The sequence below is a fragment of the Phycodurus eques genome, chromosome 20 (assembly GCF_024500275.1).
Source record: "Phycodurus eques isolate BA_2022a chromosome 20, UOR_Pequ_1.1, whole genome shotgun sequence".
NCBI classification, from domain to species: domain Eukaryota; kingdom Metazoa; phylum Chordata; class Actinopteri; order Syngnathiformes; family Syngnathidae; genus Phycodurus; species Phycodurus eques.
The window spans coordinates 16013815-16135710 of NC_084544.1; the positions used below are offsets into that span (position 1 = coordinate 16013815).

At 43.2% G+C, this 121896-nt stretch overlaps 4 protein-coding genes across 10 annotated transcripts; 3 read left to right on the forward strand and 1 right to left on the reverse strand.

Annotated features, from left to right (window-relative positions):
* Positions 1-27928: 27928 nt before the first annotated feature.
* On the forward strand, positions 27929-46201 carry c1galt1a (core 1 synthase, glycoprotein-N-acetylgalactosamine 3-beta-galactosyltransferase 1a). Its single transcript, XM_061664760.1, has 3 exons — positions 27929-28297; positions 34930-35591; positions 45262-46201. Exons 1-3 carry the CDS (start codon positions 28162-28164, stop codon positions 45421-45423), a joined length of 960 nt encoding a protein of 319 aa, XP_061520744.1. The 5' UTR covers positions 27929-28161; the 3' UTR covers positions 45424-46201.
* Positions 46202-68314: 22113 nt separating this feature from the next.
* On the reverse strand, positions 68315-74130 carry rpa3 (replication protein A3). Of its 3 annotated transcripts, none has more exons than XM_061665255.1 (4): positions 74051-74130; positions 73733-73807; positions 68600-68711; positions 68315-68518 (listed from the first exon to the last, which is right to left on the reverse strand). In XM_061665255.1, exons 1-4 carry the CDS (start codon positions 74090-74092, stop codon positions 68436-68438), a joined length of 312 nt encoding a protein of 103 aa, XP_061521239.1. In that variant the 5' UTR covers positions 74093-74130; the 3' UTR covers positions 68315-68435. The 3 variants fall into 3 exon arrangements, with proteins under 3 accessions (XP_061521239.1, XP_061521237.1, XP_061521238.1); XM_061665253.1 differs by lacking the exon at positions 74051-74130 and adding an exon at positions 73886-74034; XM_061665254.1 differs by lacking the exons at positions 73733-73807; positions 74051-74130 and adding an exon at positions 73847-74034.
* Positions 74131-74983: 853 nt separating this feature from the next.
* umad1 (UBAP1-MVB12-associated (UMA) domain containing 1) lies at positions 74984-86065 on the forward strand. The gene is made up of 3 exons (XM_061665252.1): positions 74984-75086; positions 76391-76476; positions 83731-86065. The coding sequence occupies exons 1-3, from the start codon at positions 75005-75007 to the stop codon at positions 83992-83994; spliced, it is 432 nt and encodes a 143-aa protein (XP_061521236.1). The 5' UTR covers positions 74984-75004; the 3' UTR covers positions 83995-86065.
* A 1377-nt stretch (positions 86066-87442) lies between these two features.
* Positions 87443-119129, forward strand: glcci1a (glucocorticoid induced 1a). Of its 5 annotated transcripts, none has more exons than XM_061665233.1 (7): positions 87443-87921; positions 88852-88911; positions 106465-106657; positions 109561-109713; positions 114166-114376; positions 116773-116893; positions 116967-119129. In XM_061665233.1, exons 4-7 carry the CDS (start codon positions 109570-109572, stop codon positions 117262-117264), a joined length of 774 nt encoding a protein of 257 aa, XP_061521217.1. In that variant the 5' UTR covers positions 87443-87921; positions 88852-88911; positions 106465-106657; positions 109561-109569; the 3' UTR covers positions 117265-119129. The 5 variants fall into 5 exon arrangements, with proteins under 5 accessions (XP_061521217.1, XP_061521214.1, XP_061521216.1 ...); XM_061665232.1 differs by lacking the exon at positions 87443-87921 and adding an exon at positions 87932-88128; XM_061665230.1 differs by lacking the exon at positions 88852-88911.
* Positions 119130-121896: the final 2767 nt, after the last annotated feature.

A 121896-nucleotide genomic window follows, 5' to 3' on the forward strand; every position in this document is an offset into this window, starting at 1 on the left:
TGTCAACACCGGCTGAGGGAAGGGCGGTGCTTCTCCTGCGGCCATTCCGTGAGCAACTGTCACAGCAAGGTTGCCGGTAACAAGGGTACGAGAGCGGTGAGTCTAAATTTCATTAAGGAAGACCCTACCCGGGTTCTTCCTCAGGTGACACTATGCTCTCCAGATAAAGAGATTCATACACCTGTATTGATTGACTCTAGTTCTGACGCAAATTTGCTCAACTCCCTCCTCGTTAGACGTATGCACCTTAGAACGTTTCAAGTAAAGCGCCACTGCAACACCTATGCTACAGATGGCAGTTTTATGGGCAAGATCACTCACCGCACCCAAACACTCACATTGACATTTCCTGATTCTCACTCAGAACGCATTCGCTTTCATGTTTTTGATGCTATGAATTCTGGCCTTATTTTAGGGAACCCTTGGTTGAAATTACATAACTCTCACATTGACTGGTCCTCTTGGCATGGTACGTCATGGGGCAGCAATTGCGCCCAGAACTGTTTCAAGCCTCCATGTAATGTTCAGGGATATGTTTCTAATGAACTTCCAAAGACCCCATCTGGCGATCCTGACTTATCTCAAGTGCCCACCTGTTGCCGTGACATTAAAGACGTTTTTTCCAAGTCCAGAGCCAAATCCCTTCCACCCCACAGACCTTGTGACTGTGCAGTTGACTTGCTGCCTGGAACCACACCTCCACGGGGGAGGTTGTTCTCTCTTTCAGGGCCGGAACACAAGGCTATGAAGGAGTATGTGGACGAATCGCTGGCAGCCGGGATCATTCACGCATCTTCATCCCTCTGTCATGGGTGTTTGTTCTGGTTGTTGTCTTCCCCCTGTCTCGTACACAGCTGCTACTGAGAGCATCTTCACCACCTGTGCCTCGTTCACCCTAATTACCCCATGTATTTAACCTCCTGTCTCATACTTTCTGGTCGTCAGTTCGTTGTACCTTGTTGTCCAGCATTCCTTGTTTCCACGTCACCAACTCATAGTAAGACTAGACCCTGTTCTGATTATTGACCTTGCCTTTTTGCCTCACGGTTTTTGGATACTGTTGCCTTTTCGGATTGCCTGCCTGTGTACCGACCTCTGCTCGTTTATTAAACCTCTCTTTTTTGAAACTGTCCATTTGTATTGGAGTCGTTCATTTTGGGTCCTGTTCCGTTCATGACACAAGGTGTCTTTACCGTTAATGCCACTGGAGAGAGCCTCATTATGTTGTTGCAATACACCCCCTCTGATGTGTTGCAACAACATAATGAGGACTGTGAGCTGAAGTGCCAGGATGAGGTATTCACACAACAGACAGCAAAATAAATGGTGATACAGTATTTCTGAGATATGAATATGTATGAATTTGTGAAAGTGTTGGAACGATTCCATATCTTTAATGTCACTACGATTGTATAAAGACAAGAGTGTAATGGGTTTAAAGCTTAGTTGGGATCATTTATGCACTTGTATCTGCAGAGTTTGAAGAGCAACATGTAAACTGCAACTCACATTTGTCTTTCCCGTGACAAAAGGAAATGTATTTTAATGGGCCACCACCAGTTGGTCTGTCAATAAGGATTGTATTTACTACAAACGGCTACAATTTTAAATCATGAATAACTTTTTGAAAATAGAAATTTAAATGTGGCGTTTTCAGCATTGGAGACATTTACCGATACAAAACAAAGGCGGTATAAAACAAAATTGCTGAAGGATTTTTTTTTGGGTGTGTTTTTCACATCTTTACAGTTATTGATCAAATTATATGAAAAATGACCCATATACAGTTAGTCAAGGAAAAAGAATCCTTTCACTGCATTCCATCTGTTTGAGTTGCTTTTCATTGCACCTCCCAGTAGAACAACTAAAATGGACAATTCCAGAATCGTTTCCTTGGTGATGAAAAATATTTTCACATTATCAAAACACGGCACACATCATCTTTTTGTAAATACAGAGAACCAAGGGTGTCCAATCTCCTAAATTGGACATGAACACGGACAATGAACCAAATAGCCAGATACTTGGGGCTTTCAGGCTTTATCAGGAATAAACATTGGGTATTCATCAAACAATTGAAAAGGACAACAAAAGATGAGTCAACTCACAAGTGACGCAGCCAAGTCAGTGGGAGGTAGGGCTCAAATCACCATTCATTTTCAGAGCTGCAGAGCAAATGCATTTAGTAAACATATGTACCTTGGCTTGTTGCATGGCTATTTATTTCTAGAATAATTATCATAATGTTTGAGTTCTGAAAATAATCAGTGCATAAACAATCATCGCTTGACTTTTTAGAGCTGCTTCAGCAAACCTCATCTCTGTGGACAAAACTGTTTCTTACTTCCATGTGGATGATCAGGGCTTGACTGGAAAAAAATGACATCGCCACTGAGGCTGAAAGAAGCATTACTCTTCTTTGTGCCTTGACCACACATAAGATCTCGGTGTAGATTTTTCATGTGCGTGACTTCAGAATGCAAAGTAAAAAGTTAAACAAGAAAATAATCCGTGCCATCTTCATGCCTCTAATTGTTGCAAAAAAACATGAAGTACCTCTTATTTGTCACCTACTAGTAAAAGAGACAATTACACAGCAATTTAATTTATATATAAAAAAAAATCTTAAAAGCCTCTCGCTCCTTTGTTAAAGTACAATTGATTGTAAAAGAGGATACATTTGTTGTCTGAATAAATATTAACCCCTGCTTTCATCAAGTAACAATATTTTATTTGGGCAAAAGACTTGAAACAAACCTATGAAAGAATATATGTTTACACCCAACACATAACATTAATCATACACAATCGTTCCACCTTGCAGCCAGCACTCAAGCAGATAAACATACAGTAAATGATTTCTGCAAAAGAGTGATTGAAAAATTGGTACGAGTGAAAGTAACCCTTTCTACTCATTCACATTACCATACATTACAGGGTGAAAATGCATACACACAACTGCACACTGAAAACAATTGTGTGTGCAGTCGGAGGAACTTATAACGTTGATAAAAATGTCAAATTTGCAGCAACATTTTACAAGCTCTTTGTCAAACAATCACATAACACACCCTGTCCAATAGGGTTGTAATATTATTATTTTTTTGGGGGGGAGGGAAGCTTTTATCTGATGATAAAAATGCCAGTGTGCATGCTAAGTGAACGAGGACCAAAATCAAAGAACTTTGGTCCAGATCAGAGGACTAAAAGTGTGAACGAAGCATTTAGAAATAAACAAAATAAACACAATGGACCTTTACAACCCTTTACATATAAAGGTTGGGGAAAAAGTGATGAGACCAAAAAACACTGGACCTTTATTGGTATTGGTATTTTGCCCATTTTGACGATTTTTATTTTTCTTCTAATGACAATATTTGCATTTGGAACTCGGGAGTTTGTCAGTAGGCGGCACGGTGCGGTTTCCTCCCACATCCCAAAAACACGCATGGTAGGTTGATTGAAGACTCTATATTGCCTGAAGGTGTGAATGTGAGTGTGAATGGTTGTGCCCTGCGATCGGTTCGAGTTGTACCCCGCCTATTGCCCAGAGTCAGCTGGGAAAGGCTCCAGCACGCCCATTACCCTAGTGAGGACAAGTAGCATGGCAAATGGATGGATGGACTTTGTCAGAATATTATAAAACAGTGGTTCTTAACCTTGTTGGAGGTACACACAAGTTTCATCTGGAGTTCACAGAACCCTTCCTAATTTGAAAAACACAATATGGTTTATTTCAAATTCAGTGCAAATGCAATGCTATCAACTCAAGTGTATCGTTGAAATGTTGTGAAATAAAGATAGTTTCAAAAAAGAACAAAGCATTTCAACTCGAGGCGCAGCGCCGCAATGGTTAACGCCCACCTTGACGCAGCGCCGCGTTTTGAACGGCATGGACACGGCATTCAAAATGCAGGGTAAAAAGGCTTTTACGGATACATGCACGCACACGGTGTGCGTCGAGCCCTCCGTTGAACCCCAGCGACTGCCTCATCGAACCCCTGGGGTTCGGTCGAATCCAGGCTAAGAACAGCTCTTACAGACTAAACAGTGTATAAGTAGTCAAGCTGGCATTGACGAGGCTTAGCTGCAGTCGCCTTGGCAGGTATTCGATACGTATCAGATTGTTTTTCTACATTTGGAGGAGGCCTAATTCCAGTACGAGGTCATTCAATTCCATAGCTGTTTTTCTCTTTACGCTGCCATGGCACATATCCGAACTGTGCCACTTGAGAGCAAAAATTCAGAATTCTGTCACTTGAACCATGTAGTGTAAATCAACTTAAGAATGCTCTCACCATTGGCACTAATGAGCCATATACTGTATCCATGAGGCATTGTCCAGTACATGATGTGATTATGTTAAGCATTTTGCCAAGGACAAAAATGCTGGAGGCTGACCTTTTCAACATAGATATATTCCTCTATCATGTTCCGCTTCTGAAGTTGTTATTCAAAGATGATAGCCAGGCTTGTTGCTTGCTCAGTCAGAATGACAGCATCATTTTTGAAAGAAAGAGATTTGAAACTGGAAGAAAATTCTATGTGTGTGGGATACATTCCTCTTTTACAAAGGTAATAATTATAATAATGTTATGATTGACACTGTCAGAGAGGTATTCATTTAATGATAAGTTCATTATTGCATATGACACAATAACACCCAACAATTCGATTATTTATATTTGTATTTGCTTTACTTTTTCTTTGTGTAACTCTGCTGTCTGCAGTCAAGTCGGCAAATGAGAATCTGACCACAATTGCCTAACCTGGTTGGATGGATGGATGGTCTGGTTTGGTGCTGCTACAAAAAAGGACAAACTCCGACTGCAACGGACAATCAAAACTGCTGAAAGGATTGTCGGTACCCCCCTACCCACCATTGAGGACTTGCACGCTGCCAGAACTAAGACAAGAGCGTGCAAAATCCTCTCGGACCATCCGCATCCCGGTCACCGGCTCTTCCAGCTCCTTCCCTCAGGTAGGTGCTACGATCAATGCAAACTAGAACTAGCAGACATTCCAACAGCTTCTTCCCTCTTGCCATCAACTTCTTAAACAGCTAACTTATTCCATGCTGCCAATTTTTTGACTTAAGTTCGTTGTCACATTTCTGTGGGGCCAATTATACATTACTCGTGAACTCACTGTAATTGTCTCGCCACGCTGCACTATTTGCATATCTGTTGTTGACCAATACTGGCCACTCATGCCAGAGTAGCATCTGCTCCATTTGCACACTGATTGAGGAGTATCTGCAACATTTGCACAATCAACATTGTGCCAGATTATTGCACTACTCGTCACTTTAAACCGCATACACTCCTTGAAGTCTGGGCGCCCTTTGCACAATGGTCATTGCACCGGACTATTGCAATATTAGTCATTCGAACTGCTCTAAGTGCTAGAGGACTCGGCATCTTTTGCACAATTGTCAAAAAAATAAATAAAAACAATTGTACCGGCATTACCAGACAACTATTAACCCTTTATTGCTCAGTGACTGTTTTTTTTTTTTTTTTTTTTTTTTTTTTTTGTCAATGTCTTCATGTGTCCAAAGTGTTCTCTGTCAATTGACCGTCTGTTGTCGTACTAGAGCGGCTCCAACTACCGGAGACAAATTCCTTGTGTGTTTTTTGGACATACTTGGGAAATAAACATGATTCTGATTCTGATTCTGATGGATGATGGACAAAATGGATTAATTCATTCATTTATTCCTTCATCTTCCGTTCAGCTTCTCCTCACAAGGGTCACGCTAGAGCCTATCCCAGCCATCCTCAGGCGAAAGGCTGGGTACATCCTGAACTAGTCGCCAGCCAATCGCAGGGCACACATAAACAAACAACCTTTTGCACGCACATTCACACCGACGGGCAATTTAGAGTTGTCAATTAACCTACAATACTACGTATTTGGCACATTGGGCACATTTCCCGTTCAGGGTCCACTGGGGGTGTGGCACGAGGCATGATGATGCGGGCGCTGGGCTGGGCGCTGGCACGTCTCTGCTGGTCTCCGGTCTGGAAGGGAAAGAATGGGACGATTTTTTTAAATTCAATGACTCCGCTGTGGGAAACCGGGAAATCTGGAATGAGAGGTCGAATCATATCATACTCCATCCATCCATCCATTTTCTGAACCGCTTATCCTCACAAGGGTCGCGGGCCTTCTGGAGCCTATCCCAGCTGTCATCGGGCTGAACTGGTTGCCAGACAATCACAGTGCAAACACAAACAAACAACCAGTCGCGCTCTCATCCACACCTACAGGCAATTTACAATCTCCAATTCATGCATGTTTTTGAGATGTGGGAGGAAACCGGACTGCCCGGAGAAAACCCACGCAGGCACGGGGAGACAAAAAAAACAAAAAACAAGAACTAAAATTCGAAAAGGAAATTCAGAAAATAATTTAACATCTCACAGAAGAATGTGCAATTAATCCAACAGATACGCTTAGAAACCAACTTCAAAATTCATCCATCCATCCATCCATTTTCTGAGCCGCTTCTCCTCACTAGTGTCGCGGGCGTGCTGGAGCCAATCCCAGCTATCATCGGGCAGGAGGCGGGGTACACCCTGAACTGATTGCCAGCCAATCGCAGGGCACATACAAACAGACAACCATTCGCACTCATTTAGAGTCTCCAATTTATGCATGTTTTTGGGATGTGGTAAGAAACCGGAGTGCCCGGAGAAAACCCACGCAGGCACGGGGAGAACATGCAAACTCCACACAGTCGGGGCCGGGGATTGAACCCGGGTCCTCAGAACTGTGAGGCTGACGCTCTTACCAGTCGGCCTCCGTGCCGCAACTTCAAAATCATCATATAAAAAAGAACAGAATTTCTACAGTTAAGATACACTAACTTTGAGTACAATAATAAACCTGGCAAATTTCCCGCAAACCAACTTCAGTGCAATAAAGAAAAATCATGATTTACAGCCATTGAAGATTCAAACGGCAGCTGTACACAGTCACTGCGAGAAATAAACGAAATATTTTACAATTATGATAGGAGCTTATACGCATCTTCGAGCAATCCAGACCAAAAACAAATTGTGACTTTTATTAAAGAGCTAAACATCGTCAATTAAATACAGAAATTAAAAACAGTCTTGACGCTCCTTTAAACATCACAGTATTACATAATGCATTAAAAAATATGCAATCAGGAATTGCATTTTTTTCCTTTAATTTCCATCGAATTCATTAAACATTTCTGGCCAATACTTGCACCTCTATTTTTCCGAACCATCAAGGAGATAAAAGATAAAGGTTAAATTAGTAGCCATATAAACACAGCTGCAATTAAATGACTGCTAAAGTCAGGCAAAGACCCCCCTCTCCCGGCTAATTATCGACCCTTATCACTGATTAATGTAGATATCAAGATTATTTTGAAAGCCCTTGCAGCGAGACTTGAAAAGGTACTTCTGTCGATAATCCACTAATACCAGACAGGTTTCATTAAAGGTCAAAGTTCCCCAAATAATGTCAGATGTCTATTTGATTTAATTTAATTTCATGTCACAGTGTAAAAATCTAAACGCAATCATCATGTCACGTGACACAGAGAAAGCTTTCGATAAAGTTAACTGGGCTTTCCTGTTTGCAGTACTTTGGAGATTCATTTATACATTGGATAGCAACATTATACAATTCGCCAAAAGCGACAGTCACTACAAATAGGATTACTTCACAAAGTTTTACATTACAAAGAGGAACCAGACAAGGGTGTCCACTTTCCCTAATGCAATTTGCAATATTCATTGAGCCACTTGCTACCGCTATACGTCAGAATGCTAATATTAAAGGTATCTGCTCGCCAGTGAGTGACAGAATCCCAGTTTCCCCAAGATTGTGCATACTTGCCGATTTAAGCGTAACGACCTCCTCAATAAATATTCACGATCAATACTCGTTAGATACCGCGAAGAAAATGTTTTATTAAACTGGAAAAATAAACAGGCGGCATGGTGGAGATTGGTTGGCACATCTGCCTCACAGTTCTGGGGACCGGGGTTCAAATCCCGGCCCCACCTGTGTGGAGTTTGTATGTTCTGCCCGTGCCTGCCCGGGTTTTCTCCGGGTACTCTGTTTTCCTCCCACATCCCAAAAACATGCATGGTAGGTTAATTGATGACTCTAAATTGCCCTTAGGTGTGAATGTGAGTGCAAATGGTTGTTTGTTTGTATGTGCCCTGTGATTGGCTGGCAACCAGTTTAGGGTGTACCCTCCCTCTCTCCCGAAGTTAGCTGGGATAGGCTCCAGCATGTCCGCGACCCTTGTGAGGAAAAGTGGTACAGAAAATGGATGGAAAAATGGATAAATGGAAAAATAAACAAAATAAACAACTAATATAATCTAATCTGGACCGAAAAAATCAATGACATAATTACACAGATATCTGATAACCCTTCTTCAACATGCTGAATCTAGATCTTTGATTCCTCTGCCTGGGTCGAGTGCCATCTGACAATAACGAGACTATATTGTAAATGTAAAACTCAACTCTCGCCTTCTGTATTCTTTGTTGTCGAGGTTGTTGTTTTATTTCCTTTTCATTTCTGTACTTTTCCCCCCCTCACACTTTAGACTGATTTGCACGATTAAAGGACACATGCATGGTGTGGGGATCTTCTCTTCTTGACCCTTTGCTTGCGGCAGGACTTTCTTTACTCCTCTCGATGTGGAGGAGCAGCGGCTCTACTCTGAGATCCTCCCAGATGACCGAGCTTCTCACCCTCTCATCTCTAAGGGAGAGCCCGGACACCCTGCGGAGGAAACTCATTTCGGCCGCTTGTATCCGGGATCTCGTTCTTTCGGTCACGTGAGGGTTGGAACGTAGATCGGCCGGGTGAAGCGGCTGGGATAAGAATCAGCACCTCTAAATCTGAGACCATGGTCCTCAGTCGGAAAAGGGTGGCGTGCCCTCTCCAGGTCGGGGATGAGATCCTTCCCCAAGTGGAGGAGTTCAAGTATCTTGGGGTCTTGTTCATGAGTGAACGAAAAATGGAACGGCGGATCGGAGCAGCGTCTGCAGTGATGCGGACTTGGTATCGGTCTGTTGTGTAAAGAAGGAGCTAAGCCGAAAGGCGAAGCTCTCAATTTTCCGTTTGATCTACATTCCTACCGACCTATGGTCACGAGCTGTGGGTCCACATCGAGAGGAGATGTGGACCCAGATGAGGTGGCTGGGGCATCTGATTCGGATGCCTCCCGGACGCCTCCCCGGTGAGGTGTTCCGGACAAGTCCCACCGGGAAGAGACCCCGGGGACGACCCAGGACACGATGGAGAGACTACATCCTTCGGCTGGCCTGGGAATGCCTCGGGATCCCCCCGGAAGAGCTGGATGAAGTTGCTGAGGAGAGGGACGTCTGGGCCTCCCTGCTAAAGCTACTGCCCCCGCGACCCAACCTTGGATAAACGGTAGAAAATGGATGGATGGATGGCATTTGTCTTAATAAATGTATCCTAAATACTTATTTGATACAGTAGCAATGCAAACCCACAAGCAAGCCTACTTCCTACAGCTCCCCCTTTTCAGCTGGTGATTTCATGCAGTTTTTTGCTAAAAATATTGACCTCATTAGGAATGAGATTAAGGACACTATAACTAAAGCCAGGTTGAATTCTTCGACCACCGAAACTAATATGAGCACCATTGCGGCTACCCCTCCGGCTATCCTCTCTCATTTTTATGAATTATCCCACAACACACTTGCTCAACCTTCTTCCTGGGAAACCCGTTAAAGAGATGTTTTTAATCTTAGAACCTTCAATCTTAAATATTATAAATTTATCACACTCCTCCAGCGCTGTACCTCCAGCTTTCAAGACAGCCGTTATTCGACCCTTACTCAAAAGACCCAACCTTGACCCTGAGAGTCTTTGCAATTATAGGCCGGTGTAAAACCTCCCATTTATTTAAACAATTCTTGAAAATTGCAGTACAACAGCTTAATGCCTGGCTGATTCGTCCCTCATCATCACCACTTGGCGCCGGATTTTCTTCATCGATAAAATGTACAGGACCCTGTGACCCTGTGTTGATTTCCGGGGTCTCAACGACATCACAATAAAGAATAAGTATCCTCTCCCATTGTTGGACTCGGCGTTTACCCCTTTGCAATCGGCAAATGTGTTCACAAAATTAGATCTGCGAAATGCCTATCACCTGGTGAGGATGAAGGAGGGAGATGAGTGGAAGACCGCGTTCAATACTCCAGTAGGTCATTTTGAGTATTTGGTCATGTTTTTGGACTCACGAATGCGCCTGCTGTGTTTCAGTGTCTTATTAATGATGTGCTACGGGACATGATAAATGTATTCTATTTTGTGTACTTGGACGAGATCTACATGAACATCACCAACATGTCCACATGGTGTTGCAGCACTTGATGGAAAACCGTCTTTACATCAAAGCAGAGAAGTTTGAGTTCCATGTGGAGTCGGTATAGTTTTTGGGGTTCATCGTGGAGAAGCTTCGAGCCGATCCAGCCAAAATCCAGGCTGTGGTTGACTGGCCAACTTTAACGTCTAGGAAGCACTTGCAGAGGTTTTTGAGTTTTGCACAGGTCAATTACGATGTGGGCAATAGAGAGCTGCAAGCCATTGTCCTGGCACTGCAGGAGTGGAGGCACTGGCTGGAGGGCGCTAGGGAACCTTTTCAAGTTTTCACCGACCACAACAACCTGTCTTACCTCCGCACTGCTAAGAGACTCAAACCCCCGTCAAGCATGATGGGCCCGGTTCCTTACCCGTTTCGATTTCATCATCACTTACTGCCCTGGGTTGAAGAACGGCAAACCCGACGACTTGTCTAGGCTGCATGGCCCGTCTGCTGTTCAGCCTGCTGTGGAGACCATTCTACCTGGGACCCGGGTGGTGGGAGTGCTTCAGGGAGTGCTCCATTGGGTGGTTGAAAAGAAGGTGGTGGATGCGGGGAGGTATATCCAGGGTCTGGGAGGGGTTCTTGATGGCAAGTTGATTGTTGCAGTCATTTTGCATCCAAAGGTGTTGAGGTCGGGCGACACTTCTAGAGTCGCTTGCCATCTAGTGGCCGTCGGACATTTTTCCTCATTTCCCAACGATTCTGGTGGCAAGGGCTACGCAAGGACGTTAAGGAATTTGTTTCGACATGCACAGTGTGTGCCCGTAGCAAGATGTCCCATCGTCCTCCAGTTGGTCTTCTTCGTCCACTGCCCATTCCTTCCCGCCCCTGGTCCCACGTCGACTTGGACTTCATCACGGGCCTTCCGCTGTCCAGAGGGAACTTGGTCATCCTGAGTGTTGTTGACAGATTCTTCAAGATGGCCCATTTTGTTGCTCTGCCGAAGGTGTCATCCTCCTTTGAGACTGCTAATCTCCTTGTCGACCATGTCTTCCGAGTTCATGGGATTCCTGGTGATCTGGTGTCTGACAGAGGGCCGCAGTTCGTCTCTCAGGTCTGGAGGTTGTTCTGCAAGGCGCTGCGGGCTTCCTCAAGTCGTTCGTCTGGTTTCCACCCGCAGACCAACGGCCAGGCTGAGAGGGTGAATCAATATGTGGAGGCTGCTCTTCGCTGTGTTTGCCATCAGCGCCCCTCCTTGTGGTCTTCTCACCTGCCTTGGGTGGAATATGCGCATAACACCCTCGTTTGCTCTGCCACTGGACGGTCACCGTTCATGACAGCGTACAGTTGTCAGGCGCCGTTGTTCCCTTCTCAGGAGAGGGAGGTGGTCATCCCGTCTGTTCAGGTCCATCTCCAAAGGGCTCATTGGGTGTGGCGGGATGCAAAGGCGGCCTTGTCCCATACTGTGACTCGCAACCGCCAGTTGGTCGATTGTCGTCGGATCTCAGCTCCTCACTACCATCCTGCTCAGAAGGTCTGGTTGTCCACACGAGATTTGCATCTGGCCGGGGGTTCTAAGGAACTGCGTCCTTGGTATATTGGTCCTTTCAAAGTTTACTCTGTTGTTAACCCAGTGTCAGTTAAACCTAGGTTCCCTCCCTCCATCAAAGTTCACCCTGTAGTCCATGTCTCCTTGCTCAAGCAAGTTTCCTGCAGCCCTCTGTGTCCTCCAGCGGTGCCTGCTCCTCCTCCGTGGGTGGTCAATGGCAAGCCAGTGTACACAGTGGGTGAAATCTTGGATTCCAGTGTGCAGTATTTGGTTGACTGGGAGGGTTATGGCCCTGAGAAGCGTTCCTGGATTCCCTGCTCTTGGATCTTTGATCCCTGCTCCGGGCCTTCCACTCTCTCCACCCGCAGAAAACAGGTGGTCGGCCAGGGGGCATCCTTTGAGCAGGGGATACTGTCATGGCCCTGTTTTTCCAATTGTTTTTCTTTGTGTTGCAGTGTCTGGGTGAGCGATGGTGGGCGTTGACATCGGTGACGCACCTGTCGTGAATTATAATCATCAGCCTTTTTAGGGGACACCGCGACAGTGTGCGGGCATTGGAATATCCACCCGTGTTTGGCCCGTGTTCGCCGCCGCTGTTTGTCCTCTGTCTCAACTTAGTTACTCTACGATTATATTGTTTACCGCACGGACCTTTTGTCATGTCCTCCTGTGTTATCCGTTTTTTGATTCTCTCTGATTGTGAGTCCTTTTGGCTTAGTACGTCTCGCCATCACATGCTCTTTCGTTGAATTAAAATGGTTTTTGGACCTTTTATCTTGAGTCTACTACACGCCATTGTTCATGGTTCATTTGGTCCTTTATTTTAGCCTAATCTAAAAGAGCAAAACATTCATGTAAAATAAATCTGATATTGTTTATTGTAATACAGATGAAATTATTGCTTGGGTTTGTTAAAAAATACATGGGAAGAGGACCTTGAAAAATAGTCACATATTAAATCGCAATTGCAATATTGAGGAGATTATTTTTCAAAATTGTTCAGCCCTAATTAGTATTGGTAATTATACTATTTAACCAGTGCAACAACATTCAAAAGTTAGTTGCAGTACAGTATGCACATGAGACAATGTAAGGATATTTAGCGCCCTTAAGACAAACACATACGCAACAAGGCTGCACAATTTATCAAATGTTCATCATCAAGAGATATTGACACACACTAAACTTGTCGCCAAGACAACCTGAACAGATAAATGAGAAGACGTGTTAACAAAGTATATTTTGAACCTATACAGATTTATTTGTCACAAGTCATTTTGCAAAATTGCAATTGTTTTTCTCATTTTGTGCAGGACTAAAACACACACTGGAATGAATTTACTGATTTTGTGGTTGCGGATGAACCCATGAATATAGGATGGGACATGTACTGACAAATGAATAAGCTATTTATTCATTCCTATTCATTTAGTAGCAGAGTCAGCTCAAATAGAGTAACGTGTTGTTTTAACCAGAAAATAACATTATTAGTAAGTAGGTTGACAAATATAGGAAACACTTGGTCATTGAACGATGCTAATTTTGAACTCTGTGAAATGTAGGCCCAGGCAGCTAACACAATTGATTTTTAGATGTTCTCTTGGCTTTCCATGCATTTTGCACGTCCCTTCTTCATGTGTTCAATACTTTTTCCCTGTGTCATTTCAAATTTTTACACACAACTTGATATCTGAGGTTATTTGTTTTACTTTCTTTGTATGTATGGATTACTTGGGTTGTTCCCAACATTTCGTGAACTTTCAGGTCAATGGCACCTTTGGTGAGAAAAATGGTGACGTGTTAAATATTTCTTTCAGCCGCTGTATATACAAACATAATTCATCATATTCTACCTGTTCACTTTTGAAAATCTCTGCTGTGGTTCCAATTGTGTAATGCCTTATAGTTCAATCTACTCTTTTTGTCCGGGATAATAGCAACTATTGCGATATCTCTCCCATCCTCCTTTGTCGGTTTTTACAACCCCATTCGCCCTGTCCTCAAGACACGCTGGAGCGTGGACTTTGCTTTGTGAATATTTGCTGATGCCAGCTTCCTGTCACCCCCCTCCTACTTGAGCGAGCCACCCCTACTTCAATACCATGTACCTTTAGTTTCTGCTAAAGCTGATAGACTCCTCCCAATGACCCCCTGTCGGCCCACCCGTTCCTCACCAGACATGTGACAACATGTTCGTGCATGACCCCTAGCCCCTCCTTCCTCTGATCCTTTGTCAACCCCACTTGTGTTTCCTCATGTCACATGTCGCAACATGTGCACACATGTCACAACATGTTCGTAGTTGACCCCCATCCCCTCCTCCCACCCTCCCCGCTCCCTGACATTTGACTTTTGACTGGGCATGTTCTAGGGATGACCTCGCGTGACCCTTTGAAGTGGCAGATTTTATTGTTTTATAACCCTTTGAAATACCAATTTTATAGCACGACACTTTTATTGTTTTATCACCCTTTAAAATATCATTTTATTGTTTTATAACCCATCTGAAGTATCGGTTTTATTGTTTTATGACACTTTGAAGTGGCCGTATTATTGTTTTATGACATGTAGAGTAATTACGTCACATGACACAAACAAACCCCCTAAAGGTCAACGATCAAAGCCATAAACCTGTCAAAACATGACCTGTCAAGAGTTTAATGACAGCGGCATTTTATTGTTTTTTTTTCACATATATATTAAGCCCAGATGTTCCATCATATTGTATATCTGTATATTGTATACCAATAGAGGTACTGCAGGGCACAGCTCATGACAGTACCCCCCTCTCCCGGCGTCCCGTTTCCCCGGGTGAGCCGCTTAAAAATCTGAAAGAAGGGAGTCATCGAGGATAAGCTTCTGGGAAATCCAAGAGTGCTCCTCCGGACCATACCTATCCCAGTCTACCAGATACTGGTAACCCGTCCTCCTGGGCCTCACATCGAGGATGCGTGAAACCTTGAAGGCCAGATAGTTGTCAATAATGTGTGTGTGTGGGGGGGAGCACGGCCAGAGGGCTAAGAGCGCAGGTGGAGGCAGGGTTGAGTAGTGACACATGGAAAGTTGGATGAATCATCAGAGATTGCGGAGGTTTAATGAACTGTTGTCGGATAAAGCGAGGAGTGAGTTTGCGGGAATCAGTTTGGAGTGGGAGGTCGTGAGAGGAAAGCCAAATGCTCTGACCCACCTTGTACTCGCATGCTCCTGTTGCTTAAATAACGGAGGTTGGAAACCATAGCAGGCCCTGAATGGAGACATACCAGTGGCGGACCTGGTGAGGGAGTTGTGGGCGTACTCAATCCAAGGGAGGAATGAGCTCCAGGAGGTGGAGTTGCGTGGGGCAAAGCAGCGAAGAGCTGATTCCAGAGACTGATTTGACCGCTCCGTCTGGCCGTTGGTCTGAGGTGGTAGCCGGAAGGTAAGATGGCTGCTGCGCCCACCGCTTTACAGAACTCCTTCCAAACATGACCAAGCAGTTTCAAAGGCAGAAGGAAGCTTGGGAAGGGGAATATAATGGACGCACTTAGAAAATCAATCGATAATCGTGAAAATGATTGAGTTACCTTCAGAAGGGGGTAGGGAAGGAGTAACTAAGTCCAAAGCGATGTGGGACCAAGGGCGGCTTGGGATGGGTAAGGGGCACAGCAGACTAGCAGGGCGCAGGTGAAAAGCCTTCCATCGGGCACAGACGGAGCAGGCTCGGATGAATTCCTGGGTGTCTTTGACCAGGCTGGGCCATCAGAAATATCATTGGATGAAATGGATGGTGCAGCTGATACCGGGATGACAGGTGAGCTTGGAGTTGTGAGCCCACTGAAGGATGTCAGAACGTGTGGAATCAGGTACGAATACCCGGTTCGGAGGTCCGGTCTTGGGATCAGGGTGAGGGTCTTGAGCATGTTTGACAATCTGTTCTATTTTACAGGTAGCTGCCCCGACGAAGCAGGAGGTAGGGACAATAGTTTATTGTTCTGCAGGGCTGGAGGGGGGGGGGGGGGGTAAATGCGAGACAGGGCGTCAGGTTTGCCGTTGCGGGATCCAGGTCGGAAGGAGAGACTAAAATTAAATCAACTCAAAAAAAGGGACCAGCGAGCTTGTTGGGGGTTAAGGTGGTTGGCGAAACGGAGGTAAGCAAGGTTCTTGTGATCGGTCCAGATGACAAACGGTACTTCAGTCCACTCCAGCCAGTGCCTCCATTCCTCCAATGCCCAGATGATGGCTAGCAGTTCTCGGTTGCCTACATCGTAGTTCCGTTCCGCAGGGGATAGACGACGAGAAAAGTGGGACCCCTCTTTTGGGAAGAGGTGTCCCACTGTGAGAGAACAGCCTCTGCCCCAGTTTCTGAGGCGTTCACCTCTCCCACGAACTGAAGGTAGGGGTCTGGATGACGTAGGATGGGAGCACTGGTGAAAAGGGTTTTCAGCTGGTCGAAGGCTTGGGATGCTGGTGGGATCCATTGGAATGTGGAGCTGGTGGAGGTAAGACTGGTAAGAGAAATTGCGACACTACTATAATTGTGGATGAAGCGGCGGTAGAAATTGACGAATCTGAGGAAACTTTGTAGTTCTTTGCGGGTGGTGGGAGTGGGCCAGTTAACGACTGCTTGGATTTTGGCAGGATCTGGTTGCAATTGTCCTTCGGCAATGATATAGCTTAGGAAGTGTATGGAGGAGAGATGGAAGAGATGGTTTAACATACAGGAGGTTTTCAAGGAGGCGCTGGAGGACTTGGCGTGCATGACAGCGCTGTTCTTCGGGGGAGCGGGAGAAAATAAGGATGTCATCCAAGTAAACAAAAAAAAACGGTTGAACATATCGCGGAGAACGTCATTGATGAAGGATTGGATGACTGCAGGGGCATTGGTTAATCCGAACGGCGAAGTGTCCGAGATACTTTCCATACCCACACAGTGGGTATGGAAAGTATTCAGACACCCTTAAATTTGTCACTCTTTGTTATCTTTGTTATATTGCAGCCATTTGCTAAAATCATTTAAGTTAAATTTTGCCCTCATTTATATACAAACAGCACCCCATATTGACAGAAAAAAAACTTAAATTGTTGACATTTTTGCAGCTTTATTAAAAACACAGCTGGACTCCTTCATTGGAGTCCAGCTGTGTTTGATTATATTGATTTGACTTGATTAGGAAAGCCACAAACCTGTCTATATAAGACCTCACAGCTCACAGTTGCATGTCAGAGCAAATGAGAATCGTGAGGTCAAAGGAACTGCCTGAAGAGCTCAGAGACAGAATTGTGGCAAGGCACAGATCTGTCTGGTTACAAAAAAATTCTGCTGCGCTTAAGGTTTCTAAGAGCACAGTGGCCTCCATAATCCTTAAATGGAAGACGTTTGGGACGACCAGAACCCTTCCTAGAGCTGGCCGTCCGGACAAACTGAGCAAACGGGAGAAGAGCCTTGGTGAGAGATGTAAAGAAGAACCCAAAGATCACTGTGGCTGAGCTCCAGATTTGCAGTCGGGAAATGGGAGAAAGTTCTACAAAGTCAACCATCACTGCAGCCCTCCACCAGTCGGGGCTTTATGGCAGAGCAGCCCGACGGAAGCCTCTCCTCAGTGCAAGACACGTGAAGCCCGCTTGGAGTTTGCTAAAAAAAAAAAACACCTGAAGGATTCCAAGATGGTGAGAAATAAGATTCTCTGGTCTGATGAGATCAAGATAGAACTTTTTGGCCTTAATTCTCAGCTGTATGTGTGGCGAAAACCAGACACTGCTCATCACCTGTCCAATACAGTCCCAACAGCGAAGCATGGTGGTGGCAGCATCATGCTGTGGTCGTGTTTTTAAGCTGCAGGGACAGGACGACTGGTTGCAATCGAAGGAAAATATTAATTCGGCCAAGTACAGGGATATCCTGGACGAAAACCTTCTCCAGAGTGCTCAGGACCTCAGACTGGGCCGAAGGTTCACCTTCCAACAAGACAATGACCCTCAGCACACAGCTAAAATAACGAAGGAGTGGCTTCAGAACAACTCCGTGACTGTTCTTTAATGGCCCAGCCAGAGCCCTGACTTAACAACTCGGTCCCTGATGACTTCACAGCTACTGCAATGGCAAAGAGACCATGGTGACTGACTTCATTAGAGAAATGACCTGCAGATTGGTACTTTTCCATCCATCAGCAGTATCTAATTGCGCTTGAAAACAGGTTTTCCCCATTGTGACATAAAACCAGTTTACGGCATTGGAATGGCAATATACTCACAATATACTTACCCACAGTATTACATCAATGCAGGTATGGAATTCCAATTCAGTCAACATATACTGTAACTTTGATCTGATCACATAACACCTAAGCTCATGATTGGTGAAGTGGTGAAGGTTTATAGTCCCTTACACACAAACCTGATAACCACACTTATTATTTGCATCTCCTAAAACACTCAAGGATTGATTATAGCTATGAAAGGCAAGATAAATGATACATTGTTTATTGTTTCAAAAGCATGTCTTCTATATACCTTTTCTTGTCTTCTAAAGGCTTGTGCATACTTTATTTCTACCAATCACACAATGAAGATGGCTGTTGCTCAGATGCTAAAGTGACATGCCAGATGGTTTATTTAAAAAAAAAAAAAAAAAACACCTTGGGAAAAAGACAAATAAAATGGAAAATCTAACATGTTTAAAAAAAAAACCACACACCCTAATAAGAGCAAATACTATGTTAGCTTGTCTGACTTAGGTAAATTAATATCGTGAAACAGAACACTATTTTCCATCCATCCATCCATTTTCTGAGCCGCTTCTCCTCACTAGGGTCGCGGGCGTGCCGGAGCCTAGCCCAGCTATCATCGGGCAGGAGGCGGGGTACACCTATATTCCCTATATATTAAAGCTATATTCCATAAGTATTTTAGATTTTTTTTTTTTAAATATTATTTTAATCCAAGCCCCTACAAGAGTAGATGACAGAATGGTGATGAAGCCTATGAGCTTCTGCCACATATTTGCTATCTTTTTCAATATTAATATTTTTATATTTAGTGACTATCCTATACATTCCCGCGCTGGATCACTTGGTGGCACTCTAAAATGACATAGCAGAAATTACGTATTTTACCTACGAACGGGCAGGCCCATATACTGTATGGACAAGCCCGCAGGTCAACTGAGTCATAGATAAAGGCGAAACTAATTGAAGCAAGATTTCGGAGGAGAACCCCAAAAAACATCCGATACATGGATAGAGAAAAAGACTGCTCATGGTTAGACTGAAGGATTATTAGCAAAGAAGGAAAGTGACTTCGACAAACACGGATTTCTCTTGGCGTCGCTTTTCCTCAGTGGAGAGCACTGAAGAAAAAAACTTCGGCTGGGAGCAGGCAAGGATGTAAGTAATCTGCTTTATAAGATATTCCGAGTAGGATGTGTTGCTGTTACTTATACATGTACAAGACTAGTACTTTATATTCTCGGTAATGGTGCTATAAATGTCATGTAGTGTTAGCCGCCTGGTGTTCGCCACCTTGTTTGTTACCCCTAGAATGTATCCAAGCAGAGTAGTGTGAGTAAAATAAATCAATAAATCAATAATTACATGCGTGACTAGGTCATTGTTGAACATTTGAGCTCTTCACTGGTCCTGCTGTGACAACATACAGATACAAATTAGCAGCCCTAATTAATATATTATTTTGCATTTCTGTAGTAGAAAAGAATGATACAATAATTACCTCTTCCGAAGAACGCATCGTTTTCCCCACTTGTTTTTCTTTCAAAAAGTTTGAACTTCAAAATGTTTGAGATGCGCTCTTGGAGACCCGGTGGAGCGAGGGGCCGGAAAGCAACGAAGGTTTTGTTGTTATGCTGAATTCCAGCTTTAGGGGGCACCAGAAATGAAACGACTATGTGCTGTAATAAAACGTGCTACAACAAAGTATGAGGGGGAAGTTGTATTTATGCAACCAGGTTACTGTACTTTTCTTAATTTTCCCCCTGAAAAGATTGTTGTTGTTGTTTTTAAATTGAGTTTTGCAGAGGCCGACTGGTTAGCACATCTGCCTCACAGTTCTGGGGACCGGGGTTCAAATTCCGGCCCCACCTGTGTGGAGTTTGAATGTTCTCCCTGTGCCCGGGTGTGTTTTCTCCAGGCACTCCGGTTTCCTCCCACATCCCAAAAACATCCATTGTAGGTTGATTGAAGACTCTAAATTGCCCGTAGGTGTGAATGGTTGTTTGTTTCTATGTGCCCTGCGATAGGCTGGCGACCGGTTGCCCGATGATAGCTGGGATAGGCTTAAGCACGCCCGCGACATTAGTGAGGACAAGCAGCTCAGAAAATCGATGGATGGATGGACTGAGTTTTTCAAGTTATCGGTCACATGAATAGTAGAAAACGTTTTGAAATTATTTATTTTGCCCTCATTTTTTCTGTCACGAAAGCCTGGCATTTTGAACAGGGATGTGTAGACGTTTTATATCCATTGTACATCCTCCCAGCTGGATTAATTGTAAAATTGTTTGTACCCTTTTGTTAAAGAAAAACAATGTCACTGAAATAACTTGACAATGGAATTGTCAAAAATGCATATTGACTAGCCAAAAAGCTTCTGGGAGAATGTTCTTTGCACAGATGAGTCACCTCAGCTCTTTGTCATGAATTTGTGGAGTGTAACATTACATTTTAAGCATTTTCTTTATTTAAACCAGGTCCCAGGTTTTTGTTTTAATAACAAGTGTGTGACATGCTTATGTCAAAATATTTCAAAGATCAAGAATTACAGATATTTCTTTACTGCATATTTCTTGTAATGGTGAAACTGACTCTGTCTCATGTACTCATCCCGCTTCCACATACTGCTGTGCCAATGCTGAGCCCTGTTTTCATTTTTAAAAAACGACAAGAAGAGGAAACATCCGCAAACAAAAACAGGTTCACCTGACACCAACTTCCTCGAGCCATCAAGTAAGTGCTGCAAATGGATGCAATCCATCCATGCATTCTCTGAACCGCTTATCCTCACTAGGGTGTGCTGGCACCTATCTCAGCTGACTTTGGGTGAGAGGCAGGATACACCCTGAACTGGTTGCTAGCCAATCAATGGACACATATTAACAAAAAACAAACAAAAAAAACATTTGCCCCTACGGCCAATTTAGAGTCTTGCATGTTTTTGGAAAGTGGGAGGAAACCAGAGTCCCTTGGGGGGAAAAAAAACACACAGGCACGGGGAGAACAGGCAAATTTCACACAGGAAGGCCTGATTTGAACACGGGTCCATGTCAAACTCCAGGCCAGCAAGAGTAACAAGGGGAGAGCAATCAAATAGAAGCAAGCACCTGTCTGAGCCAACTCACCCAACACTACTCACATGAGCCCTCCCCACACATCTCTCGACCCTGAAGCCAACAAGAAATTACACCCACCTCCACATGCCATCATATACTGTTTCACTCTTAGATGAACAACAAACAGCTAGCACCCCAAAATGATGTTCAACCGTTAATGCAATATGAAGAAAATGTGCTAATTTATTAGGTGTCATCGATTAAAATGATACAACCACGGCGGCGGGTGCCACATGCTTGCAACCCTCGTCAACGTAAGCCATCACATATCGTTACACTTGTGGTCCCACATGAACAACAATCACTAATTTAATATGCTGAAAAAAAGGCTAATTTATTAAGGTGTCATTGATTAAAATGGTACAAATACGAGACCAGCCAGGCATGGCCATCAAAGTCTGCCAAATTCACACAATGCCGGCATCACACAAAAAGCCTTTAAAAGCAAATGTCTGTGTAACATCATTGTTCCAAACTCTTTTCATGCATCTTAGAGCCATTAGTGATGCAATCAATACATTGAGCTGACGAAATGCCCTGTATAGGCGGAAAGGAATCTGCAAACACGTACCTCGTGGCTGTCTTAGTTCGGCAACAAGGCATTTCAATGATCAATTTTAACAATCTTTTTTTATTTTTTTTATTTTATTTTATGCATGTACTTGGAAGTGAAAAACGTAACCAAACTGCTGAGCAAATGGATGAACTTTCTACTAGTAGAGTGCGCTAATAGACTATAACATGGTCCTTGAGCATAAATATATTCAAGAACACTAGATGGAACCTGGATTTGTGTACGAGAGCTTTGGAGCAATGTGCCCAATGGCGCTATGGTTCCTCCCACCTCCACCAAATTCATTTTTGTTGAGACTGGGCGTAAAAATACAAAGATAAACAACAACAACAAAATCACAACTTGCTGCATTTTCAAGCAATTTTCATGCGTTTGTTTTATTTAAATTGTCAGATGGTGGTAGTACAAGACACCAGTGTCCAATGAAATTATGTTTTTTTTTTTTTACTCAAAAATAGTACTTCTGTGCCGATAATATGCACACGTGGACAAAATACTTGGTACCCTTCTGTTCATGAGAGGGGAAAAAACTGGTCACAGAAATCACTTGATTGTGACAAAAGTAAAAATAAATAAAAAATGGATGAAAATTAATCAATGAATATCAGACATTGCTTTTGAATTTTCGTTTAACAGAATTCTTTAAAAAACAAACTCAAGAAACAAAAATGATGGTACCCCTAGGAAATATTGAAATTAATTTGATCATAGGAACGTGTTCAAACAAGGTGTGTCTCTAATTAGCATCCCAGGTGTCTTCAAACTTGTAATGAGTCAGTTGGCCTATTTAAAGGGTGACAAGTAGTGACTGTGCTGTTTGGTGACATGGTGTGTACCTCACTAAACATGGGCCAGAGGAATTGAAGGAGAGAGTTGTCCCATGAGATCAGAAAGAAAATTAGAGACAAGCATGTTGATGGTCAAGGCTATCATCTCGATGAACATTGCTCGCAGCTGATGCTTGGCATGGGCTTGCCGGTGGGTGGTGGCTGTCGCCTTCCCAGGTGGGTAGCGCTCTCCTGCGTCGGGCCCTGTTGGTGGTTGGAGCCCCCATGGTTTCCGGGGGTGGCGGCAGCGGCGGGGTGTGCTGTGTGGAGGGTGTTGGGGCGAATTGGGCATGGGTGGTGGTGGTCTGGTGCCTTTGCCTCTCCCTTTGGGACTGGTCGGGGTGCTTCAGTTGGGTCCTGGGGAGTGGGTGTCGTCCCCCTAATGTGGTCCTCCGCGGGATGGGCAAGCTGGCTTGGCTCCCCCTTGTGGGTGGAGGGGGCCGGGCCCACCCTTGCTCCCTGTGCCAGCTCAGCAACTCCGTACACCAGTTGCCTAACATACATGTGATACGGTGTTCATTCACTAATAAATTCCATAGACATGATATAGATTTGAATTGCTTTTGGTGGGACCACTAATAATAACACAAGTTATAAATAAGATATAAACTCACAGGTATTTAGATCTCAGAATCATTAGGAAAAATATTTTTTTAAAAATAAACAGAGGTAGTATTTCAAAATCCCCTGTTGCACAGCAAAACTGTTCGACCACAAAAGACATATAGATCTACCATTCTGCATGGCCATGCAGCTGAGCAGGACAGAGAAAAACAGGGAGTAGACAAAAACGTCCTGAGCCCATTTACAAGGACACACAGATGTACTGTGCTGTCTAAAAGCTATGGAACACTAAAACATGCAAAGGTTATATAAAACTAATATATGATATATACTGAGCAAAAATATAAACATTTTTGTTTTTGCTCCCATTTTTCGTGAGCTGGACAGTTTTATCACACAGCACAATGCCACAGATGTCGCAAGTTCTGAGGCAGCGTGCAATCGGCATCCGGACTGCAGGAATGTCCACCAGAGCTGTTGCCCTATGAATTGAATGTTCATTTCTCTACCATAAGCAGTCTCCAAAGGTGTTTCAGAAATTTTGGCAGTACATCCAACCGGCCTCACAACCGCAGACCACGTGTGGTTACACCAGTCCAGGACCTCCACATCCAGCATGTTCACCTCCAAGATCGTCTGAGACCAGCCACCCGGACAGCTGCTGCAACAAGCGGTTTGCATAACCAAAGAATTTCTGCACAAACTTTCAGAAACCGTCTCAGGGAAGCTCATCCGCATGTTTGTCGTCCTCATCGGAGTCTCGACCTGACTGCAGTTCGTCGTGGTAACCAACTTGAGTTCTTGTCAATATCCAACAACTTCACACAGCCATTGAAGAGGAGTGGACCAACATTCCACAGGCAAATTACCCAACAAAATCAGATCCGTGGAAACAGAAAATAGCAAACATGCTAACGTCATACAAGCAGTTCGTTTGTACTAAATACAAATCACCATCAAAGCTGCATCACTTTCTTTTTTTTTCACGGTTTCATGACCTTTGCAAAAGCTAAGATGCCATGTGCCGTTGCCGAGTTGATCAAAAATTGTGCAATTAAAATGGCAAATGAAGTTTCAAGTCATGATGAGAAAAAAAGAAAGTCATGGAGCTGTTGAAGCAGGTGATACTGTTGCCTAACACGGCAACCAGAAGAGTGGAAACTTTAGCTCGAGGATTGTTTTTCCTGTCTATTCACCGATTTGAAGAAAACAGAAGCCATGTCACTTGCCATAGATACGTCATGTGACCGAACAGATATGCAACAGCCCGCTGTGTTTGTGAGATTTTTTAAATGGGAAGACATTTTGTGAAGAGCTGCTTTCTTTTCACCTGCTACCGCAGCGCACAACCATCGGAATCGTCTTTAACGAGTTGACGCAGTTGTTCGAGAAGAATGGCTTGGATTTGACAAAAATTGTGTCAGTTGTGACAGACGGCGGACACCACAAAGGCTTGGTGAGCCAGCTTTCTGCCATTAACACAAAACAGTGTTGTGGGCTGAACGAAAGGGAGAAATGCGAGAGGTGATGGATACTGTGACACGACTTGTCAACTTTCGTGAGAGCTCCATTGTGCAACGTCGTCTTTTCAAAGCATTACTGGAGGAATGTCAGCTGAACACAAGGATCTTTTGCTGCATAACGATGTTCGCTGGTAGAGGAACAGCCGTGTGTTGTCGAGGGTGTGTGGCCTGCAGGATGATCTTGCATTTTTTTCTTCTAATCTGGAGAGCAAAAAAAGCACAAGAAATTCGAAGCTTTTTTTAAGTGATAAGAAGATGACGGGCGGCGCAGTGGACGACTGGTTAGCACGTCTGCCTCACAGTTCTGAGGACCCGGATTCAAATCGGGCCTCGCCTGCGTGGAGTTTGCATGTTCTCCCCGTGCCTGCGTTGGTTTTCTCCGGCCACTCCGGTTTCCTCCCACATCCCAAAAACATGCATGGTAGGTCAATTGAAGACTCTAAATTGCCCGTAGATGTGAATGTGAGTGCGAACGGTTGTTTGTTTATATGTGCCCTGCAATTGGCTGGCGACCAGTTCAGGGTGTACCCCGCCTCTCGCCCAAAGATAGCTGGGCTAGGCGCCAGCACACCTGTGACCCGAGTAAGGATAAGTGATACGGAAGATGTATGAATGAATTTTTACTTTACCTTTAGTATTTATAATTTCTAAAAGAATCGATACTTTTACTCCCTTACGATGATCAACATGCCGCTTACTACTTTTATTTCTCCATTATTGCGTGCGCAATTTACTTTTCGACTTCATCTTCGACTTCCCGTTGGCCCGGCGCCAATCCATCGTGATCACGAGTGTCATTTGACTTCGATTCACCACTCAGACGGCATTTGGACATTTATCCTGGACATTTGTTTTTACTTTTTGCTGAGGGGTACAGCATCAATGTTGCTCATATTGGTAATGCAGAAATATTCCAGGTTTATCTACAACAGTTTTCTTTTTTTTTTCTTTTTTACCCGAGTATACCCTTTTTTTCCCTCTTGTGCACCACTTGCTGTAGTTCAGGTGTTTTCAGTCTCTCTCAAACTGACCATGTTTGGTTGATCGTTTCTTCAGCGGCATTCCAAAATATATTACTGATATTGGAATTGTAGCCCTGCGATTGGCTGGCGACCGGTTCAGGGTGTACCCCGCCTCTCGGCCGAAGACAGCTGGGATAGGCTCCAGCACGCCCACAACCCTAGTGAGGAGAAGTGGTACAGAAAATGGATGGATGGATATTGGATTTGCTTTCTTGTTAGCTGTGGGGTCGGTATAGCTGTGGCGTGGGGAGGGGCTGCCCGACTCTTTCTTTGAGGTCTTCCAGCTGGTCGGGCGGGGCTGGGCCCGCAGGAATCGAGCCTCTAATGTCGCACACAGCACATTTTTGTGACTCACGCTGTACATATTTTGCACATTGGGTCCCCTGGGGGCATGGCATGAGGGATGATGAGGGCGGGTCCACATCTGTGCTGGTCTCCGTTCTGGTTGCCCCCCTTCTCTGCGGTGCCGAGCCTCCAGTTTTAAATGCATCATACACCCAGCAGTGTCTGGTTGGGGAGGAGACTCAGCCAGGTGTTCCGGCACTCTGGCCTGCACTCTGGCCCCCATGCCTTTCCCCCGCAGATTTTTAACGCACCACATACATTCGCACATCCTTTGGGGAGCTGGTAGGCCTTGGTGGGGGTGACTGTTGCGGGTCATCATTGCCCCGTGACCGTCTCGCCTCATCCCCAACTTTAATGCACGACATCCTACCACACACAATCACGGTACAGGGATAATGTTTGCCAGTCGGAGACCTCGTAACCATAGTAATAGGGTGGTTGGACACTTTTCCTCCATTCCTCAGTCATCTTCTCACCTGCTAGAATTCTGTTGAATAAGCTGCTCAAAAGCCACCTCTCCGAGCTGATTCCATGCCACCACAGGTGTGTCATCAGGACCAACTGCCCTCCATTTTTCATGCCTTTCTAACTTTCCCCTTACTAATCATTGCCCCTTCCTGGTCCACCACACTTGCCTCTTCTACTCTTCCTTCTCTCTCATTTTCCTCTTTAATCAACTCCTCGAAATATTATGCCCATCTATCCAGCACACTACTGGGACCGGGTCAACACATTTCCATCACTATCCTTAATCACCCTAACCTGCTGCACATCCTTCCCATCTCTATCCCTCAGTCTGGCCAACCTGTATAGATCTTTTTCTCCTTCTCTCATGTCCAACCTGGCATCCATGCCTTTTCTGTGTGTGATATTTCAGTTTTTCTTTTTAATAAATCTGCTAAAAATTCCATTATTTTCTGTAAATGTGGGGTGCTGTGTGTACAGTAATGAGGGAACAAAAACTTAAATGATATATATATATATGAAACATTGCCTATAAAAATTGTGTCAAAATGTGTGTGTAAATAGAAATAATTTTGGCAATCCTAATTGTCCTAAACAGGAAAAGCTAAGTCTGATTTCATGTCAGACAGTGAGAAAAAGTGTCTTTTATATAGTGTATATAAACATCTGGGGCCTCATGTACAAATACTTGCGTTTCCTACTGAAACATGGCGTACGCCCAAATCCAGCAAATGTCTGAATGTATGAATCTGTGTGTACACATGAATACAAGCACATTTCCTCTGTACAATTGAGTGCGCATGTTGGAGTAGCCGACCCCTCCCTGTCCATGCCCATATTTAAATATGCAAATCATATTTTGCATCTGAGATCCCAACCTCTGCACGATCAGAAAAAAAGAAAATTCGTTCAGCGTTCGTGGCGTTCCGACGCAATGACGCTCCAGCAATGACGCTGCTGCCCGCCCGACTGGCCGTGTCCCCTGCTGTGCTGGAGTCACAAGAAGAGATTGTGAGGGCAACAGGTGGCACAAATGATCGCCTTGATCAATTAATAGGTTTCCTCACTATTATTCCAAATATCAGTGATTCATGAAATACACTGGTTAACAAGCGAATAGGGTTACATCCTTACATCTTTTATATTGTTGAAATCAAAGCTTGCCGGGCATTAATTGTTCATCGGTTCTAATTGTTTATATGTCTCTGATGTGCAGATTTATTATAGATTTCCCAGCATCACCTCTAAGTGTCGCTAAAGGACCAACAGCTGTAGTTTCAACTTTACCTATTCATATCTGAACTGCTTGAGAGCTAAGTGGAGAAGGAGGAGGAGGGAGGGGCGGAGTGGAAGTTTTTGTGTGCTGCAGATCAGAGAAGGGCACAGTTGTCACAGGAACTCAAGTGCCAATCAGACATCAAAACACTTTGTGGGTGGGGGGAGTGAGGAAAGAGGGTCATTTTCATTTTTGAAGTATTTATCAATGAAGAAACAAATTGGGACACTTTTCTCATCCAGGGCAAAAGGGCTGCTGCGCTTTATGTGCATGTGCCGAGATTCTCTGTTCTGGAAACTAACCTTGTCAACTATACATACAGTAAATATATAGACACGTTTGACAGGTAACCACAATGAGAATTTGGTCACGTTTAATCTTCATCACAGGATTTCTGATCGGATTTATGTCCCTGCGATATTTTATGGACTCGGACTTGCCCAAAAACCATTCCCAGGATGCCCGGCAAGGAGACAGACTTGGACACAAAGGTAACCAGACATTTGATCACATTTTTTTAGATTGAGTTTTTTGTTGATTTGCAGTTGGGGGTGCTCATCTGGCAGAGTGACTCTTGAAACTGCTCTTAGTGTGTATGTCGTGCTTTTGAGTGTGCTTCTTGAAAACAGACTGCTCGAATGGACAGCTACCAACAACAGGACTTTGTTTGCTCGGCCAGTAAACCGACTTTTTTTTTTTTTTGCCACCGGCACAGCCATTAACTACCACATTAACTACTACATCTACGTACACAACTTGGAAACACTTTGGGAACTCCATTACATTGTCCGGCCACGTTAGGAGCGAGACGTGAACATAAACAAGGCTTTGTAATAAAAACGTAATGTAAGGTGCAAGAAAGGAAGGGGGATTTACATGGAAAAATTGGACTTCCACATTGGGAGCAGACACGGAACACAACGTGTGATAAAGCTGTTGTTTTTGAATGAAACGTTTAAGAGGCCAGTCCTCCATTTTTTCTGCCAATCTTCAATTAAATGAGTTACTTATACACACATACGTACAGTATATATGTATCAGCGGTGCTCCGATCGATTGGCCACCCATCGCGCAAGTTCAAGCCGTTTATTGACACACCAGTTGGAGTTTACTGTAAAACTAAATGCACAGCGAAAATAATTACCCTCATTTTATATTAAAATTCAAGACACACATTGTTTTGGAAATCGACAACTTATGCTAAAAGTCAAAGGAAAACACTATTGATAGGCGAGCTAATGTTACCATTTGATCATGGGAGGGATTTAACTTCAAATTTTGAATATGGCGGGACGGTGGGCAACTGTTTAGCACAATTCTGAGGACCCGGGTTCAAATCCGGCCTCACCTGTGTGGAGTTAGCATGCGTGGGTTTTCTCCAGGAAATCCGGTTTCCTCCCACATCCCAAAAACATGCACGGTAGATTGACTGAAGACTAAAATTGCCCGTAGGTGTGAATGTGACTTTGAATGATTGTTTGTTTGTATGTGCCCTGCAATTGGCTGGCGACCAGTTCAGAGTGTACCAAAAGTTAGCGGGGATAGGCTCCCGCATGCCCACGACCCTAGTGAGGAGAAGCAATATGGAAAATGGGTGGATATTGAATATTCACACACAAACGCCATACTAACACATACAGACAGTTAATATAATAATAGTCGCTGGCATATATTCTTCCTAATCTGTGAAAAACAAGTTTATTTAAATTATAATGATACTTTCTTCTTCGCCACCTTTTCTTTGAGGAACTCAATGCATTCCCACACCACACTGCCCCTAAGAGGTCAAGGCGGGCACAGCAGGAACAGCAGCACTTTTTTTTTACCTAACTGTGACGTGAATCCAGACTAAACCGTTCCTCTTTTAGGTCAAATAGGGTTATCAAAATTATTTCTATTTGCTAAATGCCAGAATAATTAGAGGATTATTTTTTTTTGACAAATATAAATAACAATACAGTCATGGCTAAAAATATTACCACATTTTTAGCCATGATTGTTTATTTTTCTTTGTTTTTTTTTTTTTTTAGTTCTATTATTTTAATATATGATTTTACTTGTCACTCATTTGTTTCCTAGTTGTTCTTTTAAGTTATATTTAAAGTCTACTTTTGGTAGCTACATAACTACAAAATTTTAAAATTAAATAAACAAACAACCACACTAACATTCACACCTACGGGCAATTTAGAGTCTTCAATTGACCTAGCACGCATGTTTTTCGGATGTGGTAGGAAACCGGAGTGCCCGGAGAAACCCACGCAGTCACGGGGAGAACATGCAAACTCCACACAGGCGAGGAAGGGATTTGAACCCTGGTCCTCAGAACTGTGAGGTGGATACGCTACCCTGTCATCCACCGTGCCACCTCATGATTTCAATATCAGTCAAAATAATTGTGATTATTTTTTTCCCCCATAATCGCCCAGCCCTAGTCTGGCATCCCCCTTCACACTGCGCAGGCAACGCAAACCCAAACAAACATGTCAGTTCATATAGCCAATGCGACTCACCATAAATAAATTGAAAGATTTACAGCTAACCCTTATGAACGGTATAAGCAGTGATCGGCATTATTTCACTCATAGATGATCAGTATCAGGATCAGCAGCATGAAACCCTGATCAGAGCACGCCTATATACAGTGTGGACAGGAAGTATTCAGATCCCCTTTAATTTTTCACTCTTTGTTATATTGTAGCCATTTGCTAAAAACGTTTAAGTATTTCTTTTTCGTCATTAATGTACATACAGCACCCCATATTGACAGAAAAAAATGTAATTGTTGAAATTTTAAATATATTAATATTAAAAAAAACAAAACAAAAACGAAATATCACACAGCCATAAGTATTCAGCTGTGAGCAATCTGGGGAGAAGAGCCTTGGTGAGAGAGGTAAAGAAGAACCCAAAGATCACTGTGGATGAGCTCCAGAGATGCAGTCGGGAGATGGGTGAAAGTTCTACAAAGTCTACTATCACTGCAGCGCTCCACCAGTCGGGGCTTTATGGAAGAGTGGCCAGACGGAAGCCTCTCCTCAGTGCAGGACACATGAAAGCCCGCATGGAGTTTGCTAAAAAAAAAAAAAAACACCTAAAGGACTCCAAGATGGTGAGAAATAAGATTATCTGGTCTGGTTTTTGGCCTTAATTCTCAGCGGCACTGCTCATCACCTATCCAATACAGTCCCAACAGTGAAGCATGGTGGTGGCAGCATCATGCTGTCGGGATGTTTTTCAGCTGCAGGGACAGGACGACTGGTTGGAATTGAAGGAAAGATTAATGCGGCCAAGAACAGGGATATCCTGGACGAAAACCTTCTCCAGAGTGCTCAGGACCTCAGACTGGGCCGACGGTTTACCTTCCAATTAGACAATTACCCGAAGCACACAGCTAAAATAACGAAGGAGTGGCTTCAGAACAACTGTTCTTGAATGGCCCAGCCAGAGCCCTGACTTAAACCCAATTGAGCATCTCTGGAGAGACCTGAAAATGGCTGTCCACCAACGTTCACCATCCAACCTGACAGATCTGGAGAGGATCTGCAAGGATCTGCATCATTCCCAAACAGGCTCATGGCTGTATTAGCTCAAAAGGGTGTGTCTACTAAATACTGAGCAAAGGGTCTGAATACTTATGGCTGTGTGATATTTAATTTTTTCTGTTTTAGTAAATCTGCAAAAATTTCAACAATTCAAATTTTTTATGACAAAATGCGGTGCTGTGTGTACATTAATGAGTGAAAAATGAACGTAAATGATTTTAGCAAATGACTGCAATATAACAAAGAGTAAAAAGTGTAAACGGGCCTCAATACTTTCCGTACCCACTGTATATATGTGTATATATATATATATATATATATATATATATATATATATATATATATGTATATATATATGTGTGTATATATATATATATATATATATATATATATATATATATATATATGTGTGTGTGCGTGTGTGTGTGTGTGTCACGGTTGGTAACCAAATGATATCGGACTGGACCCAAAAGCAGACTGAGACTGAGGAAGCAGTTGGAAGGGGTTTATTGGGGTGAAGCACAAGGTCAAGAATTCCAAGGCTTGAGCTGGGTACGGAGGAGCAGGGAGCGTGCGGGGGACTGGAGAGTTAGCAGGTGGGTGAACTTGGCAGTGCAGTTGTCGTGGCGTGTCGTGGCTGGAGGCACAGGAAGGCACTGAAGGAGGAAAACAGAGAGTATGTTCCGGCACGGGTAATCCGGGAATCTGTTCTTACGAGCAAGAGTAACAAGTCGGCTGGTGTGAGAGCGAGAATACTCTGGTACTGGAACACTGGAACTGACAGGCTTAGGTGCAGGCAGTGATGAGTACTGATTGGAGCCAGGTGCGCAGGCGAGGAGGTAATTAGTGCTGGAGAGAGATGGGAAAAAAAGAGGCAAAAAAGCGCCACACATGCTCCGCAGAGGAAAGGAACTGCAAGCCACAGATCATGACAGTAACCCCCCCTCAACGGAAGCCCCCAGGCGTCCGTCCAGGCTTCCCAGGGTGGGACGCATAAAAATCCCTGATGAGAGTGTCATCCAATATGAGTTTTCTAAGAACACTGCTGGAGACAGGTTGAGCAGAGAAACATGAAACGTGGGCTACATCTTGAGAGACTGGGGAAGCATTAACTGTATCGATGTACTGATGATTTTGGTGACAAGAAAGGGCCCAATGAACCGTGGTGTGAGTTTAAATGATTCAGTTTGGAAAGTGAGGTAATGGGAGGAGAGCCTCACTATCTGACTCACCTTGTATCCCGGTGTAGGGGAGCGATGAAGATCAGCCAACCGCTTATTCCTTTCGGACGAACAGGTGAGAGCTGCCCTGATGTCCTTCTAAATAGCTTGGATCCGCTGCAGGTGCTCCCTCACCGAAGGAAGCGCCAGAGGTTGCTCCTGGTCCTTAAACAGGGGGTTGGAAACCATAGCATGCCATGAAGGTAGACATACCTGTGGCGGAGCTGGTGAGGGAGTTGTGGGCATATTCAACACACGTGAGAAAAGAGCTCCAGGAGGCGGGATTGCGTGCGGCAATGCAGCGAAGAGCAGACTCCAGATTTTGATTTGCCCGCTCCGTCTGGCCATTGGACTGTGGATGGTAGCCTGAAGACAGCCTGGCTGCTGCGCCCACCGCCTGACCGAATTCCCTCCAGACCTGGGAGAAAAACTGAGGACCTCGGTCTGAGACAATGTCAATGGGTATTCCGAGGAGTTTGAATACATGAAAGACAAGAAGGTTAGCGGTCTTGAAAGCAGAAGGGGTACATAGAGGACACACTTGGAGAAACACTCTATGATGGTAAGAATGACGGTGTTACCTTTAAAGGGGGGTAGGCCGATAACGAAGTCCAAGGCAATGTGGGACCAGGGGCGGCTCAGGATGGGTTAGGGTCGCAGCTGATGTGAGGCCTTTCCCTGGGCAAAGATGGAGCAGGCGAGGACGAATTCCTGGGTGTCTTTCACTAGGTTGGACCACCAGAAGTGTTGTTGGAGGAATTGGAGGGTATGGGGGATTCCGGGATGACAGGTGATCTTGGAGCAGTGACCCCACTGAAGTACCTGAGAGCGGGCAGAATCGGGCACAGAGATGGTCTGGGGGTCCAGTCTTGGGGTCAGACTGGACTCTCTGAGCCACCTTATCCACTCGTTCGATTTCCCAGATAGCAGATGGGTTAGGGCGCCACAGAGCTGGAAGGAGGTGAATGGCGGTGAGAAAGGGCACCTGGCTTGGTGTTTCGAGACCCAGGGTGAAAGTAGAGGCTAGAATTAAAGTGGCTGAGGAACATAGCCCAGCGAGCTTGACGGGGGTTCAGCCATTTAGCAGTGCGGAGGTAGGCGATGTTCTTAGGCGGGGCATTCCAGATAATGAAAGGGGTACCGGCCCCCTCTAACCAGTGCGTCCATTCCTCCAAGGCCCAAACGATTGCAAGTAATTCACGATTTCCCACGTCGTAGTTACATTCCACGGGTGACAGGCAACAGGAAAAGAAGGCATAGGGTTGAAGTTTGCAGGTCTTGGGTCCCATTGGGAGAGGACTACTCCAGCTCCACTGTCTGAGGCATCAATTTCTACCATGAACTGGAGCGAGGGATCAGGGTGTTTCAGGATAGGGGCACTGTTGAACATTTCTTTAAGGTGGTTGAAGTCTTGGGAAGCAGCAGGTGTCCAATGAAATGGGGAGTTGGTAAAGGTGAGACTGGTGAGGGGAAGGCAGTGATGAGTGCTGACTGGAACCAGGTACGCAGGCGAGGAGGTAATTAGTGCTGGAGAGAAATGGAAAAAAGAGGCAAAACGCACCACCCATGGCACACGAACTGCAGGCCACAGATCATTCCAATATATATACTATGTGTGTGTGTGTGTGTGTCTGTGTGTGTGTGTGTGTGTGTGTGTGTGTGTGTGTGTGTGTGTGTGTGTGTGTGTGTGTGCGCGTGCGTGCGTGCGTGCATGTGTGTATATATAGGCGGCACAGTGGACGATTTGGTTAGGACATCTGTCTCACAGTTCTGAGGACCCTGGTTCAAATCCCAGCCCTGCCAGTGTGGAGTTCTCCCCGTGCCTGCATGGGTTTTCTCCAAGTACTTCGTTTTTTTCCCACATCTCAAAAACATGTGTGGTAGGTTGATTGAAGACTCTAAATTGCCCGTATGTGTGAACGTGAGTGTGAATGATTGTTTGTTTATATCTCCCCTGCGATTGGCTGGCAACCAGTTCAGGGTTTACTCTGTCTCTCACCCGAAGATAGCTGGGATAGCGGCAGCACGCCCGTGACCTCTAATGAGGATAAGCGGTACAGAAAATGGATGGATGGATGATATTTGCCTCCCATCAGTCCTAGCAACGCTGTTTCATCCAATTCCTCCATTTTTGGAGCCAAGCTCTGACATGTGCGTCCGTGGAATCGGTGTACCCAGAAATCGTGCACTGACAAAGGTTCCGTGTAGTTTGTAATACAAAACTGCGATTAAAATGCGTTTTTTTTTTTTTTTACTCAAACATTTTTGGTCATAAATATAATGTGTTAAAGTTCCATAGACTTCTCATAGAGTCCTGTATACAGCATATTCATGATATTTTATATGTTTTATATGCAGGTGTCAACTTGTCTTCAGCAACAAATTCTTCACAAACAACCCGTATCTTGTGTTGGATCATGACAGGGCCCAAGAACATGGAGTCCCGGACCAAGCACATTAAGGAAACATGGGCAACGCGCTGCAATATAGTGTTGTACATGAGTTCTGTTAACACTGACTTCCCAACTGTGAAGCTGAATGTCAGTGAGGGGAGAGAGCACTTGTATTGGAAGACCATCCGTGCCTTTGAGTACATCTACCAACAGCACCTGGATGATGCAGATTGGTTCCTAAAAGCAGATGATGACACATACGTGATTGTAGAGAATCTACTCTACATGTTGTCTCAGCTTGATCCTGAGAAGCCTTTGTACCTGGGTAGAAGGTTTAGACCTTTCATCAGTCAAGGGTATATGAGTGGTGGAGCAGGCTATGTCCTTAGTAAGGAAGCACTAAGGAGATTTATAAAAGGTTTCAACACAGGAGCATGCACCCATTTCTCTTCCATAGAGGACATGGCTCTGGGGAAATGTATGGAGACAATGAAGGTGGAGCCAGTAGATACCAGAGATATGAAAGCAAGACAGACATTTCATCCTTTCCCTCCAGAACTTTACTTGGTCAGACAGTTCAAAAGGAATCCTTGGTATCTGGAATATGAGCACTACCCTCGAATTCAAGTAAGGACACAACACATTAATTGTCAAATCAAGTTTATTTCAAGAGACCTTAACCCTTTTAAAACGACGGGGTTCACCGGTGACACCGCGGCGCGTGTGTATTTCAAATTACCGTAATTCCTCGCTACTTCATGCAAATTTAATCATTCAAAGTGGCCCTGAAAGCTGTGAAACTAATAAATCTATATACTATTATGGTGCTAAAAGGGTTAATCTTTTCTTTCTTTTTTTTTTTTTATGTGTCCTGTTAGGTCAAGCAGAAAGGAAGATCTGTATCCCTTTTATGCCGGAACAGTTTTATTGTCTCACAGTGGACTTTTTAAGATGCCACTTTGGTTTCTTTATATTCTGATGGATATTTATCAAGAATTACAGTCGTTTAGTCGAACAGAACAAAGTTTTTAAAGGGGAGAGGCAGATAAAACAAAGGAGAGAAAGTGAAAAGGTAACTAAATAATATCGGAAAAGACAACAAAAAAGACAAAGCGCTCGCTGTCAACAAGATGAGGAAAATAAAGCATTACATAACTAGTACAATGACACAATGGATTCGAATGTTGTATGGCTCAGTAGTGCTACACCCTGTGAGGGAAGGTCAGGAGAATATAGTACAGGACTGACAGACCAGGCTCATGGATGTCGATGGGCAACATTTATCACATAGTCTGGTGATTTTGTAGTCGCAAACATGAATCCAGCCGAGGTAATTTTTTTCTGGACTGGTCCCAAGCCAATTGCATATATATATATATACTGTATCCATCCATCCATCCATCCATCCATCCATCCATCCTCTTATCCAAAGTCGCTGCTAAAGCAGCCCAGACACCCTGCAAAAAAAACAAATTTTGGCTGCGTGTATCCGGGATCTTGTTCTTTCGGTCACGACCCAGAACTCGTATCCATTGGTGAGGATAAGAATGTAGATCGACCGATAAATTGAGAGCTTCACCTTTTGGCTTAGCTCCTTCTTCCCCTCAACGGACCAATACAAAGTCGGCATCACGGCAGGCGCTGCACGAATCCGTCTGTCGATCTCCCGTTCCATTCTTCCATCACTCGTGAACAAGACCCCAAGATACTTGAACTCATCCACTTGGGGAAGGATCTCATCCCCGACTTGGAGAGGGCACTCCACCCTTTTCCGACCGAGGACTATGGTGTCAGACTTGGAGGTACTGATTTTCATCCCAACCGCTTACCGCTCGGCTGTGAACTGCTCCAGTGAGACTTGGAAACGCTGAGGAGTGTGATCCCACTGTAGTTGGAACACACCCTCCGGTCCCCCTTCTTAAAATGGGGGACCACCACACTAATATGCCAATCCAGAGGCACTGTCCCCGATGTCCACGTGTTATTGCAGAGGCGTGTCAACCAGGACAGGCCCACAACTTCCAGAGCCTTTAGGAACTCCGGGCGAATTTCATCCACCCCTGGGGCCTAGCCACCGAGGAGCTTTTTAACCACCTCGGTGACCTCAACCACAGAGATAGGAGAGCCCGCCTCAGAGATCCAAGACTATGCTCCCTCATGTAAAGGCGTGTCGGTAGAATTGAGGATGTCCCGTGTCGAGGTCAGCAGCGCCCCATCCCCACTACCGAATGGGTACGGAAAGTATTCAGTCCACCTTAAATTTTTCACTCTTTGTTATATTGCAGACATTTGCTAAAATCATTTAAGTTTTTTTTCTCTCATTAATGTACACACAGCACCCCATATTGACAGAAAAAAACAGAATTGTTGTAATTTTTGCAGATTTATGAGAAAAGAAAAACTGAAATATCACACAGCCATTAGTATTCAGACCCTTTGCTCAGTATTTAGTAGAAGCATCCTTTTGAGCTAATCCAGCCAAGTGACACCTGGATTTGGGGATCCTCTGCCATTCCTCCTTGCAGATCCTCTCCAGATCTGTCAGGTTCGATGGTGAATGTTGGTGGACAGCCATTTTCAGGTCTCTCCAGAGATGCTCAATTGGGTTTAAGTCAGGACTCTGGCTGGGCCGTTCAAGAACAGTCACGGAGTTGTGCTGAAGCCACTCCTTCATTATTTTAGCTGTGTGCTGAGAGTCATTGTCTTGTTGGAAGGTAAACCTTGGGCCCAATCTGAGGTCCTGAGCACTCTGGAGAAGGTTTTCGTCCAGGGTATCCCTGTACTTGGCCGCATTCATCTTTCCTTCTATTGCAACCAGTCGTCTTGTCCCTGCAGCTGAAAAACACCTCCACAGAATGATGCTGTATTGGACAGGTGATGAGCAGTGCCTGGTTTTCTCCACACATGCCACTGAGAATTAGGGCCAAAACGTTATATCTTGGTCTCACCAGACCAGAGAATCTTATTTCTCACCATCTTGGAGTCCTTCAGGTGTTTTTTTTAGCAAACTCCATGCGTGCTTTCATGCTTCTTGCACTGAGGAGAGGCTTCTGTCGGGCCACTCTGCCATAAAGCTCTGATTGGTGGAGGGCTGCAGTGATGTTTGACTTTCTAGAACTTTCTCCCATCTCCCGACTGCATCTCTGGAGCTCAGCCACAGTGATCATTGGGTTCTTTTTTACCTCTTTCACCAAATTGTACCTTTACCTCTCCCCCGATTGCTCAGTTTAGTGGGACAGCCAGCTCGAGGAAGGGTTCTGGTTGGCCCAAATGTCTTCCATTTAAGGATTATTAGGGCCAGTGTGCTCTTTAGAACTTTAAGTCCAGCAGAATTTTTATTTAACCTTTGCCAGATCTGGGCCTTGCCACAATTCTGTCTCTGAGATCTTCAGGCAGTTCCCTTGACCTCATGATCAGTATAATCAAACACAGCTGTATTCCAATGAAGGTATAGAACCATCTCAAGGATGATCAGAAGAAATGGAAAGCACCCGAGTTAAATATGCCACAGCAAAGGGTCTGAATGTGTGCTATTTCAGTTTTACTTTTTTTAAAAATCAGTTTTTTCTGTCAATATGGGGTGCTGTGTGTCTGTGTGTACATTAATGAGGAAAAAAAGAACAAATGATTTTACCAAACGGCTGCAATATAACAAAGAGTGAAAATTCTAAGGGGGTCTGAATACTTTTCGTACCCGCTGTTTGTGTGTGTGTGTGTGCGTGTGTGTGAATATATATATATATATATATATATATATATATACATTTTCAACACTGCTTATCCTGGTTAGGGTCGTGGGGTGCTGGAGCCTATCCCAGCTGACTTCGGGCGAAAGGCGGACGACACCCTGAACTGGTCGCCAGTCAGTCGCAGGGAACATATAGACATGGACAACCATTCGCACTCACATTCACACCGTCACTGAGTAGGAACTGAACCCACGCTGCCCGCACCAAAGTCAGGCGAGTGGACCACTACACCATTAGTGACCTCTTCTTTAATCCTTGTAAAGAATGTTTAAATTTTATGTGGTTGTTGAGAACACTGCAATATTTGCAATGTGGCATTTGTGTTGTGTGGGGTGAAACGTCTCAGTTGAGAAACAGATTTGACATCAGACATTCAAATTTGCAGAAATACAATCACTAGTGGCGCTGTTGTGATGGTAACACTGGTAACGTTCATGCAAAGTTCTTAAAATATCATACATCATTCAAATTTGGTGCAGATTGTGATTAGTTCCCCCTGACCTTCACTAGCGTCCCAACGCCTGTGGGTATCGCTAGTGCTCCATCCATTGTCCCAGACAGAAGGAACAAATGTCACTGTGGCTTCATGGAGAGCCACCGAACAGCGGGTTTCTCACCTTCTTGGTCATCAAGCCAGTGTCCCAAAAAAATAAGTTTGTTGGTGATACTCTTTAGGCTGGCTGGGGGTTAAAGTTAATTAACTTAGCGTCCGAGTGAGAAACCATTGTCCGTGTTGCAGCTTTGATGAGCTCCTTCGGACTGGCTGGTAATTCATTTAGTATCCGTGTGCGAAGTTAAGTGCCCTGTGCTTTTCCTTTGATAAGTGGACCAGGCTTTCCTTCGATGTCTTGTGTACGTAGGCTGGCTCAGCCGAGGCAGGTATGCGAAACAGCACGAGATTGGGGGTTGCTGGGTGTCATCTTTAATGGCGTGTCTGTTACACTACTAATTGCTCCAAAGTGGATCGATATTATGAGAAATGTTTGCTACTTTCATTTCCTTGAGCAAAAAAAATGCATAAAATCAACTTGTTAGTGAAATATGGACCATGAATAACCCATACCTCCTTTAAATTAGACTTGTCTGCATTCAACTGCAGTGGACAGCGTCGTTGTCACCAGCACCCGTACTTCCTGCTCACCCACCTTACTGCTATTGTCATCTGATTGGTGTAAAGCATCTTCGACTCTCTTCAGAAGTGCTATATAAGTTTAATGTATTATTATTATTATTATTATTACGTACAATATGTTACGCATATTGAAAAATTGACAATAAAAGTACCTTTTTTTATTATTATTATTATTAAACAAAAAGCTTTAATAATCAGAGACACAGAATGGATGATATGTATGTGTACATACATTTATTATTAATTTTAATTGATTTAATATATGTATGCTTGTTTTCATGTGCTTGACTGACCCAACATTAGCCGTTAGCTTGGAGAAATGGATGCAAGTGAAAGCTATCCCTGTGAGGACAAATGTTGAAAAATCACTCATGAGTACGTTCACTGCGTAGTACGTCATTCCTTGCACGAATGAATTAGTCATCGTACTAGTTCGCAGGCAACTTCTGCATGAGTCTCTGATGGCAGGACAGTTCACGGCATACGTACTACGAAGAAGTTCCACGAATGAATCACGATTGGCTGACAGTACATTCAGTTCACTTCAGTTCAGTATAGTCTCTCCCCCGCTTGCACAGCGCTACCTGACGCTGGCTGCTCATTGGTCATTCGCCGGCATTTCAGAATGAGTGACAGTACGCTGCAGTTCTCCTTTGGCGCAGCTGGGCTCGACTGAAGAAAAACAAATCCCACTATCGTGAATCACTTCCCTGTTTATATATAGTATTTATTTATACAATTATAATTAATATGATCGAATGTATTCCATTGTAGGCTTGATCGACCTCGAACACGCATGTCTGTCAAATCAACAAATAAAGTGTTTATGTAAATGTCTGGTTGTTAAATGAGTGTTGTTGCACTGAAATGCAAACAATAAGAAACAAAACTCGACAAACAAGTTTTGATATAAAAGTATAATTTAATTGCAAATCAGCAATACAGTGATAACACAAAACAATAGTAAATCTAGTACTCAGAGGATAAAATGTATGTGTAAAATCTACGTGTTATTATAAATTTCTTCTTCTTCTTTTCCTTTCAGCTTGTCCCGTTAGGAGTCAGTACGTGTCATCCTTTTCCATGTGAGCCCATCTCCTGCATTCTCCTCTTTAAAACCACCTGCCCTCATGTCTTCCTCTAGCTCTCTTGCCTGGCAGCTCCATCCTCATCATCCTTCTATCAATATATTCACTGTCTCTCCTCGAAGTCTGCTCTCTCTAACATTGTCTCCAAAACAATGAACCTTGGCTGTCCCTCTGATGTGCTCATTTCCAATTTTATCCAACCTGGTCACTCCTAGAGCGAACCTCAGCATCTTCATTTCCGCCACCTCCAGTTCTGCTTCCTGTTGTCTCTTCAGTGCCACTGTCTCTAATCCGTCCATCATGGCTGGCCTCACCACTGTTTTATAAACTTTGCCCTTCATCCTATCAGAGACTCTTCTGTCACATAACACACCTGACACCTCCCTCCACCCGTTCCAACCTGCTTGGACCCATTTCTTCACTTCCTTACCACACTCACCATTGCTCTGGACCGTTGACCCGAAATATTTGAAGTCCTCCACCATTGCTATCTCTTCTCCCTGTCGCCTCACTCTTCCCCCACCACCCCTCTCATTCATGCACATATATTCTGTCTTACTTCGGCTAATCTTCATTCCTCTTCTTTCCAGTGCATGCCTCCATCTTTCTAACTGTTCCTCCACCTGCTCCCTGCTTTCACTGCAGATCACAATGTCATCTCCAAACATCATGGTCCACGGGGAGTCCAGTCTAACCTCATCTGTCAGCCTATCCATCACCACTGCAAACAACAAGGGACTCAGGGCTGATTTCTGATCCAGTCCCACCACCACGTTAAATTCCTCTGTCACACCTTCAGAACACCTCACCACTGTTCTGCTGCCCTCATACATATCCTGTATTATTCTAACATACTTCTCTGCCACTCCATGCAGAACCACAGTTCCTCTCTGGGTACTCTGTCATAGGCTTTCTCTCGATCAACAAAGACAAAATGTAGCTCGTTCTGACCTTCTCTGTACTTTTCCATCAACATCCTCAAGGCAAATAATGCATCTGTGGTACTCTTTCTAGGCATGAAACCATACTGTTGCTTGCAAATACTCACTTCTGTCCTGAGTCTAGCCTCCACTACTCTTTCCCATAACTTCATTGTGTGGCTCATCAACTTTATTCCTCTATAGTTCCCACAGCTCTGCACATCACCCTTGTTCTTAAAAATGGGCACCAGCACACTTTTCCTCCATTCATCAGCCATCTTCTCACGCGCTAGAATTCTATTTAACAAGCTGGTCAAAAACTCCACAGCCACCTCTCCTAGATGCTTCCATACCTCCACAGGAATGTCATCAGGACCAACTGTCTTTCCATTTTTCATCCTCTTTAATGCCTTTCTAACTTCCCCCTTACTAATCATTGCCCCGTCCTGGTCCACCACACTTCTACTCTTCCTTCTCTCTCATTTTCCTCATTCATCATCTCCTCGAAGTATTCTTTCCATCTGTCCAGCACACTACTGGCACCAGTCAACACATCTCTATCCTTAATCACCCTAACCTGCTGCACATCCTTCCCATCTCTATCCCTCGGTCTGTCCAGCCTGTATAGATCCCTTTCTCCTTCTTCAGTGTCCAACCTGGCATCCATGCCTTTTCTGTGTGTGATATTTCAGTTTCATCATATGCCTCTTGTTTGGCCTTTGCCACCTCTACCTTTGCCCTACGTCACATCTCAATTTATTCCTCTCGCCTCTCCTCGGTCCTCTCAGTGTCCCACGTCTTCTTAGCTAACCTCTTTCCTTGTATGATTTCCTGTACTTTGAGGTTCCACCACCAAGTCTCCTTCTCGCCTTTCCTTCCAGAAGATACACAAAGTACTCTCCTGCCTGTCTCTCTGATCACCTTGGCTATAGTGGTCCAGTATTCTGGAAGCTCCTCTTGTCCACGGAGAGCCTGTCTCATCTCTTCCCGAAAAGTTGGACAACACTCGTCCTGTCTCAGCTTCCACCACATGGTTCTCTGCTCTGGCTTTGTCTTCCTAATCTTCCTCCCCACCACCAGAGTCATCTTACACACCACCATCCTGTGCTGTCTAGCCACACGCTCCCCTACCACTACTTTACAGTCGGTAACCTCCTTCAGATTACATCGTCAGCACAAGATGTAATCCACCTGCGTGCTTCTACCTCCGCTCTTGTAGCTCACCCTATTTTCCTGCCTCTTCTGGTAAAAAGTGTTCACTACAGCCATTTGCATCCTTTTTGCAAAGTATACCACCATCTCTCCCTGCAAGTTCCTTTTCTGGATGCCGTACTTACAAATGACTTCTTTATCACCCCTATTTCCTTCACCAACATCCATCCATCCATTTTCTGAGCCGCTTCTCCTCACTAGGGTCGCGGGCGTGCTGGAGCCTATCCCAGCTTTCATCGGGCAGGAGGCGGGGTACACCCTGAACTGGTTGCCAGCCAATCGCAGGGCACATACAAACAAACAACCATTCACACTCACAGTCACACCTACGGGCAATTTAGAGTCTCCGATTAATGCATGTTTTTGGGATGTGGGAGGAAACCGGAGTGGCCGGAGAAAACCCACGCAGGCCTGGCGGAGAACATGCAAACTCCACACAGGCGGGGCGGGGGATTGAACCCGGGTCCTCAGAATCTGTGAGGCTGACGCTCTAACCAGTCGGCCACAGTGCCGCCCTTCACCAACATGTCCATTACAATTTGCACCAATCATGACTCTCTCTCTGTCTGGGATGCTCAGAACTACTTCATCTAGATCCTTCCAGAATTTCTCTTTCACCTCTAGGTCACATCCTACCTGTGGGGCATAGCCACTAATCACATTATACATAACACCCTCAACTTCAAGTTTCAGCCTCATCACTCGATCTGATACTCTTTTCACCTCTAAGACATTCTTAGCCAATTCTTCTTTTCAAAATAAGCCCGACTCCATTTCTCTTCCCATCTACACCATGGTAAAATAATTTAAACCCTGCCCCTAAACTCCTAGCCTTACTGCCTTTCCACCTGGTCTCCTGAACACACAATATATCAGCCTTTCTCCTTAATCATGTCAACCAACTCGCGAGATTTTCCTGTCATAGTGCCAACATTCAAAGTCCCCACATTCATTTCTAGGCTCTGTGCTTTGCCTTCTCTTTCTGCCTAAGAACCCGCTTTCCACCTCCTCTTCTTCTTCTTCTTCGACCCACAGTAGCTGAATTTTCTTTTTTATGTTAGCTTGAAGAAACGGATGAAGGGGAAGTGTAAATTTGCTCGAGGAGACCGGTTGCATAGTTGCTAACGACTTCAACAGAAAGGGAAGGGGGGCTCGCCGGTCGAGACTGATGGGCCAACACACTAGCTAAGCATTGTGGGATTTATAATATTAGTGCCGCATGTGCTATATACTGGCGGACGGATATTTTTTTCTGTCAATGTGGTGTGTACATTAATGTGGAAAAAATGAACAGAAATGATTTTAGCAAAGGGCGGCACGGTGAAGCCAGCCTCACAGTTCTGAGGAGTGGGGTTCAATCCCTGATCCCGCCTATATGAAGTTTGCATGTTCAGGCTGGGCTGGGATTTGAAGAACTGTGAGGCAGACGTGCTAACCGGTCGTCCACCGTGCCGCACAAAAAATTAGATTTAGAATCATTTTAACTTATACTGGTAGTACAATTTATCTTTATAATTTCAGTTTATTTGCAGCATGTTCATATTTGGAATGTGTATAATTTTGGTAGGTATTTTTATGTATTTTATGTAACAACACACCAAGGTATTTTACTGTGAGTTTACGTTGATTTATTTTGGAATAGGGAAGGAGCCAAGCCGAAAGGCGAAGCTCTCGATTTACCGGTCGATCTTCGTTCCTACCCTCACCTAGGGTCACGAGCTGTGGGTCGTGACCGAAAGTACAAGACCCCGGATACGAGCGGCCGAGATGAGTTTCCTCCGCAGGGTGTCCGGGCTCTCCCTTAGAGATAAGGTGAGAAGCTCGGTCATCCGGGAGGATCTCAGAGTAGAGCAGCTGCTCTGGATGAAGTGGCTGGGGAGAGGGAAGTCTGGGCGTCCTTGCTAAAGCTACTGCCCCTGCCACCTGACCTCGAATAAGCGGAAGAAAATGGATGCATGGATGGATGGATGGATGGATTTTATCCTCTCTGATTTGATTCACTTTTATGTTTGAAAATGTTGTTCAAAATGTTTCTCCTGTTCGGCCTGCGACCTAAAGTAAAATTTGAGTTTTAGCCTTCTGTGCGATGGCGTTTGACATCTCTGTAGATGGGAATGAACGGGCTAGTTAATAGGACTGTTGTCTCTGCTGATTGCAATATTATTGTAATGCATTTCTTAATGTCTTTCTCTTCAGGGTCCAGGTTGCTGTTCAGATTTTGCTGTGTCCTTCCACTACATTTATGATGTTCAACTTTATGCTTTGGAGTACCTGGCATACCATCTGCGGCCATATGGATACAAATACAGATTTAATTCCTATGAATTTAGATATTTTAATGGCACAAAACAATTGTGAAACATTGCATTTTCCAAATAGCCTGTTAATGTTTTGGCAGAGAACACATTGCAGGCATCATCAAAGTTTTAAAACCTGTTAATTTATTTAGCTCTGTTTAACTTAAAATGTGTAACAGGTGATAGTCCGCAATTAAAGCTTGTCTTTTTTTTTTCTTAACAGTGAACATTTTTGGAAACATCTTTAGTTCTGTCAATTAAAGAGGGCATATTATAGAAAAATGCACTTTTGAATTGGTTGTACTGTATACAAATAGATACTGTATACTGTGTATTCAATTAAATATAGGTTGAACATGATTTGCAAATCATTGTATTCTGCTTTTATGTATGCTTAACACAACGTCCCAACTTCATTGGAATTGGGGTTGTACATGAAAGAAATGGAATATAAAGCCAGTCGGGCTCTGAGAGCAACAGATTCTGGTCAAATAGTGGAGTCCAAAGTAAAGATGGTGAAGCAGCATTTAGCTATTATGCTGGACACAAATGGAATAAGTTGCCAACAGAAGTGACGTCAGCCCCAAGTGTGCGTGTTTTGAAGTCAAGGTTAAAAACTTTTCTTTTTCCCCGTGCTTTTCAGAGCATTTCCACTTTCTTGCACTGTATGCTGTTTTAATTGTATTTTTATTTGATTTTTGTGTTTCTCTTTGTTTTGAATGTTTATAAGCTGTTTTTTCTTTGTTTTTTTTCAATGCTTTTAATCATGTAAAGCTCATTGACTTACCTTGTGTATGAAATGCGCTATATAAATAAATTGGCTTTGCTTTGCTCAATCACACATTCTGCTAAATTCCTTCTTGTTAAAATGAATCTCTTAGAATCTCAGATAACACTTTAACCACTAGACACCATATACTGTATCATGTTGCCATCTGCTTTGTTACCATTTAATTTTTTTCTGCATATCTAGAAAAGCTCTAACTAAAACCAATTTGTTAGGGTTAGTAGTAGTAGTCGTATGCGAAGTTGAATCGCGGCACTTCGTAGTCGTCTACCTCGGCGGGGAGAACGGCGGGAGCCAGAGATTGGGGTGCCGGGTGTCATCTTGCAATGGCGTGTCCGCGACAGCACTATATGGACGACTTTGGACTCGTTGACGTGGAGCCTAAAAAAAACGTACAAAAAGAGAGTTCAAATTTTTTTTCGTTCGGTACACCACTCTTTCTCAAGAATAGATTTTTTTCTTCTTGAACAATTCGGCGGCTCAAAGAATTACCTCCAAAATACATCAGTGACCACGCACCAATTTCCCTCTATCTAAAAATGTAGTCAAATCTGTTACCTCCACCAATACGGCGCTTGAACACGTCCCTATAGAAAGACCCAGACTCTAATTCATTTGTGAGGAAAGAATGTGACGATTTTTTTAAATTCAATGTCTCCCCAATCATATCCCCATCTCTGCTGTGGGAAACCGGCAAATCTGTAATAAGAGGTCGAATCATATCTTACTCTTCATAAAAGATAAAACAAGAACTGAAGTTAGAAAATGAAACTGAGGCCAAAATTAAACATCCCACAGAAGAATATGCAATTCATCCGAAAGAATACGCTTAGAAACCAACTTCAAAAGGCAAAACTTCAATTAGACATCATCATATCAAAAACAACAGAATTGCTACAACATTTAATAGACACTAAATTTGAGTACAATAATATTTCAGGCAAATTTCTCAGAAACCAACTTCAACGCAATAAAGAAAAATCATTAATTCCAGCCATTGAAGATTCAAACGGCAGCTGTACACAGTCACCGCTTATAAATAAATGAAATATTTTACAATTATTATAGCAGCTTGTATGCATCTTCGAGCAACCCAGACAAAAAGAAACCCAGACCTTTTATTAACGATCGAAACAATTAAACACAAAACTAAAGACAGTCTTGATGCTCCTTAAACCATCACAGAATTACATCATGATTCAAAAATATGCAATCAGGAAGAGCGCCTGTCCTGGACAGAATTTCGGTCGAATTCATTCAACGCTTGTGGCCAATCGTAGCGGCACTATTTTTCAGAACAGTCAAGGAGATAAAAGACAAAGGTCAAATTCGTAGCCATATGAACACAGTTGCAATCAAATTACGACTAAAATCAGGCAAAGACCCCCCTCTCCCGGCTAATTCACTGATTAATGTAGATATCAAGATTATTATTATATAAGCCCTTATTGAAAAGCTACTCCTGTCGATAATCCACTATGACCAGACAGGTTTCATTAAAGGTCAAAGTTCCCCAAATAATGTCAGATGTCTATTTAATTTAATAAGCATGTCACGGCGTAAAAATCTAAAAGCAATCATCATGTCACGTGACGCAGAGAAAGCTTTCGATAAAGTTAACTGGTCTATCTGTTTGAAGTACTTCGCAAATTTGGCTTTGGAGACTCATTTATACATTGGATAGCAACATTATACAACTCGCCAAAAGCAACAGTCACCACGAACGGGATCACATCGGGTAACCAGACAAGGGTGCCCACCTTCACCAATGCTATTGGCAATATTCATTGAACCACTTGCTCCCGCAATACGTCAGAATGCTAATATTAAAGGTTTCTGCTCGCCAGTGACAGAACACAAAATCGATTTGGATGCGAATAATATTCTTCTTTATTTACAGAAACCCAAGTCATCTCTTCAAGCAGTCTTCAATCTCAAAACATTTTCACAATTATCAGATTACTATATCTACTGGATAAAATCAACAATACTCCCTTTCACAGCAAACCCGTGGAATCCTGCAGATCAAAACCCAGGTTACCTCATTCCTACCGGAATCATTAAGTTTTTAGGTATTAATATTTCACCAAATTTGACAGAGGTAACCAATCTAAATTACACAGCACTTCTGGATAAAAATCTCAGATGACTTTAATACGCTGGAATAACTTGCTTATAACACTACTTGGAAGAATAGCCATAATAAAAATGAAAACCTTACCTCAAATAAATTATTTATTCTTGTAGTTTATATTGGTTTTGGATAAAAGCATTATTAATTTGGGAAAATAATATGCCGGAAAGTGAACGGCTGCGTACACTTCCGATTTAGTTCGGCATGTGTTTAAGGTTACAATCAACCTATCTTTGTCTCAAAAAGGGGCACCACGTCTCTTTTTATATGTGTAAACCTTAGGAAAAGCGACGAAAAACCTCTATCAATCTCTGTTATCTTGAAGGCTCCTACATTCATGAAATAAGAGTTCTCAATTATACACACAAAAGGCAACAGGAAGTGGAATTTGATACAGAATGTAATTAAATCTGAAAGGGAAAACTACGGGGAAACTGCAGAGGAATTTTACTACAAAAACAAAATAATGGTAATGGAAAGGAAAATAGGCAGGACATTGCGCGTGGCTGGACTCGAAATGAGCGTGAATAGGTTACAGCATGTTGAGCTATTACAAAGTTGGAACTTGTGCGACGCTGCTATTTTACCCCAAAATTATGGGGCAATAATTTTGTACATTCTGACAACTATTGTCATGCTCTACTCACAACCGTAGATCAGTTGGTCCTGGGTATGGTCCAGGAGGAAAAAGAGGCAGCTTCAGATGAGGGAAAAATGACCAAAAAAAGGAAACACAAACGGGCGGAAAAGGGAAAAAAGAAGTTGTTCTTCACGCATGCTGTGGGAGAATGCTACCGTTTCTCTTCTTGCCTTTTTCATGGACCCGCTGGTAAATCAGAGAGCTCACGCTTGGCTCCAAGTCGAGGAAGCCGAGTTGCCATCGCCTAAATGCTCCCAACTTTAAACACTATTATTTCGGTAACCAGTTCCAATACCTCATCAAAGGGATGCACCACAATGAGGAGCAGCATCATTCTTGGCTCGAATTGGAACAGATAGACTGCAAAAAGTTCAAAATCTCAGTACTCCCATTTCGATCTACAAGTCTTAAACACCAGAAGTCTTTCAAGAACCCAATAATCACATCCACCTTAACAGCTTGGTGGAAAACATTCGAAACTACAGAATCTCAATTTTCTCCCAGTCTGCTCTCCCCAGTCTGGCACAATTCAGATTTTGAAATCAACAAAATACCCCTTTACTTTAGCATATGGGAACAACGTGGAATTGACCACCTACAACTATTTAACAATATTTTTATGACACGTAATGAACTCTTCCAAGAATTTCAAATAACAGGTGAAAACTTCCTTCAATAAAGTCAATTAAAAGCAGCAATAAAAAGCAAAGATGAGGGAACCGTCTCCCACAAAGAAAAAAAAAATCTCTCCAAAAGTTTCTAAATGAATCTCATGCACTAAATCAGTGCACTTACCAATCACTAAATGGGAAGAAGAATCTGCTGACTGCAATTAATGAATACAGATATGTAATAATGTTTCGGATGACAAAAAAAAATACAATTTTACAGTTTATACAATATAAAGTGCTCCATAGAACCCACTTTACTCAATATACTATGTATAAAATGGGCTTCTCTTCATCTAATAGATGCACGCAATCTACTAAAAATACCCCAGACACCTACAGTATTTTCATGCTAAATGGGAATGCGCACCAATTCAATGCTTTTGGACTTTGGTTACACAGAAAGTCTCGTATATTTTGAACTGCAGGATTCCACTTCCCCCAAGATGGTGCATAATCAACCTCCCAAATATTCACAATCAATATTTGTTTCGTTAGCTGCCGCTAAGAGAACACATTTATTAAACTGGAAAAGTAAACAATCCGTTTATGGTTGACAAACCGTAAACAACCAAGAGACCAAGATGAGAGAGGACAGAAAAGGGCAGGACAGGACAGGATGTGGGAACTGAGCAAGGCAGTGCTACTGACGAGCGGTGCGGTGGGATTCATTTTAGTGTCTCATCACCTGTAAGAACCTTTGAGTTGATATGTTAGGTTGGCCCGGCCCCCTCCACTCACAATGGCAATGATCACCAGAAACCATCACCCCCGCCCAGGCCAACCAGCTCCCCAAAGGATGCATTAATAATCCGCGGGGGAAAGGCACGGCAGGCCAGAGAGCAGGCTGGAGTGCCGAGTGTCCACCCCAGCCTACCCACACTGCCTTCCCCCCACAGATGGGTGTTTGATGCATTCAAACTGGAGGCCCAGCAGGGCAGAGAAAATTATACAAGAGGCATTAGATGGGGCCAGAAAGGGATGATTTTTCAAAAGGTCATTTTAATATATCGCTACTGTCAGTCAGGCCAGAGAGAAAGTTTTAACATATATGACAAAAAGTGTTGGGTTTTTTTCAAACAGCTAACTTCCGCTTTAAGTCATATTTTTCTAAAGTAACAGTACTCTTACCTGACTGCAAATTTTTTTATCTTCTCTACCCATCTCTGCATCACCTCAAACTTCATTTTTCACTTGCGGTGCTTGTCCAAAACTTTGCATGGTTAAAGCCATCAAAGCTGCCAAGTTAAAAAAAAGAACACACCTCCTTTTTCCAATTGCACTGCAGTCTCAGTAGATCATTGCTCAACACGCCCACTAACAGCGAAGGCAATCTCGTAGAGCGAACACAAATTTTAGCACACGCTATTTGGGATCAAAGTAAATCAGGCCCAAAGAGATACAGTATCACCAGTATCGATATCAGTATCAGTATGGTTGCACCATCCCCCAATGAGGTGATTTTTGGAAAAAGCCAATGGAACAAAGACATTTTTATACCTGACAAAATAAAGCTTGATTAAACAGATACAGGCGGCACGGTGGACGACCGGTTAGAGCGTCAGCCTCACAGTTCTGAGGACCGGGATTCAATCCCCGGCCCCCGCCTGTGTGGAGTTTGCCGTGCCTGCGTGGCTTTTCTCCGGGCACTCCGGTTTTAATAGGTTTACGTGTATACCTGTAATATGTCTGAGGCCGGCTTTCGTTAGGGTAACAAGGCAAAGTGTAAAACTATGTTGTTTGTTATTTTTGATTGTCCTGGACTAATAACATCATATTAAAAGCAGATGTTTATTGAAATGTAAATCGAAACAGTGTTCAGTGTGGAAATATACCTGTTGCTACCTGGATCTGCAGATTCATCATTATGTCATGAATATAATCAATTCTTTGAAAACATGACATTTCATAGACATTCTGCCTGTTTTATTTCCATCTATATGATTTGGAATATTGACTTATTGAATTTATTGCCTTATCAATCCAAACACGGCTGACCTGCTGAAAAAAGAGACGTTACTTTTTGACCAAAACAAATACAGGACATGCTCAGAAGAAATGTCTATAGCAGGGCAATTGCCCGAAGGTGTGGCTCTGGGATCTGGTTTCAAGCTGTTCAGGATGTTAATGTGTAACAAGTGATCCTGTCAGGGGACTAAAAGGCAGGTTGAACAAATACAGTGTACATTATATGGCCGGTCGCTCGGACCCACCACTGAGGTCAAACCTTATGCCAGGAGAGGTAATCACATCTTGGAGGTCTTTAGAAGGTTCCACAAACTTTCTGTCAATCTGGTTCTCCTCAACTTGCCATGACTCTCGGGGCAGCAACATTGGTGCTGAATCTTTTTTTTTTTTTTTTGAGATTTAGAACGGGAGGAAAAATATGTCATCAATCATTTTAATAAAAGAGTGCACTCTATCAATCCAGCAATAAAAAAATCAATGGCTAGTGTAGGGTACAAAAATAATGAAAAGGTGTTTGAGTTGGTTATGTTAAGCGATGTTTACTTCTGTTGCTGGTTTTATTTGAGGAACTTTTTTTTGCCCTTGCTACCATCCCATTTGTAATTGCCTTCCAAATATGTTTCAGCTGTTTTCCTTTGTCTCTGGGTACATCCGTACAACCATTTCTTTCTTTCTTGTAGTGAAAACCCACAAAGACAAGTTTGCTTCCTTACTTATTTTGATTTGCCCAAAACACAGGTGCCAGCTGAGCGGGGCATGGTTTTGACGAATTCAGTGGACACGCCCACAGGATTTGTCAGGGTTACCTTGAAAATGTAACTTTGTTGCTTTTCTGACTATTTGACTTTAAAAGTGAATTAGTTGGATTGAGTTCAAGAGCCGAGTTAAATTACAATTTACTTTATAAGTTACATTTAGCAGATACAGACAACACTGCCTCAACATCAAATGATGACCAGTTTTGCGTGTACTTTATTAGAAATTAATAACAGTAATTGGGTAATTTAGCAAAGCAATTTACCCTTAACCCTAAGAGCTGATTGGTGAGAAAATGGTTAATGTCTATTGTTTGTCGTGATTTTATCTTTTTTTTTTTTCCCCTTTCATTTCTCATTGCTCATTCTTTTTTTGGGGCCAGGAAAAAGAAAAAGTATTTAAATTTCAATTCAATTCATGATTGTTTTTCAAATAGCCACCCATTTGTTGTGGATTAAATTGAACTAGGCCTCTCGATTACTTTTTTACTCTTTTATTTTTGCAAGGTTGGTGTAGGGAGTTTTTTTTTCAAATGTTTTGATTAATGCAATCTTGTTAATGAACTTTCACTGAATTGACATTTCCTTTTAAAACTGTCGTATTTAAATAGAACATATTTAGAAAACTTAACAAAAGCCCACACCCCCACTTAGTTTTATTTGAAAGCTTCAACCTCAAGATGCTTGGTTGAAGCTTTCAAAGCTTTCAGAGTTGAAAATGTTTTTGTTAAGTATTGTCGCGACAGTGAAGCCGCGTGGTTCCCAGCATGCATTGCGCCGAGCGATTCTGAACTGTTGCCGTAATAAGGACGTTAATCCTTATCGTTCGTGTGTGTTTCATGCACTGAATGTGTGTCTTATTTAACTGTCGGGTTACATTTATGTTGCATGTAGTCATGAAACCCTGCTTGCGGATTGTGTGCAATACAGTGACCACCCAGTTAATTCCACTGTATGCCAAGTGTCGCTAACATCAGCGTTACATGGCAGCTGCGTAAACTACGAGTGTTTTGTTCTTTGATGGTTTGGACACGTCCAGAGGAGAGAGAGTGAGTCTATTGGTAGAAGGGTGATGAGGATGGAGCTGCCAGGCAAGAGAGCGAGAGGAAGACCAAAGAGAAGGTTGATGGATGTCGTGAGGGAAGACATGAGGGCAAGTTGGTGTTGGAGAGGAGGATGCAGGAGATAGGCTTACGTGGAATAGGATGATGCGCTGTGGCGACCCCGAAAGGGACAAGCCCAAAGGAAAAGAAGAAAATAAATACACGTTCAATCAAACAATATGTGCAGTGTTGGCCTCACTTTAAATATCAAAAGTGTTTTGTGGATCCCAGTGGGGATTTTTTTTAACACAAATTCTATCAGTTGACATGAAGGATATGGCTACTTCTGACAATTTTTGTGTGTTTGTTTGAATTACAGATTCTTCCAAAAGTTCAAAGTTCAGTTCATCCTCTGTGTCTATTAAGAAAAGGTACATTCTTTTTGGCAATAAAGAAAAGAGGATTGTTGTTAGTAAATACCTGGAGTCACTCCCTTTAAAAACCAAAGACCAAGTCCGAAACCTTGGTGTACTGATCGATTCTGACCTGACTTCAAACAGTCAACCATCCATCCATCCATTTTCCAAGCCGGTTCTCCTCACAAGGGTCGTGGGAGTGCTGCAGCCTATCCCAGCTTTCTTCGGGCAGGAGGCGGAGTACACCCTGAACTGGTTGCCAGCCAATTGCAGGGCACATGTAAAAAAAAAAAAAACATTCCACTCACATTCACACCTATGGGCAATTTAGAGTCTTCAATTAACCTACCATGCATATCAAATCAATTACGAAAAGTGCCTTCCTCCATCTGAAGAGCATACCCAAAGTGAAGGCTTGTATGTGCCAAGCAGAGCAGGAGAAGCTCATCCATGATTTAATCTCAAGTAGACTTGACTATTGTAATGTTCTTCTGACTGGACTCCCCAAAAAGAGAATTAAACAGCTAGAGGTCATTCAGAATGCTGCAGCTCGGGTTCTGACTAGAACAAAGAGGTCAGAACATCCATCCATCCATTTTCTGAGCCACTTCTCCTCACTGAACTGGTTGCCAGCCAATCGCAGGGCACATAGAAACAAACAACCATTCGCACTCACAGTCATGCCTACGGGCAATTTAGAGTCTCTAATTAATGCATGTTTTTGGGATATGGGAGGAAACCAGAGTGCCCGGAGAAAACCCACGCAGGCACGGGGAGAACATACAAAATGCACACAGGTGGGGCCAGGATTTGGACCCCGGTCCTCAGAACTGTGAGGCTGACGCTCTAACCAGTCACCCACCGTGACTGGCTAGGTCAAAGCATATTTACTCCAATTCTAAAGTATTTTCACTGGCTCCCAGTCAGCTTTAGAATCAATTTTAAAGTTCTGCTACTGGTCTATAAATCACTAAATGGTTTAGGTCCTGAATACAACCCCAATTCCAATGAAGTTGGGCCGTTGTGTTAAACATAAATAAAAACAGAATACAATGATTTGCAAATCATGTTGAACCTATATTTAATTGAATACACTACAAAGACAAGATATTTCATGTCCAAACTGATCAACTTGATTGTTTTTAGCAAATAATCATTAACTTAGAATGTTATGGCTGCAACACGTTCCAAAAAACCTGGGACAGGTGGCAAAATTGACCGAGAAAGTTGAGGAATACTCATCAAACATCTGATTGCAAAGTGGAAAAGTGTTCTGTGGTCCGACGAGTCCACATTTCAAATTGTTTTTGGAAATTGTGGACGTCGTGTCCTCCGGGGCAAAGAGGAAAAGAACCATTCGGACTGTTATGGACGCAATAGTTCAAAAGCCAGCATCTGTGATGGTATGGGGCTGTGTTAGTGCCAATGGCATGGGTCACTTACACATCTGTGAAGGCACCATTAATGCTGAACGGTAAATGCAGGTTTTGGAGAGACAAATGCTGCCATCCAAGCAATGTCTTTTTCATGGACGCCCCTGCTTATTTCAGCAAGACAATGCCAAACCACATTCTGCACTTGTTTCAACAGCCTGGCTTCGTAGTAAAAGAGTGCGGGTACTCGACTGGCCTGCCTGCAGTCCAGACCGGTCTCCCATTGAAAATGTGTGGCGTAAAATATGACAAGGGAGACCCCGGACTGTTGAACAGCTGAAGCTGCACATCAAGCAAGAATGGGAAAGAATTCCACCCACAAAGCTTCAACAATTAGGGTCCTCAGTTCCCAAACGTTTATTGAATGTTGTTAAAAGAAACAGTAAACATGACCCTGTCCCAGCTTTTATGGAACGTGTTGCAGCCATAAAATTCTAAGTTCATGATAATTTGCTAAAAACAATAAAGTGTATCAGTTTGAACATTATATATCTTGTCTTTGTAGTGTATTCAATTAAATATAGGTTGAACATGATTTGCAAATCATTGTATTCTGTTTTTATTTATGCTTAACACAACGCCCCAACTTCATTGGAATTGGGGTTGTACATGAAAGAAATGGAATATAAAGCCAGTCGGGCTCTGAGAGCAACAGAGTCTGGTCAAATAGTCCAAAGCAAAGATGCGAAGTAGCATTTAGCTATTATGCTGGACACAAATGGAATAAGTTGCCAACAGAAGTGACGTATCCCCAAGTGTGCATGTTTTTAAATCCAGGTTAAAAACTCTTATTTTTTCCCATGCTTTTTAGATCATTTCCAATTTTAAATGCTATTTCATGCACTGTAGGCTGTTTTAATTGTATTTTTATTTTATTTTTCTCTTTGTTTTAAATGTTTATAAGCTTATTTTTCTTTCTTTGTTTTTAAATGCTTTTAATCATGTAAATGACATTGCGTTACCTTGTGTATGACATGCACCATATAAATACATTTGCTTGGCTTTGCTTCGTAACTGGGAGAGCCATTGACAAAACCGAAACAAACTGTTAGATTTTGCAGATAGATTACATGGCAGGATATTTATTTTTGCCTGTAAAGATGTCTTATCAATTGTTGGACCGGTTCTGTGGCCTCTGCCCTGTCTTTTCTTTTTTAGGAATGACTTCATGAAGAGATTTCATAGTCAGGTTGCATCAGCTCTGAATGAGGAGATTTTGGGTGTGTGATATTTATTATACTGCGAAACAAGTTGATGTCAGTACAACAAAGACAACAGTTAGGAAGAATAACCCAAGGGGAACAAATTAGGTCAAAAGTGTTGTCAGATTGGAGACAGATATTTGGTGTAGTTCTCAAAATTTGTGGTCCCATTATAACACCTGACACCTGTCACATAGCCATTTTTTGTTCTCACTGCAAAGTCTCAAATCTGCAAGCAACTGCTTTGGCATTCATTTCTCTGCTGGCATGGAGACTTTTCAATTGGCATACCTGCGGTGGTCGAGAGAACTATTTTCTTTTTTACCTTTAGAGAAACTGAGATTCAAAGTATCGAATGCCACAAAAGAAATTCACCCTGACCTTTTTCAATTTGTACACGCTTTTCCCTTCCCATGGTGTAGCTTGACACTGGTTTTGTCTGCGTTGCAACTTCCTTGTGACATACCTGCTCGGCAAATGTGTTCATGCTTGCTGTTGTATTATTCTTTTATTCTTTCTTTTTTTTTTTTTTTTTTTAGACATGGGGGGAGTGGGAATGTATTTTTTTCCTGTTTGTCAATGTAAAACTGCAAAATAAATTTGTTGTTTAAAAAAAAATAAATAAATAAAATAGCCCCGCCTCTTTATATATTATATGTCTGTTTTATTGACAGTAGTCGGTGGTTTAAGAGTTAGGTTTAGTTCTGTCCTTTGTCATGTTGTCTTTATCTTGTTTTAATGATAGTCTCGAGGTCTCTTCCAGCTTTTCCGCCGACTTGTGTCCCTCACCTTGCGCAATTCCTCCCTGGTGTCTCACCTCTGGTGTAAATTCAAACAACTTATCTCTCATGTCAAATTATACACACTGCTGTATTTAATGTTGAAGAAAAAAAAACACTGAAGTTCACCTTTTCTTCATCAAACAAACATTCCGATGTACACGTGGACGAAATTAACCTTCTCATAAAGAAAGAAAAACACAATGGTCACGGAAAGAATTGAAAAAAAGTAATACATACAAATCTACTGACAATTAACTTGTAAATATATAGTAGGCCTATTGCTTTAATTTTGTGGTCCAACAAGATGGTTATACAAAAAAAGACAACTGGCCTTGACAAAAATGAAGTATTTTGTCGCACATTTTAATGCAGGTTTTTTTAAGCCGAAAGAAATCCGTCTCAGCTTTGAAGGGTGCCTACAGCTGAGCGGGGCATGGTCCTATTTATTTTATTTTTTTTAAGAATCAATGCTTCAAAAAAAATGCATTGTTTTATTCTTAGCAATGCTAGGGTATATTTTAGCTGCGTGTGTGTGGTGTCATTCTCTTGTTTGGGGACCCATTAACTGCTACTGAGACCAAGCTGTCATGAAGCAGCACATTTCACTCCAGAATACTTGTCCAGTATTGAGATTTTATTGTACCTGGCACAGATTCAAGACATGCAACAAAGATCCTCCTCAGAGGGTGTGTGTCCTTTCACTGTGTTTTCTGTGCTGCCCATGTGAATGCTTTGTTTCAGCCACTGGTTATGGATCCTCTAACCAGAAAATGGAACTAAAAACACTCAGCTAAAAACACCAGACAAGGTGCAGTGGTTTTTGGTTAAATAAGCATTTCAGAGACACAATGGATTCTTTGAAACTCAACTTTATTTTATAGAGGACCTTTAAAAAAGTGCTGCACATAAAGAAACAAAAAAATCAACAGCGTGGCTTCGTAGCACCCAACAAATGCGATATGGCTGATATATTACAAGCACACTCCACATTTGTGTCTTGTGATTCATTATTTTCTTCAGTTTATTCTGCCATTCATTCCACCAATGGTAAACCAGATGGATGGATAGATAAGCGCGTTCGTCTCATGTAACCCTCCTTGCCTCTGCGTGGGTGTGCACTGCCGCCCCTCCCCTCTCTGCTCAGCTGTGAAGGAGAAGAAAAAGGCAGCTCGGCTCTCATTTAGAACAAAGAGGCTGATTGTTTAGCGTGTGACGCTCTCGTCTTTGCAAGCAGCCAATCATATTGCAGACGGCCCCCCAAAAAAGCTAATTGAAAAACCTTGAAACCTTGACTTTTCAGAATCAGAAGCAGAAATCATGTTGATTTTGCCAAGTATGCCCAAAAAAAACACACAAGGAATTCGTCTCCGGTAATTGGAGCCGCTCTAGTACGACAACAGACAGTCAATTGACAGAGAACACTTTGGAGACATTAAGACATTGACAAAAAACAGTCACTGAGCCATAAAGGGTTGCTCGTAATCTGGTAATGCCAGTACAATTTATTTGATTTTATTTTTTTTTGACAATTCTGCAAAGATGCAGAGTCCTCGAGCAATTAGAGCAGTTTGTATGACTAATATAGGAATAGTCCGGTGCAATGATAGGGAGTGGCTGGATCCAAGAGCAGGAGTCAAAAAAGGAACGAGAATAGGGTGACTTACGGGAGGTAAATGGGCCGTGGTACCACTGAAAGTAACTGACCGAGGAGAGGCGAAAGGAATACATTGAGATGCGACACAGGTCAAAGGTAGAGGTGGCAAAGGCCAAACAAGAGGCATATGATGACATGTATGGCAGGTTGGACACTAAAGAAGGAGAAAAGAGATAGCAAGGGTGGGGGACTTCAAATAGTTGGGGTCAACCATCCAGAGCAATGGTGAGTGTGGTCAGGAAGTGAAGAAACGAGTCCAAGCAGGTTGGAACGGGTGGAGGAAGGCATCAGGTGTGTTATGTGACAGAAGAGTCTCTGCTAGGATGAAGGGCAAAGTTTATAAGACAGTGGTGAGGCCAGCCATGACGGACGGATTAGAGACAGTGGCACTGAAGAGACAACAGGAAGCAGAGTTGGAGGTGGCGGAAATGAAGATGTTGAGGTTCGCTCTCGGAGTGACCGGGTTGGATAAAATGAGAAATGAGCTCATCAGAAGGTCGGCCGAGGTTCGATGTTTTGGAGACAAAGTTAGAGAGAGCAGACTTCGATGTTTTGGACACGTCCAGAGGAGAGACAGTGAGTCTATTGGTAGAAGGATGATGAGATGGCGCTGCCAGGCAAGAGAGCGAGAGGAAGACCAAAGAGAAGGTTGATGGATGTCGTGAGGGAAGATATGAGGGCAGTTGGTGTTAGAGAGGAGAATGCGGGAGATGGGCTTACATGGAAAAGGATGACGCGCTGTGGCGACCCCGAAAGGGACAAGCCGAAAAGGAAAAGAAGAAAATCGGATTATTAAAAAGTGTAGGATAATGATACAGTAATTGTGCCCCCTCCTCATAGATTTTATGTGCCCCCCTTAAGACTGAGGTCTGGCCACGGGTCTGACAACCACCTATGAATGTTGTTGTCGTCGTGGGTTGTGTCAAAATGTATAAAAATCAGTGAGACATTTCTAAACTGACATCACCTCAATCACAAAGTGCCAGCACGCGTCAAACAGTGGGTGAAACGAGGCTATTTCATGGATTTTAGTGTCGTGTAACAATTTCATTTCTCCAGCCTGACGCTTTAATACTTCTTTACTCAAAGATACAGAGTTCGATATATTTGTAAGGAAGAAACGGAAAGATTTTCTAGCTATGAATGATTCCACAACTATATCTCCATCCTTACTTTGGGAAACAGGGAAAGCTGGAATTAGTGGCAAAATCTGTACATGGTCTTCCTGCAAGAAAAAACAAGAACAAAACTTTGAAAGCGAATTGGAGATGAAAATCAAACAACTTACAGAAGAATACGCAATAAATCCGACGGACCTACTTAGGAACCAACTTTGTCATGCTAAACAACAACTTCATTGTATATTATCTTACTACAACAGCTCAGATACATTAACTTGAGCACAATAATATCCAACCATTCATCCACCATCCATTTTCTATACCGCTTTATCTTCACGAGGGTCGCGGGTGTGCTGGAGCCTATCCCAGCTATCTTCGGGCAAGAGGAGGGGTACACCCTGAACAGGTTGCCAGCCAATCGTAGGCCACATATAAACAAACAACCATTCGCGCACACATTCACACTTACGGGCAATTTAGAGTCTTCAATCAACCTACCATGCATGTTTTTGAGATGTGGGTGGAAACCCACGCAGGCACGGGGAGAACATGCAAACTCCACACAGGCGGGACCGGGATTTGAACCTTGGTCCTCAGAATTGTGAGGCAGATGTGCTAACCAGTCGCCCACCATGCCGCAGCACAATAATAAATCGGGAAAATTTATTGCAAACCAACTTAGACATAACAAAGAAAAAAGACTAGATACAATCAAACAAGTTTCAAATGTCAAACAAATAACAGCTTACCGCTAATGACTCTAAATCAGTTTGGCGGGGATTACAATCGCAAACCAACTACAAGCGAACCCCCCCCCAAGCAGAGAACAATAAAGGACTAGCTGATGACTTATGAACACCTTCTTCTGCAGATTTGAAAATGACACTTTCACACCCCACACCCACCCAGCCGCACCACCGACCATCATCACACCTCTGACTCCCCCTCCTGCGTTGACCATCCACGAACAGGATGTGAGATGTATCTTCAAACAATAAAAGATCAACAAAGCCGCGGGCCTGGACCTTGTGTCCCCATCCTGCCTCAAAGTCTGCACGGACTAGCTCGCTACAGTCACGCAGATCTTCGATAGATCTCTGGAACTGTGTGAAGTACCATCCTGTTTCAAACGCTCCACCATCATGCCAGTCCCCAAGAAACCTGCAATCTCGGGTCTGAATGACTACAGGCCTGTCACCTTGACATCTGCGGTCATAAAGTCCTTTGAACGCCTCATGCTGGACCACCTCAAGAGCGTCACAGGTCACCTGCTGGACCCCCTGCAGTTTGCCTACCGAGCAAATAGGTATGTGGACGACACAGTCAAAATGGGACTGCACTTCATCCTAGAACACCTCGACGGCATGGGGACCTATTCTAGGATCCTGTTCGTGGACTTCAGCTCTGCGTTCAACACCATCATCCCCAAACTACTCTCCTCCAAGCTTCTCCAACTCAGCGTGTTTCCTGCCATCTGCCATTGGATTTACAGATTTCTGACGGGCAGGACATAGGAGGCTGGGGGACACCACCTGATCTACATGTACCACCAGCACTGGGGCGATCCAAGGATGTGTCCTCTCGCTGCTGCTCTTCTCTCTCTACACGAATGGCTGCATCTCAACGCACCCGGCTGTCAAACTCCTGAAGTTTGCAGACGACACTACAGTGATCGGCCTCATCAAAGACAGTGACGAGTCTCCATATCAACAGGAAGTGGAGCGGCGGGAGCTTTGGTGCGGCCGACACAACCTGGAGCTGAACACCCTCAAGACTCATGATGATTGTGGACTTCAGGAAACATCCTTCGCCACAGCTGCCCCTCACGCTGTCCAACTGCCCTGTGTTAACCGTGGAAGCCTTCAAGTTCCTGGGAATTACAGTTTCTCAGGACCTGAAGTGGGAGACCAACAACGTCCTGCGGCTTCTGAGGAAGCACGACCTGCCACATGAGCTGTTGAGACAGTTCTACACAGCATTCATCGAATCAGTCCTGTGTTCATCCATCAGTCTAGTTTGGTGCTGCCACAAAAAAGGACGAACTCCGACTGCAACGGACAATCAAAACTGCTGAAAATAATTGTTGGTACCCCCCTATCAACCCTTGAGGACTTGCACACTGACAGAACTAAGACAAGAGCATGCACAATTCTCTTAGACCCTCCACATCCTGGTCACCACCTCTTACAGCTCCTTCCCTCAGGTCGGCGCTACCGATCAATGCAAAATAAAACAAGCAGACATTCCAACAGCTTCTTCCCTCTTGCCATTAACTTCTTAAACAAACTTCTTATAATTCAATTGTTACACTGTGCCAATTTTGTCTTGAGATTGTTGTCACATGTCTGTAGACCAATTATACAATATTTGTGCACTCACTGTAGTAGTCTCGCCAATCTGCACTATTTGCGTATCTGTTGTTGACCAATACTGGCCACTCACTGCTTTAGTTTCTTGAAGTCTCGGCGCCATTTGCACAATGGTGGTGACTGTACCAGACTATTGCTCTATTAGTCATTTCAAACTGCTCTAAATTGCTAGAGGACTCACCATCATTTGCACAATTGTAAAAAAAAATTAATAAAATTGAAGCGACATTACCACATTACTGGTAACCTCTCATTGCTCAGTGAGTCTCCGTAGTGTGTTTTTATGTCCCAAAAGTATTTGCTGTCTGTTGTCATACTAGAGCTGCCCCAACTACCGGAGACAAATTCCTTGTGTGTTTTTGACATACTTGGCAAATAAAAATGATTCTGATTCTGATTACTTAATCACCACAGGATATTAATATATTCTACAACGTCTACAGTAGCTAATATTCATCCTACAATAAGCCATATAAAAATGACATTGAAACTTTATTCAATTACCTAAATCCCTCAATTAACTTCAGAAAGTAAAGTTTTTAGTTTTTAGATGACCCATTAACCCTTGCAGAATTTGTTGGATTTATCTCACCAAACATTATAATGAATAAACACAAAAGGAATGAAGACGTTGGTCATTTTACTCATGAGGAGGGCGCATGGGAGATTGTTCAGGTTACAGCCTCTCAACACGCTCTAAACAATCTCTCCCGTCGCTCCTGCATTTATTTGAAAATAGGGAGGTTTCTAAGTTTACAAGACATAACGTACTAAGCTACAAGACACAACACACTAAGGGTAGGGTTTCAAGGTGAAAACATGGCACCTGCCACGTCCCGGCCACGTCCTTCTCTCAGATGATTCCTGCTGAGTCATCTTCTTGAAGGCGAGACATCTTTCTTTCTAAACATTGTCCATAATACTAATGCAAGCTACTAATGCAAAATACTAATGCAAGCTACTAATGCAAAATACTAATGCAAGCTAAGCAAATAAATGATAACTACTAAGATATATCTAACAGAATTGCATCAGGCCTTTTTTTTTTTTTTTTTTTTTGTCCTGTGCGGCTGTTAGGTCAAGCAGAATGGAAAATCTGTATCCCTTTCATGCCGGAACAGTTTTATTTTGTCACAGTGGAGTTTGCATCAGGCCTTAAACGATATCCCAACAGGTAGAGCTTCAGACCATGATGGAATTTCCAAAGAGTTTTATAAACATTTCTGGTCTATACGAGAACCACTTTTCAGAACGGTGACAGAGATCAAAGATAAAGGCCTAATTAGAAGCCGTATGAACACAGCCGCAATAAAACCACTGCTGAAACCTGGGAAAGAAATCCAAACATCCATCCATCCATTTTCTTCCGCCCAGACTTCCCTCTCCCCAGCCACTTCCTCCAGCTCTTCCGGGGGGGGAATCACGAGGCATTCCGAGGCCAGCTCGGATACATTGTCTCTTCAGCATGTCCTGGGTCGTCCCCGGGGTCTCCTTCCGATGGGAATGTGCCCGGAACACCGCACCAGGGAGGCGTCCTGGAGTCATCCGAATCAGATGCCCAAGCCACCTTATCTGGCTTCTCTCAATGTGAAGGAGCAGCGGCAGAGCTTCTCACCCTATTTCTAAGGGAGAGCCCAGACACCCTGAAGAGGAAACTCATTTCGGCCGCTTGTATCCGGGATATTGTTCTTTCTGTCACGACCCACAGCTCGTGACCATAGGTGATAGTAGGAACGTAGATCGACCGGTAAATTGAGAGCATTCGCCTTTCGGCTTAGCTTCTTCTTTACCACAACGGACCGATACAAAGTCCGCATCACTGCAGACGCTGCACCGATCTGCCTGTCGATCTCCCGTTCCATTCTTCCCTCACTCGTGAACAAGACCCCAAGATACTTGAACTCCTCCACTTGGGTCAGGATCTCATCCCGACCTGATGAGGGCTGTGTTTGCAGGGACGGAATGTTTCCTACACCCCGCATGTCCTGTTCAGGAAGTTGCGAGTAATGGAGGAAGGGCCCTCCCCCGTCTTTTGGAATAAAAGTCCACAAATCCTTTTCAGGATGTGTGAAACACCACAGAAGGGAAAGGTGCGACAACCCGGCCAAAGAGGAAAAGAACCATCCACACTGTTATGGACGCAAAGTTCAAAAGCCAGCATCTGTGATAGTATGGGGCTGTGTTAGTGCCAGTGGCATGGGTAACTTACACATCTGTGAAGGCACCATTAATGCTGAAAGGTACATACAGGTTTTGGAGAAAAATGCTGCCATCCAAGCAACATCTTTTTCATTGACGCCCGTGCTTATTTCAGCAAGACAATGCCAAACCACATTCTGCACGTGTTACAACAGCGTGGCTTCGTAGTTAAAGAGCGTGGGTACTGGACTGGCCTGCCTGCAGTCCAGACCTGTGTCCCATTGAAAATGTGTGACGCATTATGAAGCGTAAAATACGACAACGGAGACCCCGGACTGGTGAACAGCTGAAGTTCATGATTATTTGCTAAAAACAAAAAAGTTGATCAGTTTCAAGATTAAATATCTTCTCTCAATTAAATATAGGTTGAACCTTGATTTGCAAAATCATTGTACTCTGTTTTTATTTATGTTTGACACAATGTCCGAACTTCATTGGAATTGGGGTTGTAAAAAAGATGAGAGAGGCCTGTAATTTTCATCATTGGTATACCTTACCTAAGAGAGACAAATGAGGAAAAAGAAATCTCTCTCGTTACCTGTATTAATGGCACCTATTTGAATTCGTTATCAGTAGAAAAGACAGCCGTCCACAACCTCAAACAGTCACACTCCAAACTCCACTATGGCCAAGACCAAAGAGCTGTCAAAGAACACCAGAAACAAAATTATAGACCTGCACCAAGATGGGAAGACTGAATCTGCAATAGGTAAGCACCTTGGTGTGAAGATATCAACTGTGGGAGCAATTATTAGAAAATGGAAGACATACAAGACCACTGATAATCTGCTTCGACCGGGGGCTCTACGCAAGATCTCACGCCATGGGGTTGAAATGATCACAAGAACGGTGAGCAAAATTCCCACACGGGGGGACCTAGTGAATGACCTGCAGAGAGCTGGGACCAAAGTAAAAAAGGCTACCATTAGTAACACACTATCCCGCCAGGACTCAAATCCTGCAGTGCCAGACCTGCCCCCTGCTTAAGCCAGTACATGTCCAGGCCCGTCTGAAGTTTGCTAGAGAGTATTTGGATGAACCAGAAGAGGATTGGGAGAATGTCATCTGGTCAGATGAAACCAAAATAGAACTTTTTGGTAAAAACTCAACTAGTTGTGTTTGGAGGAGAAAGAATGCCGAGTTGCATCCAAAGAACACCATACCTACTGTGAAGCATCGGGGTGGAACCATCATGCTTAGGGGCTGTTTTTCATGCACAGGGACCAGGACGACTGATCATGGGGCCATGTATCGTGAAATCTTGAGTGAAAACCTCCTTCCATCAGCAAAGGGCATTGAAGATGAAACGTGGCTGGGTCATTCAGCGTGACAATGATCCCAAACACACTGCCCGGGCAACGAAGGAGTGGCTTCGTAAGAAACATTTCAAGGTCCTGGAGTGGCCTAGCCAGTCTCCAGATGTCAAACCCATAGCAAATCTTTGGAGGAATTTGACAGTCTGTGTTGCACAGTGACAGCCCCAAAACAGCACTGCGCTAGAAGAGATCTGCATGGAGGAAGGGGCCAAAATACCAGCAACTGTGTGTGAAAACCTCGTTTGACCTCTGTCATTGCCAACAAAGGGAATATAACAAAGTATTGAGATGAACTTTTTTTATTGACAAAATGTAAATTTTCCACCATAATTTGCAAATAAGCGGCATGGTGACGGACTGGTTAGCACATCCGCCTCACAGTTCTGAGGACCGGGGTTCAATCCCCCGGCCCCGCCTGTGTGGAGTTTGCATGTTCTCCCCGTGCCTGTGCGGGTTTTCTCCGGGTTCCTTCCACGTCCCAAAAACATGAATGGTAGCTTCAAGAAATTCGAAGCTTTTTTAAGTGATAAGAAGATGACGGGCGGCGCAGTGGACGACTGGTTAGCACGTCTGCCTCACAGTTCTGAGGACCCGGATTCAAATCGGGCCTCGCCTGCGTGGAGTTTGCATGTTCTCCCCGTGCCTGCGTTGGTTTTCTCCGGCCACTCCGGTTTCCTCCCACATCCCAAAAACATGCATTAATCGGAGACTCTAAATTGCCCGTGGGTGTGAATGTAAGGGCAAATGGTTGTTTGTTTCAATGTGCCCTGCGATTGGCTGGAGTCCAGTTGGGATGTACCCCACCTCTCGCCCGAAGATAGCTGGGATAGGCTCCATCGGTGAGGATAAGCGGAACGGAAGATGGATGAATGAATGAATTTTCTAATAATTGTTTTTAAAAGTCAGACAATGTGATTTGACTGGATTTTTTTTCTCATTTTGTCTCTCATAGGTGAGGTATACCTATGATGAAAATGACAGGCCTCATCTTTTTAAGTGGGAGAACTTGCACAATTGGTGGCTGACTAAATACCTTTTTTTTTGCCCCCCAGTTTACTATTGCTGTTCTAATCTATTATTGGTACTGTTGATTCTATAATATGCGGACCACAGGAAGATTAGCAAACTGCTACGGCACAAGCTAATGGGGATTTTGGCAGCAGCTGCTGTTGGAAACAGTCAAAATAATTTGCCTACAATACCAAAAATAGTCAATATCCAAAGTAGTTTAGCATATGATGGCTAGCACTTGCTGAAATTGCCATCCTTTTTTTCCTGTTTGTTTGCTGGATCTGTAGCTTCTTGTGACTGGATTGCTGGCGTTACTGGCATTTACGAACCAACGGCTTTGGTTACACTGCTCCCTGCTGGCCACGATGCTTCACGCTCACTATCGCGGTTTCATCGAAATTCAAATCGTTTTTGGGGAACTACTGCAGTGGTATTCGGTTCACGTGCACAGTAGTTTTTGTTGGGTTAGGGAACTATTTTAGTCGATAGCGAGCCTTAACCAATTCAGTTTTCTTACTCAAAGCCTGTGAAGAGAAACACACCCAAACGAAAACGTGTGTAACATCCATCCATGTTCCGTACTGCTCATCCTCACGAGGGTCGCGGGCGAGAGGCGGGGTACACCCGGAACTGGTTGCCAGGGTACATGTAAACAAACAAACAAGCATTCGCACTCGCACCTCCGGGCGATTTAGAGTCTTCAATTAACATACCAGGCATGTTTTGGGGATGCGGGAGGAAACCACAAAACCATGCCCTCATCGAAACACTTTTGCAAGTTGCTGGATATATTGTTCCGTCATGACGGTCTGTTTTACATATCATCCATTATATTGGTGTCCGTTTTATCAAGGTTCCACTGGACGACACGGACTTGGTGCAAGTCGTGCATTGGGGATAAATGGACCATTCCCCAGGACGACGGGTTGATCAAATCTCCTTGCGCTGCACTTTGCCCCAGCGCGACATCCCTGCCGCTTACTCCTCAGCTCCCAGGGACTTGTCAGGTCGTGCTCTGAGAGCAAACATCTGATGCCCTCCTGTAAACACAGGCCACGGCTCCGAGCGGTTATCTCGACACACTAGCGGCATAAAAAGCCAGTAAAGATTTTGCGTGCATGTTTGAAAAGTAAAAGCAGCACGCTGAGATTCAAAACCATAAAAAAAAAAAAAGGTAAAGATGAGAACAGCTCAAGATTGAGCAGCTGCTTGCCCTTGAATGGCTATCAGTACCTGTCAATCAACCAATTTTCAAACATTAAATAATTGGTTTTGTGAAATCAGGTTCTCCTCATATTGAAGAACCTTCTGTGACAGAAAACCTTTTTTTCGTGTTTTCATGTATTCAAAGTGTGCCTGAAAATACAGTAAGTCCTCAGAAAAATGTGACCAGGAAACTTGGTAATCTTAAATGAGGAAGTTCCAGTTTTGTGGACAAACTAGCACTTGTGAAATTGCATCTTTGAAGGTTTATTTTAAAAATATTTTCCGTGACATACATAATTATTGGCGATTTTCTTTCCTTTCATAACAAAACCAGACAAAACAAAAATCAGGGGAAAAAAAATTAAAAGCTCATCCACTTGCAGCTGCATCAAAAGGGTAGTGCTGGGGGAAATCATGGATGACCTTTACAGCTTCATTGTAGAGTTCCAGGTCTGTGGGGCACATGGGCAGAATATCATTACAAGAAACCCCAAATCAGAGCTCGTCTGACGTGTTTCGAAAAGAGGACCAACCAAACACACTGCCTTTCTCATCTCGGAGCATGCTGAACGCGGTGGCCATTATAGCTCCTTTGTTGGACACCATTCCAATGACTTCCACGATTCCAGACAGCTCATCTTCAAGCTGGAAGATAAAAGGGGAAAAAAGGTGTTCGCGGTCATTGATAACATACAAATTGAATTTTAATATGGAAACCAAACTTGGCTTTTATCAACTTAACACATTTTCAATAAGGTTGGAAAAGACGCTTAACCTGATATAATCAAGTGAGCTTAAATTAGAAAAATTATCACGGGGCAGTTCTTACAGTATATTAGGGTATGGGATCAAAATCATTCTGCATACTGTTCAATGGGACAACATGATTACTCTGTAATTGTTAATACATTATGGGTTCAATATTTATTTAAATGCTTTTATTGAATCAACATTGTAATGTTGGACCGAGTTGCAGCCTGAATCAAAGTATACGAGATTGACATGCCTTCATCAAAAATGTCTCTATGGATTAATTTGCCTTTACAAATTCTGTTTTCCTCCTTGGTTTAATAAAACAACAAACAAGTCTATTAAATCAGATTAATCTGATCTCAAGAGTCCATTAAAACTCGGCACTATTTTGCAAAACAAATAACTTTCTGATAGATTGAATCGGATAGTTTATGCATGGACAATAGTTGAGTTTACTTTGCGTCGTAGCCCGCCGCCGATAGCTGGGATATGCTCCAGCATGCCCGCGACCCTTGTGGGGGTAAAGCTGACGATGGATGGATGGATGGATGGATGGATTTTCATCCTTCTCGTCTGCGAGTTTATTGCAATTTTATGGAGTTTTATGGACAGTCGCTTCTGTCTCTTCCCCTCAATTCCTGAGCGGCATCAGAGTACTTGACATTTACTCAGAAATAATAATACAATCTGACTGTGTCAAGTTGCTGTTTGCTGGTATCATTTAAAAGCTGCGCATTCATTTGAAACAATGGAATGATATTTTAGTCAGGAACGACTTGACTTAAGAGTATGTTTGAAGGGTGTACCCTGATGAAATTTCCTGAGCCAATCAGAATCAAGTATGCGCCAAGACCATGGGAAAATACTCTGCTCTCACAAACGTAGCTGCATTTTGAAGCGCCTTTAAAAAAACAAAACAAGAACACAGAATGCTTTATGTTCATTTTTTAGTTATTCATAATTTTTTTGTTTCAGAAAATAAAGCTGTTGTCTTGGGAAAATTAATATTTTTTTCCATACCATAGTTTCCACACTTTTCCAGAACTGGAAATTCATGAAACTCAATTCCATACTTTTTCATGCTTTCCATACTTGCGTGGGAACCCCGATTGTCTGCATTTGTTACTGTATGCATGTGTAGCATTTTTGTGATATAATGCTAATGTTAGCTAGTCTGTCAATAGGGTTTTCCATTGACAGCATCAGCTGGGCATGTCGAAAACGATGTGTAGATGTAATTAAATATACAAAAGGTGCAATTCTTTTTGTTGTGGGTTGAGTTGTAGCGTAAACACCAACTGGGGTGTCCATAAACAGCTTAAAGCACGTTCAGGGAGGGCAGAACAACATGAGTCACATGCTTGCTACAAGCAAAAACATGGTGTGTTTACAACGCAGGAACTCGCATACACAACCCACACCGCAGCACATTAATCGTTTTTCTTTGATTCTGTTTTTATGATGGTGAAAAGCCTAAATCAAAATCACGATTACATTCCGATTAATTGCCCAGCTTTACTTGTTGTTTTAAATTTGCTCATTTCTGTCCTCAGAGTAATTCACATTTACTTCTCAGAAAATCTGACTGTCAGGTTGCTGTGTGTGCTCGTGCAGTATTCACAAAGACCATGGTATAATACTGTGTGCTCTCACACAAACATTGTAGCTGTGCTTCCAAGCACCTTATTTAAAAAAAAAAAAAAAAAATTATGAATTTATGTATTATTAAATATTTTTTTGTTTTAGAAAATAGCGCTGTTGTCACAGTCTTGGAATCAGGGGCGGAGCCAGAGGGGAGGCCGGGGTCGCACTGGACCCCCAGGTGACCCCCCGCCCCCTCCCAGATGATTCACATATCACGGGCACATGGCCAAGTTACATCCCATGGCGTCTACAGATGACCAGTGCCAGCTTCCAACAGCCACGCCACATCGACATGTACATTTCAATCGGGTTGCTGCTTATATTTACGTGTTTCTCCAATGATTTTAGAGGAATGAAATTGGCAGACAATCGGCCAGCTAGCTGTTTCATGCTCTTGTTGCCTGAAATGAAATATAACGTGAAGGAGGCTGGGGGATTATGCTTCACGTTTTGCCCTTTGTTAGATCACTAAACTGTTGCTATACTGATATGTTTGTTTAAATGCTTTAAAACAGACACCGCTACAGTGTCAAAATTGTAGCGATTGCGTTTTTTTCTCTCCTACGCAGCATCTTATTTCATGCATAATGTACTGCACAACAGGCTGGCTAAAAACACATTTAAGACAAACTAGTGGAGTGCTTTCAACGAAAACTGCAGGAGTCAAGTGTAACTTGTTTAAAAAGCACAAATACTGTAATCCAAGTGAATTCTGCCTTTATATTTCAGTTTGATTTCTGAAATTTCGCCAGTATCACCAGTGTAGCTTGTTTAAAATAGGTATAGCCTACCTGTAAAATTCTTGTGAATTCTGCCTTTTTATTGAAGTATTTGGGTCTGTTTTATTTTATTATTTGATTCAAGAAGTCTCCCTTTTTACTTAATTGCTCAAACAATGCTATTTACAATAAATATATCTTCGTTCATCTATTTATGCCAGTGAGGCATAGTGACAGACAGAACAAAAATGCTTCTCTATTAGATGGCAGGAAGTACATGCAGTCATTAATTTATCCACTTTTTGTGACATTTGTTTGTTGGTGCGCCGCGACATTTTTCAATTGTAAAATATGTGCCTTGGCTCCATAAATGTTGGAAATCACTGCTCTAGTCAGGTCATGTATTCTAATCCGTCAGGTCAAACCAACATTACAACAACAGAAATGATGGGTGCTAACCTACTGTAATTAAATGACTTTAGTGCAATTACATGACTTCACGCACGCCGGAACTTTAGAGCATGGTTCGACAGAACGCCGGTACAACCGTTAAGGCTTCTTTATACTCGCGAGGGTGGCGACCGCGCTGCAGTCACTGCGGCTGTCCCGCGCGTCGTTTGCCTTTGTACTCGAACGCAACCCACGCGCGCAGTTTTGAAAATGCCAAAAGCGAAAGGAACACCAAGTTCCAAAACTGGGACAGGGTGGCACAGGTCCAAAACCTATGGGTGAGATCAGCTGTCCCTTGATGACATCTATCACAAGTCCAATTCAATCCAGGGAAATGATGTGTATCTTTTGAGCAGTTTTTGATCTACCGAGAACATGTGTTGCAGTATCAGGGCTGGGTGTGGCGAGAGAAATTGAACTCGGGTATGACAAACAAGTTCTGTACCGACTGGGACCAACAACACTGGTGCGTCGGCACTGTGCCGAGCCCACAAGAGTGAAACCCCGTATTGCTGCGTGTATCGCTTTAAGAAGAAAATCATGCGACCGATACGTGAAGTGTGTCGTTTGGATGTGCCGCGCCAAATTGCGCTCATAAGGAAACAAACTGTGTCGACATGTTGCGGATTTGTTGGATGGAGTTTTGCTGTTGGATTTGGGATTTTTGCTTGCCCTCACCTTCTTCCACTGACTTCATGGATCGTTCCAAGACGTTTTCCCCTGGACTGGAATCATTTTGATCTTTTGACATCAAATGAGGTAAATCTTTTTCTCCTATGGGCACTGTTATTTTTTTTTTTTGTTTTAATTAAATATGTTGCCCTCTTTCCTGGGAAGAGGTTTGAATTGTGTTTTCAGATAAATTAACTTTTTTATTGTATTGTAGGTGAAGTGCTCCACAGAGCTGTTTTACATTAATAAGGACTTCATCAATGTGTGGCGATCCACACCTTTATCAACTCGCACTTACATTTTTTAAGCTCACTATCTTCATCTGTACCATGTGAAAGAGTTTTTTCTAAGGCAGGGGAACTGGTGTCTAAGAGGGGAAATCGCCTCGGAGCCAAGACACTTCAAAAACTTTTGTTCCTCAATAAAAATGCATAAATGAATCCATTTTTAGTCTTTTATTTCATATGATTGAACACTTAAGTTCATCCATCCATCCATTTTCTGAGCCGCTTCTCCTCACCTAGGGTCGCGGGGGTGCTGGAGTCTATCCCAGCTGTCATCGGGCAGGAGGCGGGGTACACCCTGAACTGGTCGCCAGCCAATCACAGGGCACATACAAACAAACAACCATTCACACTCACAGTCATGCCTACGGGCAATTTAGAGTCGCCAATGCATGCGTGTTTTTGGGATGTGGGAGGAAAACGGAGTGCCCGGAGAAAAGCCACGCAGGCACGGGGAGAACATGCAAACTCCACACAGGCGGGGCCGGGGATTGAACCCGGGTCCTCGGAACTGCGAGGCTGACGCTCTACCCAGTCGCCCACCGTGCCGCCCACTTAAGTTCATCAAATTCCACAAGTTAAAACTTTTAACAGAAATGTATTCGTCAAATTTTTTTACATGCCCACTCAGTTTAGCATTTACGCAAGCTTTTCAGCAAATTTTAAACTCTTCTCATAAACAACTCAGCAAGCAAATCCAGCAACTGAAATTCTACACTGATGAGATCCTATTTCAAGTAAAGGACTCGCGATTCACTATTTCACAGGCTGCTGTTGGGTTTGCTGCATGTAAGCTTTTCCATCTTATTTTTATTTTGTTCACCTCCAATGATTTTAGAACTACTGGAGGGTTCACAATCACTTTTCCCCCCACACAGGACCATGTAGGTTACTATCTTGCGTCACAATTAATCTATTTGTGAGCATATATATAGATATCTATATATATCTATATATCTATATATATATCTCTATATATATATATCTATATATATATATATCTATATATCTCTATATATCTCTATATATATCTATATCTATATCTATATATAGATAGATAGCTAACAAGGGGGCGGGGGAGGTTAAATGACGATGGCCTGTTGCACTTTAGAGATAAGGCGAGAGAAAAAAAATATATACTCACAGGGTCATTTAATTCAACACACACACATTGTCCCTCTCCATCCGCGACAGTGAACGTTTTCCCAGTTGGGTGTACCTAACAAACAACAAAGGAACAACACACGTTAACTCTTACTTTAGGGACATCTTGTACCGAGCGTTCCGAATCCGTCACCTTCTCAACACGCCCGACAAAACAGACGGGTTTGCTAATATACCGCGACAGCATAGAAAAATTGATTCGAGGCCTCGGAACATCCAGGATGGTTGACATCTTAACAGTTCAATGTGAGCTGACGCCCAACAAACTAATGTACGGCGCGAAATTGGTGGAGCTTACGTTTTGCAAACAGAGTTCGCCGCGCGGGTGGCGAGCGTACATTTGATCAAAGAATTCACCAGGCTTCTCACTACGGCAAACGCTGTAATATATAATGGAACATACCCACATTTCCTATACGACATATCCGTTGTCCGTTTAATATGTAGTTCCGGAAGAAAGCTTTGAGAAGAACGTTACGTAACGCTCATAGGAATATGACTATGTTGACGTAGATTGATCTAATAATATTTTGGGTAACATTTTGAAATTAGATTCAAGGATAAACCTTTAAAAAATAATTTTAACGCCTCCCCAGCGATTTTAACGTTTTTAAAGGGGAGACTTCCCGTTAATATTTTATTTTTAATTTCTTTTAATTGTTTTTTACCATTGTGTATTCATTCCTTGTTATGTTACAGTCCGTTCTTCCATTGTCCGTAACGCTGATCCTTACTGGGCTATTAATTATATATCACGGGAAACCGTGATAGTTAAATGCAGTTTCTGCACGGACATGGATAACAGACGGAGATCACATCGACACGGTAATTGCAAGCAAGCGATATTTGATCGGGTATTGGCTTATATTTTCTTTTTATGTCTTTGTTGTGAAACACAGCGTGTCCAAATGTTAGTTGGGAAGAGCCATTTATCAATTTTACGTCATTAAAATACGCCAGTGAAACAAGTTTGTGACTAATGTTTGATATGACCGTTCTTTCAAAGTTATCGTATATATTGTATTTGCTGTACAGCGCTAGATGTTTTAAGTAATACAAAGCATGTAGATGTTTGAAAGTAATTACAAATGTACGTCCTTGACCGTGTAACATGCCATTTCGCACAGTTAACCATTGCCGTTTATTTTATACTCTTATTTTATGCCTAACTTTAAAAAAAAAAATTTTTTTTTTTAAATATATCTATCTATCTATATATATATATAGATAGATAGATATATACAGGGCGGCCATGTTGTCCTTCCTGGGTTTACGTAAAGATTCAAAGAAGTCAACATCAGAGAGGGAAGCTGATGGAGGCTTTGTGATCATTGGTAAGGAGCCTAATCTATTGTTGTAACCCTTAAGCCATAGGTCTCAAACTCAAGGCCGGGGGCCGTAGTCCACCCACGGCTCATCGAGGGAAAACCATAACTAAGATGTCGCCCGTGACGACGAGTTTGACAACCCTGCTTAAAGGACCTATAGCGTCTATATGGCCTATACTTCACAAACTAAGTTCTCTTTAAATTAAACTACTAGCAGTCATTTTCAATAATATCAATCGGATTTGTAGCAATTAGTAAAATATCTAATTGCCTTTGGAATGGAACTTTTTCATTGCCAAAATCGACACACCCCCATGTCTTGGTGTGACAGCAAAAGCAGAACTGGAGACCGAATTAGCTGCTTAGCTGGTGTGGACAAAGGAATGTACTGTATGATAAAATGGCAGTATGTACTCCTATTCTATGTATCGTCGCTGTAAGGCGAAATCGCCCCCCACCTCCAAAATGTCAAGTTTTCAGGACGCGCATAGACAGACCCTTTCCAAAAAATAATAATATCATGGAAAAGTGTATTTATTTCCATAATTCCATTCAAAAAGTTAAACTTTCATAGATTATAGATTCTGGGCCCACAATTTAAACAATTTCAAGTATTTATGTCTGTATGGAGATGCAAATTTCATCTTCCAGCAGGACCTGGCCCCTGCCCATACCTCCAGAAGCACCAAAACCTGGTTTGATGCCCGTGCCGTCACAGTGCTTAACTGGCCACAGGGGCACCAGACCCCCCAAAAAAGAAGCGGCAAAAAAATAAAAACAAAAAAATACTTGGAATTGTTTAAATTGTGGGCCCCTTGAATGGAATTATGGAAATAAATAGACATTTCCATGATGCTCAAATTTTTTTGGAGAGGGCCTGTAGATTTGCACTGACAAGGGGCTGGATTGCTGTTTGATTATTGCTAGATTTTTGGTGTCGTCTTTGGCTTTCCGTGCCTATTTGCACCTCCCTTTCCTCATGCGTTCAATACTTTGTCCCTGTGTCATTTCACATTTTTGCACAACTACATTTCTGAGCTTATTTTTCTTTCTTTCTCTGTATGGATTACTTTGGTTGTTCCCCACATCTGGTGAAAGGGTCAGGTCAACAGCAATAGCACCTTTGGAAGTATATTCAGTGAGAAAAGTGCTGACATGTTAAATACTTATTTTAGCCACTTTACATGGTGATCTTTTTTTTGAAAATTATTATTATAAATGTGTCTGTGGTGAGTCAAATTTACAGGACATTTTTTTGGGCCTATTTGGTTCTATCTTAATATGTGAAAAAATTGCTGGTTTCTTTGCAGGAGAAACGGTTGAAGAGCAGAGGCGGAAGATGCAGTTGATGAACATTGCGCAACCTTCAACCAATGTTGTTGTATTCCCATCTAAGGTAAGCGTTTTTGCATTAGAAACCTTAAGCCATATCAAAAAGTCATTTTTGTGGAATTATAATGCACACTGTTAAATTTGGTCATCCCAATGCACTTAATGTTAAAAACAAGTACACACAGACCCTGTCATTGAGAAGTATGCTGCGACATTATGAAGGATTAATATGACAAAAGCTACATAAAAAGCATAATAGTTGCTATGAGTGCAATAAAACCCCTGACAGAACACAAACAACCTTTAGGGCTTTAATGAGCTCACACGGGATTTAAAATGTTCCACCATCTTGTTCAGATAAATCACTGAATCTTACTCTCTCACTCTCTTACTCTTTCTACTGTCATGATTTCAATATCAATATTATCAGCAGCCTAGTTACAAGAGATTAAACCAACCGTTAAACACTAAATGGCCCATAGAATCTCAATCTTCACTTTAATTTTCAGATCGTAGGATCAGAAATAGTCGTGAGTTTTGAGTTTTTGTCTTTCACGCAAACTCCTACTATTCTCAACATAACACACATTCTCCCATTGAGTCTGCTCAGCATTTAGAGCAGGACCAGCGAGCAAATGTTATGCTAAAAACTCGTCAGCCTTCATCTCCGCGTACTTCCCTGCAACAAAACAAGACTGAATTGAATTTCTTACTCTCACAATCACATACACACACACGGGCTACAATCACTGACTGTTTCCACATCGATGTCATACTGCGGTCAAGCCAGCCTCCACTCGGAAAGTAGCAGTCAAGCCAGCCGCCCCGAATTTTGTTCATACTAGGCATTACGGTAATAAGTCGCCAACTCGCGGCGAAAACCACCTTCAAGATAAAAGCCTCCCAATAATACGGACGTCATAGCTCTTCGGTTAAGGAATGCAACCAGCAAGGTTCATTTGAATCTTGAGATGCGTTAAAGAATGTACTTTATTTGATATCTTGGGGAAAATAAATGGTAAATGGACTGCACTTCTATAGCGCTTTCTCTACACCATCACAGTGCCCAAAGCGCTTTACAAAGCCTCACATTCACACATGCATTCGTAAACCAATGGGCGACTGCTGCCATGCGAGGCGCTGCCAGCCCCAATGGGAGCAAATTAGGGTTCAGTGTCTTGCCCAAGGACTCTTCGACATGCGGACAGTCGTAGCAGGGATTCGAACCTGTTCTACCTACTGAGCCGAAGCCACCCCAAAATAATCCCATTGGTATCGAGAGACAAATCCAGATCTGTGTGACAGACCACCAAGGACTCCACTAAAAGAGGTTTGATGAAGGTCTGAATTTTTTTTATTTCAAAATAAAAGTCTGAAAAATGCATATTTTGCTGTCAATACCCGTGACTGAAAACATCTGTTAAAAAAATCTGAGATATCGCAACACCGGTCCAGTTCTGGGGGACACTGCACAAACCCAGGTCTCCAATAAAAGAGGTCCCACCCAAATCTGATGTGGCATTTCAAAATAAAAGTCCCCTGAAATTGATATAGTTCACTGTCATTACCATGGATTTCAAAAATTCATTAAAACAAAAAAAAACTGAGCTATCGCAACACCAGTCCAGTACTGTGGTGGTGTACTGTCCTCCAGAACTGGACTAATGTTGCAATATCTCATAGATTATGATTTTTTTTAATGAATATTTTAAATGAGTGGTAGTGACAGTGAAATATGCAGGGTTGAGGGGACTTTTATTTTGAAATGCCACATCAGATTTGGGTAGGACCACTTTTGTGGGAGACCTGGGGTTGTGTAGTGTCCCCCCAGTACTGGACTGGTGTTACGATAGCTCTTTTTTTTTTTAATGAATTTTTGAAATCCATGGTAATGACAGTGAAATATATCAATTTCAGGGGACTTTTATTTTGAAATGCCACATCAGATTTGGGTGGGACCTCTTTTATTGGAGCCCTGGGTTTGTGTCCCCCAGAACTGGACCGGTGTTGCGATATTTAGAGTTTTTGTCTTTCACGCCATGTTTCTTAGATTTTTAATTCCTATTTTAAATCAGTGGTAGTGACAGTGAAATATACCAATTTCAGGGGACTTTTATTTTGAAATGCCACACCAGATTTGGGTGGGACCACTTGTTGGAGATCTGGGGTGGTGTGGTGTCCCCCAGTACTGGACCGGTGCTGCGATATCTCAGATTTTTTTTAACAGATGTTTTCAGTCCGGGGTAATGACAGCAAAATATGCAGTTTTCAGAGACTTTTATTTTGAAATACAATGTCAGATCTTCATCAGACCTCTTTTAGTGTCGTCCTTGGTGGTCTGTCACACAGATCTGGACTTGTCTTGCGATACCAATGGGATTATTTTGGGTGGCATCGGCTCAGTAGGTAGAACAGGTTCAAATCCCTGCTAGCGGTTAGAGCCAGACCAGGGAACTAAAGTTTCAGGTAAAAGCAAATGAGCCTCCGCCTTCCCTCCAATAAAACAAGTGAATAAATTTTTTTGCACACTTTCTCTCAATCACAAACACATGCTTTTGCTATCACGGACTGTTTCCAGATCCATATTATCAGCAGCTTTCTTTCAAATAATGCTCAGACATGTCGGGAGAGTCTGAGCTGGCAGAGCTGTTTACTCCGCTGTTACGTAACTTCTGCTGCTCACTGTAACATAACGCTCGTAATGTTGAGATGTAGAGCACTGGGATGTTTCTTACAATTTTGGGAGAGTTTTCTGAATTTAACGTCGACACATGATTTTTGCTCTCCGGAGCTTCTCCACACGAGGAAACGTTTTCACCCTCGGGCGTGTGTTTGTGAGGAGAGTTTCTGCTTCTTCAGGTGGGGTCTGCCCCTTACTTGTGCTGTGGCTGCTTAACCAATCAGATGGCGCCAGTGGGTGGAACAATGCTGGAGACAGAAATGGCAGGAGCGAGAGTGGCGTGGCTGCATCTGAACCGAAATAACCCAGTTTTAAATAAATTTCTTGATGGCGGCACGTCAGATTTAATAAAACGACAACAACATATATATATATATATATATATATATAATCGGTTGATCTCTACTCTATGGTTCCACAGTAAACGTGAAATATGAATTAAAAATTGTCCGCATTTCTGAGTTCCATATGTTTTGCTGCTGAGAGGCCTGAAATCAGGTCATTCGAATATATAAAAAAAAAAAATGGGTCAAACAGAGAAGAAAAATGCCTCATTGACTTTCACTCAGGCTATCACGGCCTTTTATAGCAGTCGACAAAGAGGAGTTTCAATACTAGTTCATAAAAGACTACTTTTTACAATAAATAGTCCAGTAGCAGCTCCAGAAGGCGGATATTTACACAGGCTACAATATTACATCTTATCAAAAAGAACAGATTTTCTACAACAACAGTTAAGATACACTAACTTTGAGTACAATCATAAACCAGGAAAATTCCTTGCGAACCAAGTTCAGCGCAATAAAGAAAAGTCATTAATTACAGCCATTCTAGATTAAAATGGAAACCGCTAGAAATAAATGAAATTATTATAGCAGTTTATGTGCATCTTCGAACAACCCAGACCCTAAAGAAATTGAAACTTTTATTAAGGATCTAAACATTTCTCAATTAAATACAGAAATTAAAGACAAGTCTTGATGTTCCTTTAACCGTCACAGAATTACATAATGCTTTAGAAAAAATATACATTCAGGGCGAGCGTCCGGCCCAGACGGAATCTCCGTTGAATTCATGAAACATTTCTGGCCAATACTAGCACCTCTATTTTTCAGAACAGTCAAGGAGATAAACGATAAAGGTCGTATAAGTAGCCATATGAACATAGCTTCAATTAAAGTATTACTAAAGTCATGCAAAGACCCCACTGTCCCGGCTAATTATCGCCCCTATCACTGATTAATGTAGATATTAATCTCTCGAAAACCCTCGCAGCAAGACTTGAAAAGGTACTCTCCTCAATAATCCATTATGACCAGACCGGTTTCATTAAAAGTGGAAGTTCCACAAATAATGTCAGTCGTCTAATAAATTTAATAAGCATGTCACAGCGTAAAAATCTAAATGCAGTCATTATGTCACTTGACGCAGAGATAGCTTTCGATGAACTGAAAAAGGTTTTCCTATTTGCAGTACTTCGCAAATTTGGCTTTGGAGACTCATTTATACATTAAACAGCGACATTATACAACTCGCAGAAAGTGACAGTCACCATGAATAGGATCACATCACAAAGTTTTACAAAGAAGAACCCGACAAGGATGTCCACTCTCACCAATGCTATTTCCAATATTCATCGAACCTCTTGCTCCCGCTACATGTGGCTGTATACATACCTTTAATATTAGCATTTTAACATCTGTATAGTGGCTGTATAGTGGGAACGGGGTGCTGCTGACCTCACCTCGGGACGTTGTAAGTCGGTGGGCCGAATACTTCGAAGACCGCCTCAATTCTACTGACATGTCTTTCTATGAGGAAACGGAGTCCAGGGACTCTGAGGTGGGTTCTCGCATCTCTGGGGTTTAAGTTACAAGGGTGGTTGAAAAGCTCTTCGGTGGCAGGGCCCCAGGTGGGGATGAGATCCGTCTGGAGTTCCTAAAGGCTCTGGATGTTATGGGGCTGTCTTGTCTGACAGGCCTCTACAACATTGCATGGACATTGGAGACAGTGCCGCTTGATTGGTACACCGGGATCCCCCTTTTCAAAAAGGGGGACCGGAGGTTGTGTTCTATAGGGGATCACACACCTCAGCCAGCCAGTAAGGTCTATTCACGGGTTGTGAAGAGGATGGTCCGTCTGGAAGTCGAATCTCAGATTCAAGAGGAGCAGTGTGGTTTTCGTCCTGGCCGTGGAACAGTGAGCCAGTTTTACACCCTCAGCAGGGTCCTTGAGATTGCATGGGACCAGTCTACATGTGCTTTGTGGACTTAAAGAAGGAGTTCGACTGTTCGACGGCTCCTGTGGAGGGTGCTCCGGGAGTATGTAGTGCCGGAAGCCTTGATAAGGACTGTTCGGTCCCCGTGCGACCGGTGTCTGTCTGGTTCACGTTGCCAGCAGTGAGTTGGATTTGTTTCCAGTGAGGGTTGGACTCTGCCAAGGCTGCCTTTTTTCACCGATTGATTCTGTTCATGACAGCATTTTTAGGCGCGGCCGAGGTGTTGAGGGGTCCATTTTGGTGGTCTCAGCATGGCGTCTTTGCTTTTTGCAGATGATGTGGTTCTGATTACTTTATCAAGCCGTGATCTTCAACTCTCACGGGAGCAGTTTGTAGCCGTGTGAAGCAGCGGGGATGAAAATCATCACCCCCAAGCCTGAGGCCATGGTCCTCAGTCAAAAAAGGATGGCGTGCAAGTGGAAGAATAGAGCGGGAGATCGACAGACAGATCGATGCAGGGTCTGCAGTGATGCAGGTTATATCGATCTGTCGTGATGAAGGAGGAGCTGAGCCGAAACGCAAAGCTCTTGATTTACCGGTCGATCTATGTTACCAAAGGAAGAAAGAAAGAAAGGACAAGATCACAGATACAAGGGGCCAAAATAAGTTTCCTCCGCAGGGTGTCCGGGCTCTCCCTTAGATATAGGGTGAGAAGATCTGTCATCCAGGAGGGGCTCAGAGTCGAGCCACTGCTCTTCCGTGTTGAGAGGAGTCAGATGAGGTGGCTTAGGCATCTTTTTCCTATGTCCCCTCGACAGGTTCCTGTTGAGATGTTCTGTGGATGTCCCACTGGGAGCAGGTCCCCGGGATGACAAGCTGGAGAGTCTACGCCTCCCGGATGGCCTGGGAACACCTTGGGATCCAGCTGGAAGACCTGGACAAAGATTATGTTGTCCAATAATATGCTAACAAGAACTTTATTTGTCATAGAAGTAAGACAGTGCGCACCAAAACACCATGAGACGTTACGGCAGTTGACGGAATACGGCATACTACTGGTGTGTGTAAATCATAGGCACTAAAAAGTCAGGGAACGCTGCCTTTATAGCTATAAAAAAAAATTGTTGTGCATTGTTTATGTATTTCATTCAAGGTTAGCCCCTTGGGAGGCATCATCTCATTTCAAGGGGGTCCTGTCAACATATACATATAATAGCTAAAATACGAAATATATTTTTTTGGTTCTTTTGTTATTGCAATGCCTTGATTTTAGTGAGGTTAGTACACAGTGGCAGCCGTGAGTACAATTGTACGAATAATTTATTAAAGGTGCTTAAATAGTACAGTATAAAGATGCTCGTGATGAAATAATCGTGAAAACTAAATGTATGGTACCAATAATGTACTGGGGAAGTCCAGTTTCTGACAGGGCCACCACAGCTTGGTTACCACCTAAAAAGGCCTTCCTGTCGGACCCTGTGAAGCTTTTGGTCCTTGAACTGCCCATTTGTGTGCGCTTTTTGGGGATTTGCTCTTCCTGCTGTGCACATCTTGACCTCTGAGGGGCAGCGTGTTGTTCGCAATGAGATAGACACTTGTAGTCACGAAGTATAAGTCATGATCAAATGTTGTTAATGTAACTAATTTTTCATAAAGTTTGAACAATATATGCCTGGGAGCATTGTTATATTGCCTGTTTCTATATGTTTAGAGAACGTTTGTGTCCCAATGTTCATTATTTTGACAGGTATAAGTGCCGCGGGTTTGATGCTCCTTTTCGTTAGGTCGCCAATAGTGTTTTTCATTCATTGTGTGCTAGCTTTGAGCTACGGCTTTTTGTGAACAAAAACGAAGACAGAGAAATTCTGTGACGTATTTGAAAATTCAATCGGTGTGATTCTTTGTGTGATTAGTTTTCCAGTGAACCTCCACTGGAGTGTCAATAAACTACTTTAAGCACACAACATTCATTCTTACCCCTTTGCTACCTTGCTAGCACCTTAGCAACTGGTTGTTGTGATAACATGGGATCTGCATGCCGTCGGGGCGCTGTTGATGTGCTGGAGCGGATCATGGAATGGGCTGCTTGTATAAGAGTTATAAAATCGGAGATTTCAGATCAAGTCCCATGTTTTTTGGGGTTTTTTTTTGTGGACATCGGACCGATATCCCATCTCAAAGATTGGATCGGGACACTCCTAATTTTAAGAAAGGGTGGGGTATAATCAGAGATGTCCACAAAAATTTGGGTGACGATTGGTCGCAGTTTTGTGATATTAAGAAATGTTAAGATTTTTTACATTAAGCGTGGACTATGCTGACACAGGGATTTAAAAAAATAAATGAAACCGATCACGTCAACACATGCACGCTACTTAAGGGGATTTGACTAAGACGAATTCTGTTTCTGCTTTTTACAGTCACCATGTCAAGCTCCGGCTCGACCAATGGAAACAACTTCATCTCCCACGAACCTGGGAGAGAAGTCCCCAATAGTGGAGGCTGCCTCACCTGCCCCTGATCTCCTTGGTGACATCCCCTTCACTTTGGCACCTCATGTTCAGGCAATGCAGAGAGGGTTCTCTTATATTCCTGATGTACTGCTGTCCATGGACATGAACTCTAACCTAACATATTTTCAATATGACTTCACTTTAGAAAAGTCTGTCCTACATAACTTTTAAACTTTTTAAACGTAGCAACCGAAAATAATATTTTTGTGACTTTCCTGCATCCGCCACTAGTGGTGTAACGATTCATTCATTATATCGAGGTATCGGTTTATATTCCTACGATCCAGCTTGATCGATCTGTGCTCGGCAAGTTAGCCTTCCGGACTTAAATATATTGATTTAAAATCGTTTTGAAAGGTAATCAATGGATTGTATCGATACTAGGAAATAAGACACTGGATTCAAGCACCGCAGACTTTGTATAGAAGTGTGTTTGTGTCGTATTGCCAAGAAAAATGCTCGGAACTTTTACTCCGGTTGATTGTCACAGCAGTTAGCACTGCCAAGGCTACTTACTTTCTTCTTCGTCTCTTCTTCGTTTTCTTTTCTACGCCCCGCATCTAGTCACGCCTTTCCGTAGTGTCGCCAGTGATTGGACGAGACACCAGAGTGTGTGTGTGTGTTGTTTATTTGTAAGCACTTTTATTGACGTTTTAAGATGTCCGTCTGTCTGGTGGATGGCAGATGAGAAGGAAACGAAGCATAAATGATCATTTAGGATTCGTGTGTGTGACTAGCGGCAAATAGCAGTGACTTTGAAGCCTTTCAAGCTGGTTAGCTTAGCTAAGATCGCTAACCTCTAACAACAATAGTCGAGGACCCTCGAGGGGAAACTCGCGCAAACGAGGAGAACCAGCAATGTCAACTACTGGACTCCGTTTCAGGGTCACATTTGTGCCACAAAGAGCAGGTTTCTTCCCTGATTTAGCTCGCTCTGTATTATTAACGCTATTCCTGAAATATTTTCTTTGTGAAAACCTCACAGTGCTTCGTTTCTAGCCATTACTATTCAAACGCTCAAACTTTGGGTCCAGCTAGGGACTTCTTAAAGTGGAGACATTTTCCGAGGACCCCCTCATAATTCTAACACCGCTTGAACGTCCCTTTTCTCGGAAATGACTGACCCAACAAGTCAAAATCATAGCTGAAGTAATGTAAATCACAATAACTCTGTTTTCACCTTTAATTGCAAAGCAATACAATCAACTTTTATTAAGCAGAGTCATAGCCCATTAGAAATCACATACAGTACGGTGCACAAAAATCTAAAGAATTGCTCTGTCCTAACAACTTTTATTCACCACTAAATGTATGTGAATCAATCATCTAGCTTAGGTTGGCTTTCTTATAGTGGTGCAACGTTTTCATTTTTCATGCATTGAAAATGAAAAGATTTGGTTACCATAAGGAATCCTGTACAACATGCAGCTGTAATTACGTTTCTCATCAGTATGTTTTTACTGTATGAATATGAATAACCCACGCCACGCATTGCCGCCATGATATTATCACACCGTCCTTTTTGATTCCAGGTATTCTCTCTTACAAAAGCGAGTATGTGGTAATTGCCAACTAAACCAGTTGTACTGTATTTTTGATATTGAAACAATGTCATCTTAACCTACCGTGCCTTAGTGCGTACAGTAAATATATTCTTGTATTCTATTGACATTTGGAGGCCAACTCGTCTCTGATTTATTTGGTGCAGCTGATGTGGTTCTCGGTCATATTGTGTGAGTGATGTTTAGCAGCAATGTGCTAATACAACTGATCAGTTTTGACTGTATGAAATAATTGTTACTCTACCTATTTTCTCAAAGGTTAAAAGCACCCCCATAAAGTACTTGACCCACTGCAGATTTGGATTCACTCCCTAGATTGACAATTAAATGTCTTTACTTTCTACCCTTCACTTTTGTCATATTAAGCTTGGTACTTACTTAAAAAAAAAAGAAAGATGCAAATAGAGAGAGCTAAAGGCAACTGGGGTTGGCATCCAGATCGACAGAGATGACTGTGTAAGAGATGCCGGCTTCCGCCGTAAAAAAATATGTTAGTCAAACCTCACTCCTCGGAGTTGGGAAGCAAGTGCACGAACTGCTGCAACTCCCTTCCGATTTCATTTCTTTGTGACTCAGTTCACAATGTTAGCGAAGCTATAAAGTTAACGGCTCTTAAAACATGCAGTGACGACGTCTTTTTGGTATGAACACTTGCGTAAATGAATAAAACAGAGAAAATATTTCGTGTGCAGTGTTTTTTTTCCCGATCAAGTGATTGGTATTTGTTTGTCCGCCGAGATCAGGAGGATTATGTGTTCTAACACTCAATAAGCATCACGACAAATCAGTGCTTCAATCTCGCAACATGGCGGTACAAAACTATTCGCAGTAAAAATTAATGTTTACATTTACAGTACATTTGAGAGTCTGTACTTAAGAATAGGAGTTGAATCCGGGCTCGTATTTTTATCAGTGGTTTTTAATGTAGTGTCTGTGATTGTGAGTACTTTTCCCATGTCTGCCAAAGAGCATTCCGATGAAAACATTTCAGAAGTGGTCCAAAGTCAATCAGAAAGGACTACATCAACGGTGTCAGCCGTACGGCCAGTGGGTCAGAACCGGCCCATCGAGGGGTCCGATCTGGCCCGCGGGGATTGTTCTGCCTGTCGGGCGAGTTTTAGTTAACACTTATTTTGAAACTCAATGCTTTTATTTAACACAAGCACCACAGACCACTTCGAATCCATGAAACGTTTTACGTTTGCACAAACGACTCGTGTATATCATCATATTAAGCAATAAGCAATTTCATGCGAATGTGCAGTTAAAAACGTTTGTTACTTGGGACATATTTCTTCAAATGTTTTCGTGATTGGCACGCAAGGAGTGTAGTGCTTTTGCCTTTAAGGCAGATTGCGCGGGTTCGATTCCTGGTCCGTGGATCAATTCCCAAGCCCGGACAAAAACGGGCGGCTTGCGTCAGGAAGGGCACCCGGCGTGAAAACTCAGCCAAACATCCTGCGAGTGACTCGCTCCGGCTACCCGTCACGAAAAAGATGAAAGGCACTTTAGTGAGATGTACAGGCTAATTTCATGCATGGGGGGGGAAACATGGAGATGCTAATTGTTTATGCAGACTAATGCGCACCTCCATAAAAAAAATATGCCATCTTTTAATCCATCCATCCATTTTCAGAGCCGCTTGTTCTCACGCGGGCGGCGGGCGTGCTGGAGCCAATCCCAGCTATCATCGGGCAGGAGGCGGGGTACACCCTGAACTGGTCGCCAGCCAATCGCAGGGCACATAGAAACAAACAACCGTTTGCACTCACATGCACAATTTAGAGTCTCCAATGAATGCCTGTTTTTGGGATGTGGGAGGAAAGCCGAGTGCCCGGAGAAAACCCACGCAGGCACGGGGAGAACATGCGAGCGCCACACAGGCGGGGCCGGGGATTGAACCCCGGTCCTCAGAACTGCGAGGCAGACGCCCTAACCAGTCGTCCACCGTGCCGCCCCTTCTTTTAATATTCCATTGCGATGTGTCAATAAAAACGGATTCATGATACTATTGTTGAAATTGCACTCATTTTTGTTAATAAATTTCAGGCTGCTCCTATGATGAGTAAGCATATATATATATATATATATATATATATATATAATGATTGATATTTTTCAAATGTTCTCGGAATTATTTTCACCCCCTTTGTTGCTGGCCCCCCGAACTCAAACGAATTTCACATCCGTGGACGACAGTATCGCGATCGCAGCTCGGAAATCGTGTCATCCGATTTGGAATTGCCAATCTCGCCGTACATAATCTGTTGACGGGTTTGCCGATGAAACATGCGACTAATATGGCGGTAGCGATTGCAGTTCATGTGCATCTGCATCATCATCATCATCATCATCTTCGGGATCGCTCGCCACTTTCCTCTTCTTCCGCCGCCATCCAGTTGCAGGCTCACGCGGGCCACGGGGGCCGGAGAAGCCTTTGCCCGACCGCGCCGACGTAACGGCGGATCCCGGTGACTCGGTCCCGGGATCAGGAGCGCAGCGGCACGCGCGTGACGCATTTCGGGGGAATTTGAAGGTAACGTCAAGGCGTGTTTCGCCACGCGTGTCATCGTGCTAAGCTAAGTCGCGTTCAGTCTCCAACGGAGCGAAAGCTAGTGGAAATACTCCATCGGGGAAATAAGGTCATTGCAGCATAAGCCGCCGCGGACGAAATTCATTCCAATCGCTAATGTGTCGTTTTGTTTTGGGCGAGGAGCATCGAAGGTGATCCTGACGGGCGCAAGTAGGTCAATATTTCTGGGAATTCGATGTGCGCCGATCTGTAACGCCAAATATACGCGGGCGAGGTTGAAGTTCGTGGATTTTAACGACGCGCCTTTTGGCTTCATAAAGAAGGCAAGAGCACCGACAATTGACGTTTTACGCGGAGGCGGTGGTTGTTTACTCACAAAAGCCTTTGCTCCTATGTTATGCGGGCTAGCTGTCTAATTGCCTTGTGCGTTGTGTGTGCGTGTAATTAAACACATGCTAGCACTCTGCGACTCGTATATGCGCGCACACATCCAGCCTACATCCGAACAGCCACCTTTTTATATTTCAATGCATAACGCACTGTTCACACGTAGACGTGTGCCCACAAAATGTTACAAGACATATCTTGCCTTTGGATTGTGTTCAAATGAATATAGGTCGAAAGGGATTTGCAAATCATTGCATTTTGTTTCCATTTCTGCTGTGCACAGCATCCCAAATTGCTTGCTGGCTAAAAACTAGCAAAAGTACTGACCTACATTCATTACTGATTGCGTGATTCATTATTGTTTATATGTGTTATATATAAATACATATATAATTCAATTAAATATATATATATATATATCCTATGTATTAATTTATTCCCAACAGTCTTTTGTCTGCATTTCATAGTGTGTCTTGGCTGCCCAGTTTCCAGTCGCGTTAACTTTTTGGAGGGTCCAATCAGATTCCAGCTTTTGTGTGTTGCCAGGTCAATCTGCGCAGGACCTTTAACGTCGTTATTGCCGGCCCACGCCACATACACACAATGGTAATGGCTGTTTTATTTTTTTTCCACCAATCAGATTTCAGATTCGATAAACAGGGCTACCTAGACGCCATTTTCCCGTTCTCGATTGGTTGATTAGAGCAGAGCTGTCCAAAATGGCCGATGAAACAGGGAGAATTTGACTTGGGAAAAAAAATATATATGTACATAATTATTATTATTTTTAGCATTGTCACATGTCTTTTGACGTAGTACTGTAAATATCTGACCGCCCAAAAAAAAAAACGCACGTCGGCGGTGTGGGACAGACAACACGTCTGAGACGGACAACACATAATGCATGGCTCAGACGACGAGCAATTTTGTTTTTCACGATCTTGTATTCCCACATCCCGTCTTTTACGAACGCCGGGCTTTATCTTGTCAAATCAAGCACCCCCCGAATACACTCTTTACAATGGCGACGACGACAACAACAATGGATCGCGCCGCGTGTAGAAGAAGAACACAATGGGGAAAAACGTGTGGTGGCGGTCACTTGTGCTCGCGGGAGGACTTTCATTCGAGGATTGCTCGCGGTATGTTCACCTACTTTTAATACGATACGGCTCGCAAGCAGGCAACAAAACGCTATGTAGCCTAGCGAGCCAGTGCTAGCACTCACGGTTGTACGTAAACATGCCGGCGTTCTGTCACCATTTATTTCTGTCATGTTGTAATTTGTCATGTTGTTTATTTGACCCGACTGATTAGAATACATGACATGACTATAGAATACTTTTGAAGGTAAACTTTTATTCATTTTGTATGCATTTGTGTAATGTTGTTCGAGGAGTCTTAATTTACGTGATTTGCGCCTATGTGACGTTCAAGTACAAAGTGAAGCTGCCATCAGGTTAAGAGTCCGCGACTAAGCAGAAGTGCAATTTTGTGTTTCAGAATAAGAGCGTTAACTGGAAGTGCTGTTTTTTGTGGCTTAAATGTTGCTGTCTTGACATCGTTTTGATAGACTCGAACAGAGTATAACAGTCACACAACTAAACGTATACACGAAGAGACAGGAATTGTATTCAAGGGAAAAAATATGTAAAGAAGTCACACAAATTTGGAATTTGCAAGTACTTTCTTGAGTGAAGGGTTGAGCTACTAAATTGAGGTATTGTTCATTTGTGTATTATTGTTATTTGAGCTGTAAACGTGATTTACTGTATGTGTGGATGGTAATGTCACAGTAGCTGGAGGTGTGAAACTTGCGGTGCAGTTGCTAGAAGATAGTTTGTGTACAGGGTCATGGTTTTTTTTTTTTTTTTTTTAACTGTGCGCTTTAATGACAAGTAGTGTCACAGAAGTACGCATGTGTCAGTGCCCTGTTAGCAATAGCCAGTACCTGTGTGTTATTAGTGTTTCATTCAACATTAAATAGTGAAAGATGCCATGTAGCAATTGCTAAATTAGCAGCCAAATAATAAAAATAATAATATTAAAATGAAATCTCTCTCTTTCTCTGTAATGGCACACATTGTTATATTGCATTTTTGTATATTTTGTAAAATTGCTACGTTGACAGTGGTGGCATTAAGGGCTGGATTGGGTCATTTAAATCTCCACTGAAGGCCCAGGTCCCAAATGCACCACCCGCCACTTTTGTGCACAATGCACACATATTACAATATATACACTTGATTAGCAAGTATGGTTATGAAATGAAATGAACATTTTACTTTTATCGTCTTCTCAACATCTGTATTCATGTACAATATTACCTATACATTTTATAACCTCTCTCTTTTGTCCCTTAATCCGTGACCCTCCTCCTTTGAGCAAATTGAAATGTCCTGGCAGCTCCATCCTCATCATCCCGCTACCAATATACTCACTAATCTCTCCTCTGGAATTGTCCAGACAATCGAGGTCTGCTCGCTTGAACTTTGTCTCCAAAACATCTAACCTTGGCTGTCCTTCTGATGAGCTCATTTCTAATTCTCTCTCCAATCTGGTCTGTCTATCTAATACAGGGGTGTCAAACTACATTTTGTCACGGGCCACAGTTTTGTAGTTTTGACTTCCCTCGGAGGGCCGCTACGACTGTGAACCCATATAAATGAAACATTACCACATATATTCTAATTACATACCGTATACACAACACATTGATGAATAACCAGTTTTGAATTCACAAGCCGATAAAAACATGTTTTTCAACTATTACATTTCTTTTCAAAGGGGGATTGGTAACAAAGAAATGCTTGGAAGTATGTCAATGGTATTACACCAGAACACAATGAGCAATTTTGATGTGCTTTCGCGGGCCACATTAAATGATGTGGCGGGCCGGATCTGGCCCCCGGGCCACCAGTTTGACACCTGTGATCTAATAGCTCGTTTTACATTATCTAACTAATGGATCATTTTACACTTGAGACTATATGAGTCCCTGGATGCACATGTCATGGAAACATTGAGTCTCAGCCCTGGAACAAGGAGTCCCTGCAATTTATCAGCACGGAATACAGATAATAGCAGTAATCCTCTGCTACATCGCGGTTCTTGCTTCACGGTCCAACTATATTGCGTATTTTTATTACAGTTGTTACTCTTTAATCTTTTAGACTGTTTGTACAACCCCAATTCCAATGAAGTTGGGACGTTATGTTAAACAGAAATAAAAACAGAATACAATGATTTGCAAATCGTGTTCGACCTATATTTAATTGAATACAACACAGAGACAAGATATTTCATGTCCAAACTGATAAACTTGATTGTTTTTAGCAAATAATCATGAACTTAGAATTTTATGGCTGCACCACATTCCCAAAAAGCTGGGACAGGTGGCAAAAAAGACTGTGAAAGTTGAGGAATGCTCATCAAACACCTGTTTGGAACATCCCACGGGTGAACAGGCTCATTGGGAACAGGTGGGTGCCATGATTGGGTAGAAAAGGAGCTTCCCTGAATTGCTCAGTCCTTCACAAGCAAAGATGGGGCGAGGTTCACCTCTTTGTGAACAAGTGTGTGAGAAAATAGTCCAACAGTTTAAGGACAATGTTCCTCAACGTAAAATTGGAAGGAATTTAGGGATTTCATCGTCTACGGTCCATAATAGCAGCAAAAGGTTCAGAGAATCTGGAGAAATGACTGCATGTAAGCGGCATGGCCGAAAACCAACATTGAACATCACTGTAGTTGTCTCGCCATGCTGCACTATTTGCATATACTGGCCACTCATGCCAGAGTAGCATCTACTCCATTTGCACACTGATTGAGGAGTATCTGTAACATTTGCACAACCGACATTGTCCCAGATGATCGCACTACTCGTCACTTTAAACCGCATCCACTCCTTGAAGTCTCGGCGCCCTTTGCACAATGGTCATTGCACCGGACTATTGCAATATGAGTCATTCGAACTGCTCTAAGTGCTAGAGGACTCTGCATCTTTTTGCACAATTGTTTTTTGTCAATGTCTTTATGGCTCCAAAGTGTTCTGTCAATTGACTGTCTGTTGTACTAGAGCGGCTCCAACTACCGGAGACAAATTCCTTGTGTGTTTTGGACATACTTGGCAAATAAAGATGATTCTGATTCTGATTCTGAATGCCCGTGACCTTCGATCCCTCAGGCGGCACTGCATCAAAAACCAACATCAATGTGGAAAGGATATCACCACATGGGCTCAGGAACAAATCAGAAAACCATCCATCTATCCTTTTTCTGAGCTGCTTCTCCTCACTAGGGTCGCGGGCGTGCTGGAGCCTATCCCAGCTATCATCGGGCAGGAGGCGGGGTACACCCTGAACTGGTTGCCAGCCAATCGCAGGGCACATACAAACAAACAACCATTCACACTCACAGTCACACCTACGAGAAATTTAGAGTCTCCTCTGTTTTTGGGATGTGGGAGGAAACCGGAGTGCCCGGAGAAAACCCACGCAGGCACGGGGGGAACATGCAAACTCCACACAGGCGGGGCCGGGGATTGAACCCCGCTCCTCAGAACTGTGAGGCTGACGCTCTAACCAGTCGGCCACCGTGCCGACTTCAGAAAACCGATGTCAGTAAATACAGTTCGGTGCTACATCCGTAAGTGCAACTTGAAACTCGACCATGCAAAGCAAAAGCCATTTATCAACAACACCCAGAAACGCCGCCGGCTTCTCTGGGCCCGAGCTAATCTCAGATGGACTCAGGCGGCACTGCATCAAAAAGCGACATCAATGTGTCAAGGATATCACCACATGGGCTCAGGAACACTTCAGAAAACCAATGTCAGTAAATACAGTTCGGCGCTACATCCGTCAGTGCAACTTGAAACTCGACCATGCAAAGCAAAAGCCATTTATCAACAACACCCAGAAACGCCGCCGGCTTCTCTGGGCCCGAGCTAATCTCAGATGGACTGATGAAAAGTGGAAAAGTGTTCTGTGGTCCGACGAGTCCACATTTCAAATTGTTTTTGGAAATTGTGGACGTCGTGTCCTCCGGGCCAAAGAGGAAAAGAACCATCTGGACTGTTTTGGACGCAAAGTTCAAAAGCCAGCCTCTGTGATGGTATGGGGCTGTGTTAGTGCCAATGGCATGGGTAACTTACACATCCGTGAAGGCACCATTAATGCTGAAAGGCACGTACAGGTTTTGGAGAAACCTATGCTGCCATCCAAGCAACGTCTTATTCATGGAAGCTCCTGCTTATTTCAGCAAGACAATGCCAAACCACATTCTGCACGTGTTACAACAGCGTGGCTTCAGAGTCTCCCATTAAAATGCGTGGCGCATTATGGAGCGTAAAATACGACAACGGAGACCCCGGACTGTTGAACAGCTGAAGCTGTACATCAAGCAAGAATGGGAAAGAATTCCACCTACCAAGCTTCAACAATTAGTTTCCTCAGTTCCCAAACATTTATTGAATGTTGTTAAAAGAAAAGGTGATGTAACACAGTGGTACACATGACCCTGTCCTAGCTTTTTTGGAACGTGTTGCAGCCATAAAATCCCAAGTTAATGATTATTTGCTAAGAAAAATATAATGTTGATCAGTTTGAACATGAAATATCTTGTCTTTGTGGTGTATTCAATTAAATATAGGTTGAACATGATTTGCAAATCATTGTATTCTGTTTGTATTTATGTTTAACACAACGTCTCAACTTCATTGGAATTGGGGTTGTACAATATTGTGTTATTCATTGCTCTTGCGCTCTCTCAATATATTATATATGTTTAGGCCTGCCATGATAGAATTTTGTTTTAGAATATCTTTTCCCAAAAACTTTGAAGGTAAACGATAGTATTGTTCTTTTTTTATGCCACCGATTATAATGATATTAGAGCGTAATAAAGAATTGTACACAGCACAACTGTGTAATGTTTTCTCGTTTACTAAATAAATGTAGGGCTGCATTTCACAATAAGAGCAAGTCAATAAAAAGAGAAAGTTACACGTGTTCAATAAAGTGCTGCACTTCAATAAAGTTTGAGTTCCCCCTTTTCTGTTTGGCATCTTGACACAACAGTGAAGTCTCAAACAATTTTACATATTTCAATTGAACAAATCTTAACCGTTTTAGAGGATATGTTTGTTCAAAACCTTTGTTTTGGATCATAATGACGTTTCACATATGCACTTTTAATAAGAGCTCCCGTTGGGAACACATTTTCTCTTCCTTTCTTCTTTCTCCGCTCTCTCTTTGTTTCTGTCTGATCTGTGCGCAGTCAGTCATTTCAGTAATTGCCGTAATTTCAGTAATTGATTGGCTGAAAGGGTGTTGGAACTCGCATGCTATTGGTCGGCATAATTCATCACTACTGTAAAGCCTGAAAAACGTTGCGGCGCTTAAAATAGAAGCACCCCTTATGTCTTGAATAATCCTTTTTTTTCTGCCTATGGTTGCGGGTCCGTTTAGGACTGCGTCTGGGTCTGTACTTGGACTGCGAGTTAGTGACCTATGTTTTAAACGATGTTGCAACAATCGAGCGAGCCAGAATGAGCTATTTAGCTCCGTAGCACACTAGCTAGTTAACTGGTTGGCTAGCGAACGTAATAAATAGTTAACTTTCCCTCAAATGTCCCAGTTGTTTGCATCTACGGCGCCAAAGCCGCTCCGCCAGCGGCTCTCTGCATCGTGAGCGGCGCACCGGGTGTTACCACAACAATGAAAATTTATCGAGTCCGGAAAAAAAGTCTCCTGTCCATTGTAGTTATGAAACGATAACCCGCCCTACTGTTCTTCTGATTGGCTAGCACCAAGATAGGACTCGTACATTTCGTGGATAATGATTCACTGAAGCATTTCAGCAACACACACACGCGACTCAAAATATTTGTTTTTCTTAGAGGAGCAGTATTGCTAATCATTTCTTCATTTGAGGAGCAACTTTCTCATTTTGAGGAGCAATGTTCTGCAGCTTAATTGCACAGGGACCCGAAGCAGGGCTTTTATGAAACAATAAAAATATGACAATATAATGGGGGAGTTGAATGTAGGGCTGCAACTAATGAATATTTTATTACTCGAGTATCCTACTGAAAATGCGATCAAACCATCAATTGTTTGGACAAAGTATATTTTTGCTTGGAAAAAGAGCAATTTTGAATACAGAAGAGAAAATAAAACCTTTCACGTAATAAGGTACGATTAATGGATTTCCTTTTTTATATAACCAACAGTTTTTATTTTTTGAATTCACATTGTGCATAAAAGATTAGGATTATTTTTATATTTTTTTTAAAGCATTAATAGCCTTTCTGCATCTTCACTTAAACAGCTAGCATTATAGCATATTAATGCATTAGGTTCATGGCTGTGCATTTATGAGTTTAGGATTAGGAATAAGACAAATATACTTTGTACTACTACAAGTCGACCGTCTCCGCGGTGAACCTGATTTGCAGTTTTGCTTTTCAGTGTGTTTTTTTGATGCGCAAAATGCAAATTTTGACCCGCCAACTGCGATGCAAGACCGCTTAATTCGACCCTTGCACACATACGTCGGTAATCAATGTTGTGCGTCAGTGGCTGCAGATTCACCATGCGTTTTGCGTCCCTGATCATTTTTGTGTGTCTAGGACGCAGGACGAACGAGATCCCTCTATCTATCTAAAGTATTTGATTTTTGATTGCTTTTTGTAAAGTTCATTAGCAGCATATTGTTACCATGTTTGTGGTGTCTTTTGTCTCAACAGTTGAAAGTCATACTGCTATTTGGTGCTGGTGCTGAGAGGGGCCATTCAGCAGTCTGACTCGCTGTTTGCAGCCATTGGGCACCACCTCAACTGAGCGCTGGTCTCGTGACTCCCAATGAGTACTATCTGTCTCGTGTGAAAGATACATCCTCCCAGGATAAGCACGAGAAGCATAGCTGAGCATACTTCATCTCTTGCTACTGTGATGTTTTGGAAGTGTTTAAGGTCACAGCACTAATTTCCTGCCTCCCCATTTCAGAGTGATATTGGTGACTAGTCTTAAAGGACACATATGGATCATTTTGATATATACTTCGATTAGTAATGGCAAAGTCCACTGACTTTCCGTTTGAAAATCAATACATTTTACTGATGGGAGCATTTGACTTATTTGCAGTTGTTATCCAGCAAAAGGTCATAATTGTTCGTAAGAAAATAATTATTCTAACGTCATTTTTCAAACTTTTAATGCCAAAATGGCTTTATCGTTAGGTGTCTAAAATTAACTTGATTTGCAACATGGTTTCTGACGATCCATCCATCCATCCATCCATTTTCTTCCGCTGGTCAGGGGTCGAGTTGTGGGGGCAGTAGCCTAAGCAGGGAAAGCCAAAATTCCTCCTCCCCAGCCACTTCGCCCACCCAGCTCTTCCAGGGGGTTCCCAGTGCTAGCCGGGAGACACGGTCTCTCCATTGTTTCTGAGGGCGTCCTCTGGCCCCCCTCCCGGCGGAATGTGCCCGCAACATCTCACCAGGGAGGCGTCCAGGGGACATACTAACAAGATGCCTGAGCCATCATCTGGTTCCTCTATGCAGAGGAGTAGCGGCTCACCTCTGAGGCCCTCTCGGATGACCGAGCTTCTCACCCTATCTCTAAGGGACACTCCGCACACCCTACAGAAGAAACTCATTTCGGCCACTTGTATCTGAGATTAGCTCATGACCATAAGTGAGGGTAGTATCGACCGGTAAATTGAGCGCTTTGCCTTCCGGTTCAGCTCCTTCTTCACCACGACAGACCGATACAAAGTCTGCATGACTGCAAGTGCTGCACCAATCTGCCTGTCTATCTACCGCTCCATTTTTCCCTCACTCCTGAATCAGAATCAAAATCATCTTTATTTGCCAAGTATGTCCAAAACACACAAGGAATTTGTCTCCGGTAGTTGGAGCCGCTCTAGTACAACAGACATAAAGACATTGACAAAAAACAATTGTGCAAAAAGATGGAGAGTCCTCTAGCACTTAGAGCAGTTCGAATGACTAATATTGCAATAGTCCGGTGCAATGACCATTGTGCAAAGGGCGCTGAGACTTCAAGGAGAGTATGCGGTTTAAAGTGAGGAGTAGTGCGATCATCTGGGACAATGATGGTTGTGCAAATGTTACAGATACTCCTCAATCGGTGTGCAAATGGAGCAGATGCTACTCTGGCATGAGTGTATGCAAATAGTGCAGCATGGCGAGACAACTACAGTGAGTGCACGAGTAATACATAATTGGCCCCAACAGAAATGTGACAACGAACTCAAGTCAAAAAATTGCCAGCTTGCTGTAATGGAATTATAGGTTAGGTGTTTAAGAAGTTGATCGCAAGAGGGAAGAAGCTGTTGGAATGTCTACTAGTTCTAGTTTGCGTTGATCGGTAGCGCCTACCTGAGGGAAGGAGCTGGAAGAGCCGTTGACCGGGGTGCGGAGGGTCCGAGAGGATTTGGCACGCCCTTGTCTTAGTTCTGGCAGCGTGCAAGTCCTCAATGGTGGGTAGGGGGGTACCGACAATCCTTTCAGCAGTTTTGATTGTCCGTTGCAGTCGGAGTTTGTCCTTTTTTGTAGCAGCACCAAACCAGACTGTGATGGAAGAACACAGGACCGATTCGATGACCGCTGTGTCTCAGCAGCTCCGGTGGCAGGCCGTGCTTTCTCAGAAGCCGCAGGAAGTACATCCTCTGCTGGGCCTTTTTGAGGACGGAGTTGATGTTGGTCACCCACTTCAGGTCCTGAGAGATCGTAATTTCCAGGAACTTGAAGGTCTCGACGGTTGACACAAGGCAGCTGGACAACGTGAGGGGCAGCTGTGGCGAAGGATGCCTGCTGAAGTCCACGATCATCTCTACAGTCTTGAGCGTGTTCAGCTCCAGGTTGTGTCGGCCGCACCGCAGCTCCGGCCGCTCCGCTTCCTGTCGATATGCAGACTCGTCACCGTCCTTGATGAGGCCGATGACAGTGGTGTCATCCGCAAACTTCAGGAGTTTGACAGTCGGGTTCGCTGAGGTGCAGTCGTTCGTGTAGAGAGAGAAGAGCAGGACACAAGCTAACACGAACACCGCATTGCTAACGCTCGCAGGACACAACTTTGGGGCGCCCCAGTGCTGATGCTGTGTGTGGATGAGGTGGCCTCCCCCAGCCTGACCTGCTGTGTCCTGCCCGTCAGAAAGCTGTAAATCCACTGGCAGATGGCAGGTGAGACGCTGAGCTGGAGAAGCTTGGTTTAAAAGAGTTCTGGGATGATGGTGTTGAACGCTGAGCTGAAGTCCACGAACAGGATCCTCGCGTAGGTCCCTGCACTGTCGAGGTGTTCTAGGATGAAGTGCAGTCCCATGTTGACTGCATCATCCGCAGACCTGTTCGCTTGGTAGGCAAACTGCACGGGGTCCAGCAGGTGACCTGTGACACTCTTGAGGTGGTCCAGCACGAGACGTTCAAAGGACTTCATGACCACAGATGTCAAAGCGACAGGCCTGTAGTCATTCAGACCCGAGATTGCAGGTTTCTTGGGGACTGGAATGATGGTGGAGCGTTTGAAACAGGATGGAACTTCGCACATTTCCAAAGATCTATTGAAGATCTGAGTGAAGACTGGAGCGAGCTGGTCCGCACAGACTTTGAGGCAGGATGGGGACACATGGTCCGGGCCTGCCGCTTTGTTAATCTTCTGTTGTTTGAAGATGCGTCTCATATCCTGTTCATGGATGGTTAACGCAGAAGTCAGAGGTGTGATTGTTGGTCGCAGGTGCGGCCGGGTGGGTGTGTGGTGTGAAACTGTCCTTTTCAAATCTGCAGTAGAAGGTATTCAAGTCGTTGGCTAGTGTGCTATTGTTCTCAGCTTGGGGGGATCGTCGCTTGTAATTAGTCAGCGATTGGAATGCATGCCAGACTGATTTTAAGTCGTTTACGCGAAACTGTTTTTCCAACTTTGCTGCATAGATCCTCTTTGCAATGTTAATTTCTTTGGTCAGCTGGTTTCTAGCTCGATTATACAGGGCCCTGTCCCCGCTCTGATATGCGTCCTCCTTAGTTTGGCGAAGCTGCTTAAGTTTAGCAGTGAACCACGGCTTGTTGTTGTTGAATGTGCGAAATGAGTTTGTTGGTACACAAACCTCTTCACAGAAACTGATATAGGATGTGACAATGTCCGTATATTCATCCAGGCTGCCAGCTGAATTTTCAAAGACACTCCAGTCTGTGCAGTCGAACCAGCTTTGAAGTTCCATCTTGGCTTCATTGGTCCACTTTTTGACTGTTTTCACTGTAGGCTTCGCAGATTTAAGTTTGTGCCTGTACGTCGGTATTAAGTGAATTAAGCAGTGATCAGACGAGCCCAGGGCTGCACGAGGTATAGCACGGTATGCTTTTTTTACCGTAGTGTAGCAGTGGTCTAAAGTATTATTTTCCCTGGTAGGACAGTCGATGTGCTGCTTGTATTTAGGGAGTTCGTGGTTGAGTTTAGCTTTGTTAAAGTCCCCGAGAATAATGAGGGGGGAGTCCGGGTGTTTTTTTTCAATTTCGTTGACTTGTTCGGCGCGCGTTAGCAATGCGGCGTTCATGTTAGCTTGAGGCGGGATGTAGGCTGCGGCCAGGATGAATGATGCGAACTCACGTGGCGAGTAGAATGGTTTACAGTTTCAGAATAGCGACTCCAAATGCGGACTGCAGTGTGTGCTGAGCACCGTGACGTCCGTACACCATTTTTCGTTGATATAGAGGCATACCCCGCCGCCCTTTGTTTTCCCCGATGATTCCATGTCGCGGTCCACTCGAATGTTGAAGCCAGGAAGCCCGATGATTCCATGTCGCGGTCCACTCGAATGTTGAAGCCAGGAAGCATGACTGCGCCATCGGGAACAGCGTCGCAATGCCAGGTCTCCGTGAAGCACATGGCCGTGGACCGTCCGAAGTCTTTACTGGTCTTTAACAGAAGATGAAGCTCGTCCATTTTGTTGGGTAGGGAGCGTACATTCGCGAGGTGGATCGACGGGAACACCAATCTGTGTCCTCTCTTGCGGAGTTTCACCTGAATGCCGGCCGGCTCGCTTCCCTCTGTGGCGCCGCTTCCGTTTCCATGCGCCGAAAACCGCGGACGGCGCTCCGGTGAGTAACTCGGGGAAAAAAACTGAGCGAATATTCGAAGGTTGGTGACAGAAAGTCCGGAGTAGCCTCCTTGATGGTTAGCAGGTCTCCCCTTGTGGAAGTGAGTCGTGTAAGGTCTCCAAAGACGGACGAAAAACACAAAAACAAAGACAATACTAGAGAGCGTGTTACCGAGGCGACCGCACTGGGAGGCGCCATCTTGGTTTGACCCCAAGATACTTGAACTCCTCCACTTGGCACAAGACCTCTTCCTCGACCCGGAGAAAGCATTCCACCCTTTTCCAACTGAGGACCATGGCCTCGGATTTGGAGGTGGTGATTTTCATTTCAGCCGCATCACACTCAACTGTGAATCGCTCCAATGAAAGTTGAAGTACGCGGCTTAATGAAGCCATCAGAACCACATCATCCGCAAAAAACGCAGAGCTGTAATACCTAGGTCACCAAACTGGTCTGCCTCAATGCTTCCGCTGCGCCGGGAAATTCTGTCGATAAAGGTAATGAACAGAATCTTTGACAAAGGGCAGTCTTGGCACAGTCCAACACTCACTGGAAACAAATCCAATTTATTGCAGGCAATGCGGAACAAACTCTGAGTTCTGTTGTACAGGGACCGGACGGCCTGTATTAAGGGGTCTGGTACCACAAACTCTCAGAGTTGGGATCGCTGTTCCTGCTGTTCCTCCCTCTGCGGGGGAGTGTGGTTGCACGCAATGAGAGACACTCTTGCAGTTACAAAGATAAAAGAATGATAGACTATATGACTCATTTAAACAGAGTTTGAAGAATATATGCCAGAGAGTATTGTCATATTGCCTGTTTGTATGTGTTTATACAGCGTTTGTGTACCAGTATTCATTATTTAGAGAGATATACAGTCCCCTGCAAAAGTATCGGAATGGCAAAGTCAATTCCTTTGTTTTTGTTGTATACTGAAGACAATTGGGTTTCAGATCAAATGATGAAGAGGAGACAAAAGTTCAGAATTCATAACTAAATTTTGCACCGGTAGCACTGGTGCAACCAACAAGTGAATCAATTTAACGCTTTCACTGTAATTGATAACAACATTAATCAACATTCAATATAGTTTACCATTTCAACCACTTTTATACTCATATCCTGGTGATGAATATTGTCACCCATCACTCTTCACTTTATCTCATATATACATTTGTTCTTCATATCAATTCATCATAACATTTAGGCCTGGTCTTCAGGAAAGAGTGGTTTATTGGTTGGCTATAGTATATCCGATGATGTGTTGGTCCTCCCCAAACAAACTTCCTCCCCAGCCATAAGTATTCAGACCCTTTGCTGTGACACTCATATATTTAACTCGGGTGCTGTCCATTTCTTCTGATCATCCTTGAGATGGTTCTACACATTCGTTGGAGTCCAGCTGTGCTTGATTATACTGATTGAACTTGATTAGGAAAGCCACATACCTCTCTCTATAAGACCTTACACCTCACAGTGCATGTCAGAGAAAATGAGAATCATGAGGTCAAAGGAACTGCCTGAAGAGCTCAGAGACAGAATTGTGGCAAGGCATGGCTCTGGCCAAGGTTACCAAAAGAATTCTGCTGCACTTAAGGGTCCTGAGAGCACAGTGGCCTCCATTTGGGACGACCAGAACCCTTCCTAGAGCTGGCCGTCCGGCCAAACTGAGCAATCGGGGGAGAAGCGTCTTGGTGAGAGAGGTAAAGAAGAACCCAAAGGTCACTGTGGCTGAGCTCTAGAGATGCAGTCGGAAGATGGGGGAAAGTTCTAGAAAGTCAACCATCACTGCAGCCCTCCACCAGTCAGGGCTTTATGGCAGAGTGGCACGACGGAAGCCTCTCCTCAGTGCAAGACACATGAAAGCCCGGATGAGTTTGCTAAAAAACACCTGAAGGACTCCAAGATGGTGAGAAAGAAGATGCTCTAGTCTGATGAGACCAAGATAGAACTTTTTGGCCTTAATTCTAAGCGGTATGTGTGTAGTAAACCCAACAGTGAAGCATGGCGGTGGCAGGATCATGCTGTGGGGGTGTTTTCAGATGCAGGGACAGGACGACTGGTTGCAATCGAAGGAAAGATGAATTTGCCCAAGTACAGGGATATCCTGGACGTAAACCTTGTCCAGAGTACTCTGGACCTCAGACTGGGCCGAAGATTCACCTTCCAACAAGACAATGACCCTAAGCACACAGCTAAAATAACGAAAGAGTGGCTTCACAACAATTCCGTGACTGTTCTTGAATGGCCCAGCCAGAGCCCTGACTTAAACCCAATTGAGCAGCTCTGGAGAGACCTAAAAATGGCTGTCCACCAACATTCACCATTCAACCTGACAGAACTGGAGAGGATCAGCAAGGAGGAATGGCACAGGATCCCCAAATCCAGGTGTGAAAAACTTGGTGCATCATTCCCAAAAAGGCTCATGGCTGCTTTAGCTCAAAAGGGTGCTTCTCCTAAATACTGAGCAGAGGGTCTGAATACTTATGGCTGTGTGATATTTCAGTTTTTATTTTTTAATAAATCTGCAAACATTTCAACAGTTCATTTTTTTCCTGTCAGTATGGGGTGCTGTGTGTACATTAATGAGGGAAAAAAAATGAACTTAAATTATTTTAGCAAATGGCTGCAATATAACAAAGAGTGAAAAATAAAGGGGGTCTGAATACTTTCCGTACCCACTGTATATATATATATATATATATATATATATATATATATATATATATATATATATATATCGGTCACAAGAGCACAAAACAACCTTTAAAGAAATTAAAGGTGAACTCCAAGGTGTCAGATTACACCATTGGTCGTTTTTCTTTTTTTTTTTTTTTTTTTTTTTTTTTTAATATCCAAAGTGGACTTCATGGCAGACGACCCAGGAGGACACACCACTGTTGAAAGTAAATAATAAAAAAGCCAGACTGGAATTTGCCAAACTGTATGTTAACAAGCCACAAAGCTCCTGGTAAAATGTCCTATGGACAGACGAGACAAAAGTGGAACTTTTTGGCAAGGCACATCAGCTCTGCAAAAATATGAAGCATACCAAGAAAAGAACACTTTATGTTCTGGGGCTGCTTCCTGCATCTGGCACTGAGTGACTGAATCATGTCCTCTGATTTGGCGAATGAAGGACTTTCATGCACTTCCTCCTTTCTCTCCTCCTCATTATGTAATCCATGCATCTGTTCCGTTGACTTTTAGAGACATTGACACGATTGACTTTTAGAGACATTACACACAAACTTTAAAGCAATGTTTTACAGTTACATTGAAGGCGATACATATTGCCCCACCCTACGCAGTGTCAGAAAGCTTAGAATCAGTCGCAGGTCATGGTTCTTGCAACAGGATAATGAGCCAAAACACATCGTAAAACACCCAAGAATGGCTAAGAGCAAAATGTTGACTCTTTTGAAGTGGCCTTCTTATGAGCCCTGATCTAAATCCTATTGAACATCTGGAGGGTGCTGAAACATGCCGTCCCGAAAAAGCACTCTTCAAACTTGAGACAACTGGAACAGTTTGCTTCAGAGTGGGCCAAAATACCCGCTGGGAGGTGCAGAAGTAGAAAAAAGAAACAAAAAAGGTCTCTTTCATCAGTTTTTTTTTAAAAGTAATTGTTGAACTACAATTCAAAAGCAATGTCTGATTTTCAATGGTTGATTTTCATGAAATTTATACTTATTACAACCCCAATTCCAATGAAGTTGGGACGTTGTGTTAAACATAAATACAAACAGAATACAATGATTTGCAAATCATGTTCAACCTATATTTAATTGAATACACTACAAAGACAAGATATTTAATGTTCAAACTGATAAACGTCATTGTTTTTAGCAAATAATCATTACTAACTTAAACTAACTTAACTTGGAATTTTATGGCTGCAACACGTTCCAAAAAAGCTGGGACAGGGTCATGTTTACTACTGTGTTACATCACCTTTTCTTTTAACAACATTCAATAAACGTTTGGGAACTGAGGACACTAATTGTTGAAGCTTTGTAGGTGGAATTTTCCCCATTCTTGCTTGATGTACAGCTTCAGCTGTTCCACAGTCCGGGGTCTCCGTTGTCGTATTTTACGCTTCATAATGCGCCACACATTTTCAATGGGACACAGGTCTGCACTGCAGGCAGGCCAGTCTAGTACCCACACTCTTTTACTACGAAGCCACGCTGTTGTAACACGTGCAGAATGCGGTTTGGCATTGTCTTGCCGAAATAAGCAGGGGCATCCATGAAAAAGACGTTACTTGGATGGCAGCGTATGTTTCTCCAAAATCTGTATGTACCTTTCAGCATTAATGGTGCCTTCACACTTGCCATTGGCACTAACACAGCCCCTTACCATCACATATGCTGGCTTTTGAACTTTGTGTCCATAACAGTCCGGATAGTTCTTTTCCTCTTTGGCCGGAGCACACGACGTCCAAAATTTCCAAAACCAATTTGAAATGTGGACCCGTCGGACCACAGAACACTTTTCCACTTTGCAGCAGTCCATCTTAAATGAGCTCGGCCCAGAGAAGTCGGCGGCGCTTCTGGGTGTTGTTGATAAATGGCTTTTGCTTTGCATGGTAGAGTTTCTAGTTGCACTTACTGGATGTAGCGCCGAACTATATTTAATGAAATTTTCTGAAGTGTTCCCGAGCCATGTGGTGATATCCTTTACACATTGATGTCGTTTTTTGATGCAGTGGGGATCGAAGTTCACGGGCATTCAATGTTGGTTTTCGGCCTTGCCGCTTACATGCAGTGATTTCTCCAAATTCTCTGAAACTTTTGATGATATTATGGACCGTAGATGATGAAATCCCTAAATTCCTTGCAATTGTACGTTGAGGAACATTGTCCTTAAACTGTTGGACTATTTTCTCACGCACTTGTTCACAAAGAGGTGAACCTCGCCCCATCTTTGCTTGTGAAGGACTGAGCAATTCAGGGAAGCTCCTTTTCTACCCAATCATGGCACCCACCTGTTCCCAATGAGCCTGTTCACCTGTGGGATGTTCCAAACAGGTGTTTGATGAGCATTCTTCAACTTTTTTGCCACCTGTCCCAGTTTTTTTGGAACGTGGTGCAGCCATAAAATTCTAAGTTCATGATTATTTGCTAAAAACAATCATGTTTATCAGTTTGAACATGAAATATCTTGTCTTTGTAGTGTATTCAATTAAATATAGGTTAAACATGATGTGCAAATCATTGTATTCTGTTTTTATTTATGTTTAACACAACGTCCCAACTTCATTGGAAGTGGGGTTGTACTTTTTTCAGGTTCGATTTCTGTGATCACTGGATTTTTCTTGTGTTAAACAGATGTATTTGACCATCTGTCTTAAAATGAGAGTGCATCAATATTTAGAAATCTTTCTCAAACTTGTTTAACTTCAGTATCAATGAGCTAAAATTGTAACATTTTGAACAAGAATGAGGAATTCACCTTTTTATACTCAAATTTGAGCCAGCTCACTGCGGCCTCTCTGGGAAATCAGAAATTAATTAAGCAAAACATTTCACAACTGAAACCTTTTTTTTCCTCTTCAGGAGTGCAAGTAATTATCTATATTTTGACATATTAATCTAGGAATGATAATGTGCTTTCCTATTTTTTCAAGGTGTTTTTTTTTAACAGTTAATTTGAAAATGCATGGCTAACAATCGTAATTTTTGCATTTAAAATGTTACCAATAAAGAGCTTCGCAAACTGTTGTTAACCATTATAGAAGGAGAAAGATGTTCACAATTACAAATATATAGAGAGCCTTTCAAGGGACCCAAGGATGTTTGTGTGCTTAACCATAAATATGACGATTGCTTTGGGTGGTGGTCAAAGATATTTGTTTCGCACTTTATCCAATTGAATTGAGGTTTGGAAGGTGACAAATTTCGAAAGAGTACAGTATGCCTGCAGCAAATTAAACTGATTACTTTCTTCAAAAGAAAAATGGTTTGGAAAATGTTTACCTTTTTTATTAAAGGATTGTTATTGATTCATATACTAACTTTAATGTGTTCTTTCATTAGTCATCGGAAAAGGAGCTCAGCACCCCAGAAGTTCAATTCCAAGATTCGTCCCTGATGACTGTGATTCCAGAAGACTGAAAAGATCTGGACACAGCTCCAGTGCAAGCAAAGCTGTGAAAGGGAACAGCACCATCACTTAACATCACTTAAAACACACTGAATAACACTCTGCACGAGAACCAGCTACACCTAGGTAATTAATTGACTTGGTCTTTTGAAGTTAATCGTGTTTGAGAATTTTGTTTTTACTGTCACACTGTTAATTATGACTTTATAAACCTACTGTCATAATCACGGGAAAGTATATTTAATTGAAAAACACTGACGTCACTGAATCTTAAGTATTCTGAATCAGAATCAGAATCATCTTTATTTGCCAAGTATGTCCAAAACACACAAGGAATTTGTTTCCGGTAGTTGGAGCTGCTCTAGTACAACAGACAGTCAATTGATAGAACACTTTGGAGACATAAAGACATTGACAAAAAACAATTGTGCAAAAAGATGCAGAGTCCTCTAGCACATAGAGCAGTTCGAATGACTCATATTGCAATAGACCGGTGGAAACCCTCTTTGATTTTTCCTTTAAAAACATTGGGTATGTTCACTTTAATCCTGTGAAATCTTTAAAAATGATTTGAACTCGAAATGTGGCTTACAAGGGTATTGAAAAACCGCAACAAATATTCTAATTGATATTATCTAGTACTAGTGGTTAGGGTTAAGTGACAATATTTTGGCAACTGAAACACAAGCATTCACATATTCATCAGAATTGTCCATCTATCCATCCATTTTCTACCGCTTACCAGAGGTCGGGTCGCGGGGGCAGTAGCTTTAGCAGGGACGCCCAGACTTCCCTCTCCCCAGCCACTTCATCCATCTCTTCCGGGGGGATCCCGAGGCGTTCCCAGGCCAGCCGAAGGATGTAGTCTCTCCCGCGTGTCCTGGGTCGTCCCCGGGGTCTCCTCCCGGTGGGACGTGCCCGTAACACCTCACCAGGGAGGTGTCCGGGAGGCATCCGAATCAGATGCCCCAATCACCTCATCTGGCTCCTCTCGATGCGGAGGAGCAGCGGCTCAACTCTGAGATCCTCCCGGATGACCGAGCTTCTCACCCTATCTCTAAGGGAGAGCCCGGACACCCTGCGGCGGAAACTCATTTCGGCCGCTTGTATCCGGGATCTCGTTCTTTCGGTCACGACCCACAGCTCGTGACCATAGGTTAGGGTAGGAACGTAGATCGACCGGTAAATCAAGAGCTTCGCCTTTCGGCTTACCTCCTTCTTTACCACAACTGATCGATACAAAGTCCGCATCACTGCACCGATCCACCTGTCGATCTCCCGCTCCATTCTTCCCTCACTTGTGAACAAGACCCCAAGATACTTGAACTCCTCCACTTGGGGCAGGATCTCATCCCCGACCTGGAGAGGGCACGCCTCCCTTTTCTGACTGAGGACCATGGTCTCAGATTTGGAGGTGCTGATTCTCATCCCAGCCGCTTCACATTCAGCTGCGAACTGCTCCAGTGAGAGTTGGAGGTCACGGCTTGATGAAGCCAACAGAACCACATCATCTGCAAAAAGCAGAGATGCAATACTGATGCCACCAAACCGGACCCCCTCTACGCCTCGGCTGCGCCGAGAAATTCTGTCCATAAAAGTTATGAACAGAATCGGTGACAAAGGGCAGCCTTGGCGGAGTCCAACCCTCACCGGAAACGAGTCCGACTTACTGCCAGCTATGCGGACCAAACTCTGACTCCGGTCGACCCCCCGAGGGACACGGTCGAACGCCTTCTGCAAGTCCACAAAACACATGTAGACTGGTTGAGCGAACTCCCATGCACCCTCGAGGACCCTGCCAAGGGTGTAGAGCTGGTCCACTGTTCAATGGCCAGGACGAAAACCACACTGCTCCTCCTGTAGTTGGGACACACCCTCCGGTCCCCTTTCTTAAAAAGGGGAACCACCACCCCAGTCTGCCAATCCAGAGGCACTGTCCCCGATGTCCACGCAATGTTGCAGAGGCGTGTCAACCAGGACAGCCCCACAACATCCAGAGCCTTTAGGAACTCCGGGCGAATATCATCCACCCCTGGGGCCTTGCCACCGAGGACCTTTTTAACTACCTCTGTGACCTCAACCCCAGAGATAGGAGAGCCCGCCTCAGAGAACCCAGACTCCGCTCCCTCATGGGAAGGCGTGTCGGTGGAATTTAGGAGGTCTTCGAAATATTCTCCTCCCCGGCTCACGACGTCCCGAGTTGAGGTCAGCAGCGCCCCAACCCCAATATATAATATACTTCCCCCTCCTTAGACGCCGGATGGTGGACCAGAATTTCCTCGAAGCCGTCCGGAAGCAGTGACTCACATAAGGACAAAACTCCTACTTTGTAGGAAATGAAACGTTATAACCTACCAATTTTAACTCATACATTTGGTAAGTGTTTAGTATTGCAATAAACGTGACCAGAATGCCAATGTTTTAACACACAAGCCACAGTGAGAGTGAAATGAAATAAATGCACAAATCCTAACCTAGACCGACATACAGTATAGCTAAAGCACACACTCACAACAAGTATGGAACAGATTCAAGTCAACAGCAACATTAAGCTTGGTTTTCTACAAGCTGTAGTTAAAAAGAGCACTGCAGTGAATCAGGAAGCAGCAGCAAGCACCGTTATGCTTTTAGCAAGCACCGTTATGCTATGCTTTTGTGCTGCCTACAGTGCCACTGTCAGGCACATTACGCATGTGCACCTCTCTAAAGTATCACAAATCGCCATTGAATTGCATACTGTATACGAAACATTTAAATTTTTCGGAATTATACAGCAACTCATTGGTTGCTACTTTGCAAATTTAGTCTGTTGTGCAGGTTTTTTGTAACATATAATATACTGTATACTTTCTGTAAGTACAAAAAATATTGGCATTTGCCTTCTTCACAGAATTTGCTCATCTCTTATCAAATTTAAAATTCAGAACTTTTCATCCACAAAATTCCTAGTCAATACAGAATAGTAAGTAGGTATAAATGTAATTGAATTCTGGTGTTTTGAAGTCTGACACTGTCTCTGTGCGCTTCAGTGCATTTCCATGTCTAAGTCAGCCCAGATGCCACTGTCCAACATAACGGTGTCAAAGCCCTCAATCTCTCGGGTCCCTAGCAGCATGGAGGGCATCAACCATGAGCTCGAGAAGGTCTTCATCAAAGACAATGGAGAGAAGGAGGAGTTAAAGGTAAGGCTCAGTCTTATCCTTCATTTCTCTATCTGTCTGTTATTTGTCTAGTTAAGTACTACAAGTAGGCTGTTAGTATAGTGTTGCGGTTCTTTCAGAGTGTTGACCCAACATTTCATTTCAAGCTTTCCCTCTGCTTATAGTCTTTGTTTCCCCCAGGAATTAAGTCGTTCTGGAGTGCAGACATGGAGAAGTGTGATTAAATGTGTCATTTGTTCTAATGCATTTTTTTCTTGTAATTACATTTGTGTTATTAATAACACTTTAACAGATTACTATTGAAAGGTAAAGTGGCATTAATACCGTTTTATGATTTATGATCCTAGTAATTCGAAGTAAAGTTTCTCGGGTCGCAGTGAGAAGCTTTGTAGTGAAAATAACTAAGCCCAACTAGTCATGGAAGCAGCGGTACACAGAGAGGAAAATAAAAACGAGCTAAAAAAGACCAGCTGAGAGGTTGGATGATGCTAACGCTAGCGGAAAAGCTAACGAAAAGATTGAGAGCTACACACGCTTAGGGCGAACAACAGATGATCTTTTCATCTTCCTGGCTTATTTTCTCCCATGCAATTCGGATGCTATTCTAATCTAAGAAGTTCAAAGACTGGTGTGGACATTCCTGTCAGAATCATTTATAGGGACTGATTTCATAACCCGGAATGCTAATGCTAGATAAGCTCATGTAAATTTATTCAGATTCAGAGCAAGCACTCGGGAGTGTTCTTCATGATGGTAGCACATTATGTCAAGCTGAGGCCCAGGAGCCAAATCTACCCTGCGATGTAATTACATTTGGCCCGCAAGACCCTATCAAATGTGTCTTAGAGCTGGCCCCACAGTATATACAGGTAGAGCATATGCCGCTAAAACTACAAATCCCAGAATGCTTTGCTAGTGGGGCGTCGAGACCGGCAAGCGCCCCCACCTTTTCTGTTGCATTCATTTGCCAGTATGCAACCAGTCTCCTCGGGCAAATTTACACCTCCCCTTCCCAAAAATGGCCAAACAAAAGATGGAAAAGAGGAACTTCCAAGACGGGTGAGAGGCAGATTATCTGTTCACAAAAGTAAAAGACATGTGCTTGTGCTATACGGCTATAATCAAAGAATAAAATACAGTTAGAATGAATGTTTTTGCACTTTTTCAACTTATTGGCAGGGAGTAGTTTAAAGGTTGGATTTTTATTGGAGGACATTCTTAGTTTTTGGGGGTTGTTTTGTTGGTCTTTGAAGAAAGATTTTCATTAAAAAGAAAGGTGTTGAAAGAGAGACAAAATAATTTATGGTATTTATTTAAAGACTGAACAACAACAAACAAATACCACTGATGTCTTTGATTGCAAATTTGATTTCTGTGTTTATAATATTAAAGTTTACTTATTCCAGATTCAGTGTTTCAGCAAAATTTGAGTTTGTTGTTATGTTATTGTTACATATCAGCAGAGAAGGGAAAACATGCACAATTTTCAATAAATATTGAGTTGAATCTGCGACTTCATCCGAAATTTTAATTTTGGCCCACTGTGAATTTGAGTTTGACACTTTTGTTAATGTGGGAGATTGGAATCAGAATTTACCAGTACTTCTCTATACGTAGGTGTTAGTGATATGCTTGTCATCAGAACATTAGAAACTGTTGTTTTTTATTTACTGTAACACTATAAATGACAAAAATGTAAGATTAATCTTTCTGGACCTTTATTAATTTGCATTATAGAAGCTAATACTGGTAGCGAAGGTTCAGATAATTCCAGGAAGACAATTACCGCTTTGGAGTGGTCTGCCATCAGGTAAAAAAAAGATATCTTACAGTATTGCCAGTGTGCCTACAGCATATTGACGGCATGGCAGGTTTATTTGCTTCCCAAATGTCATACCAGTAAAAACAAAAACGAAAAACTACGAGAGACTGCTTAGTACCGTATGTCTCTCTCTCTTGTACAGTGCAGACGCTTTTTTGCTCACTCTGCTTGCTTCGCCTCTGTTTACATTTTTTCCATGATCAACACCTGGTGGTGTGTTGGCGCCGAGGGTGGGGGAAGATGCTGGTCCGACCTGGCAGGCCCAAACGTATTGTGAGGGTCTGCTGGGAACGGGAACGGAATCCCCTGTCAGGAGTTTCAACTCCCACGTCCCGGGGGAAGCAGGGGACATTAAGTCTGAGTTGACCATCTTCCGCGCCTTCATTGCTGAGACCACCGACCGGAGCTGTGGCCGTAAGGTGGTCGGTGCCTGTCATGGTGGCAACCCCCGAACCCGTAGGTGGACACCGGCGGTGAGGGATGCCGTCAAGCTGAAAAATGAGTCATATTGGGCCTTTTTGGCCTGTGGGACTCCTGAGGCAGCTGATGGGTACCGGCTGACCAAGTAGAAACGTAACTTTGGTGGTCGCTGAGGCAAAAACTGGGTGGAGTTCGGTGAGCCTATCAAAAACAACTTCAAGACAGCTTTGAGGAAATTCTGTTCTACCATCAGGCATCTCAGGAGGGGGAAGCAGTGCACCATCAACACTGTGTATAGTGGGGATGGGGCGCTGCTGACCTCGAGTCGGGATGTTGTGAGTCGGTGGGGAGAATACTTCGAAGACGTCCTCAATTCCACCGACCCGTCTCCCCATGAGGAAGCGGTGTGTGTGATCTCTGAGGCAGTCTCTCCTTTCTCTGGGGTTGAGGTCACAGAGGTAGTTAAAAAGGTCCTCGGTGGCAAGGCCCCAGGGGTGGATGAGATACGCCCGGAGTTCTTAAAGGCACTGGATGTTGTGGGGCTGTCCTGGTTGACACGCCTCTGCAACATCGCTCGGACATCGGGGACAGAGCCTGTGGATTGGCAGACTGGGGAGGTGGGCCCCCTTTTTAAGAAAGGGGACCGGAGGGTGTGTTCCAAATACAGGGGGATCACTCTCCTCAGCCTCCCTGGTAAGGTCTATTCAGGTTTGCTGGAGAGGTGGGTCCGTTGGCACGTCGAATCTCAGATTCAGGAGGAACAGTGTGGTTTTTGTCCTTCCCGTGGAACCGTGGACCAGCTGTACACCCTCGGCAGGGTCCTCGAGGGTGCATGGGTTCACCCAACCAGTCAATGTGTTTTGTGGACTTGGATAAGGCGTTCGACAGTGTCCCTTGGGGAGTCCTGTCGGGGTGGCTTCGGGAGTATGGGGTACTGAACCCCCTGATACGGGATGTTCGGTCCCTGTATGACCAGTGTCAGAGTTGGGTCTGCATTGCTGATAGTAAGTCAGATTTGTTTCCGGTGAGGGTTGGACCCCAGTTTGTTGGCCTCAGTATTGCTTCCCTGCTTTTTGCAGATGATGTGGTTCTGTTGGCTTCATCAAGCCGTGATTCCAACTCTCACTGGAGCGGTTCGCAGCCATGTGGGAAGCGGCTGGGATGAAAATCGGCACCTCCAAATCTGAGACCATGGTCCTCAGTCCGAAAAGGGCGGAGTGCCCTCTCTAGGTCGGAGATGAGGTCCTGACCCAAATGGACGAGTTCAAGTATCTTGGGGTCATGTTCACGAGTGAGGGAAAAATGGAACGGGGGATCGACAGGCGGATCGGTGCAGTGTCTGCAGTGATGTGGACTTTGTACCGGTGTTGTGGCGAAGAAGGAGCTTAGCTGAAAGGTGAAGCTCTCAATTTACCTGACAAACTACGTTTCTCTCCTCACCTATGGTCAGGAGCTGTGGGTCGTGACCCAAAGAACAAGAGCCCTGATACAAGCGGACGAAATTAGGATCCTCCGCAGGGTGTCCGGGCACCCCGCGGTCATCCAGGAGGGGCTCAAAGTCGAGCCGCTGCTCCTCCACATCGAGAGGAGCTAGATGAGGTGGCTGGAGAGAGGGAAGTCTGGGCTTCCTTGCTAAAGCTACCGCCCCCACGACCCGACCTCGGATAAGTGGAAGAAAATGGATGGATGGATGTAAAGGTTATCGTACATTTTAGGTTCATCCTGAAATCTCACCAGAAAGCTGAGATCCCCTAACTTTTTCTGAGTAGTGGAGTATCATCAGTGGATCACTGCCAGCCGTCACTGGGTTTGTTGTTGCTGCCCCTAGCTTGCATCCTTTCTGTTGAAACCAATTATCAACCAGCCTAACATATGAAACAAGTGATGCTGTGTATTTTTTCTTCCCCTCGCTGAAATATATATTTTTTTTCAATTGAGTTGTACATGTGAAGGGTCACATTAATGGTGGAAATTTTTTTTGAAATGATTATTTTTTTTCCAAATATTTTGATATCACAAGAACTTGGCATTTGAACAGGTGTGTAGAATTTATATTAATTTGGTAGGTAGGTAGGTAAGTAGTACATCGATAGGTAGGTAGGTACACATACAAGAGTAGCATTGAGGAGGAATTTTACTTTTAGAAATGTATTTCTTATCCAAAGAAAAAAAAAAAAATCACTTGATTTAACAAATATTTGTGTCTCTGCTGTCCTTCACATGAAATGCAGTCCCTAGAGGTTCCTGATGGCCGCCGGGCACCTTTTCCTCCCCAGCAGCGCAGCAGCAGCTCCAGGGGCACTGACATCCAAATTCCCTCAGCTCCCGGGCGGTCCAGCAGTTGCTCCAGCCTGTCACCGTGCCCCTCACCCGCCTGTCCATCAGGATCACATGACAGCAGTCCTTATTCCACAGAGGATTTACTCGATGATCCTGATAAAGGTTGAAAACATGACTTTCATGACTCAGACAGCATGCTGTTGTGTGCGTCAATTTGTCTGTTACATGTTTGGTCTGCCTGCCTAGATTCTCGATGACTGTCTTTATAATACCTTTTATTTTGTTTTAAACTCGTTTGAATTTTTAGAAAAAGTTGAAAATGCATTTATGTATAGTATGTGTTAATTCTAATTAAATAATGTATGTATACCATTCACTCAATGGATTATTATATAAATATTTCGTCGAGTCCATCGTAGGCCGCTGGATCTCGTCGGGAGTTGTTGCTCCGCAAGGACGTAAACGGTCGCAAGCATTGTAGTTACCAACTCAAAGTTGGTAACTACAATGATGATCGTAATTTTAGCAAGTGCTGATGATCATATGCTAATTAACTGTGGATATTAACCATTTTTGGTGTCGTCGGTGAAAAATCTTGAGCTAAGAATGCATGACTGTCACGAGCCAGTGCAACAGCAGATGCTGTTTTTTTTATATCCGACCTAGCAGTGTGATGTCCTTTTTTCCAATATCGCCCCAATAATTATCAGGTAGTCAGCATCGTAGGAGAATAGCCACCATTTGTGCTATTTCTCCCACTTAAAAAGATGAGAGAGGCCTGTAAGTAAATTAAGGTGTAAAGTAAGTATTTGGTCACCTACAAACAACAAAGATTTCTGGCTCACACAGACCTCTAACTTCTTCTGTCCAGGCTCCTCTGTCCTCCACTCGTTACCTGTGTTAATGGCACCTGTTTGAATTCGTTATCAGTAGAAAAGACAGCCGTCTACAACCTCAAACAGTCACACTCCAAACTCCACTATGGCCAAGACCAAAGAGCTATCAAAGGACACCAGAAACAAAATTGTAGACCTGCACCAGGCTGGGAAGACTGAATCTGCAATAGGTAAGCAGCTTGGTGTGAAGAAATCAACTGTGGGAGCAATTATTAGAAAATGGAAGACATACAAGACCACTGATAATCTCCCTCTACGCAAGATCTCACTCCTGCAGTGCTAGACGTGTCTCCCTGTTAAGCCAGTACATCTCCAGGCCTGTCTGAAGTTTGCTAGACAGCATTTGGATGAACCAGAAGAGGACTGGGAGAATGTCATATGGTCAGATGAAACCAAAATATAACGTTTTAGTAAAAACTCAACTTGTTGTGTTTGGAGGAGAAAGAATGCCGAGTTGCCATCCAAAGAAAACAATACCTACTGTGAAGCGTGGGGGTGGAAACATCATGCTTTGGGGCTGTTTTTCGGCAAAGGGACCAGGACGACGGATCCGTGTAAAGGACAGAATGAATGGGGCCATGTATTGTGAAATCTTGAGTGAAAACCTCCTTCCATCAACAAGGGCATTGAAGATGAAACGTGGCTGGGTCTTTCAGCATGACAATGATCCCAAACACACTGCACGGGCAACGAAGGAGTGGCTTTGTAAGAAGCATTTCTAGGTCCTGGAGTGGCCTAGCCAGTCTCCAGATCTCAAGCCCATAGAAAATCTTTGGAGGGAGTTGAAAGTCTATGTTGCCCAGCGACAGCCCCAAAAGGAGATCTGCATGGAGGAATGGGCCAAAATACCAGCAACTGTGTGTGAAAACCTTGTGAAGACATTTGACCTCTTGTCATTGCCTACAAAGGGTATATAACGAAGTATTGAGATGAACTTTTGTTATTCACCAAATACTTATTTTCCACCATAGTTTGCTCATAAATTCTTTAAAAATCAGACAATGTGATTTTCTGGATTTGTTTTTCAATTTATTTATTTATTTCACTCATGTTGTCTCTCATAGGTGAAGTATACCTATGATGAAAATTACAGGCTCTCATCTTTTTAAGTGGGAGAACTGGCACAATTGGTAGCCGACTAAATACTTTTTTGCCTCACTGTATGTGTACACACACACACACACACACACACACCACAAACTGATGACCCAACAACATTTCAGACTCAGCTTACAAAATTACCCTTAAAAAGGTTTCAGAAAAAAATACACCGGAATTGTGCAAGTACATGCACGTGTGGTAAAGACTCATCACTTTCACTGACAACACAGGCTAAAATTAGCTTGTACACATAGCTTGATTTAGAACTGAAACAGCCTTCCTTGATACCAATTTTTACTTTACCATTTAGACAGGGCTTTGGCGGCATCGTAGGGCGTTTTTCAGAAAGAGCACGAAAACTGTGAGGGGGATAGGTTCCACAGAAAAAATATTTTTATTATATTTGAAGAGGTAAAATCGTGATTAGCGAACCGCAAATAGGCAGGGATTCGACATCGTACACAACATTTGATTAAAATCAAGAGCTCGGCTATTTGAATTGGCATGTAATGTGTTTTCATAGTCCAGATAGTCTGTCTAAATGTGTCTTTATATTTACAGACAGTGAGAGTAGCTCGCCATTACCCAAATTTGCCTCCTCACCCAAACCCAACAACAGCTACATGTTCAAGCGAGAGCCGCCCGAAGGTTGTGAGAAGATTAAAGCCTTTGAGGAGATTAGGTAAACTGATCTAATTGGTTGAATCTCAACTCTGCATATGTTCCCCAGTGACACTGCACTCCCTGTATTTCAGCTCCAGACAGTCCACATCAGCATCAGTTCCTCTTTTCTCCTGTCCCGACAAAAACAAGGTTAACTTCATTCCAACTGGCTCTGCATTCTGCCCTGTTAAACTCCCAGGGTCCTTACACCTCATGTCCGCCGTACAGTCCGAAGAGAATGAGGACGAGACGGAGCTTCAGGGGGTGACAACATTCCATGGGGTCCCTGCTCAAGCCTCTACAAGCAGCGCCACAGATGATCCTCCAGAGGAGCCAAGCTTACCCCCAGAGGCTCCAAATAACCAGACTGACAGTCCAGCCATCAGCTAGACCTGAGCAGAGCTGGTCTCTAGCTCTAGGTTTTACCTTTGTGAAGTATGACCAGTGACTCTCCCAAAACACCTTCTGCTCTGCCAAGAGAGCATCGGTATCTCTGTGCTGACCCCTCCAACTCATGTTCTCTTTCTGCATGTACAAACTGTCTCCAGCACCAATAACCACTTTCACCACCAAGACTGCCACATCAATGTTCTGCCCTGTATTATTCCCTTACTTCTGGCAAGGAAAATAATAGTCTATCATGTGCAAGGAATTATAGGGAAGGTTGGAGCACCATGGAAGGGAGATGCATTTTAAGCTGGTAGTATATTTGTTCTTAAATTATGTATTGTATTGTTTCAAACATTTGCACAATGAATAAGCTCTCTATATAGATGCATGTGTATGTGAGTGTAAATATATACAACCTCAATTCCAGTGAAGTTGGGACGTTGTGTTAAACATAAATAAAAACAGAACACAATGATTTGCAAATCGTGTTCAACCTATATTTAATTGAATACACTACGGAGACAAGATATTTATTGTTCAAACTGATCAACTTTATTGTTTTCAGCAAATAATCATTAACTTAGAATGTTATGGCTGCAACACGTTCCATAAAAGCTGGGACAGGGTCATGTTTAACACTGTGTTACATCACCTTTTCTTTGAACAACATTCAATAAACGTTTGTTGAAGCTTTGTAGGTGGAATTATTTCCCATTCTTGCTTGATGTGCAGCTTCAGCTGTTCAACAGTCCCGGGTCTCAGTTGTCATATTTACGCTATATTACGCTGAAATAAGCAGGGGCGTCCATGAAAAAGGACGTTGCTTGGATGGCAGCATATGTTTCTCCAAAACCTGTATGTAGCTTTCAGCATTAATGGTGCCTTCACAAATGTGTAATTTACCCATTCCAATGGCACTAAAACAGCCCCATACCACCACAGATGCTGGCTTTTGAACTTGGCGTCCATAACAGTCGGGATGGTTCTTTTCCTCTTTGACCCGGAGGACACGACGTCCGCAATTTCCAAAACAATTTGAAATGTGGACTCGTCGGACCACAGAACACTTTTCCACTTTGCATCAGTCCATCCTAGATGAGCTCGGGCCCAGAGAAGCCGGCGGCGTTTCTGGGTGTTGTTGATAAATGGCTTTAGGTTTGCATAGTAGAGTTTCAAGTTGCACTTACGGATGTAGCGCCGAATTGTATTTACTGACATTTGTTTTCTGAAGTGTTCCTGAACCCATGTGGTGATATCCTTTACACATTCATGGCACCCACCTGTGCCCAATTAGCCTGTTCACCTGTGGGATGTTCCAAACAGGTGTTTGATGAGCATTCCTTTCTCAGTCTTTTTTTGCCACCTGCCCCAGCTTTTTTGGAACGTGTTGCAGCCATCAAATTCTAAGTTCATGATTATTTGCTAAAAACAATAAAGTGTATCAGTTTAAACATTAAATATATTGTCTTTGTAGTGTAGTGAATTAAATATAGGTTGAACATGATTTGTCAATCATTGTATTCTGTTTTTATTTATGTTCAACACAACGTCCCAACTTCATTGGAATTGAGGTTGTGTGTGTGTATATATATATATATATATATATATATATATATATATATGACGTGTGTCAGAAATCTTCCAGGATTGGTAAATATAATATATATTTGATATCCAAACTAAAAGTTTCCCCCCGTTGAAGTAAGTCTTTAAACCCTTCGCTGCCATTTTACGCATTCCTGGAAGGATTCCTCCATGGTTCCTACGCAGCTCCGTCATCACAGCTATCTTGATGTCGTCCATGTCTTCAAAACGGGCTCCATTGACGACCCCCTTGGGCTTAAGAAAGAGATGGGAGGCGGGGGGCGGGGCGGGGGGGGGGGGGGGGGGGAAGAAACTCACACCCAGCTGCCACAACCCTTGCCTCTTCTCGCACACTGAACAACGCAAACGCCATAGCCCACAGGAGCTCTTTTTTTGTGTTTGCTGGTTGATCTTGTGGCCCACATTGAAAGGGGAAACTTGTAGTTTGGGGGTTAGGGTTGTGTGTGTTCTGTATGTACAGTGGGTACAGAAAGTTTTCAGACCCCCTGTAATTTTTCACTCTTTGTTATATTACAACCATTTGTTAAAATCATTTAAGTTCATTTTGTTCCTCATTAATGTACACACAGCACCCCATATTGACAGAAAAAAATGGAATTGTTGACATTTTTGCTGATTTATTAAAAAAAGAAATACCTAAATATCACACAGCCACAAGTATTCAGACCCTTTGCTGTGACACTCCTATATTTAACTCGGGTGCTGTCCATTTCTTCTGATCATCCTTGAGATGGTGCTCCACCTTCATTGGAGTCCAGCTGTGTTGGATGATACTGAATGGACTTGATTAGGAAAGCCACACACCTGTCTATATAAGACCTTCCAGTTCACAATGCATGTCAGAGCAAATGAGAATCATGAGGTCAAAGGAACTGCCTGAAGAAAAACCTTCTCCAGAGTACTCAGGACCTCCGGGTTGGCCGAAGGTTCACCTTCCAACAAGACAATGACCCGAAGCACACGTCGAAAATAACAAAGGAGTGGCTTCAGAACAACTCCGTGACTGTTCTTGAATGGCCCAGCCAGAGCACTGACTTAAACCCAATTGAGCATCTCTGGAAAAACCTGCAAATGGCTCCCCACCAACGTTCACCATCCAACCTGACAGAACAGGAGAGGATCTGCAAGGAGGAATGGCAGAGGATCCAAATCCAGGTATCAAAAACCTGTCGCATCATTCCCAAAAAGACTCCTGGCTGTTTTAGCTCAAAAGGGTCCTACTAAATACTGAGCAGAGGGTCTGAATACTTATGTCTGTGTGATATTTCATCCATCCATCCATTTTCTTTACCGCTTATCCTCACTAGGGTCTCGGGCCGCTGGAGCCTATCCCAGCTATCTTCGGGCGGGAGGCTGGGTCCTCCCTGTGTGATATTTCAGTTTTTCTTTTTTTAATAAATCTGCAAAAATTGCATTTTTTTTTCCTGTCAATATGGGGCGCTGTGTGTACATTAATGTGGGAAAAAAAATGAACTTAAATGATTTTAGCAAATGGCTGCAATATAAAAAAGGGTGAAAAACGTATGGGGCTCTGAATACTTCCCGTACCCACTGCATGTATGCATCAGGGGCGAGCGGTACATTTGGGACCCGGGCCCTCAGCGGACATTTAAGTGACCCAATTCAGCCCTTAATACCACCACTATCACGTCACAATTTGACAAACTATACCAAAATGCAATATTACGTGGCATTTTATTTGATTATTTATCATTATTTATTTGGGTGCAAACTTGGCAGTTGCTACACGGCATCTTTCACTATTTAATGTCGAATGAAACTAGTAACACAGGTGCTGGTTATTGTTAACACGGCACTTGTACACGTCTGCTTCTGTGTCACGACTCACCTGGCGGGGTACACCCTGAATTGGTCGCCAGCCAATCCCAGGGCACATATAAACGACCACACCTATGAGCAATTTAAAGTCTTCAATCAACCTACCATGCATGTTTTTGCAATGTGGGAGAAAACCGCAGTACCCGTGGAAAACCCACGCAGATAATACTAGTGAGGGGCAAATGACAGCGAGGCTTTGGAGCTTGTGACACTCTTCCTGAAGCGGCGCGATTCGAAACGCTGTGTCATGAAACAGTGCCAGTGTTTCAGTCGTGCTCTTTGGAGGTTGCTATGACTTCAGTTGTCCGCCAGGTGGCACCGTCACTGAAGCCTTGGAGCGTTGAATCTTTTTCAGCACCAGAGTTAGGAAAGCCTCAGTGCTTCATGAGGCTTGACTTGCCCGCCACTAAATAATTCACAAATGAAGATGAGGAAACAAACAAACAAAAAATGCTAAAGACACCAACGTTTCATAGGTGAACTCTTTATCGGGCACTTGTGGAAGGGAAGTCACACAAATTTTGAATTTGCGTGACTTCTCTTTTAATTGTTTTCCCCTTGAATGCAATTCCTCTCCGTGTATATGTTTAGTTGTGTGGGTGTGTTTTTTTTTTTTTTTTAAATATAAAAAGAAGTACACTTTACAAAGCAAATCTTTTTATGGTGACAATAAAAGGCATTCTGTTCTGTTGTATTGTTGTAAACGATGTAAAGACAACATTTAAGCAGCAAACACAGCACAAACACAAATGCAAAATGAATGCAAGTTTAAAGCACTTAAAGGCGAAAGAGAGGAGATCAGACAGCCGCCGACGCAAAGCGGCTGCTGAGGAGAGAATTGAGGAAAAGTGGCGGATTTGACTTGCCCCAAATATTGATTGATTTCACAATCAATATTATATTTGTCTCATAACATGACAAAAACATAAAAACTTGAAATAAAGTACAATGGGTACGGAAAGTATTCAGACCCCCTTCATGGTTTCACTCTTTGTTATATTGCAGCCATTTGCTAAAATGATTTAAATACATTTTTTCCCTCATTAATGTACAACCCCGATTCCAATGAAGTTGGGACGTTGTGTTCAACATAAATAAAAACAGAATACAATGATTTGCAAATCATGTTTAACCTATATTTAATTGAATACACTACAAAGACAAAATATTTAATGTTCAAACTGATAA

What these genes read in the sequence shown, in the direction of transcription:
- c1galt1a (XM_061664760.1), top strand. Translation starts at nt 28,162, where the DNA reads ATGAGAATTTGGTCACGTTTAATCTTCATCACAGGATTTCTGATCGGA. An exon ending in AGACAGACTTGGACACAAAG is followed by an intron (nt 28,298 to 34,929) that starts GTAACCAGACAT and finishes TTTTATATGCAG; the next exon opens with GTGTCAACTTGTCTTCAGCA. An exon ending in AGCACTACCCTCGAATTCAA is followed by an intron (nt 35,592 to 45,261) that starts GTAAGGACACAA and finishes CTTTCTCTTCAG; the next exon opens with GGTCCAGGTTGCTGTTCAGA.
- rpa3 (XM_061665253.1), bottom strand. Translation starts at nt 73,984, where the DNA reads ATGTCAACCATCCTGGATGTTCCGAGGCCTCGAATCAATTTTTCTATG. An exon ending in GTGTTGAATTAAATGACCCT is followed by an intron (nt 68,712 to 73,732) that starts GTGAGTATATAT and finishes TTTATCTTCCAG; the next exon opens with CTTGAAGATGAGCTGTCTGG. An exon ending in TGAGAAAGGCAGTGTGTTTG is followed by an intron (nt 68,519 to 68,599) that starts GTTGGTCCTCTT and finishes TGTGCCCCACAG; the next exon opens with ACCTGGAACTCTACAATGAA.
- umad1 (XM_061665252.1), top strand. Translation starts at nt 75,005, where the DNA reads ATGTTGTCCTTCCTGGGTTTACGTAAAGATTCAAAGAAGTCAACATCA. An exon ending in TGGAGGCTTTGTGATCATTG is followed by an intron (nt 75,087 to 76,390) that starts GTAAGGAGCCTA and finishes GTTTCTTTGCAG; the next exon opens with GAGAAACGGTTGAAGAGCAG. An exon ending in TTGTTGTATTCCCATCTAAG is followed by an intron (nt 76,477 to 83,730) that starts GTAAGCGTTTTT and finishes TGCTTTTTACAG; the next exon opens with TCACCATGTCAAGCTCCGGC.
- glcci1a (XM_061665233.1), top strand. Translation starts at nt 109,570, where the DNA reads ATGTCTAAGTCAGCCCAGATGCCACTGTCCAACATAACGGTGTCAAAG. An exon ending in GAGAGAAGGAGGAGTTAAAG is followed by an intron (nt 109,714 to 114,165) that starts GTAAGGCTCAGT and finishes CATGAAATGCAG; the next exon opens with TCCCTAGAGGTTCCTGATGG. An exon ending in ACTCGATGATCCTGATAAAG is followed by an intron (nt 114,377 to 116,772) that starts GTTGAAAACATG and finishes TTATATTTACAG; the next exon opens with ACAGTGAGAGTAGCTCGCCA.